This window comes from Lonchura striata, chromosome 4 (genome assembly GCF_050655825.1).
Source record: "Lonchura striata isolate lonStrDom1 chromosome 4, ASM5065582v1, whole genome shotgun sequence".
In the NCBI taxonomy this organism is placed as follows: Eukaryota; Metazoa; Chordata; class Aves; order Passeriformes; family Estrildidae; genus Lonchura; species Lonchura striata.
The window spans coordinates 35,822,022-35,943,820 of record NC_140706.1 but is presented as its reverse complement, the minus strand read 5'-3'; the positions used below and the strand labels follow the sequence as shown (position 1 = coordinate 35,943,820).

Sequence of the window (121,799 nt, the reverse complement as noted above, 5' to 3'; positions counted from 1 at the left end):
ATAAATGTGAGCAATATGCATGTGAACTTTGAAACCTATTGCATGCGTAAGTGCTATGAATCATGAACTACAGCATTTTAACTCCAGCTTTTATATTCAGTCATTGTTTGGCTTGAACACAGAGTTGAGGCACTCCATACTTCAGTTTTTGTATATTTAAGAAAAGGGAGAGATGGCAAGAGTATACTTACCCATCTCCCCTTTTAAGGGATGACCAGTTAATGCTGCTACAACACTAAAGATAGGCTTTCCAGAACTTAAATATGATTAGACATTTATACAGATAATAAAACATTCATACTTAACTAGGATAAGATAGAAAGGATTTAAAATAGTCAAGCCTCCTGGCATAACTAGCTGATTGAGATTAAAAGGGAAACTTTTTTTCCTACAGGCTGGTTATTACTTAGGGTATTACCTTTGGTGGTTGTGGGGTAATTTGCAAGTTACTTTGAAGTATCACACACTGTGTTGGCTGCAATAAGATACTAGTTTAAACAATCTGCTGGCCTCCAACAAGGATGGCAGGTCTTACTCTTGTGTGTTTCTAGATCCCCACTGCCTGGTGGAGATGAACCCTTAGCTTCTCCATACATCTTACTGATGCACAACCCCTCTTTCTATGGCTACACCACACAACTAAGGCATGTTCCACCCTGTCAAGCCCTTAGGTATTTCAATTTTTCATATTTTTTAGTGAAATTTAAAAACTTGTGGTTCTGATTTGGTTCAGTTGACACAATTGCAATGAGAAAAGCCTTACTAGCTAAAAACTCGCCAAGCCAGCCAAATTGTTTTGACAGAATCAGAAAGTAAATAAAGAATTCTGGTGACAGACTTGGGGTGGGGTCATCCCCACTGACAGATCAAGAATAACACCCGAGTATCATACTGGTGTAGCTCAACTCTCTACTCTCCTCTAACCATTTGCCATCCATTTTAGTAAGCCCCATATATATGGGTTTATTAAAAAATAAGAAAATTCCTCTTTGAGAAAATGCTATTTATAGCACTATGTATTTTTAATTATTTTTTAAAATTTTGAATCTTTTTGGCAGTAAAATGGTTTACATTTTTAAATACACAGAAGTACATGCAGTGCATGTGTGGTATGCATGCATGTGTTTGGGCAATAACTAGCTTAAATTTACACATGATAAATTTTTTGAAACTTGCTTATCAGACAGCATGTCACCTTTAATTTTTATTCAGTTCATAGTTTCTGTTTTACTGCCTCATTATATTCTTCAAATTTACTGGATATTTCTCCCTCGACCCTTTTCTTCCCTTTTGTTGTATATTTTTATATATAAATACACACACACATATACAGAGAGAGGAAAATAATTGCTCTGGGGAAATCTTGAAACCCTTTTCCTTTCCTGAACAGCAACAAGGGATTTATGTTTAAAAATAGGGAGCCAGGAGCCAGCAGGCAGGATGCTAACCCACAACATCAGTGAAGTTACACAGATAAATTTTTCAGTTCTTTTATCTAGTAAACATCCTAATGATCAACATCAAAGACTGAAGTTAGAAGCCGTTCTCTTTCGTGCCAGATTGAGAAAGAGTGGGCTCTTTTACATCTCATTTGGGAGATATGAGGAGCCTTTGAATGGATCATTGCTTTTTATGGGTAGTAATGAGGTGAGAAGTATTCTAGTGTGTGGCACAGGCCTTCATTAAAAGCGTGAAACAGAATGGCTTATGGTTAAAAAGGAGTAATTTGTTCTAACATACTTGCTAAATTGTGCTGTAACCATGCCAGGTCACTGGACTACATTTTCCATAGGATTTCCGAATGCATTTGTGTGTAATTATTCTGCCTATACAGAGTTGAGGGATTTTTCCAATGACTTGTGCTAACTAGCTGACAACAGTCATTCCTTTACTGGAAAGTTTTCTAAATGCTATATTTTAAGAGGTGTGGAAGAGCCAGATTCTTTTGCTCAAGCCTATATTTCCTGAAAAACTTTAGAACCAGCACAACAACATAAAATAAGTGTAACTGATCCAAAGGTCTTATTAGCATGACAAAAAAAACAGGGAGCCTTTCCCTGGCTGAGAAGTGTTCACCTTCAGTCAGACAGGATTTTATCAGAGAGGTCCATGCAAACCGAAGGCAGCCAAGCTGCTGTATATTATTGTCTCTTAAGCAGCACATTGAGCAGCCTGGTTTCCCCAAGAACTGCTTGGCCACTTCTCCCATCACAGTGGACAAGTGGCGATGGCTGTCACTTTGGGCAGTCAGCCATCCGTTCTGAGCTGCTGCTGAGAAACATGCCGGTAATTGTGCAGGAGCACAGATACCACAACATGCAAACACTTTTCCAAGTTCTCGTTCCTGCCGTGCTTGAAAAGACAGGAAATTTCCACCTGGAGTACAAATTTCTGCCTAGGTAACTTTTTTCAGAGGACAGAAAGGTATCAGCCCTGGGAAGCACACTCCTGAACTGTGAAGGACAGTACATTACGCTGGCAAAGGACTGTAGGAATCCTTTTTTCAGCAAAATACTGGTAGCATCCAAAACTATCCTTTAGGCATGACACCCACACAATCTGCTGAGGATTGTGCATCCAGTTGGTGGCAGGATATGGAAGAGAATGGAGACTACAGCTTTCCCCCCTCCAGTCACACCACTTCCCTGGTGTCTCCATCGCCCCATCATCGGCGGAGAAACCAGCTTTAATCCTTGCCATGCAAAAAATGACAGTTCTGAGTTTTGATGCAATATAGGAGTAACAGCTGACCAGAGAATTTTCTGCTAAGTTCATTTAGAAGGAAGTGCTAAGATATTAAAATAAAAACCACAGAAATTATCTGTTTTAGTTTGTGTCTTTTGTAACAAACAAACAATCAAATAAAACCTCTGGGAAAATTCTATATGCCATTTTTTCCCCTGACCCATTTTAGGACAAATATCAGTATCTAGAAATAATAAAAATACTATGAAATTAGTGTTTTCATTAGCTCAAGCCAAGCTTTTGTTTTAAATGCACATTGAAGAAAATTGATGAGATTTCAACATTTTGCTCTAAGTCAGGCAAGGAAAGTGTTTGAAATCTCAAAACAATCTCCTTCCTAGCTTTGAACTAAGGGGAAGGGACAGGACTGTGCCCGTGTGTGCGTGCACATGTGTGTTTGGCAGCAATTAAAATATGAGAGCAGTGCTTAGAGCCATATGCTTCCTCAGAAACTGATAAAAGTTGCATGTGCATATAACTGGTGGAGAATTTGTCCCATAATGTTAGGAGAGCTAAGTACAATTGTTTCTTAAATCAGATTACTATTTCTTTCTGTGCAAGTCAGGAAAAGCCAGTCAATTTTAACTATTCCTATGAATGAAAAGATAGAGGAGTTTTGTGAAGAATACATGAAATCAAGTCCTACAACAGTTTGTCTTCTGAGCATCAGACACTTAGAAAGCTGAGAAACAGATAAATTATTTTCTCCACATATTTTCTAGCCATATTGTGAAACATAGAAGGCATTGATATTTAATGTTCACCAGTAAGTGCTGGGGTCATTCCTCATAATCTTATTCACAACATTTTGTTTAAAAATGTTAGTGACAATGATTTAAACTGCTTATTTTAATGATGTGAAAAAAAACCCTAAAATAAAGCTGAAAAGTACAGTCTGCTTTAGTTAAACAGCCACTCCCATGAAAGTGATGTATATATACGATTGTGTGTTTGTATATATGCAAGTATAGTGTATATATGTATTATTACATATGTGTATATATTATTATATAATGTATATACATTACACTGTTTGAACAAACAACAAAATACAGTCTTAGATTTTGCTATATGCTACATTGTTTTTCCTAGCTTTTTCAGGCACAGAGATTAAATGTCAAGAAAAAGATTGGGTAGTATGTCAATAGACATCTGGAAATTGTAAGAGTTCAGGCAGTGACTATATTTTCTCCTTGACTGCAAGTGAGGAAACTCATCTGGTTTCTTACAACAATGAGATGAGCTTAGGTTGTTGTGAAAGTTTTTAAAGGATGTCTGAGACAAATGTCAGCTACTTGGTTATTGGGAAGGTCTGAATGTCCTGACATTGAAAGATCTTTATGCCTGATTGATCATGAATGCGATATCCACACATGCTAAAGTCAGGGTATCAATAGAGATTGTCAATTGTCTTGTGTTGTGAATCACATCTTTTAACATATATTTTGGCACTGATGGTTTCTCTATGGTTTTAAATAGTGTTTAAAATTAGATCTCTGTTTTGTACTGACATCTTGGAATTTAGGTCTGCAAAGCCAGCATTGGCCACCTTGCAAACACCACAAAGTTTGTGCTGCAACTACAAATTAAATGCACGTAAAACCAAAACTTACTTGAATATGTTACTTGGCTGCCAGTGTTTCTCATCTTCCCCTTTATCCAGCTTCATCTCCAGACTAGCTTTGCCACCACTTCTTCAAAGGAGTTTATTCTGTGAATAATTGCTGAATTGATAGCTGCTTAAAGGAGGAGAAAATAAAGATGAACAAAACAAAATCACTTGAGACTATTTGGGAAACAGGAAAATTTAAAACTCTATCAATATGACTACCGGAAGGTAGCATGCTAACACAGTTTGAAGTCCTGCAGTCAGGTTTACCCATAGTAGATATGAAGATCTAGAAATGTTGGCCTCAATCCTGATAATATTGAGATTTTTTTTTTTTTTTTGCTACACAGAAACAAAGGCTTTTAAGTTTGTAAAGGACTCACAGATTCTGATAACAGGACTGTAAATGCTGATATTAATGCCTTCTTTATTAGCAATTATTTAAAAAACAGGATTAAAAGCATTTTAATAGGATTAAGTCTTGCCCTGTGCCTCAATTTCTCTTTACAGCATGTAAATCAGCAGATATTTATGTCTGAGCTTCACAGAATTCAAATGACTTGGTGTTATCCAAAACCTTTATTAAGAGACAGAACAGACAGTATAGACAGTCTATAGACAGTTTTGTGCCATAATGTCACAAATTACTCTAGATCTCTCTTGACTAATCTTGAGTCAAATTATTTTTAATCATTTCTTGAGATATTTCTTGCTTCATGAAACCTAGCAGCAATGATAAAAGAAACCCCAAAAACATTATCAGAAGGGAAAAAGTTCTACAGTGAGACTTGTCTCTGTGCTGTTTTTAGGAATTGGTCAAGGTCCCATTATCCCTATTTATTCATAAAGCATCAGACAGAGGAAGAACATATATGTGTACTATGTTTTTCTCAGTCAGTTCCATCACAACCAAAATCCTGCTGCTTTCCTTTTCTTACATGCTCCTTCTCACAAACTGGAATCAATCTATCTTCCTAACAATCTAGGAAGAAACTGTAGAATGCAGGTATACATCTCCTCCCCATTGTTCTGATTTTACACAGGGCTGGATCTCTAAATTAAGTTACTTCTTTTGCCCAGTAGAAGCTCTTCTAGAAGACAGTTACATTTTTTTAAGGCGACTGATCACATACTTTTGTTGAAAGTTTTATTTGCCTTCTTCCCATGTCTCCTGCCTTCAGACACAGGGCAAATCTTCAGCTAGCAGACCAGGCTTTTTGCAGGCTGTCCAGAACTCCTTTTTGGATTTGTGCTGTATCATGACTCCTTCATGCCTTAAGTAACTTCCATGAGCCACTAGAATCCTTGATTTCCTCACCCACCTCTGAAAGGCCTGAGTATGTGCTGAAAAGCTCATTTTGCCAGTATAACTATTCACCAATACAACCAATTTAGTCAGTTTTGGATGAGAAGTTGCATTTCTTTCCCTCATCCACCATGCAGGTGCTTGGGGCAGATCACAGCCATGCTAAGAACCATGTAGGTGTGGAGCTACATTCACTCCATCAGACCCCTGCTGCTACATGATGTGCATTTATGAACCTTGATGACCTGCCGAGGTGGTAGGAAGAAAGGATAAGGGAGCTACAACCAGAATGAGCTCATCAGTGGTTTTAACCACTAAAACATTATCCCTATCCTAGTACTAAACTTTTCTTTTTGGAAGCTATAAAATCTTGTCTGGCATTACATTCATTCCTTCTGAAAAAGATGAAAGTCTGTCCTGTAAATAGATGTTTCTCTGCTAAGTTTAGGATTAAATCTAAGCCTATTGCTGAGCACTCAGATGCTATAGCTGGGCAGACAACTGACCTGACTACAACAAATTCACTCTCTAGCCTGCCTTAGGGTGAGATCTCAGCTGCTTGAATGGAAGCTGTGGGTCAGGAAGTCTCTCTAAATTGTCTGTGCCTAAAAATACATCTAAAGCAAACAAACCTTGGTGACTCTGCACATAGATAGTGCTGAAATTTCATCCATGTGTTATCCCTCTCATCAGAATCCCCAAATAGTGGAGTGCAATGAGAAAAATAAGGCATAGCACTAACTAAAACTGTGAAATGGAAATGTAGCTACAAGAAAAGGAAATAATTCAAAAGGAATAATTTTCCAATATGACTGTTCAAAGGAGTTTATTCTGTGAATAATTGCTGAATTGATAGCTGCTTTAAAGGAGGAGAAAATAAAGATGAACAAAACAAAATCACTTGAGACTATTTGGGAAACAGGAAAATTTAAAACTCTATCAATATGACTACCGGAAAGTAGCATGCTAACACAGTTTGAAGTCCTGCAGTCAGGTTTACCCATAGTAGATATGAAGATCTAGAAATGTTGGTCTCAATCCTGATAATATTAAAAAAAAAAAAGTGGAAGTCAGTTAAAGCGGAAATTATTATTGCTTTTTTACTTTTTTGTTTTTTTAGGTCTTTCACATCATTTTATACCAGTGCACTGATATGACATAGAGCAGAGCCATATAAACAGTTACAGTGGCACAGCTGGGCAGACAATAAATTGGAACTGGGGTTGAGCGAGTAAGTAAATGGAACCAGGAAGAACATGAACATCTTTTTCACATTTTGCTGTTGAATTAATTAAATGAGTCCAAATCTGTGCTTTACAGGGGCTTAAGTTCCTGATCTAGATTTATGCAGATTTCAAAGAACCAATGCTAGGGAAGATATCTTGGTAATTGCACTTGTACTCTATAGCAGTGGGGGACAGTGCAGAATACCATAAGAAAAATCTATGAAGTGCCATAAAACATTTTGACCTACTGAAAATGAGACCCATGGGCTACTGCTTAAATCAACATTTTGCATAAGGACAGCACAATTCTAATGTGTTTGCTACTATTTTTTCTTTTAAAATGCCTAGAGGAAATTAATTTTTATTAAAATGACAGCTAGGCCTGACCCTCCATCTTTAAGCTCCTGCTTGAGCCTTAGAGATCCAGCACATATGGTACAGTATGTTACAACCAGCTTCTAATTGGACTCCCTGCAAACATGACTGTTAAGGTCAACTGAATCAAATAATGACAGCTCAAGCTTTAAATCCGAGGGATATATGCCCGTCTGCTGATTGCACACAGCTCCCTTTGCTACTGGTGAGAATAGAATAGATTTATCCAAAAGCAATAGGCTCCTAGCCAGCTTTGATGTTATTTGTAATATTTCTAATATTACACTTATAAGTGCATTTGGAGTTAAACATTAAAAGTACAAGGTCCACTCAGATATTTCAAAACAAAGCTATATGTTCTTGGATGGTATATAATGCATACTGAATTTGTTCTTACAGTTCTGTCTCACTTCCTTTTAGTATGTATAGATAAAAATTGAGAGTAAAATTAGAAATTATAAAATTTTAAAATGTAATAGAATATCAGAAATCCTAGCCCTTCTGCATTGTGAAAGCATATTTCAAGCAGTACTGTGTTGATCTTGCTGATTCTATAATAAAGTGATAGAATATTACTTTTAGCAAGCATAGGAGAGTCAAGAAAATGCTTAGGAGAATCCTACAGCACTGTCTAATAACAAAAGTCTTCTAATGTAGATGAAATCTTGACAGTGGCTAAATAGTGTGTTTGTGTTTCAGCCTGTTACTTTGTGAACATCCTGCCAACAAAGCATGAACCTTGTGTATATCTCAAGCTTCACTATCAAAGTCAACAGAAAACCTCCTGTTGCTCCCAAATATCTGTATTAATAAACTGTGTAAACAAAACTTTTGTGGATACCTCACTGGGTCTGAAGTCTTAGGGACCTGTTGCTGATTAAGGAGTCTCTTTACTTAACATTTGTCTTTCACATTTATTTTTCAAAGTATTTCCGTAACAGGCCAATGTGACTGAAGTTTCCTGACCCTCTGCCAATCACAATATAACCTTCAAAGGAAAGAGATAACCTCCCACTGAAGTAAGATACGAAGAAATGTTCTTCAGAAGAAAGTCCAGTAAAATTCAAATAGGGAGTGCAAAACTGGAACTGGTTTAAAGAATTATAATACTGAGATTAATTTAATTCTTTAACTAGTTAGTCCTCTAGCAAAGAGTCTGATTTAAATCAGAGTTCCACCTCCCCAGCTATTCTGTAGGGAGCAAAAGCAGGGAGAGATAAGCCCTTCTGTGGCAGACACTTTGAAAGGCAGTGAGAAGCACGGATCTTTCAGCTAGGACTGCTTGATGTTTGTCAAAAGGGTAGAGCTGAGATAAGCAGGACTTGAATCCTTGTTTGCATTAGAACTGAGTGAGCAGTGAAGCTTTGGTCCCTTGAGGTATTCCAATAGACTGCTATTTTTTTCCATCCCAGATCATAAAGAAATTTTTAACATCATGTTTTGTCATTTGTTGGGGCTTTTTTCTTTTTTTTTTTAATGAAAAATTCCTAACAAACATGATTTTTAAAGAGTGAATTGTTTTCACTCCATTTGCTTATCAGGATACATTGCTTCTTGAGCAGTAGCCTATATGCGTTTTGCCCAAATTCTTCTCATGTCCAGGTTTTCCGGTGGGATGACTTTTCTTTTCAAACCCTGATGTACTGTATTTAGATTAAAGAGGCTAGAGAATATTTGAAGGTGTAACAAGAAGTGCTACCCCTGCGAGAGCACCCATGACAATGACACGTCTATTTATAATCTCCAGAGAAAGATGGTAAACTCTCCTGATTCAAGTGATCCAATCAGTTTTCTTTACAAGGAAATTTATTTAGCAGACAATAAAAATATTTTTTTATTCTTTACACAATTTTCACTGAAAGGCTGATTTCCACTGAGTACATTTTCTTATCTGTGTTTGTCCTCCCTATATAAATAGCAAACTGATGCTATTTAAATGATGAGAGACTCAGCTAGCTCCCAGGGCTATATTCAATACTGTTACCAAACCATCGTTAGGGGCTTTGTCTATTTTCAGCATTCATTTTTACCTCTTTATTTGTTTGCTTGTTTTTGTGAATGACATCTACAAAACTCCCTAGAAATGACCTTTCGGACTGAAAGTTGAAATTCTGGTGGTCAATGTTTTTTTTTTTTCTTTTTTCTTTTGAAGGGAAACAGTTCAGAATCAGGCTGTGGATGACCCTTGCACAAAGCATTGACAATGACCAATTTTCTGGTTCTCAGTAACCTCCAGGAGCATGTGTGCTCATTTAGAATATGCCTCTGCAAATATGGCTCACAAGCTCACTATCTTTGAGTAGAGGAAGATTAATTAGTCACCCCTGTTAAATGCCACAATAACCCATCATTGTTTTAACCAGCATCAGCCTTGATTTACAGATGTGAAACCAAAGAAGAATCTGCTGCCCTTCTTGCCTGATATTTGGTCTAAGTGTCTAAACATAATGCCGTGTTCCTTTTCACAAATCAAAGACACTTTATTTACATGGGTCCAGTGCTTGCTGAAGTCTGCAGGAGTAAGAATGGAGAGAGACTGCACAATAAATGATAGTTCAGAAATTAGCTGATTATGATAATAGAATAATTATCATCTGAATAGTTGGGTTCTTTTTTCCACTGGTAGTCAAATTTTATTTTTCACATTCCACAATGTTTGAATTAATCTAATTTTACCAACTTTGCAACAAGAAGCTCGTCTTACTCTCTAACAGAAGATAACACAGATTTAAGTGAGGCAACAAATACACTGTTATGACAAATGTTAAAAATTAATTGTTGTCCTTGAATTTTTTTTCCTTGCCCAGTTTTCAAGAGGACCATTTAATATTCTGTTTTGATAAACACAAGGGTATATGCAAGCAGAAAAGAGGAAGAAATTCCAGCTTGTATCTTTAAAGTACTGGAATGGTGTAAATTATTACAGTGGTTTCACATTTTCATGGGATCAAGGCAACAACAGTAAGCTCATAAAACAGATACCACTAATTATGCAGAGGAGAAGTCATAAAGTCACTGATGGAAGTATGTTTTATATTCATGAACACATCATTAAAATTTTAAGACACACTATCAAATTCTACATTTTAATACTACACCCAACAGCATTAAACCCTCCCAAGAAAATCAGATTTTTTAATGATTGTGTTTGTCACACAGGTTTCATATGTCTGCTGTTGAAGCAGATGTAATCTTTTCTGTTGCTGAGAGGCTTTTTCACTGGACAATTAAAAAATAATTTTTTATGCAGTGTGTAGAAAAACTAGATACAACAAAAAGGAAACAAAATCACCAAACTATTGGAATGTTTAATTGCAGAAATATTTAAATTTAGCCAATCACATAAAATCTTTTTATAGTGTTGTCAATTTATTTTTATTTCTCTTGCATTTTGTTTCAATGAGAAAGATATTTTAAAATAATAGGGTAGTGATTCAGGCAGGCGGCAACCCAGCACACAAATGTCAGGTATTTCAAAGGAATTTTTAATGTAAACGTGTCTTTAATGTAGCCATTTAACTTAAGGGCAAAATATAATAGGAAATATTTCAGGATTGCCTGTTTGGCTGAAACTCTTGTAAGATTAAGGAGTGTCCTGTATAACTTTCATTGCTGTCATGAAGAGACTGAGGCCACTGTGAAAATACACATATGAATAAGGCCCCAAAATCTCTGATGTTGAAAGAAGTGCAACAGACAGCAAATAGATGTATCCTTGTCAAGACATTGATGGCATGAGTGACACTTTCAAAGATGGTTTTTGTGATCTCCCAGAAAGGGTCCTGGTTTTGGCTTTGCACTGAGAGATGCAAATAGCTGTGCAGTTGCACATTCACACAGGATGCCCCGGCCCTACCCCTGGTGTGGATGCACTGTCTCACTGCTCTGTTCCCCTTCACTTCACAGTGAACTGTGCTGCTTTTTGCATCTGGGACCTCTAGAAATAACTACCTCTCTAGAAAGGCTAGGCACAGTCAAGGAAATTAACAGTCTTATTTGTCAGTATTAGTAACTAAAAACCCAAATACTTACTGCTGCATTTAAAGGACTTTTTTTTTTAACATCTAACAACAGATTAAACTAGACCCTAAACTGGTCTATCTCTAGTTAATTACCACATGATATTCAAATACCAGCTAATACCATAGTTAAACATTTATCTGACAAAAATTCAAGAGATAACTTCAGTTATTAACATAAATTTCTTGAAGTGAGCTCTCATAGGACTCAGTGAAGACTTCTGCCTAAAAACATCCATGGCTAAATGTTGGCTAATATTAGGTCTCCTCTAAACCTTTCTTCCTCTGAAGCCAATATTTGGCCTATACTATCTGCCAGCATCTTTTTAATGAGAAGCACACATCTAAAAGCTCTCACAGCTCTCAAAATTTAGGAGTAAATATTTTAAAATTAAAACCGTATGCTAAGCAGTGCAGATTTGCTGGTGCAGATGTTATTTTTGGCTCATTTTTTTTAACTGGTTCGTAACCAATGTACTTCAGCCTATTTTTCCAGATTTATTAGTAGTATTCTGAATACCACAGATAGAGTGAAAGAAGTTAATAGAATAATGTCTCAAGATATTTAGGTGGTTTTCTACTTAGCATCAAAGTTATTGCTAAAATTCTGTTAATAAGATATATCATCAGGATACTATAAATAACAAAAGGGTGAAAAAGATAAAATGGAGATAAAAATCACTTAGAGGATGGGACAAGGACCAATCTTCATGAAATTTCACACTCCATCTTTCTCAGAAGACTCACACAATCATTCTAGCATTTAATTTTTGATTGCTTTATGTAGTTTCTGCAAGTCAGAGTACAGTCATGTAAGCTTTTGGGTTTTTTGTTGATGGTGGTCCCACAATCATTCTAATTATTTAGGATTCATAACTCTTTCTATTTGTGTTGTTTACATTCATGCCTGATACCCTCAGTGTCATTCTTCCCTGAAAGAAACTGGAGTCTCTGGTGAAGGTCACAGAGTTTTCCACACTCTACTAATTCTTAATTAATTCACTATTAGTTGATTCTCTGGTTATGAGGGACCCTGTCGTAAGCCTCATTATGATGGCCAATAATTCACTAAAGAATGGATCATGTATTTTTTTCCATAAGTAGATCTAATTAATTTTATTCCTTCAAACCTTAATAATGTTTAGAAAAGTGAGCTTCTCTTTCAGTTGTGCATGGAAAAACACTATCATATTTTTTGGATTGCAAAAATGAGGTCAACTCAGTTTGGCATCAGAGGGGACAGTGCAGTAACAGAAGGCTTAAAGCACAGAGCTGTTGTTCATGCCCTTTACAATGATCTGTTCAGGTATTTTTCTCATAGACCAAAGTTGCCAACTCTTAGTTCAAGCATGAACTAAGTTTGAGTCTTTTTAAGCTGTATTTAATAAGATAAATGGGTTTTTACTCTGTGTGATTATGCTATCCTTACTGTTGTGAGGATCTACTCTGCAAATAAGTATTTTGAATTTGCATACGATATAGGCTTAATATGGGACCAATTTTTAGCCCAAAACTCAATTAGAGAATTAAAATACCAAACAAGTGTGACACTTTAATTTTTTTTTTTTAAACAAGCTGAGAAATGTGAAATTTGAGAATGAGAAGCTCCTCAGCCATAGACTTGAAAACAAAATAATAGACTAAAATAAATTAATTATACATAAGAGTTACAAAGGGAGTCTGAACATAGGTTTAGAAAAATGTCTGGACACTAAGGTCCATTCCAATAAACATCTAAGAATTGTGGATACTACTATGATAAGTAGTCCTACAACTGCTGGAGAACTGATCAAGGCAGTAAATAGCAAAAGCAGTTTTTGCAGAGTCAGGTCTTTTGGCAGAACTGCACGGGGTTTGCAGGTTTCCCATTTTTATGTTTTTAAACATTTTTGTTTGAGGTCTTTCTGTTAACTTTTGCCAGTTATACCTTAGGCCTACATGAGATACTTTACTATGTTTAATAGTGAAACAGTAACTTCGCACATTTTCTAAATGTCTTTAATTACTAAAAATCTGTCAAGTAGAAAAGCTAAGTTGTTATGGGGTTCTTACATATTCTAAAATTATTTTTTCCGAAACTGTGGATGTTTTGCAGAGTGTCACTTTTTTTTGAGAAGAAACAAACCTCAAACCTGCAGGTCATTCATTTTTATTGCCCTCTGGAACAAAACAGAAACATGCAAGCAATGGAAAATGTCAAAACCAACATTCTCACTGAATTGTTAAAGAAGTCCTGATATTTTGGTGAGAAAAATTCAGGAAAAAAACCCTCACTTTTGACTTGCCTATTTACAGACTCTCATTCCGTAACCAGATGGATATGTATTTAAACCAGATAATTCCCTTTACTAAATCTAATAACGGCACCTTGCTAGAGACACTGGCTAATCAGGCAGTGACTAAATCAAGGCCTAATTTTTCAGACAAACTTCATTAAATAAATTTTATATTGTACACTGCACAAAACTAAACTCAATAATTGGGATTAATTGCCACATTCATCAGTTTGAGCAAGGTCAAGGATTAAGCAGGCTTGCAGAATGATCTGGCCTTTCATTGCAATTCTGCTTCCACTGAAATTTTTAGCTGTCAAATTCACAATTGTAGGTTTTACAGGAGATTGTCACAAAACAGATTTTGATGTGGTATTATCCATGTCTCACTTTACCCAGCCATCAAATAGCCAAACATTAACAAAGTAGCTGCTTTGAAAGGCAATGTGAAAATAATATTAGAGTGCAAGTTTTTCCATATTTTGATGGTTTTTGCTACAGATTAGCAACTAAAGCCAAAAAATCAATCACAATAAAAAGAGAAAAGATAAAAGAAGTTTAAATTTCATTTCTATAGATTTTATATAAAAGTTTTGAATAGACTATGGGTAGCTGAAAATTTTAACTTGTCATAAAAATGCCCCTAAACAAAATATTTCAGCCAAAAACTTGTCTGGTTTTAGTTATTTGGGAGGGAGGAGGTTGAGGAAGAATTAAAATTTTACAATATGGGTCTAGAAGTGCTCTTCTGCACTTGGTTATGTAAATTTAAGACATATCTCCCTCTTGGCATGATTTGCAACACAATAATGGAGCAATGTTGAGAAAACCATGCTATAGCCCTCAACTTAAATTCCCAGAATCGTCAATCTGGCAGCTGTCACAGTAAAACATTTACATAATTTTTAAATTACAGACAATTATACAAAACCCTTCTCCATCAAAGGCTTGGTTTCCTTTCCTGCCCTTCCCCTGAAGTCAATAGCAAAATGTCCTTTCTCGCAGTAGGAAAAAGTGCCTTGGTTATACTTACAAAAGAGCATTGTATGTTTGAAATCATATTTTTGTTTTTACCTAGTACCATGAGATTTGAAAAAGTATGTTAGTAACGGAGATGCTAAAAATAGTAGCTAAGAAGTCTTTGATGGTAAGCACAGTTCAGGCAGAATATACATGATGATTATTTATGGAATGCTAAGAAATAAACATGCGACTATGGCTTTCTGGTTTTGTAAAAGTGTAGACTCTCATGACTTGGAGTTAATCATTAATGCTTTTTTCTCTTCTTTTTTTGGATGAGAAAAAAATCAGCATTTTTCTAAATGACTGAAAATTGTAATTGTCAGTCAAGGAAACAGTTTCTCTCTTGTCTCTTTTTTCTTGCCGTCATCCCTTCAGCTATCTGAGAATTACATTTTTTACAGCTGTTAGAATGAAACAACACAGGATTGCTCTTTTCTGTCCCTGGCGCTGTGAATATTTTAGCCAAATTACAGACAGATGGATAGATGAATATGATGCAAGTATGAATGACCTGCCAGTGGTTTCATTTCAGGTGGCAAGGTAAGCCTGTGTGTGTATGTCTATATAATGTACAATGTTTGTGTGTAGGCCCATGTACTCACATGTGCTGTGACTGCTGTTTGGCCAGTAATGTGAGACAAAAAAGTGAGAGAGAGAGAGAACCTGAGTGCTTTTTGTATGTTTTTTATAATTATTCACAAAAGCATTTAGCTATAAAAAGCTAAATCCAAATGTTTTTTTTCTTTTGCTAAAGCAGCTGTTCATATGAGAAAAAAAAAAAAATAAAAAAGGAAAAGAGACAAACCCAGCAACTTTTCTTTGATTTAACTTCAGGATGAATACTCTCGGCTGCTCCTCTGGTGATGCCCACAGTGCCGTGGAGCAGTGGACCTTGCCCCTTTTTGTAGTTAACTGGTGAAAAAGACTGCATCTGCTTATTCTCAGGCATTAATACAGCTAAAGGAATAAGACATCAGAGGCCTGCAAATGAGAAGGTCTTTTTAAATTTACAAAGCATTTGCTCCTGAATCCACCTCAGTCAGTTTGGGGAAAGCGCTTTTGGCACCAAGTCACCCTTCAGGGAAAGACTGATAATGATCACTAGAGACATACTACGGGCTCCTGCCTCACTCACTTCAAAGGCCTTCTCTCTTAATCAACATTAAATCATCATTTTGCCTTGGATATAGGGACAGCTGTACACAATCTATTTGTTTTAAAACAGATTAGGAATGGGTTCTCTGCCAGAGTATAAGCTGCATGATAAATGTACTTTAAAGCCATAACTAGGAAAAAACATCGCTCCCTTCGTTAGTTGGATTCCAGTACTAGCTGAGAACTCACATTGTTCCAGGACTGGACCCTTTGGTAGTTTGGCTGTCCCCAAGAGCACTCAGGCAATATGACAATTTTGGAAAAATCCAGTGTCTGTTGATATGTCTTCTAGTGAATTTTCCATGAAAAGCAATAGTCACGAGAGGTAGTGTAAGATTGTGTAGGTCTGCTTTCTTCCTTTTTTTTTAATCTCAGAGTTAAAACCCCTATTTCATCCACTGACAGTCTCACAAGGTGACAACAAAGGCCTTTTATTACCCAGTTAAAAGTTGATGGCCAGATAGTTGTTAAATAATTAAGTAAAGGCCCTAAATTACAGGGGGGAAAAAAATCACTTCTCTTGATCCATGCTGGAGATATTTTTGTATAGTTGCTAAGCACCTCTCTATAAGCTGTTTTTCTTGCACAGTATATATGCACTGGAATGTGCAAAATTTAAAAGAAAAGTCTAGCAACTAGACATATTTCCAGAACAGGACATTATGTATGAAAAGCAGTGGTTCCCAAAAAAAGATGTGGGAGTCAAAATGAGTACACAAAAGAATATTCTGAGAACAACATTGTGATGAAATGAATTACTCAATTTTTGCATGGGCAGAGACAATATTGTTCATGAAACACTGAAATGAGTCCTTCCTAATCTCCATTTAAAAATATATATATTTATTGAAAATAAAAAGATAAAAGTATCACAAAGAATACGTCTCATAATGAGAAAATTATAATGTTCAATCTAAAAAAACCAACAAAAAGATTGGCAGGCAAAGTGATTGTATGATACTAGCTCCTTCACAGGGAGAAGACAGTTTTTAATACTTTACATATTAGAGAAATGCAAAATTAATTTAAGAAAGTTTAAGCAAAAATGAGACAAACTCAAATTAAAAATGATGCTGAGCTTCTAAGAGGGACCAGTAGAAAAATCTGTCAAATGAGCTAGTACCTTCTGCACTTGCTTATTTTCTTGCTGTGCTTAAGCCAAAACCAATCAACTTTTTGGGGGGCTGTATCTTAATTAAAAGCATTAGCTGCTTTAATTCAAATTGCACTCCACTCAGAAGAAGCTGAGTGAAATGCAGTGCCTTCCAAAATAAGAGTGATACAGCTGGACAGGATGAGCTAACCTCTCATCTTGAGCCAAAGCTTTTCTTACATGTCCTTAGTTCAGGTACACTTGGTGGCACTGCATGGCATTTTCAAGCATCTGCTTTAACTGAACATGAATCATAGGCCTGAGCATGTGAATTTCTGTGCCAGTGGATGTCACCAGTTACACAAAGAGAACACATGCAAGGGATTGGGACTGTTGTGCCTACTCAGAATGACAATAATTCATATCTATTTGTTTGGACACTTTTCTCAAGACAAGAAAATAAATTACAAAAAACAAAAGTTCAAATTGTTTACATTTTTATGATCAATCACAATTTTGCCTTAAGCATTGCTCTCTCTTTAAATACACAAGACAGAAAATAAATGTTTGTTCCTGATATTCTTATGAACAAATTCAGAATATTCTACTCTAAAAGAAGTCTGATTGTTATTCCTGTCTTTATATATATATATGTATATATATATATATATATATATGTATATATATATATATATATATGAATGTTCTATTTTATGATAAAGATAATTGAAGATGAGGAAGTTTGCCAAACAACTGGAAACCCAGAGTAGCAAGACAGATTTTACCACTGACTTGTTTGCACACCATGTTTATCACATGGTAAACAGGGAGTAAATGAGAAATGTACCCTAGCTTCTTTATGTCAGTACTGTCATAAAGAATATTAGACTTCCAAGAAGCCAGCCATGGGAATAAAGAGAGAAGGAAAGACAACTAGATTAAATTTTAGATAGCAAGCAGTAGAGGGAATCAGCTAAGCAAAGGGAGATGAGGATATTAATTCAGTAAAAACTGGGTAAATTTTTGGCAAAAAAAAATATTAAAGATTAAGAGGGGAAAATCCTAGCAACATGGAGCAGAAGAAAACCCACCATGTGTGGAAAACTGCCTCCTATCTAGAAAAGGGCTTCACTCAGTAGAGCAGAGCAAGAGTATTACACTGAATAAAGAGAGGCCCGTTCCTATCCTGCCAGAGAACATATTTTTCAATGGATGAGAATGTACCAGATCATCAAGCTAGTGAGCAGGATGCAAGGAAGGAAAAGCCATATAAAATGAATCTTATGCATTTGAAAAACAACAGAATGCAAATCAAGGCAACATAAATTATAGGGAGGGAGTGAAAGTTACTCCAGGGGTTTTATCCCCTGCCCCCACAGGATACAAGTTATTTCCTTTGAGTTTGCAATAGTAATTTCAAAATGCTACTCCTGGCACTGACTGAGCCACATGTATTTTCAGCACTTGGCAAGAAGACATTTAGAAGATAGAGGTTGTTCCTTTACTTGGGAAAGGGAATTGAACTTCTTGCACTGTGACAGTAAATAATGCGTTTCTCCACCGAGGTCACCACTGCACAGACAACAGTAAATTTGGCATTTCCTAATTTTTTTGCTCCTTGACTTTACTACCTAAATAGCTTATTCTCTTCACTGAGTAGTTGTCCACATGGAGTCCATTTTTATTGTGCGTGTGCTCATGGCTAGCTCAGGCATAGGGAGCACGTACAGTCCAAGAATGGACTACATGTGCATAACACATTTCAAAGAAGTACAGTTCCTGAGAGGTAAATAACTCCTTACTAGTGGCAATATTGACTATATTAAGAGAGGATTGTCTGACAATTGCCAATGCAAATTGCTAGTAATCTTTCATAATGTATACTAGATAGACACGGTTCTGATTTCTCAACAAATGTTCACAACTGAGTAATTCCACAAAGTAGAGACAATTAGTAATTTGATGTCCCTTTGTAAAGCACATCAGACCGACTAAATATTCCAAAATTAATTTCCAACAATGTCCACCAGTGTGTTATAGTTCTCAAATAACTATATGCTATGTTATATAAAAATGCTAAATGGTGTCCATAATTAACATTAATGACGAGGGAAAGGCTATGACTTTCATTTATGAAGGTAATTATAGGACATAGGAATAGCCATTTTGAATTAGATCTAAGCCCATGCCTGTAACATTGACAAGTAGCAGATATTACAGGAATAAAAGGCATAGCAACCTCTCCTTTCCTGTGCAATCAGACACTGTAAGTCTGTCCCACCAGGCTTTCCTGTGAAAGGGTACATATGCAAGAAGGTAGCAACTGGCCCATATTTACCTTCTTATTTACAGAATTCTGTTTTCCAGAATTCTCTTTCATGCTGTGAAAGACTGCAGCCTCTTGCCAGAAGACAAAAGGAGATTTTATAAATCACTGATATTTGCTGAGGAAATAATATCATACTCTTCAGAGAAGCCATGGCATGCTGAATGCCAACATCAAGCAAAAAACCCAAAGTGTAAATCTGAATTTATTCCTGCTATATCTAGAGGTACTACTGAGATTACTGTGTTCAGCGTTAGGGTATAAAACTCGATAACTGAGCCTTTTTGAACAGGCAAATTGAACTTTGATTTTCAGTTTAATCTAGTATTAAAAGTAAAAGTAAAACTAAAATTGAGAAGGACAAACCACTTTTCTGTATTTTTAATCACTGAGTAATTTCATTTCTTTCTTGTGGGAAGAGACACTTGTGTTAGTTACAGCTGAACATAAGAAATATGGTTTTAGTAGTTTATGTATTTCCTGTCTTGCTTTGTCAGTAGCTATAATTGTGAAAAATTGGTAAACTTAAAAGAATTCATATTGATAGCTTCTCTTTCAAGTATTGACCAACGTACGTCAACATGCAGTATCACATAATTTGGAAACTCAAATATATACCTGACAGATACAAATAAGAAAAAGGGGGGCATCTAAATCATGGCTAAACTGTATCTGGTTTGGGTCTCGTTGCTCTTTTTAAGATCTGATTAAGAGACTCAGAGCAGGCAGATTTGCTTATAGGAAGCTATTCTGCAAATTATAATGAGGTGGTCAGAATCTCAAACTGTCATGAAGTTGCTTGAATTCATTGTTGTATCTGGCCACCAAATTAGAGACAATGTCAGGACTTGTATGGAAGCAAAGTGAATTGATGTTGCTGTCTTTATGTACCTACCTAGATGAGAAAGGGTTAAGCATGAGTTAGGGATGCATGTGAAAATATATGGGTGAAGTAGGAAAAAAAATTCTCTTCTAGCTTGAGCCACTCCATCTGTTCCCTTAATTCAGTGGCAGACCTTGATTGGACCCTGGGATCCGCTAGTCCCACACTTCATACAGCTTCTCTCTGTAAATTAAGTTGTTGGCCTATGTTACTGAGGGTTTAGGAAGGTGAGTGATGACCTTGGTTTGAGTATGTTTGTATAGAAACATGTCACTGTAGGGTGATGTCTTTCCTCCAGGGACATAGGGCCCAATACTAACCATTTGTTAAGAAAATACCAAAGCTAAACATATCCAGTGTATGAAAGGATCCAACACCCTTGCCAAGTGTAACTTACACTCATCTTTAAAACATCAATGTACACAGCATTTTAAAGGTTATTTTTAGCACTTGTCTTTTAAACTGCTTCCCATCTGATGTTAACATCTTGCAACTTTCAAACTAATATGAGTTATTTTTATTATTAAAAAGGGAAATGTCTTTAATATAGTGTATTATGACAATATGTTTAATATATATTTTAAAAAGGAGATATAAAATAGTATTTATTCTCAAGAATCAGGACACATAATTCCAGAGAAGTACCACAATGCTTTCAAGTTCTGTGTTTCTTTATATAGCTAAGATTAAAAGTAAAACTTTAATGACAATATATTTCTCCTTTATTCCTGCTTCCCTGCAGTATTTTTCCAGCAGTGATCTACGTTCCTATGTCTGATGCATGCCTATTGTTTGGACAATCAGTTGTAGTTATTCAATTTTCTGGGAAAGTTCTGTTAAATCATTTGTATTTTCTTACAGCATTTATTTCAAAATAATACAGTAAGGAGTTTAGTCAAATCAGTAATTTTCTTTAGCTTGTGAAGTACACTGGAAAACATGAAGACAGAAATTCATATTAGAACCACAGTTTTCAAGCCAGGTAGTCTTAAACCCAAATTCCTAAATATGCTTTTAGACTTGAACTTTAGGCATCTGAGTCTGAAAGTGTTGGCCGTGTTTCATTGAGGCTTGATTAATGTATAGTCAGGATGTTTTTCCATACAGCCAGCCTATAAACTTTACCTTTCTAAAGTTCAGCCCATACTTACTTGGTATATCTTTAAATAATTTACCTTCCGTCCCTACACTTTTTAAAATATTTCAGACTATTTCAGTTTATGAAACTGTTGTGAAACTGATGATCTGGTGCTAAAGCTTCTCCAGAATGTATGAGGGGTAGCTGGAGCAGGGGACAGCCTTTGTTTAAACAGAAAAGGATGAAATTTTAGTCCCATCAGAGTCAGTGGAAGCTTTGCTGCTGGCTTCCACATGGCCTGGATTTTACCCAGGTATCCACCTTTGGTCTCAAGTGATGTAAATCAAGCATGACTGAACCAAAGACTGTGAGGATGCAAAATGCAAGACTCATATGTGAAGGGATATCAGGCCAAAACCAGTCAGAAGAACTATGAAAAGCTGGTCAAAGGAAACTATCTGTATAGACAAGGGTGTACTTTAACATTTTCTGCCCTGCAGAATTTTCTCCAAAAGTATTTTTCAGGAAATACAGTCTACCACCATGTAAAATATATATGCTATATATGTGGGGTTTTAGCTTTTCCACAATATCTAAAGTAGTTATGTAAAACTGATGATGAACTATTTCTAAATGTCTCCTTTCCTCCACAGGTAAACAACCTTTTTTTCATATCTGAACTGCTACAAATTGCCAAGTCTTGCTCCCTCCAAAATAAACAGAAAAGCAAAAATATGTTTTAGTTGTTCTTCTATTGCAACTGTGCCATTCTATTTAAAGAAGTGTATTAGATAGGAATGACAATGTAAAGAATGCACTCAGGGTCTTTAGCTGAAAATAATCTTTATTTACAATAGGTTTTGGATAATTTTTTTTGAAACTGTCATTCCATTACTTTTTACATAAATCAATGCAGAAAAGAAATGTGTTTGAGAAGAAGTGGGAACTAAAGGTCATACCATGCAAGAAAAGACATGTGCTTTATTTGGGCCAGCCCTGAAGAACAGAATGAACAGATTGAACAGATATCTGGAGAAATGTTCTGAATGTTTTCTGGGTGAGAAATAAATTAATAAATTAATAAACTTTAAAATAGAATAAAATGTTAAGTGCATTTTGTTTTATACTGAGTGCAAAGAAGAAAATAACAAACCCTTTTAAGAGCAGCCAGGATATTATTCCAAGAATAACTTCAAGAGATGCAAAAGCAGGGTTGGATGGCATTAAGCAAAATGCTCTGCAGGAGCTGGGTGAAAACCACCTGTACCCCACTCCTTCCAGAACACATCTCCCTTTTATGACAACTTTCAGACTCTAATGAAAGAAACCAAAACTTTTAAAACCCTCCTAGCAGCAAAGAGGTCCCTACATTTAAATTTTTCTGTCAGAAAGAGAAAGGGCACACCAGGGAGTCCTATGATATCCATAGTGCTGTCAGCCAAACTCCAGAGGTGTGTGCTGGAGCTGGCCACCAGCTTGATCTTAGTTTTAATTGACATGGTGGGCTGAGAGCTGCAGCAGGGGAGAAGGTGGGCTCTGCTGAGGAAGGTTTGCTTCCAAGCAGAGAAACAGGTGAGTAGGTGAGGCAGTCACCTCTGAAACTGCCTCAGCTTGTGGTATCAAAACCTATAGACTGGGGACCTTGCCCTACTCAGCTGGTCAGAGCTCAGATTTCAGTATCCTTCTCTATCCTATCTCCTTGAGCTAGGTTTTGTTAACTTTTCTTTATCAGCAAGAAAACATATACAGAAGTCTCTCACAAATTAGAAAGCTCCTCACTGTTTGGGCGAGCAGAAAATGCCATAAACTGGCTAAAAATTGAAATCAGATGTTGGAAGATGTGCTGCATCTGCAAACATTATGACAAAATCTTTGGTTTATGAGGGATTCTTCAAGAACCCATTCGCCATCCCTACCTGTGGAAGGAAGATACTTCTTCAGCTGAGATCACCCCAATTATCACAGAGATGGAACATCTTTGCAGGATAGTTGGACAACAGCTGCTCCTTCTTCTTCTCTGCTTCTTGCTGCTTCCTGCCATTGCTTTTTTCCTGCCAGGTCTGAGTAAGAATAAATTCCTACTGGGACAGTGATTAAATATAAAACGATGAATATCTACTTGAATTTATTTCCCACTACCCCAATTTTTCCAAGAGCTCTGATAGAGAACAAAGAGAATGAATCAAATGAGATAATAGGCTCTACATTTTGAACCATTTTGAAAAGAGATGCTACTATAAAAGGTCAGCAGTATCTTGCTCCACTTTTTCTTTCTTTGAGTTGTGAATTGGGCATAATTATAAGACATTTTTAAGAATATGCTAGCTGATCTCAGTTTAACAACAGAAGCTTCCTTTCCTTAGGGTCAGTTACTTTGTGGTCCCAGATAGAGGAGAGGGTCATGGGCTGAACAAAGTCTGTTTATAGGTGACACTCCAAGTGAATTTACAAGCCTCTTTGAAGACTTCAATGAGTTCTTGTCTACAAGAGCTCCTTGTGTGGCTTGTCGTCCACTTGTCAGATATGCGTATTTTTAAGCTGATTGAAGCAAATCTGAGAAAATACTGGTTTCCTGGGGTTTTGCTACTCTTTGTCTTGATAAACTATCAACACTTCTAGCATTCAATTTATTATTATATTCATCACTTGTATAGTAACTTTGATGAATAATTTTTTGTCTTGGTTAGTACCAGCAGCCCTAGATGCTGTATATTTCCGTAACCACAAGACCTGAGCAACCAGGGGGACTAAATGGAAGTAGAAGTGGCAGGAAGGCTATGTAAAAGATCTTTTTGCATTCTGTTTATTAATACTAAATGTAGAGAATTACAAGAAAAATTAGTTACACCCTGAAAAATTCAGACTTTCATTTAAATATTTAGAAACAAAATTATAAGCCTATGTTTACTGCATGTTTTTAACCTATTTTTGTTAGGTAAGTAACATATGACTCACTCAATTATATCACCTTCAGATCCTCCCTAGAATTAACTGTTCTAGTAAAGAATGAAAAGTGTATGACTGCACCACTTGAAGGCAAGAATATTATGGTTTCAAATTTTAAACCAGATTTTGTTAAAATGTATTTTTAGTAATATTTTTAAGGGAAAGTGTGCAGATGTCAGGCAGTATTCGTGTGCAGATCTGTGAATATATTTCTATTTTGGTAAGAGTTTAATTTTGCTGTAGGCAAAAATATGAATGAAAAATATGTAATTTTATGTGAAATAAATGGCATTATAAACAGAAAACAGGCCGAGCTTTCAAAATCCAGATTTGAACTCTATTTTTTCAATAGTTGATAATTTATTTTCCTTTATCCACTTAAGAAATGAATTTAGTGCGTGAAACTTTGGCACAATTGACACCTGAGTTTGTCACATCATTTTCCCTGACTGGGGTGTTTGGATTTGTGCTCTGATGAACTTGTTCTGTAAGAAATTATAAGAATGTTTCCTGGCAGGCTATCTGAATTTTTCCACAGTGCATTTATTTTTTTGGAGATAATTTGTTGTGTCTGTTAGGACTCATTTAAGAAAACCCTCCAGCAGCAGAGTACCTAAAGAGCGGTTACTTTTCAGCTCTTTTCCTTTAGAATTTAATTCAAGTTGAATTTTAGTTTTATTACCCTTTCCCTCCCCTGTATGGCAATCCCCTGGAGAAAAGTTGGCACCCGGGGATGTTAACAAGTAACATAACCCCAAGGTCCCAGCGAGGAGAGACACAGCAGAGGGGAGCGAGAGCTGGGGAACAAAGGGGCTTGGAGGGACAGAAATCGAATCAGCCCCCACTAAATTTCTTCCTAGGTCTTGTGGCACTACATAGACAGATTCCCCTTCCTCCACCTTGAAACAGGGAGTCGAAAACTAGGCTGAATGAAGAGCAGCGGTGGGCACCAGCGAACAGAAAGCAGCGCTGGTCCTGCCCCTGCGGCCGCGGCTCTGCGGGAGCAGCTTCAGCGCTCAGGGCTCAGCAGCACCGGGGTAGCGGCAAGGAGCAGTGCGCTGCAGGAGGTTTTGTTTACCAAACACAAACAAATCTTGAAAATTCTATGCAAGAGCAACATTGAAGACATGCTAAAATTGAGAAATCTAGGCTTTGAAAATGGAAACACCAAATTCATGGACTTTATTTTTTTGCAGCCTGAGCTCCGCAGCCCTAATTCTATTATAATGTGAGTGAGCGTTAAGATGTGACTTCTAGTTTTGCTAACTCACAAGGTTTGAACATTATAGTGTGAAATCTTTAGCATACTAGTGAGGTCCAGATATACAAACAAGGAACTTTCCATCACAGAAACATTTGCGCTGAATTTGAAAAAATTATATCTTAAGATACTTTTTGAAATGTAACTTCAGAACTAATTTGAAGAATATTTTTTTTAATTCCCCTGTAAGGATCACCAACATTTTAGAACTTGAGAAAAAAAGGTGTATGATACAATCAGAAGCTAAGTCAATAGTAGTTTAATCCTGTTAATGCGTTTCAAACTGAGAAAATAATAATTTTAGCCATCTGACTTCCACAGTGGTGGGAGAGTGAAAAATTTCTTAAGCACAAATAAATTTATCACAAGATTTTCAACAATGCTGAAATTATAATTTAAAATATTTCTTTTACTGCAAGACATGTTAAATAGTGATATTTGGAGAAAACATGAAGATAAGTAGGAGAAATTAACATAATACAGGAATAAATAAATTTTTTCCTACTAATCCCACAGAAAATTGTACTGAAATAGTAGGGGGTTGAGTACCAGTGTGAAATTTTGTTTGCTTCCTCTCGATTCAACAGTTTTTAGTTGTAATTAAAAGCCCTTGGACGGCACAGACATGAGGAGCAGTAGTTTATTTGAGGGTTTTCTATTGCCACCTAGTGGCTCCCACGCCCTTCCCCTGCCCCGGGCTCGGGCTCCCGAAAGCTCAGCTGTAGGGGAAAATGCTTTTGATAACTGGCAGGAGAGAGAGGTGCAATTCTTTAATTTTTTAGGCATAACAAGAAAAGCATGAATTTAAATTTCCTCATTATATGGACAAAAAAAAAATTCTTTGAGTAACTAAGATATCCCCCAGCTGATATAAGTTAAGACCCATACAGTAACTCAGTAATGAACACTACTTTGAAAAAGAGAAGTTTATACAAATGTGCTTTTTGTTGTTGCTGTTGTTTGAAACAGATTATATAGATTTGATTTGATTCTGTCTTGCCTGGGTTTTAGTCTTCTGAAAGCCTCGCTGATTTCTGTAGAATTGATACATTTTTATCTCTGAAGCAAAACCTGCTTATACTCTTCTGTAAAGAAATATAACTCCATGTTGGTCGTGACAGGGTACATTGAGATAAACTGTAAAAAACATAAGTACTTCAGTTTTCTTTACTTTTTGTTGATAATGGCAAATATTAAAAAAATTATGGGCTTTCACCCCTGCATGCTGACATCTGAGAGTTAAAATAGAAATGAGTAAGAGTCTTAATACCTCATACTTATGCCACCATAAAGTCTGTGGTTTCCCTGAAGCCAGTGGAGGTACTCATGTCTATGGAGGTAAGACTTACTGTAAATTAAATTAGATTGAAACCCACAAACCTGAATAAAGTTCAGAAGCTTTTCATTGTACCTAGTCTCATGTGGATAGTAGAGTACTGTAATGTAGATTATAATACATAACACCTGTATGTAAGAGCTCCTTGTATCAGAGTTTCACTTCTCCATGAAAGAGTTTTTCAAAATATACTTCCTCTTGTATTAAAAACTTTCCTCCATAAAAATCTGCAATTTTTTTTAATTTCAGTATAGACTAAAAAAATATGATTTTACTTCTTGGAAGTTCTATTTTAATGACAAATAAAAATTGTAGGGATTAATTTTTGCCTTCACTGCTTCAACAGAAATAGTGTGCTCTGAGTGATAACCACTCCTCCTTTTAAAATAAACCACACACTTTTGCCTTGGCAGACACTCAGCTCTAGAAGACTTATCTGCTTGTAAAGTTTTCCTTTGCATACGTGGTCACTCAGTTTAAACACATTTTAAAAGTATGGAGCAAACTACAGAATGGAAAAAAGTGTGAGGGCTTTGATATATATTCTATTTTTACACCATGAATATGCAGCTAATTCTCTCTTTTTAGATGAATGATTCATTCCCCTGGACTTGGTATGTCTTTCAGTCACAAGAATTGCCCATCTCAAACTTTGACTTCCTGCAAATGGAGGCTTTTCTGAATATTTTAAATGCACAAATTGGCTGGGAACAGGACTGCTAGGAGCCTGACATGGAACTTGGAGACACGCATTAATTTTCACACTCAGGCACAGCCTTCCTCTGTAACCTTGACCAGTTCACTTAGGCTCAGATTTTCAACACCTTTAAAGCACTTTAAGAGGTACTTTTACAATTCTCTTCTGCCTCAGTTGCCCACCTGTAAAATAGCCTGCTCCACGGTGGCACCTGTATTCCCTGTCTTGTGCTTGTTTGTGGAGGGTATTTAGGAAGAGCAAAGCACTTACCTGGCTTTTGTCTCTGCAAATCCCTCTGAAAGACTGAAACTTCTTGGAGGTTCAGCCTGTCCTCCCACAAGAGGATCTACCTCAGCTAAGTTGAGGAGGCCCCGTGCTGGGTTTAGGCTTTGAGTCACTGCCACGTTTCAAGCAGTAAAATAGAACAGGAAACCAATGTGAGTGGTCATTCTTCAAACTGAGTGTGGCTTATTCACACTGAAACTTCTAAATGCAGAGTGAGCAATTGCAACAATTCTACCAAAAAAAAAAAAAAATGAACACAGCTGATGGAAGAGACAGTATACTTCAGGGAGTATTCCAGGGCTATCTGCCAATCCTGCACCCATGCTTGCTTGGCAGCTGCCAGACAGGAGCTGAGCTGATGTCCCTAGGAGCAGTAGCATGTCCAGCAATTCCTGATGGAAAGTAAAGCCAGGAAGAGCCATCACCAGATTGCAATTCCAGGTTCCTTACTTAAATACAATTGACTTATCTACCTAGATATATGTGTATTTACATAAACATTTGAATCAGGAATTCAGTTGTCAAAATTCCTGGTTCACAGGGAAAAATTTCAGCATTCTCTTGCATTATATCTTCAAGTGCTTTAAAGTTCATCACTTCAATATGATTTAGTAAGAAAATACATTTAATATGAGAATTTTTCCATATTGCTCCTTTTTTTTTATTCAGTCTAGCAACATTTTTTTCTCCTGAATGTCCTGCTTATGCTAATGCAATAACAGTCTTTGAAGCACACTCTAAGTGATTTGTTTGTATCATATTTCAGTTATTTTTCTGAGTAAATTTAAACTCTGGGGTTCTTTGTTTGGTTGCTTGACTGCTTTTTGGGGAGGGTTTCTGATTTTTTTTTTTAATGGGAAACATAGGTTCCAAATGCTAGGGTATTTTTTCTCAATTAACACAAGAAAAAAGCCTTTTTCAAGCCTTTAAACTCATCTGTTGTGCTTCAATATAGTGAAAAGTAAAAATACCTTAGTTTTAGGAGTGGTATCAGCCAACTGAAAAATTTCCCTGGTTAAAGACAGGAATCAATGGAAATATTAAGTTATTGTTACAGCTCAGTCATGTGTTCTGTTTCCCAAGTGCTCTGTGCTGCCAGATTAAACTGTGGTTTACAGGGTTAGGCACTTGTGCCAGGTATCCTGCTCCCACAGGGCAGTTGCACTCCAGACAAATGTAAACTTTCCATGTGGAGCATTGCAATGGCTCTGTCTAAGCCACAGAAGCCCAAGAAAAATTTCTGTAAGGACATAACCTAGAAAAGCTCAACAGCTCACTGATGGGGTGGGAAGGTCACAGGGAAATGCTGGTCACTTGGATGCCTCAGATTGTAAATATCTTTCTGAAACATTGGGATGTTTTGTGCATCTGCAGCGAGTGAGCAAAAAGGAGAATGAGGCATGTGGGAAAAGACTGAAAAGTCTGAGATACTGAGAAGTGCTTCTAGTTGCTCTCCAACAAGCTCAGTGATTGATGATGGGTTTTTGTGTCTCTGGGTTGCAATGAGTATAGATACTCAGCACCAGAGCCCTCTGGGGTGAGCTCAGGCAAGTTTAGTTGTGCCTCTCTGCACAATAACATGACTGGGTCCTCTGCAGGTCCTCACAAGACACTCCTTCTATAGTAATCATACCATGTTGTGCACTGCAAATATTTTCTTAATGGCTTAGGATATTCTAGAAAAAGAGAAAGACTATTTTACTTAACAAAAATAGACATGATGATGGAATTTTGCTTCTCTTCTATCATTTTGGAAGTTCAGATTAATACTACAGTAATTTCTAAGATGCCTGTGCTACCAAATGGCAGTGTGTAGTTTATCTCCTATGTAGCTCTGGGGAGCAGAGTCTTTCTGCAGTTCATTTGGGGTCTTCCTGGGGTAGCCCCTGCTCAAAAGATATATCAAGAGGAAGATGTGCTGCCTCACCATCTTGAGATCTGCTCATTGTCCTCACTATGAGCCAGGGAATGGACAAAAAATTGTAATCAGACTTCAGGCCTCCACCATCACACCTTCTCTCAGTATTGATGTAAAAGGACATGAAGCCTCCACCCAGAGAAGTGCATCATCTAAGTGAGTAGGCAGGTGAGTAACCCCTTTCCTCCTTAGTGAGGCAAAGCATGTGTTTAAATCCTATCAAAGCCTGTTGGATTTAAACACATACTTAAAGTTTGGTGAAGTTGAAAGACAGAGGTGGAGCTGAAAGGCAGAAGTGGAAAATGAAACTGAAGAAATGCAACTCTGCCTGCTGGTTTAACAAAAGGCTGACTGTACTGTACGCTCGCTGTGTGTGGATTCTAGCTGCAGTATTTAACTTACACAAATGTCCTGCTACAGCCAGCTAATACCTGTAAGAGGATTGCCATGATTTTCAAATAGATTAGGATTTAGTTAGATCCTAATTGCCTTCATTACCCAGATGATTTGCCAAAGTTAGATGCTAGGCATAAGAATGTGGTTTTGCTTCTACAAATTTTGGGCCCCCTACATGTATTTGACAGAGAGAGAGAAATTTCAGTCTATTCTGAAGCTAGTTTGCATTTGGAATATATATTTTCTGGAAACTCATCTCCAGGTAAATAAATTTTGCTAAAAAAAGCTCTCAAGCACTAAGTTTTAGAAGGAAAGTGAAGTGAAATCCCACACTCAGTGAAGTAATCTGTTATGGATTTTTTAAAATTATATTTTCTGAGGTAAAAAAATACCTCTCCCCAAAAACCCCCAAAAACCAACACCACCACTGAATTTTCACTACTTGATGATTCTGAAACCAGCTCTGGGAACAGCAAGTCAAGCTGCTGAGGTGGGGGGCAAAAAGCACCATTGCTATCAGGTCCCCTGGGTTCTGTACTGCTTTGCTCTCTGATGGCACACAGTTCATTTCCTGATCTCTGGAGAGATGACAGAGATAAAAAAAAGAAAGGAAGAAAGCAACTCTTAATGCTAAGGAACGAACATGGAGTTCAACTTGAAATATAGGGAAGAGAGTCTTTCAAAAGTTGTAGCTGTATTTAGCATCAGAGTTCATGAGATCCACATGTCCCATCTTCTTTTTCTACAAATCCCAGAGGAGAAAAAAAACATTTATTCTGATAGCCTGGAAGGAAAAAAAATGTCTGTTCATCAATTTCCCTTTTTTTAAGAGATAACCACTGACTCTACCCGTATGTTATCTTTATCCTGAGGCAGCAAATTTATCATAATTTATTCTGGTATATTCTAAATTTACCATGTTGATTACCACTGTATAAACAATGTCTGGCATTTGCCTCAGCCAAAGAATTGAGGCTGGCGCTGATTTGGAGTCAAGATCTGTGGAAGAGCTTCAATTTACTGAAGTGGCTGTAATATCAGTACAAACACCAGAGATAGATAGCTAAGGATATGCTGGTTTTAAAAGGAAAAAAAGTAAGGATTCTTCTCCTGTGTGATGCTAATGAGCCACTTACTGAAATGAATCTGTTTGGAGAGGGAAGTCTGAATGACACAAGGTTAAAAAACATTAGAAAGTGGTCTGCAGGAACAGCTGACTGGACTCCTTCATGGAAAAGCTGCTCTTAATTCTTCTTAGGTATCAGTGGATAAGGGTTAAGAAAATCTTTATGTAATTACTGCATACAAATATGAGTAACATGAAAGGATTCTCAGAAGATTAGACTGAAGCCAGTCCCAATCTTTGGAGACTAAAAAAAGAATTTAAGGGAGGACCAAAAAAAAAAAAAAAAAAGGGAGAGACTGTCTTAACTAGAGATAAGTTTCTATTCACAATAAAAAAGAGATTTTTTTGATCAACTGGCCAAACTGCGTATTTTCTGAAAAATGCCCGAGACCCCCCCATGCAAGCAAGAAGATGAAGCAAATAGAATAGAATAGAATTCCAATGTAATTCTTCAAATCTCTTCAATCATAATTCCAATTCCCATAGTAAATTCTGATACTAAAATAAATTTATGAACAAAACTTTTAAATAACATGATGAGCTTTTTCATAAAATAGCATATTCAGGATTTAACTTCTATTTACATACTTAAAATCATGTTTGTCTGTTGTCCTGTGCATCATGCTTATTCTAGAACACCATTTTGGCATTAAGATCTTGGATGAACTGCACCTGACTTTAATGAGGCTGAAAAAGTCTTATTTACCTCCCTGGCTAACTCTTTCTTATGGTCTTCTTTTCTTCATGTGATAAATACTTGGTTAAATTATATGCCTTCTTTTCTTACAAAAAACTAAAAAAAAACCCCAAAACAAGACCAACAAAAAAGCACCCAAAAGAAAACAACAAAAAATACCAACCCAAAACTAACCAACCAAACAAAAAAAACCTAACTGAAAACCTCACATGAACTTGTCATTTTAGAGTTCTGTCTTGTGTGTTGGCTGATTAAAATGAAAAATTAGCTCCTGTTATGTGTGGAGCATGCATTGTCATGATCTGTGTAAACATGAGAGATTTTAGGCAAGAAGTGTGTGCATGAGCTTAGCAAATGCTTCTTTGGAAGCATCTTAGAAAGTCTGTCTCTAATATTCTGTGGTTTTGTTTGTAATTCTTTATCTTTGCTTAATACTGTTAAGAAAATTCAGATTTAAGCTATGTTTCTGATTTTCTGAGTTAAGAAAGAAAGATCATTTCAAATTGTTTTCCTCCAACTTGGCACTTTCTACTTTTTCTGCTGTAGTCTGGTCTTTTTCCCTTAAATTTAGTATCAAAAGAGGATTCATTGCTAAGGAACAGCAAAGAGAATGGCTGAGGTTATTTACAGCAACAATAATAAATTTACTTTCTTCTGTTTTCAAAGACACAGTGCATCTCAAGGGGAAAGCAGATGATAAATGTGTCTCTCCACAAGGGATGTGGTGTCAGAAAATTCCGTTTTCCCTTAGACCACAATTGCCCTGGGCTCATGTGTAGCTTCAATTGCTTCCTAAACTCATGACATTGGTTGCTGTGTGGATGAAACTGGATGGAACAAAATCTTACAGGACTAAATATTAGAATGCATTTTTCATGTCTCAACACTCAGTTGTGTAATTTCAGCCTCCATTCAGCATCTTAGATTTATGCTACGCACATAGAAGCAACACAGGTGTATCTTCTATATAAGAGCAACAGGAAAATATGGGGATCATATATAAATAAAAATAAAATTCATCACAATTTTGAAGTCTGTTTTGTGCCAGTTATCATATGCATAGCAAACTCAAAGGCTGACACAAGTAAGTGCACAAGCATGCACTGACCTTTGAGCACGTCACCAGACCTGTAACATTATATGCTTGTAGGTAGGCACTCTGTTTCAACATTTTACTTTTTTGGGATCTATAAAGTATGGTGGCTTTCCACACTGAATCCAAAGAAAGTTGCTATTTTTGATCTTTGCTCTTTACAGGATTGTATTCTGATATAGACCATTCTTCATGACACAGCCAGTAGTATGGAATCTGATTTTTGGGGATTTTTTTCAGTACCTGTCAACCAGGAAATGAGATTATTTTAAGAGCAGCTGAAATTGTACCTTTTTCTTTTTACTCTGAGTTACTTGATGGTGTGCTAAAAGAAAGCCCTAAAACCCTATGTTGCAGATCAATTCAGCCTCTGACCTCTATGCCTATGCAAGGTACGAAAGAAAACAAGAATTTTAGGACTCCACACCAGCACCGGGTGACTTCTTGGCCCCCTGCAGTACAGATTTAAACATCTTCATTTGCAGCAGGGCAGAAGCCATTTGGGACAGCCAAAGGCAGCTGTGGGATTTGTTTTTTAATCAGTCTGTGTAATCTTCTAGGACAGTTTTACCAAACTCTGTGCATGAACAGTATGACTGTGATCTTTAATCTGTGTGTTTGAAGCATGAATAAAAAATGAGGGTATATCTCTGCGAAGATACTTGCTTTATCCAGTGAAATCAAAATAATTTTTACTTTAAAGTGACAACACCCAGCACCCAGCAAGTATTGCAATGTTTCATTTTCCACCATATATTGTGATTCTTTTGCCATTTTTTATTCCTGAATCTTCAGCTTGGTTTTCTGTAAAGTCAGCAGAAGCTGTGAAGACTCCTTCTGTCATTCTTTTTCTGTGTTCTGTTCTGAAGGGTTTCTCCATACTTATAATACTAAGTACATTTTTATAGGAATTGATTTTAATGGAACAGTTTGAAATGTTAAATTTCTCTTAATGCCATCATGATCTCCTGGCTCTTGAAGACAGAGACATTTGTTCCTGCCTGATACCTTTTGAATAATATTCTCCCTAAATACAGTATTAACCAAGGGAAAATACTGTACTGCCTTCTAAATGGCTTAAAGGGCTTTTTGGCTGGAAGACAGAGATTGTGTCTTTGCTAATGTAGTCTTAAGAGTGTCGTATTGTGAAATACAGTATTTTGTTGATAGTACAGAACAAACACACTTTACCAGGAAAAGAAAGCTGTGGTAAACCATTCTGTGGTAGAGGAGTTTCTTCTGTGGTTTTAGCAGCTAACCCATGTTATTCATAGATCAGTTTGGAGAACAATTTGAGATTATTCAGAATATTATGGTTTAAAAAAATGAGTAAAATAATTGCAAGTATTTACATTCCATTCATGTACTGCCATGTGTCTAGTAATGCCATTAAGAAAAAGCTCAAGTTCTTTCACAAAATATAATATAGCCTAAAAATAAATATAACATTGTCTTGTAGTTTAGCAATTATTATTAAAAAGTGCTAGCCCTCCACAAAAGAATGCAGTTTCTTTCTCCTCACAGACTGTTGCACACTAGGACACAGGCTAAAACAGAGGAGTGCACTATCCAACAGTCTCACTGCTCAGGATAAGGCGTTATAATGCCACGTCAAGGGACACAGAGCCAGGTAGGAGGCTCTGCTTGCCTCAGCTCTCATGGTGCTGGGTGAGATGCGAGTGGTTGAATGAAATACACTGCAGAATATGATATTACATGGACAACTTAACATGTTTTTTTTTTTTTTAACTTGGGAGAAAAATGGTTTTATGGATTTCCAAAGAATGGCTTGCTTTCTTCACACAGTGTACAAGCCACCATGCTTTGATGCACTGTAGTGAAAATGGTGGAGGTGCTAATACTAGCGTTTTGGGGAAGAAATTGTTACCAGAGTCAAGGAACATCCTCTTAGTCTCTGTTTGTAACTAAAATTATAAGATCAAAGGCTGAGGGAAATGTCACAGCTGTCTCCTAGGAGACTGCTTTACAACATTCCAAAAAGGCATGGAGTTGATTTGGGCAACCAAACACTAATCTTGGTGCTCTAGTATGAATGGAACAGGGAGAAACCTGAAGATGCCATAAATAGAATTGGCAGTCAAACAGCCTACATTTCCTGTGAAAATTGCCCTTTATGTGAATGTTGGTTTCCCCACACCTGTTTTGCATTGCTAACATTTTTTTGGAAGTTTTTCTTTAAATTTGTTTGCTGAAGTTTAATCAGCTGAACTTCTCAACTGACTCAGCAGGGTGGGCACAGGATCTTGAAGGTAAGAGTTTGTTTTCTCAGAATAATATCACTGTGTCTGTTTAGTTTCATCCATATAGTGGAAGCTGTTTCCACTATGATGAGTCTAAACATAAAAGAAAAGACAAAAAAATATCCAAGACTCTTTATATTTTCAGCATTTAATTTAAACAAGGTATTATGGTGTCCTTGAATCTAAAGGAAATTTTTGCTCCTTTGACACTGCAAAATGTGATGCTGTAAGCTAACTGGATCTTTTCCAGCTCTACCTTATGTGCCTGGGTTGGCCTAGAACCAGATTTTAATGTTGCTATTGGGAGTACATTTTCAAAGTAATAAACAATTAAACAGTAGCAATGTGGTGGTGAGCAAATTTCTTTACTGTTAGACTTCAGTTGGCTCAGGTTTCTGTTTCCAGTGATTTTACAAGCAAACACTAAATTCCTTCTTTATTCTTTCCTTGGATGACTTACAACCAAAACAGAGCAGGAGAAGTTTAGTATCAGAATTTTATAAAATAAAGTAAATGTTATTAATTATTTAATTCTGTGATTCTCTGACAATTACCCAGAACCAGACTTTTTCAATCAATGGTCTCTCTACTACTAATTTTATCATACTTTCTGTTGATGGAATTATAGGACCAAGGCTACATACTATACAAGGTCTTGCTGAACTGTAAGTTATATTAGTTTGATTTCTATGGACTGCAAGAGTCATAGAGAAAATAATATAATAGTGAATGAGAAGAAAGCTTCGAGGGAATTTTTAAGGGCTATTCAGCACTGACTTTCACACTCTTGTAGATGTGGAATCACTCATTTAGATGTGAAAATCTGTCCCCATCCTGTAATTTTGTGCATTCTTGGAGGCTTACTTTCAAGTGTGTTACATACATTCAAGGCAGATTTTCTCTGTCCTGAAACACAAATGGAATGCTCTATGCTTTCTAACACATTAAAATGTCTATAGGAGTGTTCTGTGTGGGTACTTCATGGTGTCTGTGCTCAAAAAATAATATCTGAATATCAGTTGTGTGGTGTGTTAAATTTAATGCTAACTTAATATCCAGTCACAATAATGGATGGACTGGTTAGTGGAGAGAACTCACCCTTTAGTTAAAATTCTCAAAGGAAAAACATATGAGCAATAAGACAGAAAAATAAAAGAACTGGAAAACCAAATTTCATTGGGAGAAAAAACCAAACTCAAAAGTCTCATCCTGTACTTTGGATGCACTGTTTAGTGTCAGTGGAAATGTTAGATAGTAATGGAGGGGATGCTGGGAATCCTGAGAAGCAATGCCTTTTCTTTGGCTGCTGATTCCTCTGATCCGGTTTCAGCAGCATGGGCGTCCTGACACATGCAGTGTGCCAGTGGTTCTCCCAAACCTGTGGTGCACGGATAACTGCCCTGAGCTGCAGAATACTGTGCTTCTACCTCACTGGAGGCCACAGACATAGCTGCTTTGAGGTGTGCTGCCCTAGTTGCAGTGCTCATGTGACTATTACCCAAGGTATTTTATTTCCTGCTCTAGCCCTTTCTTACACTTGAGCCAGTGCCATGAAGTCTTAGCATGCTTCGTACTTGCACAAATGGAATAAAGCAATGCATGTCCTTGCAAGCTGAGATCAAGATGGTCCCACAGGTAAAAATGGTGTAAAATAATCCAGGAAGCCCTTTCCCTCCCCACTTGTAACTAGGCTTTTTTTTTGTGCTGCTTTCCCAGACATTTTCTCAAAGCATTCAACTGCAGTGTCACATTTTAAATCCTTGTGCAGTTGATGTTCTTTCCACTGACTTTAAAGAGCTTTGGATCAGGCCCTAAGTAAATAATGAGAATTTCTTCCACCTTAATTTATGTTTAATTTCCAAACTAAGCAGTTATGTCTTTCATCTTTATTCTTTATATTTTCTCATGACTCTGCTTGTTATTTTAAGGAAGCAGTAATATATACAGCATCTATATACACAGACTGCAATATATGTATACTGCCTGAAGTACAGTGGATTGTCTTGATGTTGGGAGGAATATATAACTGTAAGAAACCCTTTAGAGTTCATCCAGAATACATTGTTACTTATTACACTGTAGCCTGGATTCAGTCGGAGGTGTATTCAATAGTAATTTAAGATTTTTATTTTTAACCAGAGCAAACTATGATAAATGTTTTGGAAAATATGCATATTCCATGAGGATAAGAAGCACTCTTAGTATCGAGATTGCTACTTAAGACTGCAAAAATCAGGAAACATTAGATGTTCAATAACAAAGAATAAAGCCAATTATCTCATCTACCAACCAATGGAAAGTGGTTCCCAGCTGTACATTTTCTAGTGTTCAGTCCCCAAACGAAGTGCTTTCAAGTCCATTCCTGTGCACGTGTGCATTATGTGAGGGCTTTTCAGTATAAAATCACATCACACTAGAGATATTGACTTCTCCCTTCCACTTTCCAAATTAACTGTTGTCTATGAACAATATCATCACTGGCATGCTGGCTTTAAGCTGGTTTTGCTAGGACATGAAATGCTTTGCATCACACTGTACATTTTGTCACAGAGCAGCTTTCATTTTCATTTCTGAGTAGAAGGATAAATATTGCCTTGGCAAAGAGTGGAAGCAGAGGAAAAAGAGATGGGAGATTACTGTGGTAGTCATGCTTCAGAAAAGCGTCCTGTAAGATGGTCTGCATGTACCCCACCACCCCATAAGGATGGAAATTAACTCTTTCATTTGAAGTAACCATAGCTGAGACAATGTTACCTTCACTTTACCTCAGTCATGTTAGCTTTGAACTCCACAACTGATAGAAAGGCATCTCCAGAGTGGAATTTGTATTCCAGGTGCCTCTCCTCACTGCTAGTGGAGAAGGTAATGGATATCTCAGTGCCTGTGGTTAGTTGGTGTTTTGGCAATGTGGGATTTATTGAAATTTTATGACCCTTTGAGGAGCAACAAACATTCAGGAAAAAAATTGTATCTAGACATTTTCTGTGTAAATGTGCCCAAGACATATTATGGGGACACACAAGAATTTTGGGGTGTTTTCACTTCTGTAGATGAGGGAAACAGCAAAGCATACAAATGCCAGTATTCGCATTCAGATATTTACTTTATTTTAATCATTTATTATTTTAACTAATATTAAAGACCTGTGGCCAGTTTTGCAGGGGTATTGAACCTTCAGTCTTACTGCTGAAACTGTTCAGAGCTCACATTGAGAACCTATGTACATAGTCAAACTTTTCACACTACTATGGATGTGAAGTTCGTCTTACAAATTTATGACTTCTCCTGATGAATTTTTTGTTTCTCTGTGAGGATAAAAATACCCAGTCATTTCTTGGTTCTTAATAGTAAGGTAGCATGAAAATAAATCTGCAAAGTACTCTGTTAATCTGGGTGTGATGGAGGAAGGTAAATGTGGGTAGAGTTCCTAGCTTTGTATTTAAAGCAAGGCTGCATAACATGCCTCTGTGTAATGGTTAAAGATACAATAAATGCAGAAGACAAAAAATGCAGTATCATGATTTCACAAATAACACAGGAATTGTCTTGAAAATCTAATGCAGGATCACAGAATTAAAACTGCATAAAAGTGCACTTGCGTGAAAAGACAACTGATGTGGGTAGATCACATGAATTTAGACAATGTTATTGTGGCATTTCTAAACTTAAGACACCAGCCTTTATATTTTCTAAGTATCCTCTGGACCATGAAAGTTATAAAATATTTTTTCAATTTTCTCAAAATGTTGTGAAGAGTTAGGTTTGTTCTTACCCACAATACTTTGAAAGTTTAGACTCAGGAAAGGAAGGGTGATTTCAAGTAGAAGCTGATACACATGGTAAGAACCCCACCATTCCTTGGCATCCTTTGGTTATAATTAAACATTTTTCAGTTCTGTCACAGATTTTCTTCATCTAAATACATACAATCTTTATTAATGTTGAAATTCATTATACTTTTATTAACACTCACAGAACATATGTATAGACCCTTGAAATATTTAACTATCCCTGTATTGTACTATGCCAAGAATGCAGAATATGCTGTTTGGCTGTTTTAAATTCCCCTTTTGCACAGACAAGGTGCTGAATCTGAGATTCGACACTAATAGGAAATAAACAGCAAAGCTGGCAGGAAAACAACTGAGTTTCTCTGAAAATCAACTCCAACCACACCCTAGTTCCTTTTCAAAGTGGGATTCTCCCAGTCCTTCCTCCTTCTGTGACCAAGGGAGAGGAAACATATTACAGAAATTTATTAAGTTCTTTATTTGTATTCTTGTAGTGCCTTTAAGTCTCAGTATTGGCCAAGGTAAAGATGTTTCTTTGTCTAGAGACACTGATAGAAAAAGGATATTGTGTGAAACTACAGCACTTAAGCCAATAAATACAGTATGAATTTGGAAATTATGCAGTTTCTTTAAGGTTGCATGTTTGAGTGTGATGCCTAAGTTGTTCACAGTAGGAAATAAAGAAATTTATTTTCTTGCTTTAGAAATACCATGTCTGTGCAGAGAAAATATTTAATTACTCTGAAATGTGCATAGAGTGCTTTCCTGAGTGTGGTTTTGGCACATGATATAGGAAGCAAGTATAACACTACCGTTCTCTTGATCCTGAGTCCTGGTGCAGTAAATATAAAGCTTTTATAGGTACAAAGTGCCTCAGGAGTTTACAAAATAATCAGAGTTTACAAAATCAAACTTCAGAAATTTAAACATATGCACTTACAAATAGAGTTTAGAGAATTGTGGATAGTAGTATCTGTGTAAATATAGACTTTTTCACCTCTTTCAGTTTCATTTCCATGCACAGTGTACACAATAAGCATAGTCGATAACTTGATAGTTGCACACTAGTGGGCTGTTAAATTTGCTGGTAACATTTAAGTTTCTCATAAACATGAAGTTTTTTGTGAAAGTAACTAATGAAAAGGAGATTACATTTCAGAATCTTAGCTGGTGAAGAGATAAGAAAAAAGCTGCAAGATAAATATGTCAATATCATTCCTGAAGCGGGGTAAAAAATCTCAAATCTAGCAATGTCAACAAAAACATGTTTCTCTTCAGATTTAATTTCCATGAGAAACTATGTTAAATTAAAACCTTCCAGTGCAGTGTCCTTCCATTTTTTGCATTTTTACTACCTAGAGATCAAACAGTTTGACACAGCAAAAATTCTAGTGAGTTAAGAAGAACTGCTGATTGGTTTGTTGGCTGGTGGCCGGGGGAATGTTATGACCAAGTAATTATGTGTTCTGGACAGATGTATTAACCAGGCTTCGGGCTGGAGCCACTGCATATTATTTTAGTCATAAGACTAGGGGAACTGAATCATTTTCAAAGAGCTGGCTGGCTGACACTGCCTTAGTGATGCCTGTTCCAATGACTCTTTGGCAACAACTTCCAACGTTGCACTTATGACACAGTAAACAAAAACTACATTAAAGGTTTGTTTTTTAATCATAGAGAAGTTGAACATTTCCACTGAGCTATTTTGCTATTTATCAAGAAGCACTGAAGGTTATTGTACCGCTTCCATCCTTGTTTCCCTTACCAAAGAAGGGGAGCTGTTTAGCAAAACTGTTTTAGATCTGGTGATAGTAAAAATACTACAGAATTCAAGGTTTTTATCAGTTCATTGAGTTCTTATCTCCAAACTTGCTGTGTCATGTTTGTTTATTCACTCACTTTTTGAGGTAAGAATGTTTTTTGTTTTTAATTGGACTGCCAAGTAAAATGTAGGGGGCTTTCATTGTCAGCCTCAAGTTAAGAGATTGTGAGATTTCTTCTGTTCTGGTAAGTAACAGCATTGTTTTGCAAGATTCTGAAATATTATATTGAGAGGTGAAGAAAGAATTTTAAAGGGAAAATAAATCTGTATTAAATGCTGTCTTTGTTAAAAAAGTGTAATTTTTACATACAAAAATAGCATAATGTGTGCATACATTATGATTTAGAATCTTCTAAAAGTGATACTTGTGGTATTTCAGTAAGATTTGTCACTTGGTAAGTATTAAGAGGCCTTTAAGTTTTAATAAAAAAAGTTGCTTTATTAATTTTTCAGCCACTTGATTTTTGCAACTACTTTATAAATGCACATTGCCAAGGTGTAGTTAATTTGCAAATGCACATTGTACAAGGGTTATTTTTTGGGGATGGAGGTGTTCTGTGTTTTTAGTAGTTCCAATCTGACTTCATCACTGGTTCTTTCCCAAGGACCCAACATAGAACAAGAGCAGCCCTTCATAATGAAGCAGGAAAGAGTCTGTTGTTTTGATTTCCCTCTACAGTGATGGATTATGAATGTAAACTGTTATGTAAGGTCATTTTGAACATTGCCCTGGAGGCAGTATGTCAAGGGAAGCATAGCAAACAAGTCAAAGATTCTCTTTCTTGGAATCGCAATGGATTTAAATGAGAAAGGCTCTTTGCTGCCCTCTGATTCTAAGGGCACACTTTGTGACTGGAAAAATATAGATCTGCACCTAGGGCCCTGGCAGCTGGCTACAGGAGGTTTGAGAGGAAGCTTTATTTTTAGGTCTCTTACTTGCTCATTTGAGCGTGGTAAATGGCAGACTCCGTGCTCCAGGTTCACCTTCTGTAAAGCACAGGTGATAAAGTGTTGGGGCTGACGACAGCTACTGTAGTGCTGAATGTCTGTGGCTTTTGGGGTCTTTTGGTTTGGAGGGTGCTATGAAAAAATGAATAGTAAAAAACACAAGGGAAAGAGTATGTTATGGTAAAATGTAAAAGTCAGTCAAAACTCTCAGAACTGTGCAGGGCTAAATTATCCTTGTCCCTGGTGATTCATGGTGCCTTTTGATGTGCATGTTGGAGTCCCTTATAATTTGTACACCCCAGTCAATTATGAAGGACCAATTTGGCCTGCAAATTTGTCTTCCACCCAAATCCTGTTGGCAAAAGAGGAGTTTGTCTGCAAACTTCCTTTCCATATACCTCAGCTGCCAAAATCCAGGGTCACTTTGCTAAGACAGTGAACAAGGGAAAAGTGAGATCCTGTTAAGGTATTTGTTCTCTTTTTTCCATCAGGGTAGCACAGTGTTTCAGAAAAACGTAATGTTTTTTTCAGAAAGAGGAAAAGAAAGGGAAAGATACATTAATCTGACACCTGTAAAAACACATATTTTATTGTTTCTTTGTTTTTAAATATTTTTAATAAATGGTAAATTGTTGCCAGTGAAACATTGAGTATTGCCAATTTCTAGATATATTTTTAGCTTGATAGAAACTTAGTAAACAGAAGACAAAGAGATACTTCTCTAACACAGACCCACTGAATGGAGACTCAAGGGATGCCTTCTGTCTCATTGTCAGATCAGTAATAAACGTGGCCATTGCTCTGATTTGGATCTTTCAAGAATCTTTTTTGTCCTGGGAAGCTTTGAAAGAAAGTAGATCTCTTTTTCCTTTTCAGAACCGTGATATGGAATAAGAAAAGCAAATACTTAATTTTCTACATAAGTCTTCACACTCTACATGTTTGTGTGTATCCATGTATGTCCATCTGCCTGGGTGTGTGCATAAATGATGCAGATGATAACCTGAAAGCCATTCAGTGGAAGACTAACAGATAAAAATTAAAGCCTAAAGTGGTGTCTATAAATTTGTTCCAAACTCCCAAGGTATCTGAGTCTGTCCAAGAGAAAATCTGAAAATGTTTTCAAGACCTGCTTTCTTCAGCAGGCCAAACCCAGAACAACCTAATCCAAAAGGAGACCCTCCTTTTGCATTTGACTGGTTTGGAATGAGCCCAATGGATCCAACAAGTTGATGTAATAAGAAGCTAAGGGATTGCATATGCATAAATAAAACCCTGCTGTCAAAATTATGTTAATTTAAATCCCCAGAGTGCTCAACAGTTATTTATCAATTCCTTATCCACCAGGATGAGCTTAAATTGTGAGCTGAGTCCCTGGCAGATTTATGCAAGTTTCTTCTTTTCCTTAGTTAGAAAAATTTGTTGTGGGAATTTTTTGTTGGTGGTGGTGTTTTTGTGTATTATTTTTATGTGTTTGACTTTTTTGTTTGGCTGATTTTGGTTTTGTTTTTTTAAGAGTGAAAATAAACCAAATCCTTCTGGTTTAACAATGATTTATTTTCTTGTATTACATCTGAGATGTTACCACTAAAATGTACAGCCCAGACCTTGGAGTCTCATGAGGCAAATATGTTAATGGCTTTTAGATTAAAATAGCTATTATCTCATTTACTCTGGGAACAGACTATGAAAGCTAAAAAATTAACAGTATATTGAATAAATATACTCTAAACAAGACCAAAAGTTGTTTTTTAAAGACGAAAAGTGGAAGATCACAAGACTTCAGGCTGGCACTTTTTAATAAATTGTGCTGACAATTGTGTCAGGCTGCTATAATCCTTAGGCTACACTATACATACTCCTACAAATTTCTTTAAATGGAAATAAACAATGGTCCTCAGGGAGACTGGCTTAGCTTACAAAAAGCAAAGTAACTCACTGACAGTACAAGTGAAAATCATCTTTTTTCCTTCAGTTAATTTCTTCAAAGTGTGTCTATACTACTAAATTATGAAAAATCTATGAATAAATGAAATGTAGTCTCAACTGGATGTACAGAGAAGTGGGATGGATAAATGCCTTCAAGCATTAGGACCAGAAATCAATGATTTTTGTGATTTTGAATGGTAAATGATCAACTGGTGTAATCCTGGGAGATGAGACCAAGAGTGAGCATTTACCCAGTGACATCTCATTGCTTCTTTCGTATTTGGAAGCCAATGGAAGGCAGGAACTGCTACCTTGAAAAAAACTAAATCCTGGTCATCTGCAGGTGGGGGACACCTTTCCTTCATCAGTCAGAGCAGCTCTTGAATCCTGGTTAGCACATCATTTTAATTAAAAAAAAATTTAGTAGTTCAACATTTACTAGTGCCCTTAAAAGCCAAAGCATTTTCATCTTGTACACAGCATGGGGCTGATGCCAAGTGCCACCTCTGCTTTCCCCAGTGTGTTCCCCAGCTGTAACACCCAGCTCAGCCTGGTGCTGGGCTGCTATCCTGCTTTTCAGTGATTAGATTAAGTGTGGGATTTAGAGGCTGATTTGTTTGGCCCTGTTATCTTACAAGCTAGATTTTTTTTTTTTTTTACTGGCAAGGCTCCTGATACAGATAAGTTATGGATACAAAGGAAAGCAGAGTATAAATTAAGACATTTTGTTTTGGTTTTGAAACAAAGAAAAAAATACAAATTCTGGTGCTTACTGGGTTAGCAATGAGGATGTTTACAGGATCATTTGAGTGGGGACTAAAAGGAACATTTTCATCATTTCTGATTAATAGGTGTTTGTACAGCACCATGAAGATGAGAGGCATGTTAAGTGTTATTAATTAATATTCTTTTGAGATATTTATAAGATATTTATAATATTTATGTATTTATAACAACAAAAATGTTTCAATATCAAAGCGAATTATCCCAGAAAAAATGCCAAGCTTTTGATCTGCTTATACATCACATCACTGCAAACCTTTTCCTTTCAACCTAGAGTTACATTCAAAAGCAGAAAGATATACAGCTGATGTTTCGAACTGAACGACACCACGATAAACTAGGGTTTCTCTAGAAGATAAAATACATCATAAATCGGTGCAACACTTACCTCATTTTAAATATTACTGTCTCCTTTTATCAGGTAACACTATATAACCTCCCTTTACCTCCTTTCTTCCCATATTTTATTTGGTATATTAATTCTGAACAATGATCACAAGCAGAATTTTTTTTTAATTAAAATCAAATATATGGCCTTAGAGGCTTAGGTTATCTGATAAAAATATTTTAATTAAAAAGATACCAATTCTTTTGGCTCCCTGACGAATTGATAATAATTGAAATGTACAGTGTTAATTTTAATCTGCAGCCAGTTGTTTAAAAAAATAATTCTTACCCTTTGTCAAAGTCAAAAATAAATAAGTAAAAAGAAATTCCTTAAGGGGAAGAGGAAACTTGCCCAATGGGCTTTTTATTGCAGATTGTCAAAAAATCACCCAATATTGGTCAGAGATTATTACATTTACTTTTAAAGTTATTTTGTTTTTCTAAGGACAAAGAAATGCTTGCCTGACTAAAGTAACTGAGTTGTTTCTACTTTCATGGCACTCTACCTCTAGAGGAACTTTATATCTCTTACAAATGTACTTTCTTTACAAAATGCTGACTCTGCCATGATCATTGGGAAATGCATTTCACTAAAGCAAGGTTTCACACCTGGGCCTTGCCCCGAGGAGTGTGCACAAGACAAGGAGAGATTTCAAATGGACGAAATTGTTTTTATGTTGGGAACACTCGGCTGTTGTGCAGCAGCCCTGCAACACCCACTGCAGAAATGTGGTTTAAGGAGAGGATAGCAAATAGCATTCTCACACTACAAGAAAAAAATCAAGATCATACACAAAGCAAGACAGGAAATGTTCACTTCTTATACTTTATTTATTTATACTGTAAACCACTATCAGTACAACTTATCTTTTGAGGTATTTTTAAGAAATTCTGGATCAAATGTCTACAGGAAAATCAATTTTAGTGCAAGATTCTTAGGATGAATCAGAAGTTTAGGAATGGCTAGTTATTATTTTAAAGGGATACCCAGTGTAACATGAATTTGAAAGCTGATGCTGAAGCAAAAGTATAGATCTTGAGTGACAGCTACCATATAAGAGCTTCTATATCAGAAAAATTGAAAATGCCAGGTACAGTGCATAAGTCACTAAGAAGTTTTATTTTTTCCTTTAGAGATTGTAGGGCTTAATTAGATATTAATTCCAGGTGGGATGTTGTCTGGAATTCTTTCATTAATAATGATTGATTTTTAAGATCTAATCCGTTTTTATAAATCATTGGATGAGCATGGCTTCATTCAGAAGAATGATTTAATTCTATTGTGACTGTTCTGACCTTAAATATTATGCAAACTTGGGATAGTAAGTAAAATACTTTTTTAAATAAATAACTAGCATAATTTATATTTTCACAGAAATTTGAAGTTTATTTTCTAAGTTTGGCAGTGCTTATGCAAAATCAACTAACTACAATCAAAATCCACTACATTCAAATAAGCAATCACGTTTTGGTTTGTGGCTTTTAATTTATCAACTTAGGTTGATCAACACACTAAAATAAAAAAAAAATAATAAAATGTTTGGAAGCAGAGCCAATCTGTGTGTGCCACTGAATAACATATAAGAGTAAAAACTGTTACTGTGCTACCCACAGGAAAAAAAAGCATCAACTATGCACAGGAGCAGACCAACTACACTGAAATTATGTGTGCAAATGTTAGGATATGGAGGGCTACTCCCTGCCTTCAATGTGCCCTCTGCCTAATCAAACACCTTAGCTAGGCAGTTCAATGAGTATTGTAGTTTTCAAATGTGCAGGGCACTTTCCACTAACATTGCTGAGAGCTGTTGGCCAGAATTCAATAGGGGGCTAAATAAGATCCTAAGAGTTCAACCTCTAATAATTTTGTTCAGCAGCCTTAACTTTTAAAATTTCTTAATCTATTCACGGTCATTCTTTCCAAATAGTTCAGTTTCCCGAGAATCTTCTTGTGAGTTCTGTAAATAGTGCCTAAAAATTTTCATGTGTATCAGTTTTCACTTAGCACATTTTGCTGTGATCCTGGAGTAGAGAAAGGAGGAAGATTTATTTGTGCATATTATTTCCTATTTTATATGGTATTTCAGTGAAAGTTTAATGAGTTTTAATAAGATTTGTAATTTTTAAATATTTCCTGAGCATGTAAATGTGTTTAGGGTATGAGAGAGGAGGGAACTTCAGCTGGTGAATCAATTAAATCAGACACCAGAATTGTAGAAACAGGTAGGTAACTGATTTTAATTCCTTGACATTAAACTAAAAAATATTGGGGTCTGAAGGGGTGTTGCTGTTTTATCATCATTTAGTGTTATACCTTGACACTTTTGTCTTTCTTATATCTATCTAATTACAATTATGGAAACATAATAGAATTAAGGAGGCATGTAGGATCAATATTTAAAATCAAGACTAATCCTTGGTGAGCAGTAATCTTTCTTTAAGATAAAATGCATTTGTTATGGACTCCACAAAAAAGTATATTAATTTGGTATTTTTTAGTCCCTTTCAGCTCTGTAGTAGGAAAAAATAAATTAGGATCAGCGTAGAAATCTTATGTTCACTAAGTCAGTGGCACAGTTTAGAAACAGGTTAGTGGCAATCAGATATCCAGTGGCTTTTACTTTGCCTTATGTCATGTCTATAGTATTTACTCCATAAGACAACTTCAACGGAAAATATCAAGAAGTTTGGGCTGCTTAAATGTTATGTCAGTCAGTCTGTGCTTTTCTTGAGTATAGCTTAAAACAATGTATTTCTTCTCTTCTCTTTCTGGATTTTTTTTCCTTTTTGAAGAATCAATCTTTTATTATCTCCCTTCACAGAAGGGCAACATTTGTTTCTTTATTTTTGTATATGAATTTACTACAACAGATAACAGGATATTGCAGTCTTTGTGATGATTTAGAAGCAAGGGGGGGTTTTCTTTTTTCTTTTTTTTTACGTGCTGTTTCTTTACCTCCTTTGCTTTTGGTTTTGCTCATGTTGGATTGACCTGCACATGTGCTGTAGACAGTCTTCTGGCTTGCATGCATACACACACATGTGGTGCCTATGCCAGGAGGATCCACCACAAGATCTGCATGTGCTCCGGCAATTAAAACTGCTCTCGTTTAAAAATAGGGCTTATTGACATGTGTCACTACAGACAAACAAAAGAAAAGAAAAAAAACAACCTCAAATTCAGTGTTTCCTGAGAGGGGAATGCTCAAAAGCGATGCTAATATCTGGGGGAGAGGTCTGGTTTTGTGACTGCTTTTCACTTCCCGTTTCTCTACAGGAGGAATCCTAGTACTGTGTGGGGTAGTCTTTCAGCTTTGAAAAGCACACACACCCTGCGGAGACCACACCCTGAATACGTGCTTATTGTATATTTGGTGATAATCAATATGTGTTGTTAAGATAATTTTTGGTTTTCTGATAAAGAAGTAGAAATAATCATACAGATCGCAGAAAAACAGAATTTCTAAAAAAATTACATATTCACTAGTTAAAATGGCAGTTGAATAGTCTGCTAAAGGAGAACATTGAACAGTTTAGTCTTTAAAAAAATCAGAGGAAAATTGTATAAATTCTTTTGAGATAACATTTATAATTGTGATTATATGCAGAAAATTTTGTCCAGAAATTAGTTGCACTAATAGGTTTTATCTTAAGAAGGAATAAAGAAAAACATTTTAATAACCACAAAATTTGATGCAGTTTTGCATTTTATAAACTGCTATAAAATTATGTAAATTTTTAAACATAATTTTACTTTGTCATCAGAAAAAAAATCCACTTCTAGTTGTGTATTACTGCTAAAGTATAAAAATCTGTTCAAAAATTAAATTTACTGTTAAAGGTATTACAGAAGTAAAATGTTAAAACCCTGCATTGGTATGTTGGAAGCATTTAATTTTGATAGGCATGATGTATAGCTCGGGAAGTAAATGTACTCAAATTATGCTGTCTTTGAAAGACTAGGTAATTTAAAAGTAGATTATCCAATGAGACCGAAGTAGTAGTTGTCAAATTTTCAGGAAGTAATTAAAGAAGCAGAGGGTCTCTCTTTTTTACTGGCTGTTTCTGGGTTGCATAGAGATTATGAAGAGAGACAAGAAAAATGACAGAGCAGGCTAAACAGCACATCAAACTCCCCTTGAAGAAAGCTTTTTTTCCCCCCTTAGTGGCCTTCTGAATAAGCTAGGTAATGTTTTATGGTATTTTTGTTGCAGGTATCTGGTAAAATGTGCCCTTTGGGAAAGCAAGAGACACCACAGGCAACTTCTTTTTTTTTTTTTTAATACCTCTTAATGAAATCTGTGTTACTCCAAAAAGCATCTTGCCTATATATGGTATTGTTTTGTTGTTTTGTTTAAGATTTTTGTTTAGATCTCAGTTCTTCTGGTTGACTGCCATCTGGTACTCTGCCTTCTCTTTCCAAAAGTCAGGTCACAATTACTTGTCCAGCTGCTGTTGGTGCTGCCCAAGCTTTCGCACAGCTCCACACTCACAGAGCACCTCAGTCCTTCTCTGGCACACACAGCCTCGCTTTTGCTCTGCTTTTTCCAGTTTGCATGCTGCAACATGAAGTAGCTGCCCCTGGGTTTCTGAGCAACATAACATCAGGCAATGAGCTGGGGTCTCACTTTGGCTAAGAAATGTCAGTGCCTGCCCCTCTGAGTAGAAAGCAAGAGTCCAGAGTGGGGATGATGTTAGATGATAAAACGCAACCCTCTGGCCAGGGTAAATATGGAGGGGCAGGGCTGTCTTTTTATTTTGCAAATTCCTATGTAACCATTTTAGGAATCAGCTCTCCAGAATCTAGGTAGTATGTTCTGTATCAAATAAAGAGGTTTTCTAACTTCAGGAAGATGAGAAAAATTAGTGTCCAGCCATTAAAATGGCTTTCATGATAATTCTCAAAATTACCCTTTCCCCCTGTATATTCAATAGTGCAAATGCGAGAAATCAAATGGTATCAACTTAGAAGGTGAAGCACCAGATCAGATTAGTTTGAGAAATCAGTAGTAAAACCCACTCCTGGCTTTTCAGGAAACCTTCGGTGTCCTGTGTCAGATTTGTCATTGCACCACACAGATCAGTAAGGGACCACCCGGGGCCATTGACTCAAGGCCAATCTGATTGGCCTCCCACAAAAATAGGAGGGAAATGTAAGGATTTTGGATAGCCAGACTGACACTACAATTCCCTTTAAGTAGCCACTTCTCCCTCTACTTCTTCTTAGGCATAACATTTCTGCTGTGAATGTTCTGTTGACCTTGTCCTTTTCTGTTGCCCAAAGAGCTAGCAGCCAGTGCTTCAGCCACTCTCTCACCTAGTGCCAGGACTAGTGTGGAAACTTTCCATATTGATAATAGAGCCTCAAAAGGCTTTCTTCGCCTTCTTCGCCTTTTTTTTTCTTGCCCTTTCATATGACAGACTAATGCAAGATTTCTCTCTTAGACATGAGGATTTATATGTGTTTACCTTACCTATTCACTGCTTTAAACTTTGGGATGTAGGCTACTGATTAATGTTGCTAACTACTGAGAAACTGCTGCTGTGCTCCCTAAGGAGGACTGGAAGTCACCAATGGGATCTCTTGTAGGCTATAGCTGTCTGTGCATCAAATAGTCTGATAACATTTCCATAACTAAAACTTATAAATTAACTAAAAATTAAATCCGTGCTTTAATTTTAAAAGTGGGAATATGAGAAATTGAGCAAGACAAATATTTTTAAAATTTTTTAAACAATCACCTTAAGTATTTTTGGTTCCACATCTCAAGAGAGTGGGGACATCTTTTTTAAAACTAAATTACCTTTTAAAATTATTATCTCATCAGCTTCGTATTTCTACATGAAAACTGCATTTTCAAAAGACTGTTTCTGGTAGCTGGAAAATTAAGATGATAGGAAAATATGACAGTAGATGAAGGTGATAGTTATTTTTCTGAAGACTTTCTACAGTCACAGTTGTACTGGCCTAGAGTGAGCTGAGAGGCCATTGCTTTTCTGCAGTTGCACCATCTGATTAGCAGTGTATGCATGGCTCTAGATAGCACTGATGACCCTAAACGGGCCCTTTTCAACCCAGATATGCACCTGCACATCAAGAATATTCCACACCAGTTGTGAAAGACACTTCCACAATGTACATCCTCAAACTGCATCCACAATGTACAAGAGAGGTATCAGAAAAAGTACTGCTATTTGTTAGAAATATGCATATGTGTACATTTAGTTTCAGGATCCGTTAACAGACTGCTTTTTTTTCTCTACTGAAACGGATGAATGCAACAGGTTGTACTGTCTTTGGAGTTACGAGCCTGATGTTTTTATGGAAGACGCTGGAAGCAGTGTCCAGAAAGAGGCTGACTTATGAAGGGGCTGAATTGCTACAAACAAGTTTGGGACTGGTGGGGAAAGGCTCTCCTGGATACCAGGGAGAGGGGTACCTGAAAGGTCATGTTTGAGAAATGTTTGGGAGTTGCTCTGCATGTTGTAGTAACACTGAAAACTGCAAACTGCAGGTTATCAGTATATTTTTATGTGGAGAACACTAAGATATAAAGTTGGAACAGTTCATCACAGTTGTTCTTACTGTGGGTGAACAAAGGATTAACAGAAGGAATAAGATTGATTTGCATGTGTTTACACGAAAGCATGTACTTAGAGCATCCTTTGGTATTCTGCACTCCCTGAAGTTAAAGAGCTAAATTCTTCAAACAAGTGCATTGTGAACAAATTCACAGTTCCAGGAAAGGGTTTGGTCATATTCATTACCCTCTACATTTGGGGAATTATTGGGCATTGATTTTCAATGCAGGGAGAAAACTTGTGGTTGTACATAAGACAATAAAAAGACTTCAGATTTTTTTTTCAGTCAATTATCATATTAGATTGGAATGACAAAGGCCCCGTTTGATCCTTTGGCTTCTATGCAGAGAAACGTGTGCAAATACACTTGCCAAGGCAATTCATTTTAAAAGAAAACTCCATAAATGCTATTTCTTTTCACCAGGTTTGTTTGCACTTTTCCGGTTTCGTTGCCCGTTCGGCACGGGTGCTCCTCCCCAGCGGCAGGGCGCAGTCTGGCTCCCTCCCCGCAGCGGGAGAGCTCTCCGCGCCGCCCAGCCTTTCGCCCCAGTTACTGCGCTCCTCCTAACACATTTTTCCTCTTTCTGTCTGTCTCTCTTTGGATGGGGAAGACGGCCGGGCGAAGGGAAATCTCCCGCGGGCAGGACCAAGGGGAGCCCCTGACCTCCCCCCGCTTTCCCCGTGCTCTGGCTTTCCTCTCCCTGAAGCCCTGTGTACACAAAGGGCTCGCTGCTGCCTTTCAATTAGGTAACAGAGATTTATTTACTTTTACTCTTTCTCCCATCCCTACACGTATTTGGTGTCTGTGGCCCCTGCCAGCTTTGGGATTGGGTGTTCTTTTGATTTCCCCCCACCCCTCCTCCCTATGAAGTTATTTTTTCCTTTCCCCGGAGGCAGATTTATATCCAATGTCCGTGTAAGGGAGGACTCCATCCAGCCTGACTCCTACACCCAGCAGTCAGACGCGTCTCGGCCAGCCCGCCGCTCCGGCCGAGCGCCTGACCCTCGCCTCAGTGCAGGGCTCCTGCGGCTCTGGGGGTGACCGAGGAGCCCCAGCTGGCCGGGAGGGCTGGCGGGGCTCAGCCTCAGTACATACCCTCAGGAGGAAAAGCCACCAACAAAATCCCCAACGACAGAAACACACCAAACCCACCAGGGCTGCAGGAGGAGGGTTTCCCCGTGTTTAAGTTGCTGAGGCGGGGTTGGGCGACCCGAAGTGTCGGGGACAGCGCTTGGCACCGGCGGGTCCTGCGGGGCTTTCCCGGAGCGCCTTATATGGCGGGGGCGGGGGTCCGGCCGGCTGCGAGGCCGAGCCCCAGCCCGGGAGCGTCCGCGGGGCCGCCGCGGGGTACACGCGCTTTGTGTCGTTCTAGGGGAGCGGACGAGACGGGCATCTCCGAGGAGACCCCATCCCGCCAGAAGGGAGGACCATAGAAACCTTCCCGGCCACGGAAGGTAAATGAGATTTGGTTTCTGTTGCGGCTGTGTTGTTGTTGTTCGGAACTTTTTCTTTGCGCTGGTGGTTTGTTTTGTTGTGGGAGCTTTTCTGCGTGTGTTTGTTTGTGATTTTTAAAAAATATGTATATTAAAATTCTCTCTCTTTTTCCCTCCTCGTCGTTTTCTGAGCGGCACGGACCTGCCGTGGGGAGGCGGCCCTTAGCATCCCGGGGAGCGCCAATGCCCTGTCCCCGCCCGCGGTGTGTCCCGCGGGGGACAGCGCGGGGACGCGGAGTGCGCGGCGCTGCTCGCCTCGCCGGCGGCCCCTCCGCCCCCGTCCTCCTCCTCTCGGCTCTGCCTGGCCCCGCGGTCCCTTTGCTGCCGGCCGCCGCGGGCGCTCCGCGTCCCCTCCGAAGCTCCGTGCGTGACTTCATGAAGAAATGAAGGGGAGGAAAGTCGAGGTATTGAAGCGCAGAAAAAGAAAAACCGCGAGTTCGGTCACCTGCTCTGCGTCCTGACCGGAGGAGAGCCCGGGGCCTGCGGGAGCTTTTATTGCCCATAAAAAGTACCGGGGGAGCGGCCGGTAATGCGATCAGGAAGGGAGGCATTAGGCAGAACAGCGCTCAGGCACCGGGCGCCTACAAGCGCGCTCTCTAAAGACGCTTCGAGGCGAGTCGCAGTAAAGGTTTTATTGGTAACTGAGAAGCGCCTCGCAGCCGCGGGTTTGGCATTAATGACCGCTTCGGCGGGTAGGAATTACACTGCCGGGCTGGCGGAGAGACCCAGCGGGCAAAGGGCGCTACGCCGTAGGAACAAGTATTTACTAAAAGAGTTAGTGCCAAATGAATGCCGGGTTTCAGCCTTCGATCTCCCGGATAAAATTTTTAGTAACTATGAAAGCAGGCCAATAACGTTTATAGAGGAAAGAAAAATATAGTTACAAATTTCTCTAATAGCTGAAAATTAACTTCTGACAACAAGCGGGATTTCTCCTCCTCGTTGGTTCAAAGAAACGTTTATACTTAAATTTCACCCTAAAAGATCGACTATTTTAAAAATAACAGCACCCCTCAGGGCAATTTTCCAGACGTAGAAGAGCCTTTAAAAGCAAACCGCAGCGTTGCCTGTGGGCAGACGTGTTTAAAGCCGGTAAGAGTAGAGCATCTTATGAGCATATTTACGTTAGGATTTTTCGGTATGAAAGGAGCACAGGAATGTTATTCTCTCCTGCAGATCCTGAAGTCCTTCCTACAAGATTTTCTTTTTGATCTGCTTGTTGTCAAGTAATTAGTAAAAGGATTTACCCACTCCTGCGCGGCGCCTTCAGGTACCAGAGGCATTAGGGCTGTAAACTTCGCGTTTTCTGCATATCTCCGGCTCGCCTTCCTCCTCCAGCAGCAGCAGTCCTTTCAGGGGGGTTAAATTTTAATTTAATTCCTTGTAAGTTGTGAAGGGATGTGTTACGTCGCCGTCTCTGCGTATTTGAAGTTAATAGAATGGTTGCAGTGACTTCACCCCTCCGGGCAAAGGCAGAGGGGGTTTGGTGGCGAGGGAGCGCTGCCGGCAGCCCTGTCCTGCCTCCCGGCCAACCCCGCAGCAGGGCTGGCAAAGTCAGATGGCGCGACCATCAGAGCAACTTCCACTGTCCTTGGGAAAGTCTCCTTTTGTCTTTGCAAATACATCACGCGAATTTCCCCAGGTGGACAACTGTATTTTAATATGCTCTGGGATTTTAAGGTTACCTTGAGGGAGGAGAGGGGGGAAGAGAAAGAGAAGAAATCAAAGGCACTCATAAGTAATTAACCTTTGAATTTTTGCCTTTTCTTGGACACGGATTTAATCTCTAAATTTTGCCCGTGTGAGGTAGAATTTATAAAGATACCTAAATGAACACAAAGCGTGACTGTGTACATATGGATATAAACAGTTTTGTTAGAGCACTTTCAATGAAGAAGAAGAAAAGCTGACAGAACGATTATCCCTTTATCAGATTAAAAAAGGTCTGTTGTTTTTAAATGTTTAAATCCTTTCATCAGGAATATGGCTGTATTCCAAAAGATGAAATAGAGGAATTTTGCTTGTAACAGGGAAAAAAACAAACAAACAAACCACAAAACAAAAACAAAAACAAAGAAATAAACAGCTTCATCCCCAAGAAATTTTTTCACCTTCTCACCTCCAAAATAACAAAACCCCAAAGCTTCTGAGAATTTTTTGTTTTTATTTTGATTTCATTATTCAGTGCTAGGAGTTAACAATTACAGGTTGGAAAACCTATTTGAAAACAGTAGGGCCACGTTGCAACAAAGGTCTGGCCAGCATTAATCTGGTTTTTGGAAAACACTTGTCAGTTGCGAGGGCTCCCCCCTTTCCTTCCGTTTCATTAAAAGTTATCCCTTTCAAAAGGGAATCACAGCCCCTATCTCTGCTTCTCCAGATAGATTCGCTTCTCTCTCTCTCTCTTTCTCCTTGCATGAAGGAGTGAATTGAAAAATCATTTAATTATTTTCATTCTAATCGCCTTAATCCCCTTTATACTAGGAGCAAATGATGATAATGGGATCCACATGGAAAAGACCCCTGGATTGGGGGGTAGGGCAGGGATCCTCCCGGCCCTGGGCCTGGCAGGTGGAGACGGGCGGGGCGGGGCGGGGCTCTAACATAAATTAGGCATTGGACGAAGCCTTCTCAATCCGCGGGCAATTTACTTTTCATCACTTTATTTTTGCTCCAGATGACGCGACTGTGAAGTGACCCGGTTGTCACTCTGGGGGAACAGGGGACCCTCCTGGAACAGGAGAAGAAAAAGCAAACCCTATCTCACGCTCCCCCTCGCCATCCCCCCGCCTCCTCGGAGCCTGAGCAAGGACAAGCTGATTAATTTCCCCGGGTCGCCCCGGCAATCCCCGAGGGCCGCTCCGCTTTGCCGCCATCCACGGCCGGCGACCGGGCAAATCCCTCCGGCTGCGGGGGCTCAGCTGCGGCCCGAGGAGGAGGAGGAGGAGGAGGAAGGGCAGCTCGCGGCGGCATTCGTAATAAGCACTGCCGTAACAGTACTGCTATCTGAGGCTGCAGGAATGGAGCCAACAGCGAGATCGCCGGGCGCTGGCGTTTCTTCGGGCGTGTGCAGATCTCTACGAATACGGCGCCTGCCGGTTTTCATAAACAACTTTCAGGACACAGTCGATCAATCATGCTGGCAAGCAAGCAGACCAGGAGCCTAGGATATATACAAGGCATAAATATATATATATATATATTATATATATATATATATATATATATATATATATATATATATATATATAATATATATATATATATATATGTTATATATATATATATATATATATATATAAACCCTGTCAATTTTGGAGTAGTTACAATTTTTTTTTTCTATAAGCCTAAGGGAAACCATATCTAGAAAGATTCTGACAAGTCAGGAAATCACAGTGGAAAAGTAGAAGGTATTGTTAGCAAGTTATGTTATATTGTAATGTTTTAATACCAGCAAGAGAAATATTGGGAAAGAGAAAGAAAAATGTCCAAGCAAGCCAAAGGTTTATAAAAGCCATAAAATATTATGCTTACAGTCAGAGAGACAATTTCAAGAATATGTGGCTGAAAACATGAAACCTGGCCACTTTAAAATATAATGCGATAGATTTGTAAAAGACATGAGTTTACCAGATTTTCTAGTCAGCAAAGTATTCTTTATGTTGCAGTTATTTCTAGTCTTAATTTGAAACTTATTTTGTATCTAGGGATAGGTCCTTGCAATTGCACCATGTTGTTTTGTTCTGTTTTTTTTTAATGATCTTTTGATAATAAGAGCTCTGCACAGCATGGAGTTTGTGCTCTCTCTTTCTGACACCGAGTATTTTTCTTGCCAAAGGGAATATGTGAACAAGGAACTCACAAAATGAAGGGTGCAACAGGTTTGAACATCCCAGTATTGCAGAAAGAATAGTTGCATATCAAGGTAGGAGAAAGATAAGCAAGGTTCCAGACTTAAAAGAGGAGGACATGTTATGTGCTGGTGTAAAATAGGAGTTCCACTGAAATAGATGACTGGCTGCTACTGCAGAAACTGAGTGTTGTTCTTATGCTGCTATGAACCAAAACAGTGGCTCCTTCTTCTGCATAGTGAGCACTGAGGAGAGCCTGGGCAATGATGCACAGAGAGCAGAAGCTGTGCTCTAGAGGAAAGCATCATGCTTTTCCCAGCTGGTAAAACCTGCCAAATGAGCTTGTAAAATTGAGGACCAGAGTGCTGGTTTTGCTCAGGAAAGACCTTGTGGCTACAATGCCTCTATGCAGCTATTGTCAGGAATAATTTTATTTTTTTGAAATTACTGCATTTGTGTAAGTTTTTGTATCAAGAATAAATTTGCTATTTGGTCATTTCCCTCTGTGGTCAAAACAAATCTGACAAGGAGCCCAAGACAAAAACTACTCATGTCAGGAGAGTGGGTTTTGGTGATGACCTTCCAAGCTGACTGTGTTTTAGAGACATAAACAGTAAGAAAATTGTGTCACTGCCTTCTTGCCTTCTCAGGAACTTAATGTATTAGAGATGTGTATGGTCAGCAGAATGGGGACTTGGTTTACATCTAAGACCTTCCCCTTTTAAGGACTTGTGTTTAAACTGATTGGATTACTTACTTGTTTACAGGCAGTTTCATTTTTATATAACATTTTATGCTTATCACCATATAAATGAATGCTTCGTCAGTCACAGATTTATTCTTGAGGATCCAATGTATTATTTTTCATAGCAATATATTATGGAGTCCTTTCACTGAAACTTGCTTGATTTGTAGCACATGAAATAAATAACAATTAAAATAGTATCTGAAGACTCTGTAAATAAATAATTTTGATGTTATTTTAATGTTATGGAAAAACTGTGAAAGCTCACATGCTTTTTTTACCCTCAAAGATTCAGTTTGTTTTGTTGGGGCTTTTTTGTATCCCAGGTTAAATGATTTTTAAGGCTAATATAAACAATCTTTTCTGGAAATTAAGAAGGTGGAAAGGGAAGAAAGGGGGATAGAAATATACCATACATATTGAAGGTATCAACAATTCCACCCCGTCCACCCCATAATCCGCTTCCTTCTCCCTTTGAGTATTCTTTCTAAACTTTGTAATATGACAAGCAACAAGTGTCTTTGCAGAAGGTTTTACAATGCTACTGATTCACCAAAGACTGTTTGTGAGAAGTGCCTGCCACAGCAGACAGGCTACCTCATCAGCCTACTAACAAACAAATTCTCCTGTGCTCCATTATGTGGTACAGCTGTATACTGAGGCCTGGCTACAAAGGGGGTGAAGCCAAATGGATACTTTAATCACTGCTAGAGAAATTATAATCTTATATACATAGTTACATACTAAACTGAGGCATCTTTTCCTTTACACCAATATACTGCTACACCTGTACAGGACTCTGCTATTTATTTTACAGCTTTCCTTTGCATCATGGTCATTGAATTTTACTATTCTATTTGCTCTGAGGTTAAATGCTTTTTGGCACTACTTGTATGAAGTAATAGCATTACTAGCACTACTTACAGTAAGCATAAGTCTCCTTTTGGTTCCTCTTCTTTATTGAGAATACATTATTCAAGAATATGTGAGAGTACTGCTTTGTTTCAGTTGATAACACAGTGACATCTATTACCTTAAACAGCATGTTGACCATGGCTCTGTCAGGAGGTGAGTCATTAAAGATACTTCTAAACCTTTACTTCTTCAAATGCAATGACATCCTGAATCTCCTCTCTTGAGTTACCGATTTGCTTTTGACAGAGGTAGGGCAACAACTTTACTAGGGTGTAACTTGTTAGGTGTGTGGCAAGGAAAACACAGATAAGCTTCTCCAAGTATTATCTCATATTCTGGGTAAAATTCTTCTTAGTTAAATTTGTTGTGAACAACTTCTAAGAGAGACTAAAGATATTTACTTAGCATTAAATTAATCTGCAGATGGTTTTGGAATGGACTGAGGAAAACCTGGGCAATGATGCTCAGAGAGCATAACTAAATATTTTCTCTAAAAGTTATTCACATAACACTGTACACTTTGCAACATGGGCTTCCTTTTCTGTTGCTTTTCTATAATAGAACTGTCTGTACTTAGAAAATACTGATACTCACTGAGAGTAATTCTTAACTGCTAATTTCTCATGTTTCTGTTATTTAACCGCTGTGAAGAAATTACAGGGAACACTTTATATTTTAAAAGTAATAAGATTACACACTATTTACTAATTTGGGGGAAGAGGTGTAGTTTGCAAAGAAAGGCTGCACTGTTTCCCTGTGGACAGCTGTGGGAAGGTGCAGATGTGTTGGGCAGGGCAGAAAAGTTATGTTACTGCAGGAAAGAGGGAGGATGAGGTATGAATATGTCTGGGACCTGGTATTCTGTAACAGAGACCACCAATCTCATATCTTCAAAACTTCTGTCTCAATTTACATTAAAACCAACAAGATCTTAGCTTTAATAAAGTCTTATCACAGAAAATTTCCTTTGCTTTTTTCTGTTTTACTCATTTGAGTCTTTATACTCAGGCTATACATCTTGATTTATGACTGACAATTTAATTTAATATTATGAAATATCACTAATTGAAAAGAATTTTCAATACATTTCAGTCTTTATGATTTTAAACAAAATCTATTTTACATAGGAAGCCAGAATAATGTCTATATTCCATTAGCTCTTCAAATTAGCCCTTTCAGTGCTGTGACTTTCAGTATATGTCATGCAGTACTACACATATTGTGAAGATTTAATAACAAGAAAGGGAGATAATATTTTAATTTTAAAAAATTGAAAAAGAATTTAACAAAAGCTGATTAGTAATCAGCTTCTGTATTACTTCTGTATTTTATTCCATATCTAAACTGCATTTATATATAAAAAGATGCAAGCATTTCTTACTGTATTTTTTCAGTGATAGATGAATGTTGAGTATTTAATTTTTTCTGCTATTCCATGGGAAAAAAACCCAACAAAAGTCAACTTTTGCTAATACAAATCAGAAATGGTGCTGTCAGACTTCAGACAGTGTGGAACAGTAATAAATGTTTTTATTGATATAAATTCCTAAGTGGGATATAGAAATAAGAAGTTACATTTAATGTGAAAAAATACAGCATCTTGATTGTTACTAAGAAGCACACTGAGAGATGCACTTCTTTAGAACTTGTAAAGAAGTTCTGTGATTTCCTTATTTCTTTTGTCATGCAGGTGATTAATGCTGCAGACGGCAAGTAAACTCAAGAAGTTCTCCAGTTATAAAAATATATTTCAGTTCTGTTGTGTTACATGAAATTATGGCAATTAGCCTGAATTTTGGATCTCAAGACAGGGAAACTGCAGTTGTGGAAGTATTTTTCTAACATATAAAAAGCAGCTAAGATAAAAGAAATACAAAGAATACATGTGCCATCATACCCCTCAAAGGAGTATGTCCTGCCTGGTGCAGGAGAGCAGTACAAACTCTTTTTAACCACCTACATCTCTGTGAAGCTTGTAGGATTTTTTACCTGCTGAGTTAATGGACAGAACTGGTGTATAAAGGGGATCAAAGGAGTGAATTCAAGGTCAATTTTTTGATACAGCATTATGTGATTGCAGGACATGCACAGCACAGGCAGGCACGTTTTCTCTGAAGGGGAAGGCTGCTTTTGAAATGGAAATAATCTGAGTATCTCATGAATAAGAAAACACAATGCTCAAACTGTAGATCAACAGAACAAACTGCCACAAGGAAAGCAAAAAAGACAAATTGTAAATAACTTTCAATATCAACCTTATATTTCAAAAAATTACTCATTTGCTTATATTATGGTCATATATGAGAAGCATTGCAAACTTCTCAGATTTTTGCTCTCGGCATACACACAGATGCATCTGTCTCAAGTCCAACAGAACATTCCTTGCCACTCAGCAAGCTACTGGCATGCAAAGTGCTCAAAAGATGAATTCCTCCTAACAGAATACAGTATACAGATTGAATAGATGGTCATTCTCCAGAAAAACTTAGCTAAATAAGCTTTGATACATATTTTTACCTTTTAAAGTCTTTCTCTTCTGCACAGATTATAGGATTTTCCACAAGGTTAAAAAAATGGCTATGCTTGCTCTAAAAATTTAAGTTTACACTGGTACCCACTGTCAAAAACAGACTATTGAAGTAACAAATGAGGTTCACTTCCTCAGAATGTGTAAATGTCCCAGCTTAGAGTTAAACTTTCAACAGCTGAAAGACAATACCATCAACATGTACCTGGCACTAGTTACTCGGGTTTATTTTTTCCTGGAAAGCAGTTTTGGGCGACAGAGTGGCGTCCGGGCTTCCCAGGTTGTTGTGCTGACAAACTGCAGTGGTGGTAAAGGCAGGGAGCCTGACAAAATCTCATTAATCATTTTAAATTAAATCCAACATTCCACTCCAACACTGCCAAGAAGAAAGCTAACTTTTACAAATGAATACTCTCTCTGAAAATAACTAGTATCCTGACCATATTGCTCTCACAAAAACATGCTTGATTTCTGTTAGGTACACATACACTATTCTTAAGCTTAAAAAATAAATTTGTTTTTTGATTGCTGGGAATCTGAACAGTGCTTTTTGCTCATTTTCTCTATTAGGGTCTATGAGTGAACCACACAACTGAAAATTAAGAGCCTCTTTTTTCTTTCAATGAATTTAAGTTTTTTTCTTTTCTAGTATTTTAAGTACAAAAAGTTTGTTTTTAATGCAAGTAAATTTCACATAGGAAATTGAAGTATTCAATTTAAATCTTTTCTCTAAGCATATTTATATGAATAAGAAAGGAAAACTGCAAACTTGCTAACATTAGTATCAGTAAAAACACTGGTGATGAAGGAGCAATGCAATCTCCTTTAGGTTTTTTACAGACACACTTCTGTAACTACTCCTAGCTATCTATGATTTAATTACACATGGCAAGTCTGAACTTTAAACATCTCATAAATAATATTAGATTATCACATAAAATTTTATCTTACTAAAAACACTATTACATGCAGATTATAAAAGTTTGTGTTTCTCTTTCAAGGCAAAATGAAACCATAATATGCTGATGTGAGACAAAGGAATCTGTTCTTTGCCCACTTTAATAGTGCTCTTGAGCTTAGAGTGGGAAATTTTACACTGGCAGAGAATCAGTCATCAGCCTTAATGTTTATTAGTTTTAATACATCCATGAAATATTTTAAAAGAAAAAAAATCCTAATTTAATAGAGGGCAAATAAATCTGATTTTCCCACATACTTATTATAATTTTGGCATTTTAACATAATCAAGGAGGTATACCTCAATTTCGTTTAAGTGCTTAAAATAGCACTTGTTTTCTAAAACAGAGCTATAAACAGTATCAGATAGCACAATGACATCCTTATGCAAAGAACAGAAGTATTACCACTTCAAAAAAAGAGCAATTCCTGTTGATAAACTTGCTTATGTTAAGAACATTAATAAACTGCAGAATACTGAAAAAGAAATAGTATAACATTTATTTGTCTAGCACGTCAGTTTATTTTCTTAAAGCTGTATTTTGAAACTTGTTTACATTTTTTCTTTTTCCGATGTTGCAAGGGGGAGGGTGGAAGGGAAAGGTTAAAGAGAACAAACTGATTTTTTTTCCTGAATGTAAATTTCTCACTTGCTTCAAAATTGACAAACATGTCTCAAACTTCTAATTGTTTGGGCTTCTGTATGTTACAGCAGCTTTGATTTATTTTAATAAAGTCAAAGCTGTATAAATGTGTTGTTTAGAGTTTGAATGAAAAGTATTCTAGACAAAAACAGAGTTTGAGAAAACAGATAATATCAGATGCTAAGCCATGTGAATATCTAATACATGCCATATTCCTTCAATAAATGCAATCAGAGCCTCAGACTTTATAAAAGCAAACACGAGCTGCATTTGTGTGACACTTTACATGAACACAGGTACACTCATTTTTCCAACATAAACAGAAAAGTTTTCCTTCTGTCACATCCGTGTATACTGAAGTTACCACTTTCAGAAATGGCCATTCAGAACAATTCCAGTGTCTCTTAGGACAGAACAGTGAGTGTTTGCAGAGGGATGGGCTGCAGGGTCACTTCAGTGCTTTGTACAGTGCATACAATTAAGAATTAAGGCAACACCACATGGCCAAAGTTCAAAGGACATACAGTGGTGGAATCACAATAGCTTGGAAATCACTTCAGTTTTAAGCATGATCATGCTCATGTAATTTGGCTTGAGATCCTCTCCTTAAGTCTTCTGAAGTGCTTGATCAAGTAGCTATTTCCACATCACAAAATTTAGTGACACATGGATCAATGAAGTATTATTATTTTAAAATGTGTGTGGAGACATCAAATGCATTGAAGAAAACACTGCATAAAACTTTGTTTTTTAAAGAGTTTTTGGAGGATAACCAAGACTATTTTGGTCACTTTTCAAGAGTACTTTTTACTCTTTAATGAGTACTTTACGAGTACTCATTACACCTGATTAAGACTTTTTTTCCTTTTAAGACAGAAAACTGTTTAACTTCATGTAAAGTCTAGATTGCTAAAATGCAAAAAATTACTTCTCAGCCAGACTAGACTCAAACTGGAAAAAGGACAGAAGAAATGTCTGTATTAATTAGTTGCTTTGTGATTGCCTCTGAGGGAATTCACACTTGGCATATTGTGTTTGCTGTTTTCTGTTCCACTCTGAGTTAGTAACATAATGTAGAGTATCAGTGCTAATCCTCTAACACTGTTCCAAATCCTGTTGTGAAGATCAGATGCTATTATCTGCATGTCATTAGCGTTTTGTTTTCTTTTGCCCTGGCCATGTCCTATGGAAAATTGAATTGTATCATCCTGTTTCTAATTTATCTTCTTGGCTGCTACACTGGCCTAGAAGTTTTCTAGACCTAGCTAATAGATGTACTTATCTATTCCAGAAAAAACATGTTCTGTCTGCCTGAAGGTTGTGTACTGTATCAGGGTAACTGGAAATTAGGAGAAACACAAGACTAACAATTCATACTCTCTTATTAGTGCAAAATCAAAACCAGTATCACTTATGTCAACCTAAGCATATGTCAGAAGAGAATTGAACATTGCTCTGCATTTGTGGTTTGAGAAGAAAATATTTCCTACCAAGAAAAGTTGTGATTTCAAAATTCACTGAATTCTTCTTTTAAAACATGTAACCTTTGAGTGTGTTTCTTAGAAAACTATATTCTGCTGTCTCCACTTCAGATCACTTAAAAGAGCCCAGAGACACTTGTCTTTTATAAATGGTTTTACAAATTACATGAAAAGCTTTCATTTTTTTTTTTTTCCTGTAATACAGGAGGCAGACACCTGTGCCTTAAACAAAGCTCCCCACTGTACCATACACTCTTAATTTGTTTTTGAGATTAACAGACCACTGCAGAACGCATCCTTGCACTTCCTGCAATACATGAAACAACACTGGGTGAGGAGTAGTTATCCTGAGGAAGGCAGGTGGTACTGTAAACCTGTCTGGAACGTGGCCGCAATACTGCTGGCTCCTGGCTTTGGCTGTGTATGCTACATAAATGCAATGGCATTTACACTTGATCAAAGGTAATGTAATAAAAAAGTACTTTTTTTGCATGCATTTCGGCTTGTGGAGCAGAGCTATAAACACTTGAAATAGCAGTAATAGCTACAACTTTTTCTTCCTGTCATTCACATAGCCCTTGTAGGACTGTCCTTCTCACATCTAAAACAAACATACCACTCTCTAGGTGCTAAACGGAAAGCAGCAGCATAGGCAAAGGGCATGGCTGTGAGGGGTCATTCCTGAATTAAATTCTTGGCTCTGCAATAGTCTTTCTATGTAAAAACTCAGATTAGTTCTGTTTTACAGATTAAGAATACCTTCTCACATCACCTCATGGCATAGTAAGGAGAAAGAAGAAATATACTTGTTACCATGATGTATCCAGATGCTACTGATAGCTGAATATTATGTAAACAAATATAATCAGAACAGCTCTTGCTTCAACTACGCGTTATGTCAACTGCTCCGTGAGTTGTCTTGAACAAAAACTAGGCAAATCCTTAGTCAATTCCTGGACATGCACAGCAGTTTCACTCTTAATATTCTCAACACTTCAGAAAAAGTCAAGACACAACCTGACAAAGTAATTTCTGAAGTATTTCCATAAATTTAGAGCCGTTTAAAACATGACCATCTTAGTAATTCACTGACACTGAAATGGCTCTCCAATCCTGCACAGTCACTGCTCTAATCTTGCACTGTCAGTTTTTAACAGCTTCAGCAACGTGTCATCTGGTATACATTTGCCAAGGCATTTCCATCATTAACACTTCTAGACTGAGGGAATCAGTTATAAGCAGCAACACGTTACTCATTCCTACCACTTTCCCTGTTAAGATTTTTTCTTTCTTACTGTGCTGAACAAGTGATTGTAGTTGCCCTGTTTCTCAAAAACCAGTATCTGCAAAATAGGTTACGTATGTAAATAACATAAACCTCTCTGTACACTGCATGTTTTCCCCTGGCTAACCCTGTATGGCATCAGGGTTCACCTAATATAGAGCCTGTACTCTTTAAAATTGAGTGAATAGCAGATTGGCAACATGATAATTCAAGTTAATAAATATAGTATAAAACACCAAATTAGATATTTTACAAGTGTTCTATCATCTCCTAGAATAAACTTTATTGTAGTATTCAGATCAATGTTCCTCTAACTTAAGTATCTGAGGTAGTCAGCATTGTAAAAAAATGCAAACGAAAGTCAAACACTAATTTAAGAGATAAAAGGAGAAATTTTAGTTAAAATACTTTACAATAAAATAATTATGATTATAAATCTCTTTAGTTAAATATATACACATTACATAGTATTCTAAAAAGAATGAACTTATTAAAGTTTCAAGCAGATCTAATGCACAAATTCACCACTTTTTCAGCTTAGACTGTAATGTCAGTTTAACATTCATAAATGGCTGTGTCAGACTAATGGCAATGTTTTGTGCAAAAAAAAAAAAAAAAAAAAAGAAGAAAAAAAATCCTTCTGTTCCCACAGTAAATAGATAGAAAAGGTAGTTTACACATACACACACTTACACACACAAACTTTGATTGCATACAGAGGTTAGAATGACCAGCACTAAAATAACCCCCATCTCTACAAAATAATTAATATCTTGAATTGATGTAGTTTTTGAAAATTACAAATTTTAAGTGCTAGCAAATTGTGCTTTTAGGCAGCCACGTGGCCAATAAGGTAGATGTTGTCATAAAGGTGCCCTACAAAATCTTCACTAATATTCTGTGCAGCTCGTCGTGTATTTCGGATGAATTCCCTCTTTGACATTTTGTTCTTCACATGAGGGCTTGTTAGATCAATTGAAAGTAGAATCAAAGAGTAACACAGTACATAAACTGCATCTAGACAAGAGAGAATAAAAAAAAAAGTTTAAAAAAGAAACTGTGATCATTAAAAGTATTTTTCTCTAAGATCCTTATGGTATTTATCATCTAGGCTCATAATTTTTTTTATATACATATACATAGAACTACTCAGAAGAATATCCATAGAAATAAAATTCAATAGAGGAACTTTCAAAGTAATAATGTCAGCACACTGCCAAATGAGAATTTAGAAATATCTTAATATTTCTACATAATACAAAAGCCACTAAGGGCTTTATACATTTTCATTTACACAGATTCTTGAAGTTTGTGTAAACTAAAGCCAACATCCTAAAAAAGCGTATCTTTTAAACATGTAAGCAATTCCACTGCTGAAAACTGCCTCCTCCAACCAATTAGAAATGCTTGTTAACTTGAATGTGGCCCAATATTCCCTTTCATTTCTGTGAGACTATCCACAAGGTAGTTAAGTGCATAAGACCCTGCAAGAGGAACTTTGGAAAAGAAAAAAGCTCAAAGTACATACAAAAATGAAAGAAAGATAACATGGAAATGAACCAAACTAGTCAGCTAAAAAAAAAAAATCTGCATGTTGCTTTTTTTTTTTTTCAACCCAAGTGGGATGATGACTCTATAGTGAACTATTTTGTACTTTCAGATACACATGTTCAGATGCTGATTTTAAAGCTGTCAGAAACAGTCGCATCATCCAGAAGTATAAAGACTGATCCACTGCTCATTTTTGCTTACCAGGGCTAAGGCCAAGCTCTCTCATCAAATCAGGATTACAAGCACAGAATCTGTGAGAGAACTTTGTTATGAGAGTTTCAAGGTACTCTCCACGCTCCTCAGGAGCGTGAATGTGTCTGAAGAACTCTCTCAGTGCATTTGGCAAGAACTGATTTCTGAAGTTGTGCAGCGTCACAAGGTCATCCAAAACATCTCTCCTGGCAGAACAAAAACCCATATCATTAGAAATGTTTCTTTTAACTGTTTAAATATTAAAATGTGTAATGTTAAAAACAAAAATTAAAACTTTAGAATAGTATGAGCTTTTCTTTTTGCTAAAAGGCAAAATTATCACTAACAGCACAATGATAATATAAACACATGCTCTTTGCCTATTTATAGCCAAATACTATAAAAACATACATGAATCAGAACTCAAAGTTTGTATGCATATTCAATCAAGGTCTACACAGAGGCTTTGATTCCTTTAATCTGTGATAAAACCATTAAAAAAGACAGTAAAGGGAATAGATTGATGCATGCCACACATTTTGATGCATAAGTAGAAGCTGTTACAGGATTGTCTTAAAACCAGGCTTCAGCTAGGCAAAATTTATTCATGGAAGTCCATCAGAATATGATGTTCTCAAGTGTTTTGCACTGAACACAGACACATATAAAAGATTCAGACCACCAGATGTGCAAAAGACAGTAGAAAAAAACTGGGAAGCAAATTTGAAGTGAACCTAAGAATATTTACTAAGTTTAACCTGATTTTTACCTTGCTTGTGAGTTTCAACATTTAAAAAAGTAGTTTTTATTTTTAGTGTCTAATCATACTCTGTTTATGAAGGGAAGATAAATGGCAGTAGGAGTCGCTAACATTAACTTGCATCTCATCCATTAAATGGTTTTGTATCTTTATTATTGTCTAAAAGATTTATAAAGCTGAAGTTTTACTGCACAGAATTGCCAGTGGTAATAACATTACAGACTCCATTTGAGTCCTGTTGAAGTGCTGTTGGCTCTCTCTGTTCTTCCTATTCAGGTGCAGTTACTATTCTCCTTCTTCATGATATTGCCCTACCCCAACCTGATGGCATTAGGAAGCACTGTGGAGACAGAACAGCATGCTACAGCACAGAGTTCCTTTCTGCAGCTCCTGAGGTCTCCAAGAGGATGCTCCATTCCATCTCATGAGGTGTGTGCAATTTCCAATCCAGAAATATCAGGCAATCAAGTAAGGGTTAGATGATGCAACATTAATTAAAAATCTATCATCCCCCAGTAAAATTATTTTTTTGAATAAGACCCACAAGAAAGGGAAAAAAAAAAATCAAGTCAACAAACCAGCAAAATATCTATGTAAGATTTTGTGAGGATGTGAGATTTATCACTTACAGGTGATATTTTTGAGGATTTTTATTAAGTGTTACAGTCACATAAATACTTGAACTGAGTAACTGCTCAGATTTAGAAGAACCATTACCAAGCTGCGTTTTCTTGCCTTTTACATCCTTGAAGTGGCATCTTTACATCCAAAATATTGTTAAATGGGGATGAACATTGAAAATTAATAGAAAATATCTTAAGAGAAATTGGAATTACCTTTCATCAAGGTAGATTCTCAGCTTCTTCCAATTCAGTGTTCTTGTGCAAAAGATAAACTTAGCTATTTCTTTCGGTGAATCATCTAGTATGCCTTTGGACATAAAGTAGTTGACTCCCTATGATAAAATACATATACATATAAATATGTTTAATCTTCACAATGTATTTAGGAACTGTACTTCACAATATAGGAATGTAATCCTATGAATTAACTGGTTTGTTTTTCAGAATGATTCCTCCTCCTCTAAATCACATTTCAACATGCAGAATACACTCTAAAATTATAAATCAAATACAAAGAAACAATTTATTGTTATGGTTGAGATTTTACATACAGTCATAGTAGAATATTTTAAATTATGAACCTCATAACAAGCATGATGGTTCTTTAGTAATTTCTTTACTGTGTATATCAGTATTTTGCTTTTCATACTTTTGCAATAGTATTTAAAATGTTTCAGGGACCATATCTGGCAATTTAATAACTTTTACAAGTAAGAAAATCTTAGCCATAATGTGTTTAGTCTTAGAAATCTTTCATTAAAACAGTAATGTTCTCACATGTACACAATGTATCACATTCAAATAGATGCATTAAATGCATTTGTTTAAATGTGTAATAATGTAAATAAACACAAGCACGCTGATTTCAAAGCATAGGTAAGTATCAACATATATAAATATGCATACACATAAATAAGAACGCTGTGCCTAACATAAAAATAGTTTAAAAATACAGAATTTCATGTAATTTATATTATGATTTCCAGAATTTTACACTTTGACAAAACACACATTTCTTATAGAATAAACATGGTAAATTTAAAGTACTTCAGTGATATTCTGGATTCTTTCTGGTCATTGAACTATCCCGAAGCATAAACCTATTTTCCTTACAATCTCAGAAATCAAAACCCAACTAATGAATTTAAAAAATGTTCACTCTTCAACAGTAAAAATCTAAACCTGAGAATAACTAACCAAGTTCTTCTGATTCAATTTGGCAGGGCTTGTGAGCAGTTCTCAGCATTTGTTACCAAGAAGTGTTGTGATACATATGTACAACAGATCTTGACTACAGCATAAAGTTGAAATATAAAATGAATAGGACAGTGCATTTTTACATAGAATAATGTACCAAGACCACAACCTAAATCACCTTTAAAATACTTCTGAAATATTCTTTCATAAATCTTCTGATATCAAACTTTACAATATTTTGTAAGTCTGCCCTTTTAATTTACATTACAGCTACAAAGATGTAGGGATAACCTCATTCAGTGTATAAACTAAACTTCCCAGTGCTCTTGAATTTTATGTGAAAAAGAAATAAAGGACTGACTGCTGGTTTGGAACATTTTGTGAAGTGTCTTAGTAAAGCAAACTCTTAGATGCATCAAGCAGGAAAACAGAATATATGGTTACAAACATAAATTAAAAGCCAAGAAATGTGTAGTATTAACTAGCTATTTTTATGAGTCCAGAGTTTTTGCTTATAAATTTATAGGAAGTAGCAGTTAATCAAGATACATTTATTTTGTTAAAATAATGGTTTATAAAAAATAAATAAAACCATAAAGGTTTTTAGATAGGTAAAACAAAAAATCTAGCAGTGTTATGCCCCAATTTTAAGAAAAATCTATATTTAGGATGACAGTGTAACATGTATTGCTCTATCATCTTGCATTTTAGTCCAAATTAGATCATATTTAAGTTTGTCCATAATATGGATGGACAACATATTAAGTACTTTCTTCAACTAGAGCTAAATAAAAAATTAAAAATGGGATATAACAAGGATTTTGGCAATTTATGTAAGATGAGCAGCAGAATATCTCCTTTACATATATCCCGAGTTAATGAGATTTATGTGTTTGCTTCAGTAAGAAGTATTTGCTTAAGGTAATACAAACTGAAGCCTAGCAAGGAAGTCCTGAATAGCATTCATGCTCCAATTAACAAACACTTCTGCAACACGTCCAGAAAATACCTAGCATGACATAGCAGAAGCAGGATGAAGATAACACTTTCTCTAAGATAGTGGGCTTGTTTCTCTGTGACAGTAAAGGCTGCAGTTTCTTTCTCATGCGCTAGCTCACAACACAATGTAGGATCTGTGTCGGACAGGCTACAGAGCCTTTGCATTATTATTCTCTATGTCTAATTCCTTTCTCCGCTACCACACAAATACTTGACAATATTTTTCCCTCTGAATGCATTTTTCTCATCTCCTTCATAAGTAAACAGGGTATAAATAAAATACACTTCACCACATGCACTGCTTCTAGTTGCTTTTTATTTAATCATAAGCTATCAAAGTTATCAAAAATACTTTGCAACAGTAGAAGCCTGATTTCTATTTTAAGTTCTTAAATTTTGTCTCACAGCAAATGACATTTATTTACAAGATTTACAGCATGTCATTGGATCTGTTTTTTGTAACACCATAAATACTACCTTAAAAACCTCTCAAAACCCTTGCTTCAAATAAATCACTTTTGGTAGCTACAATGGTTGCTTGTGGCATAAATACTAGATGAAGTAAGCAGTCCTACACACTTAAAACCTATGCTAAGATTACTTATCAGTCAGCTGGTGATTCTCTTAGGAAACATTTTACTGCAGTCAGGTAGGCTATTCTGTGCCATGATCCATCACCTCTGAAGAGGCCTTTTTCCTTTTTAACACTTGGGAAACATTGCAGAATGAGCACATACAGTATTTTTAAAATTCTTATTACAGCAATGTAATGTTCTTAGCATCAGAGAATTAGGAAAGATGCCTTAAAACTTGCCTCTGTGGCAAGCATGTTATCTCTGAATTTCAGACAGCTCTGGATAAAATATGAATGTATGGAAGTGTTGATTTAAGTTATACATGCAAACAACAAATTTAAATATAGACTAATTGTAAGAACAAAAACCATTTGTTGTATTTCAGTATGTTTTTTTTTTACAGTTGTTTTTTTCCCGGCACACAATGCTTATTTGTCAGCCTATTCTATTACAGCAGTGACACTCCTTGCTTGTTTTCTACCTGTTTCCAATAGGCTTTGGATTTGTTTATATCCATACAGGATCTCTAAAATGGAAAACTTTTAAAGTTTTTCAGTTCTGCAGTGACTATCTTCTTTGCTAAGAGTACTTTCAGAGCACTTCAGTACAGCAGTCAATATTAAAACTTTTGTAGTCGCCTTTGACACCTCTGTTTAGATATGCATACAAAACAAACCAGACATATCCTAAGTTAATGGCACAGAAATTCTGGAATCAGTATCTAATATAGCAGGGTTTCACCTTCTGTTGGTGATTCTAGGTAACACTAACATTATTAGTAAATAATAATTAGACACACATGGTATCATTGTTCCCATTTTTCTAGGGAAGTACACTATCTTAATATATCTAATAGTGCATCCTCTGGAACAATGCAGAGTATTGATGAGATATTGTATAATACAAATTTTCATGATTGTTTTACTAAGTTATGAATTAAGTAATTTGGCGACAAATGTGGATACAATATGTAACATAGATTTCAAACAGTGTCTCTTTCACTGTGTGCCCTTAAAATACAGTCTCAGTGATTCAAACAGGACAGCAGAAATTGCAAATAGAATGCAGAAATATTTTTCATGTTACACAGAATCCATAATTAATAATTTACAAGATTAAACCACTCTGATTTTAATGTAGAATTATCAAAAGGCTTCAACTCAATGTTCCTTTCCAACTTTTTTGATAAATCACAGAAAATAATTTCTTTCCTCTACAACATACACATAATATTCTTCAAACTGATAAGGCATCTCAACTGGTTTGCTTAGTAGATCACTATGAAATACGGTAAGTTTCAAAATTTGCTTAGAAATACAGCACAGTAAACAATCCATCATCTACAGACTATCTATAATTAAAAGTCAGGTAAGGTAGCTTTACACAAGTGGTTAACAATTTATAACCAGGAAAGGGTCAGAAAAACCTGGCCTCCCCATCAAAAACTAAGGGCAACTTGTAGAACGAGACAATCAGAAGAGTGGAAAGACAAGTTTAGTATAAGCACTGTCTTACCGTATTTTATTATTATGCTACGCAAAGGAAATCCTGACCTCACTAGACAGATAATTTTGGTAGAGTACAGATTCCACGAGGTCCATAAAAATAAATGCTATTAAATAGATCAGTTAGAACCATTAATAATGAAAAAAACCAAAAATATCTTCTTTCCTGACCAGAAGATTCTTGTTTGTACCTTCAGTTTCAATTTTTGCTACATAGCATTGATCCATATAATAAACTTGAAAAAATATTTTGTAGGGAGTTAGAAAATGGATACAAAACAATGGGAAATAACTTCTGGTTGCTTACAAATTCTGTGTCATAAGCACAAAAGATGAAATGAGCACTGCATGAGGACCATCTCACATACGCCATACACTCTTTAAAATAAAATACGGCAGAAACCAGGTAGGCAGATTAAACAACATGGTGTTTATATTCAAGTGCTAATACTAACACTAAACTATTCCCTCTCTCCAAAGAGACAACAAAAACTAGGTTCCAAAATCTTGTCTACAATGGTGGTGCCATATGAAAAAAACCTAACAAAATCAACCAACCAACAAAAAAAAAAAAAAAAAAAACAACAAACCAAAAAACAAAACAACAAAAAAACCAAAACAAAAACCCCAACCCAAACATGCACTGGAGTTTTTTTTTTTTTCAGGTTACATGTCATGTGTTTAGGCACATCCTTTTAGCAGAATGTGAGTACCTGCTATGAATTATGCAAGCTCATGCACACAATCAACACGTTAAATTACAGCAGATATCACAACACCATGCACACAACAATGGCTAACCGGAGAATCCTACCACAAAGTGTGCAGATGCTCTTCCCTACCCCGTGAGCCACCGCTAGCTCTGGAGCTGTTGCTGTGGAGCCTGGTTACCCATTTTCATGACATGGGCGGTGTCCTTTGGAGAATCTTGCTCCTGTGGCTGTAAGTATTCCTATTTTTTTAGTAATTTGATCAGGTCTGTTATCAAATGTAAAGCAGAGTTTGGCAGGAAATTCGGAGACACAATTTGTAATAGTGGAATGTCATATCATACGTTCCAGTCACAGTGTCCTTATAAGAGTAATTCTGCCAATATTGCAATTGTAAACAGTAAAAGCAATAGTATTTGTGAGTTCTCCTGAAACTCAGGCCCTGCATGATTCCTACCAGGCTACGGTGCTCCACAGGGAGAGAGGAACAGAGCCCTTAGGAGATACCCTATAAGGTTCTGATCTCTCATTGAAGCAGTGTTTGTACTTCTGTTGTAAAATATAACCATAATGAAGAAGTAAGAGTAGCATAATAAAGTTAATACCTAATTTAGGTATGCCATAAATTAGTTCTAAATTTTTTGATCTTAACTGCCTTTAAAAATAATGAATCTTCTATTACCTTTTATGGAGGCTCCAAATGCTTTAGAAATATGAATATTACTATAAATAAGGTTGAAACATAATGAATGGTACGTTATAAACTGAGATAGTTGAGTGAAAAATTGTGTTAAAAAAACTGAAATACAAAGAAAAATTTGAACGGACAATGTTGCTAGCAATATATTTGATATATTACTGAAAACATGTAAGTTACCTATATATTGCATCTAGTTTGAAAACTTTCACATTTATTACTAAATTTGTGAAAACTATGCAGAAAAACAATACTAATCACTCAAGTGGCCAGGTGCTGATGTCTTGATGCTGTGTATCAGAGTTCAAGGCAGAGTTCTACCAGAGAAATTACAAAACACTATATTTGTGACTGATAAAAGTAATGGTCTCTTAATCAAGCAGAATATGAGATAAAACAAGAACTTAAACAAAATTACATTATTGCAATGATTCATAGAACTGCTGTATTTATTTTACCCCATGGTCACAAGTTCACACTTTCTGTATCATTTCAGCTGAGTGAAATTTGCTTCTAGAAGTGTTTCTTTTCATATCTCAATCCTTTTTCTACTTGAGATTTATTTAATTACCACCTCCATGTATACGTGTAACTATATGCAGAAAGTTAACAGCATTTTTGTTCAGTACTGTGTACACTCTTTTCCTAGGAAAAATGAAGCAGGAGTCTTGTTTTATACACAAAAGTCTCTCTCTGTCACTTGGGCATTAACTGTCTATCTTCCAGGCAAAAGCTGTCTACTCTCAAACTGTTTTCTTTGAAAGGTGACAGACTGAAAGCAGAAACTGACTTTTTCAGTTGTTACATGAATTTATAAATGGAAACCTTTCAGCCTGACAAAGGATGTTTTTATTTTGAAGATAAATTTATGTTGTTCTCTAAGAAAAGATTATGCACAACAAACACCTACAGAAATTAAAGCAAACTGATCTTCAGGATAGTTTAGTAGCAGATCTTTTTCATATTTCAAGATTTGCTCCTCGATAGTGGAAATAGGTGAAAATCCCTTATAGGTAAATGTGATTGTGATAGAAGTAATCAGACTTTATACCTCATTCTGCTTTGTCTAAAGTGAACCAAACTCATACTCTGCATTTTAACATATTTATTTATGTAAGCTCATTGTTATGCTCTTACTGTTCATCACTGTCTCTTCAGTTAGGGTATCTGCCTTGTTCATAAGTTAATACGTGGTTATGAACTTCTGGCATCCACAGAAGTGTACAGATCACTTAACAGGCAAGTCATCTAAATGATGCACACAGGTACAATACTCAAAAAAAAAAGACCAGAATACCCCACAGCTCGGTATTAACCATCTCTACAGTAAAAAAAATACTGCTTAAAACTTTGTTTTTATATGGCTATAATTATAAAAAAACAATCACAATTAATATAACTTTTTATTACTGTCAGCAACAGTTCACTTACCTCATCAGGGTTGGCATTAAAGGTGAGACTGCCCTCATCTAGCTGCATATATAATTTTCTAAAAGAAAATCCTAGAGGCGGATTCTTATTGTATATAGAACAGTGACCCCAAGTGGATTTGCACAACCTATGAAAATAGAATTAATCTATTATAAAAACTCCTTTCTGAATTTCATGGATTTTATAGAAGCAAAATGTAATCAACACTGCAAAGATAAATCCTCAAACCATAGGAAAAGTTAGAAGTAGGTTGCTGTAACACTTATTAAGTCTTTTTGCCATATTTTCCTAAAATCTTCAATTATATGATTAATGTTTTCTTATCATAGAGGTTTTAGTGCATTTGAGTGCAACATCAAAACATATCCCAGCAGGTGGCATCATAATGACAACCACACAGCAGAGACCTCTGGCACTCCTAGAACCTGAACACTGGAGAACAGTGACAAGTTGTTCTCCTGGGGTACTGTGACAGATTAAAACATTCTGTTTCTTTTCCTGTGCCCCAGTTGTGCAGTGAATTGGACACTGTATCTGCACACAATTATGTCATTAATTCAGGACTTTCCCCATCTGTCCTTCATCACCCAACTCTTCCTCCTCTTGTCCTAATTGGCCAGTCCTAATGACTAGATCCAGTCCCATCCCTCTCTATCTTCTATGATTTTTGAGCTTCTTTCCTTTTTATTCCACCCTGACTCCATATCAGTTCCATCAGTTTCTGTCCCTCATCTCAGTTTCTTTGATGATACCATCTGCAACTCCCTTTCTACACACTCAAGATTCCTTATTGAACTGGTAGTTCTGCTTCAACACACCTGCCCTGTAACTAATTAGGAACAATGTTTAGGACCCAGCAGGTAGTCACTAGAGACATGGCAAAGATTCTGTTTTCAATTCTGGAATGTGGGTCTCATTTGGACTGAGTTTGGAACTGCAACCACAGTACTTGCCAAAGCTTAAACATGCCCTTCCTTATACATGTGGAATAGTGAAGAATTTTACAGAGACTATGCACATTGAGATTTTTATTTATTGCTAAATTAGGATGCACTTTCATTACCAAAACAAATGTGGCATGAATGTGAGAACCTTATTTGAGAAGATTTCACAAAACATGGTTGAACTGTTTCCCAGAATGAACTTCAAGGAAAAGGTGTATTTCCACCCCACATGTTAAGAATATATACTGCATGCAATTAAGAAGCTCTACTATCTTCAAGATTTGGTGAAGGGAATTTATTTGTATTTAGGTCAGCTTTGATACCAAGAACTGAGCACAGTACAATGCATATTGATAAACTTAGCTTACTGCTATGCTTCACTAGAATTCCTGTTTCCAGTCAATAGAACAGTCCCTAACAGCAGAACAATTGTGACTAAGAAGTTACGCTGCATTATCCTTTTGCTAGGTTCAAAAGCATGATAGGAAGGGAAGCTGCTTAATTCAAATACAGCAGGGCAAGGAAACAGATGAGGTAACGAAGAGATGTAGAGCATAATGAAAGGTAAATAAACAACCTGAACAGCAAACCAACTGCTACAGTAGTCATACTGTCTGTTAAGGGAGAAGAAAATGTTGTGAAAGAAGTTATAAGTTCTGCTGATCATCTACTCTAAAGATAAGTATGATTTAATGAGTCTTTCCTAGTGCTGTAAAACATAAAATACCAAAGAATATGTTAATTCCATTTTGATATTAGACTATTTTATCTTAAAAATATTCCTTTATTTATTTCCCACACATACAAATTCTATATATGTTATACATAAATGCGTTTCAAGTGTTAGGCTGAAGAAATTTTACTCGAGAAAAAATGACCTTTCCTCTCTCCATAACCATCTTGCAAAAAAGACACACCTAGTTTGCTTCAAATCTAGTAGATGAATTCTCACTTCTCTTCCTTTGGAATTTTGGCTGAATAGGTTTGCTTGCTTAAGCTAGACAACTGTTCAAAGTTCAGAGAAGTAATGATACAAGCCCCTGAGACGTGCTCTGAGCTAATACAAAAGTGAAGACAAGTCCCTGTTTTTATCCCATGCTATCTCAAACACCAGGTGCTTAATAATACACATGTATACTTGTGCCAAGCACACTTGTGTATATAGTAATCTCCAGTAATACCCCATACTAATTAGAAATCCAGAATAACACATAAACTATGTATGTTTCCTCTATATAAATCTCATTTAGCACAGGAAACCATTGCTAGGTTAGAAAGACAAAAAGCACTTACTGAGGCAAATTTAAAATCTAATACTCTTTACTATGCCCAGGTGATACTTCTTTTTTTCGTGCTTACCCTTGCCAGAGGAGCTCATCATTAGCAAGATCCTGCCAGACACATGATGCTAGACAGAGATCAGTTGCATTCAGGTATGACAAAATGGTAAAACTGAGCTCTGGTGGCAACATTTCCAGGTTAATGAATCCTTCTTGTTCTTTAGATTTTCTTGTCTTCAGCAGGTGGTAGATGTCAATGCCTCCTTGAGCTTGTTTGCGATGGCTCGTATTGGAAACATTGTTAGCAGGTATCCTCCTACCATGCTCTCTGGTAAGATAGCCTTGTCCACTGTACCCTTGCTGTTGCAATTGCTGGTTTCTAGCAATTCTCCAGAGTCCCTGACCCATCTGCGAGCCTGCTGGACATAAAATCCAAATTAGATGTTGATGGCTATTTGTAAACATTTGTAAGACAGATTCAGCACATAAGTAAAATTTTAGGACCCATCTGAATAGGTAGAAAGTGAGTTCTGGCAAAGTTATGTTGAGCAGGTAATCAGTCTTCATGGGGCAACTGAAAAAATACTAAAAACAAAACCCATTAAAAAAATGTAGATTTTTTTCGAAAATTTCCATGCTTGAAGAGCTACAAAATTACAAATACGCTTCTTCAAAGAGTATCAAATATTATCTACATCCCATGCAAGTTAAGAAACCTTAGGCTTCAGAACATTTGGAATCTTAAGACTTCCTTCAAAATTTAATTTAAAAACCTTATTTAGAGTTAATATAAAACATAGGGAGAAACAATAATGTATTGGGTGACTGACACTGAAACAGAGTTTAACAACTTCAGTGGTAATGCAAAAAGGATTCTGAGTGCTCAGAAACAAGAGAGTAAGTATCTTTTTGAAGCTTTCTTACCTAGTAGCATAACATAAAGCCTTTATAATAAGGTACTCACATACTTATATAGAGAGTATCACTGCAGAAATAGTATAAAAAGCCATTTTGTAATGTGTAAAAAAAAAAAGAAAAATGTATTTGCTATTTTAAGGACTGACTGAACAAATTTCACAGAAGAAACAAAATGAGAGAATTCAAACCAGTCTAGAACCAGCTGCTGAAAATCCACAAGCTCTGCTATTCGTGTAGCTATTCAGCAGCTTATATGCCTTTGTTAGAACACATATAATTTTCTCTATCACATAATTACTTTCAGCCTTGTAATAATCATCCAGGATGAATGCTTTCAGAACCCATCATAAGATGAACAAACCCATTGTTATAAAGCCTTTTAAGTAATGGCATCAAAAACTGTATTTTTAATTTACTTTGAACCTATATTTCCAACCTTCAGCTTCAGTATGGCACTCAAATGCATGTTTTCACACCTCTAATAATGTTATTTTATCTAGTAATTGAAACCTCTTGATAGCTTGGCTGGAGTAACTACCACAGTAAAAATAACATCGGCCTTGTTTATAAATCGCTGATCTTCTCTATCTCTGTCCGCTATCTATCAAAGTCTGATTTAAATTCTAATTGTGTCTTCCTCATGTTACTTTGCTACTACACAATAAATTCTTCTAGCAGTGTTGACAAGCATGATAGGATGCTAAAAGTAATCTAGATTAATGCTGTATTAGCACTGCAATCTACTTCATTAAATAAAAACCAACATGCACTCTAGATATAAACACTCTCCAGTAACTGAACCATACAGCTGCTGATTCGCAGCCACGATTATCCCAACAGGAAAACGTTCCTTCCTTCGATGCAAACCTATGGAAGCTGAAGCTTCGTTCATAGCAGCTGCATTACAACCGAGGCGTGCTGGTCTCCCTCGTAACGTGAAAACCCTTCAATCCCGACTCCGGGCAACCGGGCTGAAGGCTGGGGGCACAGCCCGTCCCGCAGGTGCTGAGCCGCCCCAGGGAGCCGAGGGCCGAAGCCGCCCAAGGCCGCACCGCGTCCCGAGAGCTCCGCAACCGTGCCGGCCCCGAGCCGCTCCTCCCTGCGCCGGGCGGCGCCGGGCACCGGCCCGGGCCCCAGGCCCCGCCGCCCCGCTCCCGGCTCCCCGGCTCCCGGGCCCCGCCGCCCCGCTCCCGGGCCCCGGCTCCCGGACCCCGGCTCCCGGCTCCCCGGCTCCCGGGCCCCGCCGCCCCGCTCCCGGGCCCCGGCTCCCGGCTCCCCGGCTCCGCCGCCCCGCTCCCGGCTCCCCGGCTCCCGGGCCCCGGCGATCGCGGCCCGGCGGTGCCGCCCCCCGGCCCCATTGGGCCGCCCGCGGAGCCCCGGCTGCCCATTGGCCGCCCCGGCTGCCCATTGGCCGCGCCGGCTGCCCATTGGCCGCCCCGGCTGCCCATTGGCCGCGCCGGCTGCCCATTGGCCGCGCCGCCCGCCCGTCCGCGCCGCGCCGGGCGCCGCGGGCCCTACCTGTGCCAGCCCGGCTCCAACCGCCGCCGCGACGAGCCCGGCCCGCCTGCGTGCGAGGGCCGCGCCGGGCGGGACGGGCTGCGGGGCCCGGCGGCGCGGACGGGCGGACGGGCCCAGGGAAGGAGCCTCGGCAGGGAGGCCGACCCCGCCGCCGCCGCCGCCGCCCCGACTCCTGCCCCGGCAGCTCTGACGTCTGCTGTTGTTGCTGGAAGTGACGTCCGCGGGGCGGGGCGGGCGGGGAGAGGAAGTGCCCGTCAGGTTCGGCGGCGGCAGATTCGGTCTGCGCCCGCCGCGTCCGGGAGCGGCCGCGGGGCCCGGCGCTGTGCCGGGGAACGGCGGTGCTCCCGGCACACCGCCAGGGAACGGCAGGGAGCGGCGCTCCCGCTGCGCGGGTGAGCGTCAGCAGCGCTCTCGGGGCGGGGCTCTGTCCTCACCTGGGGCTTTCACTCGGAGACGGCGAGCTCCAGGGAGGGCCCGCTCCGGCTGTTGCAGGGGCGAGAAGGGCGGCCGCGGAGCCGGCCGCGGTCCCACGCTGGCGAGTTCGCCGCAGCGCGCTGGTTCCGGGAGCGCAGCCCGCCTTGCCGTGTCCCGGCTGGGACACGCGTTTTGCCCGCTGGTGCCCAGGGCAACCAGCCGAGGACGCGCAGTCCCTTGTGCCGCTCGCTGGTGTGCGGGCGGCTCCTGCGCGAAGGGCGTCGCGGCTGGCACGGCGGCCAAGTCCCGTGCGTGTCAGTGAGGTTTGTGCATCTCGCGGAATGGTGCGATTTCCCCCAGCTCCCTGCCCGTGCAACAGGGGAGTCTAGATTCACCTGGAAGAAATCAAAAGTCTAGTTGTTGGGCATTTCAAAGACAGCGTTTACAGTGGTAACATACTTGGTAACCTGCAGGGGGTAGTTTTTTAAGTTTTTCTTTGTTTGTTTTGGTATTTTTGTTTCGTTTTTTACATTGATCCTTTGAATAGCATATGCAGTTTTGAGAGTTGTTCTTTGAACTGCTTTTTCGAAGTGCTATATTATCATATGCTGAAACTTCATTATACTCGATTTTATTGATATCTAGGGCTCTGTAACTTATGCTACAGATTTCTACAGTCAAAAGCTATGTGTCCCATTTTACTGGGTTCACCTTCCCAAGATTTACTACCAACTTGACAGTTACTTTTGTGATCTCTTAAGCTATTTAGTAGTGACAGTAGTTACCAGTTTTTATATCCAGAGGTCTGGTGTAAAAAGAAAGGATTGTTGATACTTCTGGGAAACAGCCTATATAGGATTAGACAATATCCTGTGAGAGTGTCTTCTGTGAATATTTGCATTGCAGATTAGAGCTTCCATTTTATGTCAGATAATTGGTTAAATTCTTCCAAGCTTTGAAAAGTAAGTATTGTGTACTTCTGTTTAGTGCAAATAATAAACCAGGATCTAATGTTTAAATTAAAAGGAACCTGATGATTAAGTAGGAAGAAAATCCTTTTAACAAGGGCAAAACCCATGGGAAGAGCTTAATCTTGAGGACTGCTGATTAACCACTATAGAAACACAAGAAGAAAAACACCCACAACAAACCCAGCCCACTGTAAATGGAAGCTTTAACTGTTTCTTGAGACCATTGCTTCATTTATAGGCTGTGTGACCATGTTTCTTCACTGCTTGGGATGGTAGGCTTCAAAATACTTGTTTTCTTCTAAGAAAAGAAATTTAGTGAAGATAATGGCAGGTAATTATCTCCCAGGTTCTAGCAGAAAATTGCATTTTCTAATTTTTGTGTACATACTTTTTTTGAACATATGTACTTTTTAGATTTATTTCATAATCTGAAAGAAGAATAGCATTTGGAATAATGGCAACAGGAGACCTAAATGGAAGTTTAAGAAAAATTGAACAAGGACTTCGCTTGTTAAATTATCCAAGAGATGTGGATTATACAGTGTAAGTGGCAGTGTGAAAACTTATGCTAATACATGATGACGGCAAGATGTGTAAATAGGATATGTATAAATATTAGCATTGCCCCAGTGGTAAGTAGGCAGAACATAACTGGGAAGTTGGGGTGTGGCCTGTGTGAACTGGAATATAAAATTATGCAGTTTTGCTCTTCTGAGCAATCCTTAGAACAATCCTGAGCTGTATTAATGTCTTGCTCTTCTTCTGCTGTTCTTGTCTTTGTTTTGGTTAATCTTACCTTTTGGATTTCTTTGGAAGGCGCTTGCAAAGTTTTTTTCAGGAAATTTCATCCCATAAAGATTAGAAACAAACAAAAAAAAAAGGTCTGAATGTTGAGCTGGAAATGCTGGTGGGCTTTAGACTTAAATTATATGAAGATCACAAAAACATTGTTTTGAGCATTTTAAGGATAACAGCAAAGACAGCTGAATGAGAGATGCCCAGATAAAGAAATGTTAAGATGAAAGATATTTGGATAGAACACGCTGTGGGCTAGAACATTCCTTTCAAGTTAGATGTTGTAATTCATGTCATGAAATGCTTTTTTTACCTTCTGGTGTGTAAAATACTTTTGTTTCTTTATAGGTTAGTAAAGGGTGATCCAGCTGCATTTTTACCTATCATCAGCTATTGTTTTACATCTTTTTCAACTTGCATAGCAGAGCTTTTGGTAAAGTGTGATGTGGAACTGACAGCCAAGAGTGACTTGCGTTTTATTGAAGCTGTTTATAAGGTATCTCTTCATGTTCTTTGCTGGAGAAACATGGGTTTGAGTATAGCTTCACAGAAATTAAACGTTTACCATGATCTTTACTAGAAAGTGCAAGTTTTTGGCAATGAACATGAATTTTAGTTCTGTTAGGATTTAAGATGAGTAGCAAGTCACTATGTGCAAGATTTAGATTTTAATGAAAATAAGGATTGGTGGTGGTAGCCAAATCTCAGTTTTGAGACATTTGCATGAATAATAATATTGTTAGATGTTAATTTTGAAGAACAGAGAAATGCTTATTGGACAATAAGATTTATGGAAGTGATTTTGGCAAAAATCTTAACCACCAAAAAAATCACAAGGAACTCAAAAAATTGTAATGTAAGCACAGTTTAGAAATACAGCTATTTTGATACACTATGCCATTTTAATACATAAAGTTGAATATTAACCTTTTATAAATCGGAATCAAATTCTTAACTGATTGAAAATAACTTTGAACTATCCTTAAAATATACAAAAGCACATTTTTATGAAAGGTGGATTGATGAATTAAGAAATAGGAGCTTATTCAGACTAGTTTTCTATCTGAGAGACTGCTTTACAGGCTTCTGTGTGAGCATTATGTAGCCCTCTGATGTATTTGCAGAGATAAATATAACTTATTGTAAGTTCAGTTTAAAAATTTTTTTAGTCTTAATTTCTATAGTCAGTTATTTCTTGAATTTTAAGACTGGGAGTTGATGTTTACAAGAGTGATGTGAATGAAAGATGAGATATGTTTAAAGCCTAGTTAAAAGAAACATCTATTTATTAGTATATATATAAATAAATGAAAAAAGGCTTAGCTGCTGATGTGCAGAATGAAAGACAAGATTGTAGTAAAATAAGAATATGGGCAGGCCATTTCTACAGCAAATTGTAAGGTGAATTTGAAAATGAAGTAAACTCTTATTTTGTTGCAGTTTCTTCGAGATCAATTTCAGTATAAACCAATTTTAACTAAAGAGCAGTTTCTTCAGGTTGGCTTTGCAGAAAGAAAAATGCAAATTGTTTGTGACATTATCAACTGTGTGGTGAAGAAACATAAGGAGTTGAGTAACTCTAGTAAGGTACTGATCAAATTGTTACCTTCATTATAAGTATTTTTGACATGTTTGATGCTGCTGAAGCTGGTCTTCAGTTTCTATTTGAAAATGCAGCATTACTCATGGACCAGATAATGGAAAGTTAGTATGAAGTTTCATTGTAAGATGCTTGAATGCTTTCATTCAAGACATAAAGCTGCCAATACTTTGTAGTATAAAAAAAATTAGAATGGAGATAAAGCTAATTGTTGTTTTTACAGTAAGTGATATATTTTCTTTTACACTTCTTGATACAATGAACATATGAATTAAACTTCTCAGATAAATTTAAAGGCAAAACAAAATCCTCATATGTTGAATTTCTCTAACAATTTAAAAATTATACTTGTATTTTTTTTCTCAAATATGATTATTTTAATCAACAATACTTGTAATGGCATTGTTTTTTATCAGTATGTGTTGTGTATGAGTCTCTGCTTTAATGAAAGGAATTTCCAGTCAGTATATTTTGTTTTGTTTCCTTTGAGTTTTTAACAAGTCTTCAGGACTTCTGCATACTTAATTTGTCAGTTTTGAAGACGTAACTACATTTTTTTTATATTTGTTTTACTTTCTACTCTGGTGCAAGTTGTCTTTTCTATTTATAACCATCTATTGATGCATCCTAGCATAGGTATTAGTAAAAGTATGGCATTTACTTCTGGATCTGTGTTCTCTATAAATTTGGGTAATATTTAAGTTTTTTTAGACATTATTGTACTACAGAGATTTAAGTGTGTTTGTGTGTGTGCACCATTAAATATTCCTGACTGTCAGTGATGGCGGTTAGCAAGTAGGGTGTGGAATCCTGAAAATTTTCCTGTGTTATTTTCTTCTGTTCACTTTGGAGGTTAAATCCCAAACAAGAAAAAAAATCAGACCTTTTAAATTTGAAGTATGGTCAAATTGTGGTAAAGGTCTTGCTGATCCAAGTCGCAGTGCTCTGAATTCTAAACAGGTATGAAAATAATTTTTATGTTTAATGTCTAAAGGTTGATCTCGTTTGTAGCAAGTCAGGCTCTTGCTGAAATTTTTTGCTTTCATTTAGGTTTTAATATTTAGTCAAACCAGTTTTGAGGTGGACTGGTGTTTGTTTGTTTTTCCCTGAAGTGTAGTTGGCTGAAATAATGGCTGAAATGCAGAGGATGTTGCCTCTCTCACTGAGTATTTCATCTCAAAGTCTTGCTGGTAATGACCTAGTGCTGTTGTTTATATCAAGTGTAAGGGAGAGCAATGGAAGAAGATAAAATGGGACAAATAAGTTGTGTTTGAAGAGTGAAGTGTGCTTGGCTTAGCATGTGTTTTCAACCCAGCTTTCAACACAGTTTCGTCTTTTGTCTGAATCTGTTCAGCAAGTTTTCATAATGTAGCATTCCTTTTGGCTTTGGTTTTACAGAGGTAAAATGATTATGCATTGAGTAAAAATGATTATACATTATGCCATTCTTGGCATGTGAAGGAGGCTGCTTTCCTAATATTTTCTGCTAAAAGAGTGCAAAATAAAATTGTAGAAAACTTTTAGGACTATGACTATGTCTGTTAATAGCTGGTGGTTTCTACTTGTAAGGAAAATGCTGCTTTTATCAAGGAGAATTTTGCAAACAAAATATTTGGAATGGCTTCTTTGTCTCTTCTAGTTGTTTAATATTAGCACTGAATGGGATAGATAGGTGTGTTTTAAGAATTTCCTAGTAGAGGAGAGTTTCAGCTTAACAAAAACACAGAGGAATCTGAACATGTTAAGATACTGCATAGAACTAGTAATTGCGCATTATTAATCATTAAGTATTTTGTTTTGTGATAGTATCATAAGATTTAATCTACCTAGGAAGAATTGCAAAATTTCTCTTAGTTTTCTCTAAGGGAAGCCTTCAAAAGAAATGAATGTGTAGCTCATAGGCTATTTTGCTGACAGTTGTCAAGAAAAAAGGAAGAATTCTAATCTTCCTAGTTAAACTTGTTTTGTTCTTAATGTTTTAGTCATGGTTTTGCTGTTGAAACTGTCTATGCATATGAATTTCACTGTGTGTAATAATGCATTTTCCAGTCCACACTTAGAAATCTAACAACCTTTAAATTAAGGGAGGACATTCATGTCTTTTTTACTGTTTATGGAAAGGAAACAAAGTACATCGTATATATGGTAAAGTGTGTCCATATTTGTTTTACAGTTCCTTCAAGTCTGTGTGATTTTTTAAAAATTAAACTGCCTGCTGTTGCTTTCTATATTTTGTAAACAGTTGGGATAAGATAGTTAGATTTAAATAAATATTGAAATAATAGGTCTTATGTGTTATTACTTGGCTAATGAATTGAAATACTCTTGTAACAAATAACACCAGCAGTTTGTTGGGTTTGTTTGTTTGTTTGTTTTTTAACATACTCAAAAGAAGCCTCTAGTTGAACGGCACTCAGGAAATGAAGTTAATGGTGATCTTCATCTACTGCCCCTGCCAGCACAGGGAGGGGCTGAGGAAGAATTGTGCCCAGATCATGGTATTGTGGAAGTTAAATGTGAACAAGTAAGAACTTCTCTTTTAAGATGCTGTATTTTTTTTTGCAGGATTTTTCTAAAGGGATGAGGGTTTTTACTTTATAGTTACAGTTCAGGAGCATGCAGTTGATATTTAATAAATACTTTGAAAAAGTTGGGAAAAGGAAAAGTCAGTTAAATTGTACTGTCTTTTTCAAGACACAGTTCTGTCAACAACTTGTTTTAACAGCTGTGTTCCCTGAGTAGGCATATTTTGATAGTTATGGAAGAAAAATAATTTTCTAATGTAGCAGGATGTGGTTACTGAACTTGAAGATTGCACTTTATTAGTTTGATCAAATGATAAATTGTTTCTGTTTTGAAATTAGCGGACATGTTCTTATCCACATTTTCAGGTCATAGAAGAAAATTCAAAAATTGAGTTTTTAGAGAATCAGCTTGCAGATTTCCAGGAAAAGCTTAATAAGCTAGATTGGATGGAAGATAAGCTACAAGTTTTAGAAGAGAAACTGCAAGGAAAGGTGATCATAGACGAGAAGGACTGGAATAACTTATTGAATCGAGTTTTGCTTCTTGAAACAGAACTGTTGTTACAATCCAGAAAGGTGTGTTAACTTGTCTTTTAATTCTATAACAAAAATTGGCTAAACACAATCTTATTTGTCTGTTTCTGCCCTTCCTGCCTCCTGATTTTTTTTTCCACTGGTTTTAAAGATTCAATCTGAATGCAAGTGCTGTTTATAAAGTTGATGGTATTTTTTTCTTAACTGTTAAATTATATTCTCTGCGACTCTATGAACCAAAGCTTTCCATCTGTTCTCATTAGTAATGATTCAGTGTCATTTTATTTACTACTAAAGTTTTAGAAGAAAGTTTTTTAACATGGAGTCTTCATTCTCTACAACAGATAATGACAAAAATGGATGTCATACACAGTGGAAAATACAGGGTTAATCAAAAAAGTTATTTCTTATTTTAGTCCTATATGTAATTTATGGGTCCTTGAAATTTCTAATCTAATCAGTGGGGTTTTTTCTCCTATTCTCACTCTCCTATTTCTTATCAGTGATGTTCATTGCATTTTTGAACGTGTAAAGGCACTACAGTTGTGATGTGGCTACATTTGGCACAGCAAATAAAGCCTCTTGTTGCATTAAGACTGGGTTATTTTTCATGCTGTTGAAAGGTCCTTGTGTGCACATTATGTAATGTGATATATGTACACATGTAAATATTTTGACTTGCAGTGAGCCATAGCATCACTTTGAAATTAATCATGTGATCCAAAATTTTTAATCTCTATGCATCTCGTGTATCCTTCAGATGCTGTTAGATGCTTTTCAGAAGTTGAAAATCCTTGTGGAAAATATTTGATTGGTGTTGCATTTTTCTTCGCATTTGTAAAACTGTTGAATTTATTCATACCCAAGAGCTCTGTGCATGTTGACCCCACAAATTTGAAAATGCTGCTAATACTTGTATACACGATGTGTTTTACTGTATGCCTTGCAAGTGTGGTAGTTATGCAAAGTCTTGAAATGGACAGGTATTCAGACTGATCACTAGGTTATTTCTAAAAGCTGTAGCTCAATTAGTAAGGATGGATACTCTCACTCACCTAAAAAAAAAAAGTTTTAGGTCAGTAGTAGCTCATGTGATTTTACCATCTGAAATCAGATTCTTATGGATTAGTAGACGTGTCCAAATAACACCACCAATGGTTATGGTTTTATTTTCTGGCAGCAGTCTCAAGAGGCCTTCAGGAGAACAGCCATAGACAGTTTTTCTCCTGTTTCAAATGTATTCTTTTCAAGAAATTACTGTAGCACATGGGAAAGCTCATGTTTCAGACTAGACTTGTTCTTTTGTTTTTGTAAATTTGGTTTATTACTGCTTCAGTAACATGTTTATTGCAGTTCATATGGTTGAAATAGTATTTGGAAAATACTCTAAAAAATATCCCTCAGAAATTTCCAGAGGTAATTATATTTCTGTACTGCATGTTACTGAGTCACCTGCAGTAACTTGTTCAATTATAGTTTATGTATGGCATTGTATATACAGGTATATAAGACTATATATGTTTATGTATACACAGTCTTCAAAGCTAGCTGTTTGGCAATAGGCATTTGAAAACTGCTAAGAAATAATCCTTTGGGCCACGGAATTACTGTTTTTTTTGTTTAATGAAATTGCATCCAAGTCGTGCTTCACACATACAGAAACAATTCAGAATTACTCCTCTCTTACTCTTGTACTTTACAGGGAATTTTTGGCATCTAGCCAACATAGCAGGAACACTTGAAGATCTGTATTTTGTTGTTGCCAAAATAGCAGCAGCTGTGCATTTAAGCTCTGGGAAAGTCTGAAAGCTACCAAATCCATTTCAATGGAAGGAATTGAACAGATGTACTCTGTGCAGATTCTATTTTTGTATTTTTTTAAGAGATGAACATTATTACAGTTTTTTTCCAGCATTTTCCCATACAATACCTACTATTTGTCCTTCATTCATTTATTTGGGTTTAGTATTCCTCTGTTAGCTGATGTAGTTACTCCAGTATATAAAGTAACATATTTTAAAGGCTGAGATGTCAAATCATAATGATAACTCGTTGGTAAAAAAAAAGACTAAATGTTGTTTGAGTGTTGTATTTTTTTACTTTGAAATGAGAAAGTTAAACTCAAAAATACTATTGTTTCCTTGCTTATAAACAACCTCTTTAAAGTTTAGATGAAGTTAAACTGAGAATGTTTCTTGAGAGAGCTCTCTTTCATTAGGAGCCTGGGAAACCAGCTTAAAATAGCCTTCTGGGTTCTAAGCATTTAGGTGGAACGAATTTCAGTTAATCTATAGGCTATTTTTTTTAGGACTGAGAACTGTATTTTTGAATATCAACCAGCAGTAGAAGAAGGCACACTTACTTTAAGCTAATGGCAACCAGTGTTGAGATGAAATGATTAGTACAGCTAAGAGCATTCTGATTGTCCATTCTACTTATAAATATGTTATATGCACTGTATTTTGGACTGGTTTCGACCTCTTAATGAACAGCAATATTGATATTAAGAAAAAAAGACCCATTAAATAGACTAGTTTTTTGATGAAGTGCATTTATGGAAATCTTGAACTTTTTTAGTCCTGTGAAGATGTTTGTGCAGTGCCAACATATCTGGATGGTGTAGCGAGCAAATACATACATACTTAGTACCTAAATATAGTTTTGTTCAGTCGGATTTAAACAGGGTATGTGGCTAAAATGAAGTAAATTTGTATTTCAGAGAGACTTACCTAAAGAGTTCAGCAATATAAATCAAAAAAGAACTTCTAGTAGCATTCCAGTTTCTCTTGGTGAGTATTAATGATTTTCCTTTTAATTAACGTAAATCTGCTAAGCACTTCTTGCTGACCTTGACTAAAATAAAACTACTTTTAAGTATGTAACTGCAATTTAGTGACCTCTGAATTTAAAACCATATTATAGATTAGAAATTAACCTCCTCATCATTTCATGTTTCTAACTTAACTTTTAGATTTCATTGCTATAGCATAGTAAGTGCTAGTTAAAAATAGCTACTAAAAATATCAAAGATGCAAATTTAATTAAGGTTCTGTTATTAAAGCTGTGAAAAATAGTACTGTCATTTGGACTTTAAAGCAGTTATCATCATGTTTTAAAAATGCGCTGTTCTCAAGCCCAAATGGAGTTATTTTTGCTGCTACTAATATCTTTTAGATTGCTGTTTTCTTCTTTTTTTAATGGGACTCAGACAAATCATGATTCGTAATCTTTGTTGGTTTTCAACTACTAAATGTTTTCTATATTTCATCTCTGAAGCATTTAGCAGCTATCCAACTGACATTTTTGATAAACTTTCTTGTTTTGAAGAGAAAGTCAAAATCTTTTTCTTCTATTTCCAACTTCCGTTTAATTTTGATAACATACAAGAAGTAAATGAAGCAGACTTGAATGTCAAAGAAGTTAAAAGCACTACTCAGGCCATGAATAAATCTTCTGTCTTCTTCAATGGTAGCTCTTTAGCCCTTAGCTCTATTAGCTCCCTCTGTTCTCTTCCTTGATTTGGCCTGTTTCCCTTGTGGCAGCTGTTATTCTTACCACCAGTGCTTAGGAGGATGTTCTATTTTCCATTTTCACATATTAGGCTTTTTTGTCCAGTGTTGGGCTTTTGAATTGTAATTAAAAGGGAGTCTCAGTAATCCAGTTTCCATGGAAATTAGGAAGGCAGTTCTTGGTTATTTCAAAGCTTGTTTTTATTGTGGAGTTGCAGAAATGGGACCTTCGCAGAAAGCATGCAACATGTTTACTTCCTGTGATAAGTTTAGTGGTGTGTTACTGACACTTGAGGACTTTTTAGTAAGTAAACAGGCTGATGGATTTTGAAAGAGAAATTTCATATTTTCAGACTTCCCAAATTATTCTGAATTTGTTAATCCTGCTTTTCTAAAATTCAGGAAATTTTAGGCATGAAAGTTATGAAGACAGTATTAACTCTTATATGAGAGTATAAGAATCCTTTCAGGCTCTTTTTTGTTAGAAATCACAGCTGTACCAATTAAACTATTTTTAATTTTAGGTATTTAAAAACAGTTTAATATTAATTATAGATACAAAATAATGTAGCTAAGTATGTTTCAAGGGTATGATGTCTACATGGTGACATTACTAAAAAGTGGGTATGGAAACGTGTTTTTTTCAAGATACTAAGTTCTCTTCCCTGACAATAGTAATCTAAAATTGCAAGGAATATCACAGCCTTTCAAATGAAAAAAAAAAAAAAAAAAAAAAAATTGCTACTTATAAGACAGCTTACTTAGCACAAATGAAAGACATGTTTGAACAGGGAGTTTACAATAAAAATAATGTAAACTATATGAAATTACTATTAAATGCTTGGCACTGTAATCAAACGTTCATAAGTTTTGGTTTTACTGTAATCAGGAAAAAATAATTTTATTAGTAATCTTTGGAATTTGTTTTTTCTATATTATATATAGAATACATAGTGTCATATTGCACTTGTTTTAAAAAAATGACAAGCCTATTCTGAACTCTTATCGTAGCTTTTTCTTTTCCCTCTCTAAACAATGCATTCTCTTCTGTTACTGCCTACTGTAAATCAAGTTATTTGATAGCTGACCTTGCAAAAGAGAGCAAAAAGGCAAAGGTGACATAAAACTGAGCATTTCTCTATAGATACAGAGAGGAATGAGGAGATGCCAGAGAGTCATCTTCAGTCGTCTGGATGCAGTTCACTGTTATCCACAGACCAATCTCCCAGAGACATGACCATTAATTCTCATGATCTGACAGACATTTCAAAGGTAAGTAAAGCTGGTGAACGCTCAGTTGATTTCCTTTGAGGTCAAGAGAACAAGTAAGCATTGGTTTTAGTTGTATGTACTGATAGAAAAACAAGAAAACTATGCAAAACTACATCTAGGTCTGTCTCATAAAAATACTTTTCATATGTAAACAGTGCTTAAAGTCAAATTTTCTCTGAATTTAAATTAAAAATCCATCTGAAAAATGTAAGCTTTGAAGAGTTCACTAACTATGTTGCTTTTAAATTGTAGGAGACAATAACACAAAGAATGGAAAAGATAAGTAAAATGTAAGTAATAGGAAAGGGCAGCAGGAATTTATTTCCCAGGAGGGAGTTGTACTGGACTAAGGCACACAGAGAATGTACATATGTGTTCCAAACCTCAAAGTCTGTGCATCAGGTGTGGCATTTCCTTATGGCTCTACTGGATAATAAATCCACTTACAGTTTTGTATTTGTGGGATGAGTCACTGTTTTGGTTTCTAAAAAGCAATAGAAAGCACTCTTAATAATATTAACTAGAGATTAAAGAGTGTTTAGAATTTGGTTGATAAGATATAGGAATATTATTTATTTCCTGATAGAAATTCCCTGGTACTTGCATTTTTTCTTCCTAAAAAATACCTGTTATCTTCACTGTTTTTTATTATTTAAGGAAAAGTAAAACTAATTTCAGTTTAAGCATTATAATAACTGTATTAAGATGTATTTGATATTAATTCTGATATCTATAATAAGTTTTTTTATTTTTATTATGCTTGAAGAGAAATGTGCTGCTTTACAATGTTTCTCTAACAAGAGATTTCTCTAAGTGTGTGGCCTATAAAAAGCTCTAGCCTTTTCTGTGATTTTAATTTTATTGTGTGGGTTACTTCTTTTTTTGTTACTTGAGGTTTATTGATATATGGTAGGCATTTAAAATAGAAACCAATTGCAGAGGAAAAGGGTGGGATGAGAGAAAATATATGGGATCATGCTGCTCATTAGTATTTTGGATAATTAGGAAGTCAAAAGCAAGTCAGTTATTTTGTACCTTATTTTATTAAGTGTATGTAAACAAAATTTATTTTCAGAATTGAAGAAACCTTCAACTTGTTCAAATCACCAAGTCCACCTCTGGGAATACCTGCAAGCACAAGTCTTCAGACCTGTTCTCTGCAGACTTACGGATACCAGAAATAATCTGTTTGTACAGTGTTAAATTTTTAATATATCGAATTAGTAATGATCACCAGTGCTTTTTTTGCTTTGAATATTTTACTCATGCATCTGTGTATTGATTTCCCTCCCTACGACCACAATTTTTGGTTTTAAAGACTGTTCAAATAGCTTCTTCCCCTCTCCTTGCACTTTTGTAAATTGAAATCATTACAGCAGTGTATTCTTGTGTTGACATTTGTTAGCAGTGTGCTAAGTAATATGTTTTTTAAAGTGTGGGCTTGAGGACTGCGGTTTACATCCTGTTGGAAACATTCCAGCTGGAACTTGCATATTACACCCAAGAGGCATTCTTACATACCATCTTACCATCTGTACTGTTGAATAAGTCTTAATAAAAAACTTACATCCAGTTTCAAATATGTACCTTTTTTGCTGTTTGTTTGGGTTTTTTTTAATTTTTATTTTTAAATATAAGTTTTCATGCTGAGCTGGAGAGCACCAACACTTTATGGCTTCCATTAACACTTACAAAGTGAGGGTCAGTTTGATCCTAAACACAAAAATGTGCGAGTAAGTCCACAGACTTTGACTGCAAGAGATGTGTTGAGTGTTTTAGTGCTCTTACCCAACACATTTTAAGACCAGCAGCACAGATGGAGACCAGTCAGTATACAAAGAAACACAACATTTTCATTATTTGAAGCCATATTAAGAGTTCTGTTTAGACACATAAGTAGATGTAAGACTTCCATAAACATATGATCAAACCAAAGATGTGTGAGGCTTGATTAGATCTATTTAATTGCTTATTGCTTTTTGTAAATTGGTAGCCTATCATATCAAGGTTCCTTTGTGTTTTAATACTTCACTTTAAAAGATTTTTGTAGTTTAATATTACAGACCAGTTGGAATTTTTTGGGGGGGCAGAGTTTACAGGTGAAGGCAAATGCCTTCATGTTTGACATGCTGTAAAAAGTAATTTCTATGTTTTAACAACAATTATGATTTTTTTCTATAACCATATGTAATATAAATGGACTTTATTTTACACAAAAAACAGAAGAGCTTACAGCGAGTTATGTTATATAAACTAGTTCTGGGTTTTTAGACTTCTGTGATTTGATTTACTTTTTCAGTTGTTTAAAAATAAAAGAACCTATAAAGATTGAATTGTAGGAATGTATTTTGCTTCTCATTTGAAAATAGGCCTTGAAAATCACTGTTCATTATTCTAATAATGAAATTAAATTAGGTTTCTTTCTAAATGTTAGCGCAATTAACATCTTAAAATAGGGCTACAGCACCATCTTGTGGAAACCTTTATAAATTCATCAAAGAAGTAAAAATTAGTATTTGTCTGCTTTAAGTGGCTATGATCAAATATTTTGAATTGACTCTCTTATTTTTCCTTTTTGTCTTGAAGTCAAAGATGCTTTAATGTTCAGTAAGATCTTTATTCTCTGTGATATTTGGTAAAGTTTGTGGCAGGAATGAGAGGAATGGCTTGTTTATTGATGTCATGGCAAAAATGAGAAGTCAGTATACTTGATTCATGTTACAGAAGCTTATCATTGAATGTATCTGGGGAATGCAGCAAGTGTTAGAAAAAGCTCTTTCTCTGTGTGTGCAATTCAGTATCATCTCTATTTAGTGCTATACAATTGAAAATCCCAAGTTGTTCAGTTATTTACTTCTTCCAGCAACTTACATAATACTGGAAAGCTAAAATCAAGGATACAGACAAACTGAAGCTTGAGCAGTGCATTATTGTCTTGCAAAGGTTAATTTTTCTGGAGAAAGGGGAAAGTGAGATGATCAAAATATATTAGAAGCTACTAATCATGGAAATTATTTAATTACTTTGTATTACACATGCTTAAAATTCTTTACTAATCACTAGTGAACAGGGCTTGAAACAGCTTTTTCTATCAGCTACTTGTTTTGACAGGTTAGGCATCATTGCAAACAAGTTTCACTTGTAATATATTCTACCTTAAAATTATTCATTTGCTAATTATTTACCATTATCTTTGCAAACACTTTTTGCCACATGTAGTTTCTCTTCAGTTTTTTTTTTTTTTTTTAGGATCTTTTTTAATTCTGTGTGGTGAAAACAACTTGTAATCCTCAGACAGCAAATTATGCTTCCTCAGGAAAAGTATTATATCTGCAAAAATGTTTTAATGGTAGTATTTTGCTTCTGTGATCTGTAGGAAGATTTCTGTATGATAGAGATCTGTGTTGTGGCCTTTGTAGGATACTGGGGATAATGCACTCTTGTCACCTATGCCAGATGACCAGTCAATAGAAGGATAGTGGCTAAAACACTTTTGAGTGACCCAAATGGGGCAAAGAAGTTGTTCAAAAACTGTGATATTTCTTCCCCGGAACCTCTAATTTCTTATTTAACGAGGAGTAGTAAAGTTAGTATCTCTGTTTAGGCAATGTGACCTTATCTGATAGAAAAATGCTGTATCAGTCATTGCAAAACTCATTATCTTTAGACAATCTAGAGCAGATGCTTGATTGGTAGAGCTTTTTATTCTCTAGAAGCAAACTGCTCTAATTACAGGTTCACAACAACTAGCAGTAGTGTGGAACACTGATGTTCTAATGCAGCATTGTGTGTTGGTTTTTTCCTCTCCCTTTTCCCTATGCAGTTATTTTAAAGAAAACTTATGCTGTATAGCAAAATCACTTGATGATAGACTCAAAATCAACAGAAATATAATTTTTCCAGTGTTAGGTTTATAATTATAAAATCTTAGCATAAGTAATGTCAGAGAATATTATGCCTCAGGGTATTTTAATCAAAGGTGAAATTCTATTTCTCAAACATACTGCAAGGTCTTCATAAACTTTCACACTTGTGTGTCTGTTCTCTTACCTGGTGTTGCTGCACTGCATTGAGTGCATGTTGAAATATGAACTGGGATTAAGAGTTAGAGAGCCTTGAATACTTTCCATGAATGCTGAGAATAGTTTCACAAAGCTGAAGTTTTTGGCAGCTTAAGGGATTTCCTCCCAGTGCTGATCATTCCCATCTGTCTGTGTTATCAACTGTGTTTTGTAACTGATGTGACTTAAATATACCCTTCTGAAAATAAATAATGAGGGGTATTGGTTGTATATTTTTGGGTGGTCTTGTTTTTTGTTTTTTTGTTTTTTTTTTTCCTCATTCACATCAGCTCTGTGGTCAGCTTATGACATTTCATCCAAATGTTTGTGCCTTAACTTTCAGTTGGAGTAGTCTGCTATGCTGTCAACAAGTAACTGTGCAAGAGGAGAGATAATGGATCAAGTTGGTGTTTTACTGCTGAAAGATATCTTTGAGTCTGCAGAGCGCTAGAAGTGAGGAAGTTCCTGTGCAAAGTCCCAATGTACATATTCATGAAAGCTTGTTTAGTATATATTTGAATTGATTGAATGAAAGGGCAAAAATGTGTCTGAGAAAAACATGGAAAATAGGATTAAGGGAAATTTATAATTTGGAATTGGGTCAGTTTTCCGGAGCTGAAATAGCTCTGTTTATTACATATGCTTTTGTTTTTTGTTATTTTTTTTCCCTTGGCCAGTTTTCTTGGATTTTGACGCATATTTTTCATATGTTCAAAAATACCTGAAAAACTCAACCCGTTCTTTGCTGTGTAAAATGACCATAAAATATACAGGCAAATACAAACCCAAACCTTGGGGAACATTGTTTATAATCTTTTGTATTGTGGAATAAATATGTATGAATATGTAACACATTTAAAATATTTCACATAGGCAATCACTGTGTTATAAAAATAAGAAACATATTCTCCTTACAACCTTAGTTTAACTGTAGTGATAAACTAGGCAATATAATTAATAGATTTTGAAGCATTTAGTTGCTATCAATATAAGCAAGTTTCACTATGCTCATTTATTTCTAGCAGTGTGTGTCCATTTGCCCCATTGGTGATCAAGTAGAATGAAAGCACTATGCCTTTCCTGTCGTGCTGACGGGTGGTCTGGCATTGCATAGTCTTTGTCCCTGAATTGTTGCATAAGACACTGATAGTAATTTCTTTGCCTGCTTGCTCCAACTGCAAAATTAAGAGATTCCCCTTGTTTTTCTCTTGAGTAAATGGTGTGATCTGGTTCATTGTTTATGCCCACTTTAAGAATTACTTAGGAAAAAAGCTAATGGAAAAAAATGTAGTCTGTTTTTTTCTTGAAATTGAAACCATCCCATTGGAACCTATTGAAGGGAACTAAGGATAAGTTCATGAACTTACTTGAGTTTATGTATTAGTGGTATCTTAGGGTCCAGCTTCTTGTAATTATTAAAGTGGTTGACAGCTGTGGTAATTTCAGTAAAAGTAGCGGTGCTTTTGTGTAAACTACAGAAAAATAGGTGATGTTATGGTAGATTACTAGCCTGAATATTTATCAAGTCCCATTTTAAGATGAGACATAACAATTTAAGATCAGTGATTCAAATTTTCTGTAGGTTTTTTTCTTGTATCACTGTTGGAACATTTCTGTATTCTCCTTATAGCCTTTTTCATGAAGATATACCAGCAAACAATATATGGCTCTAAGTATTTTGTGATTGAATGTCATATTCAAAATGTAAATATTTTTGTTTGAAATTGACTTGGACTTTGTTGATGAACTGATCATAAGTTGTCTTGAATATAAAATATATAGAGGGAAGGGATACAGTAGTTAGGTTACTTTAGCTTAGAAGGAACAAAAGGTAGTTTTTCTAGTGATTGAGAAGGCACTGAGATTAATGTTATTTCATTGTTGTTTTAAAGGCTTCAGCCTTGAGTTGAAAGTATTTTTTGTTACAGGAATGTCTTTGATAAGTGTTTGGATTTTGAGTGAGTTTTCTGATGGTTTTTTCCTCATTTTAAAGATTGACATAAATATGTGCTAATCCTGATCTAGTAGTAAGTACAAGCAGCAGCAGTGATCTGTAGGTGTTCTGGTAAGGTTTGTGAGCTTTGCTGTACAGGTGTAGTTTCACCTTAGCAATACATAAAGATAAGTTATCTGTGAATCCCTTCTTGCTTAAGGAGAGAAGTTGTCTTGAGTAAAGAGCAAACTGAAGTCCTCATAGAGGTGAGACCTTGAAATATCAAAATCCAGAATCTGGAGGACTTTCCTGGTTATTAAGTAAGGTCCACAGGAAATTTCTCTGGAGAAGATAAAAATGGAACTACAAGGGAAGTAGGAAAAGGCTCTGGATGATCCAAATGTGGGTATCAGCAGGACATATTTTATTTAAGTCATGCTTTGAAAGTTACCTTCAGAATGTAATGTGTCTGACAGCCAAGCAGCACAAAATACCAATGGGGTGCATTTAATTGAAAGTATACCCATGTTGAGAACCATATGAAATTAAAGTTAAAATGCATAGGAAAAATTTGCTGTAGTGTGGTGATCACATGCATAAGAAAGGGGTAGGTAAGTACCCATATGAACAGACCAAGCAACCTTGTGACCGGTGGCTCCATACCTAATACACAAATGCTTAGATCAAAATTGTTTCAACCTCCTTTGGGCAGACCTATTGTTACCTCAACCCTTCATGCCCTACACTGGGCACTAATTAAGACTGTCCTGGTTTAGGAATGTTATTCCCCAGTTCACTGTCTCCACTGAGACTCTCCAAAACCACAGCGCTGGTCGTTCTCCCTGTTTTGCCCTCCCCTTTCCTGCTGGGTGGGATGGAGTTGAGAATTGGAGGCTAAAAAGGCAAAGATCATGGGCTGAGACAACACTTTACTAGAAACAATGATGAGATACGAAAAACAGTAATAGCAACAAGATTGAACCAAAGGGTTCAAAAAAGAGAGTGATTCCATGCAAAGTGCTCACTGAGCCTAGAAAGAACCCCTTTTCCCTGGACAAGTGTCCCTTTCCCCTAACCTCAGCAATGAGGTAAAGTGATATAGAATAAACTCCATGTCCTAATCACACCCTCTCCCTGCTACTGCAAAAAATTAACCATGTCCTGGCTGGAACCAGGATAGGCAGCAACATTGCTTCAGCAAATGTTTTCATCAACCTTTAATCAATAAGAGGAGACGGAATTTGACAGTATCCTGAGTCTTGTACAAATCACAGACCTGTAAATAAGATGTGAATACTTAATGTAACAGGTTATCTAAAACTGCACAGGTGTCAGAGAGGGTTTTTGAGAATGTACTAGACCTTCAAGACCTGTGCTGACATCAGCAGCACACTTTTGCACATAGGTAACTTTAAAATGTCTGCGTATGTTAAGCTGTTTTGATTACTCATTTAGCTCCTCATTTACAGTGTCTTTTAGTACATTTACACATTTATTTTTTATTTTCACATTTATTATACACATTTAGTACATTTACAGTATATTTTTATCACCATTTGAGTCCCATCAGGCATGCTAGCAGTATTTATTTCTTTTATGCTTATGTATTTAAGGTCTGGAGGGGAGGGGAGCAAAGAATAACTGGTGTGGTTTTTTCTGTCTACCTGAGTGAGGTTTAATGTGAACACTTAAACCGCAGCTGTACTCGGAAGCATATGGTAGCTCAGGTAATCACTCTTAAGTCCGTGTAAATAAAATTGTTAACTGCAGCCAGTGCTAGCATTCCTAAGTTATCAGTAACTTGAGGAGCTCAGGTCCTGACTTGTTGCTGGGGCTAATGCTGAGGTCAGCACAGGCTGCAGGACCCAGGAAGTCTGTGAGTCAGAACATGCCAATCTCTGTTGCAGTAACTGCGCTCTTGCTGATAACCGGGCTAGTTTGGTGACTCCAGTCTTAACATCTTGGACAGCAGCACATACATCATGAACTGAATGTGAGATCTGAAGTTAAATGGTGTTCATGTTATGCAGTTGAATTATCTCATGCATCCCACCATGACTATTGTATGTATGCTTTTCTATGGGAAAAGCATATGGTTTAGTTCTAGGGGAACTAAAGGGACAAATATGTATATAAATATCAGTGAAATATTCAAAACATAATTAATACTAGTTTTTAACAGAAATGGTAAAATCAAGTAAGGATAACCTGAACTAAGATTTCTATTTTTAAATTAGCTCAATGCTTTCCTGTTAAAAATTGAAGTAGTATTTGGAGAGATTTAAGAAAGTTGTCATGTAAAGTAGATGTGAAATTCAAGCAAAAAAAATCACAGAATATCCTCGGTTGGAAGGGGCCCACAAGGATCATCATCCTGGCCCTTCAAAGGACCATTCCCAAAAGTCAAATATTTTTAAATCTGAACATTAAGTCAGACAATTTGGTAAAGGGTCATTCTTTTTTGTTGCTCCTGTGCAAATTCTTGCACAAAATTAAAAGTGGACTCTTACCAAAGAGACCCTAAATAAAGCATATGAACTAGGATATGTATATTCTATTTTGGTGTATTTTACTGGAAAATGTAGACAGACTTGTCTACTATAATATAAACAATTTAGTCTAAGCGACATTTTTTTCATAAAAGATTGACATTTGCTGCTTTTTCCAGATAACAGTAGCCAATGTTGTCTTATCAGGAAATGGATTAGCTGCAGCTCTGTAAGTCATGGAGAAGATAAGAACGACTTTGAATAATGGAGCAATGGTGCAACAAGATCCTTGTGTTTGAGAAAATATTAAACACCAAACTTCCCAATAATCTGACAATCAGCCTTTCTTTCCCCACATGAAATTTCTCAGACACTTAGAAATATGAACTTCAGATAGAGATGATAAATTATAAACCTTTATATGAAAATCTTGAACTTTTAATCCTTAAAATTATAGAGCTCCCTGCAATAGAAAGAATATTTCAAAATGATGTGTTTTTTATAGGAGAAATTCAATTTAATATTCATGAACAATAATTTTTATTGTTTTTGTGGGCCCTTATTTGTAACATTGAGTCTATGTTGCAGATATAATCCCTCTAATTTAATATTTTCTAATGTCTAAGATATCCAAGAATATGATCTTAAAATCTCTATAGAAATTGCTGGGTTATATTTCTTGCATCTATAAATGTGTATCTACTCCCTTGCTAGCCAAGATTTTCTTGATATCAATGAGGAGTGCATTACTGCACTCCTTGATTCCAGCTCTCTGGCTGTTATTATTAGCATGTATGCTGTTTAGTCCTTACTACATGTTCAGTTAGAACTGGTTTTGTAGCTGAAAAGGAGTTTTACTCCTCTTTCATTTCCCTTTTTGTATCTAGCCTACTAATGTTTTCCTTCTTTAGAAATTGAAGCTAGGCTTTTCTGTTTCAGAAACTGCTTCTTCAATTTATATCTGGATTACATATCTGGGGAAAGATAGAAGAGCAAGCTCATTGCTTCTGCTACCAGTACTAAAGCTGATTCTCCTTTCTAGTTTTATCTTCATATATTTGTTTTTTGCTGAAAAAGAAAAAGATCAATACTGCCCATACTCTAGTATAAACAGAATTAATTTTGTGTTTATGTAAAATAAAAAAAATATACCCCAGAGCAGGAACTTTAAGAAATGTCGGAAATACTGTTTTAGCTGTATTATTGTAGTGTGGCTTTTAACATGCCTGTTACTCCAAGCCCTTGTGTTAACATTTTTTGAATAGCATTACCCTTAAGCTATTTTTCTCTCCTTCAGTAAAGAAGAAATTGTTAATGGTGTTTATTACTGTGTCAAGTCAATCTGTGAGTATTTTACTTGCTAATACTTTCTTTTATGCCTTCAATTTCAGAAAGAGACAGCTATTGTTGTGATGGATTTTGTGTTCCAGGGAATCTAGGAACAAGGGAGGGAAGAAATTAACAGGTTCAGTCAAGTACCAGGCAAAAATGCTGTTTTTGTTACCTCATTCCACTCCATTGGTAGAGATTCTGTATAAATTAGGATTATTTTTCAAAAATGACCTCAGGGGACATTGTGCAGGCTCTTGCAGAATGTGTACCATGAGAGAGGTCATGGTCTTGAAAAGATAAATCTGGGAAATATTCCATGGAAGTTGTAGATAAGCATACTAGTAAGATTTTGACTACATTTGCATAATTAGCATGACTGGAGGCAAAAATACATAAACGACAACTATCAAGTATGAAAACAATGTTTGCAGAACAGGAACAGGTCAATAGGAAAGGAACCTGAGTATTTCCAATGTTATTTGGATAGGTAGACGTTTGCTTGAGATTCTGCATAAATCATACAAATACATTCTTGTCTTCTGTTTTCTGTTTGAAACCTGGATTCTTCAAAGTAAAGCGTAATGTCTCTGATATTTTCTAAAGGGTCTGGTTTTCCTCTGTGCAGTTTGATTCTCTACCTCCAGTATCTCATTTTTGCATTGGGAGAATCAGCTTGGAATCTATTGTATAGTTAGATTTGTCATATATCTTGTTTAGTGTTTGTCAGAATTTAACTATTTCAGCAAATTGCTTTTTCACTCAGTATTTTCAGTAAATATTTTTTCAGCATTTCTGATCTTATCAGCCAAAATGTTCATACTACAAGATAACCACCCCTTCCAAAACATTTATGATTAGATTTGGATTTGATATTTCTACTTTATAACAGTAGGAGCAGTACACATTAAATCTTTGTTCTAATGATCTATTTTAAGTTTTCTTCAGCTTTTTCTTGTCTGACTCTTAATTAAATGTTATTCTAGATATTTCAGAGAATTTTCTGAAAGAAAAACTCCCCAAATTCAGGAATGTCTACAATCATTGGAACCTCTTTGAAATTACAGACTTCTATATCCACCTATTTCTCTTTCTTTACTTTTTCCTCCTGATTTATCCAAGCAAAACAATTTTATATTTTCCCTTTCTTTTTTTTTTCCTTCCTTAGGTCAAACATTGGGTTATTTTTGGCATGTTAGGTCCATATGAAATGTGACCTGTAATGGAGAATATTGGAAGCATAATATTAAAAAGAAGTTCTCACTTAAAATTCCCATTCAAATGAAGATGTTGAAGAAGGGTTCTGCTTCTCCTTTTGAGTCTTTTGAGGGTATTATATACCTGGTGTTTATATGACTTGAAGAAAATTAGACATTTGTCACAGGAAAAATTGATGGATTCTAGGGAATGAGCATAGCTATCACATAATTGCAGCACAACTTTAAGTGCAACATCTTTGAATGGGAATTGAATTTTATACTGTCAGTAGTGTAATATAACTTATTATTTGGTACTTAATAGCAACTTTAACTGGGGGGTAATGATTTTACATTTAAAATCCCATTAAAAAGATAAACACCTTAAACTATCCGCTCAGCTCAGTGTCTGTTTCATATAAAAGACTTCCTGAATTTTTTTCTTCTTTCTTTGGGTTTCTGAGGCCCTTTCTGGTACTAAGCTTTAACAACTTGTCTGCCTGAGACCTTAGGGCTACACAGAAATGTCTGATGAAATTGAGGAAGATTCAAAGCTCCTTACATAGCTAAAATTGCATCAGATGACCTGTGAGAAACAGGTATCACTGCAAATTCAAGTTAATGTTAAGATTCTGTCAGCAAAGGCAATCATTTCTGCCCTTTCTTGCAAAGCAACCAAATAAAGTATTACTCAAACATCTGTCAGCAGAGACTTGAGGTCTAACCCTCAGCTAAGCTAGAAACCCATAATGAGGGACACCTGGTCCAAACTGCTTTTGCTTAGACAATGCTTCAGCACTTCTTTGATATATTGATAGGCCACATTTGTGACAATAGAAATTATCTCTCCAACTTATATAACTCTATTAAGCCTTGCTATTTATCTTCACATTATTAAAATTTTCAGCATCTGAGTGTATTTTGCCTTTCTTTAAGACTGGTCAAATTTAAAGTCCTAGTTTTCACTTGCAAAGCAATTAAGTATTTAATAATTCAGAGGTAAGTAGAAGCCTTCTGATCTTCTTTCTGTGCGTTTTTACTATAGCAAGCCAGTAGAATCCACTTCCTTCGCTTTCTAAAATGGTCAATGTTCCACTATTTAGCCATTATATTACCTATGACTTCATCCTCTGCTTTAATATGCATGTTTGCTAATGCAATCTTTTGTCACAGGAAGGGTTTATTTCCTTTAGATTCCCACCTTTTTAGGTACTCAGATGCTTCTAGAAGTTTTTTAAAGCTCAGGTTTTTCTGAAAGATGAGAGCTGAGAAATAAGACTTCACATTGCATTTCCAAATAGGGCAAAAGGGGGTAAGGGCTGTTTTTAACAAAACAGTTGATAATCATTGCCACCTCAACAGAGAATTTAACTGCTGCTCTTGACTTGAGATGGGATAATAGTTTGTTTACTTGGAAAAAGCATAAGAAAGGCCATTAACAGTTGTTTATAGAGCATGATGGATGTCACCTTGTAACTACTGATATTCTACTGATAGTAACCTGAATCTTAGAGTTGTCTTGGGAAATAAAAATGTCAGAGTCCCACAGAAAACATGATCTTTGTCTCAGTTCTTTTCCTCTACTATTAAATGGTGCTACTGTTAAAAAGCTTTAAAGTAAATACCTAGTTGTTAAAACTATTTCTGAACCTGAAGATGTTTTACACTGTTGTTAATTTTGTTATTCAAATTTGAATTTTACGGGTTTCTTATATTTTCTCTTGTAGCCTGTGTTTTCTCTTGTAGCTTTTTTATAGGGATCCCTGTTTCTTTGCTTCAAGCACTATCTGGAAGCTTTTGAGGACAATTTAAATTGCCAAATGCTTAAGGAGTTTATGAAATCTCTTGTGATATCATAAGACAGGATATTTTTTTGAAAAGTGAGTGTATACAATGAGAGTCCTTAATTTCTCAACCATGTAGATACAAATCCTGAGGGACCTTAAAGATCTTCTAGATCCAGCCCATCTGCCATGTAGAGGGGCACCTTCCAGTAGACTAAGATGCTCAAAACTCCATCCAGCTTGACCTAGGGATGGGGCATCCACAGCTTCTCTGGGAAGCCTGTGCCAGTGTCTCAGAGTGAATAACTTCTTCCTAATATCTGATCTAAATCTGCCCTTTTTGAATTTGAAGCTATTCCCCCTTGTCCTGTCACTACATGCCCTTGCAAAAAGTCCCTCTCCATCTCTTTTGCAGGCTCCCTTGAGGTACTGGAAGGCTGCTTAAAGGTCTCCTCAGAGCCTCCTCTTCTCCAGGCTGGCCAACCCTGGCTCTCTCAGCCTGTCTCCATAGGAGAGGTGCTCCAGTTCACTGAGCAGCCTTGTAATCTCCACTGTTCTTGCTCCAGCAGGTCCGTGTCCTTATTTTGGGATCCCAGAGCTGCATGCAGCATTCTAGGTGGGGTGTCACCATAGCAGAGCAGAGGGGCACAATCCCTTCCCTCAGCTTGCTGCTCAGAGTTCTTTTGATGCAGCCCAGCATGCGCTTGGTTTCTGGGCAGCAAGTGCACGTGTCTGGGTCATGTTGAGCTTCTTGTAAACCAGAGAAAGCAATCTGTGATCAAGGAAGGTCTTGGCAAACAGTTTATCAGCATTATTCAGGCAGTATAACCCAGCACCGTGTCTGTAGAACATTTAAGTTAATTTTCCTTCTAATTAAGTAAACCTGAAATATATCGGTGAGAGTTTATTTTCCTGGAATTGAAACATAGAACATAATGTAAGTGACTGAGTTGCTCACTAATTGAAGCAATCAGTCAAGATAATGAGGGAGGATTTTCTAGTGAGTGGTGGTGGTGGTTGGGGGGTAGGGGAGACATTCAGAAATTCCTTGAAAGTAGGAACATAATTAGTGGGTACAGACTCAGAAGGATTTGTGTTAGGTTTGGCAGTGAAGAAGTTGTGCACGCTGGACTCAGAAATTATATTTTAAAAGGTTGTTGCTTATGTTTGTTGTACTGAACTGTTTTATTCTCTCACTAAACAGGTTTTTCTGATATATGGCAACTATAGAATAGCTACTGGCTTAAAGTGGAAGAGTAACTGCAATTCTAATTTAAATTGAATTGTTACTTAAGGGTGGAAATTTTACTTGCTTGCTGTAGTTTGTTCAAGTAAGTATGTGATCTGGATGGTGTTCAGCATTCATTAATCATGTTTGCATACCTGTTTTACAGCTGGATTTTCAAATCTGTTATAAAAGTTCATTTAACATGCCTTCCAGAAAGTAAATATGTCAGTAAGTTTTGGTTGGTTTTACATACTCATTCTTCATGTAGCTCAACTTGGTACAAATCTGTACTGCATTCAAACTTTATTCAAAGTTGGTCAAGACTAGTTTCATTTCAGATTATGGAGTGATTCAGGAACACCTGGAGCCAAGATTTATGTCTTTATCTAAATTTTGAAAGTACTGTGTTTTTATAGCTCTTTAGAGGAAAGGCAGGAACTGCATTAACACTTGTTAGAGCAACAGTTAATGCAATGCTGACTAGAACTTAACCCCCTCAAATATTAATGTTAAAATGTCAAAAAAAAAAAAAAAAGGGAGAGGGTGGAGGGGGAATAAGTTTAAATATTTGTTCTTGGAAAATTATTTATTCTCCTTTAGTTAAGAAGTAGTCAAGTTTTAAAATATTTGTGAGACATTATAGTAGTGTGAACAAGGTTTGTTTATTTATTTGCTGCTGATCTGGTATGAAAAGTAAAGACCTCAAGTCCCCATAGAAGTTATTTCACTGGAATAAGTATGTGAATATTTTAAAGCCTGAGAGGTTAAGTTCACCAGTCACAGACTTTGAAACGGATGTATTTCTCAATTGAAATATATCATTGAAAATTACCCTTTGGTTAGCTTTTTCTTATGCCAGAGAGATTCAGACCCAGTATGTAAGAAATCTAGATTTAAAGTTGCAAGGATCTGAAAACATCTAGCTTTGACTACTTCTGTATAGTAATGCTATATAATTTAAAAAATAGTGTCTGCACAATGTTGTACACATATTTAAATCCTTTCTCAGAGATTATGAAAATTACAGTATGTAGCCTCAGGTCCCATAATATCTACACTCTGTAATTCCCTTGCATAAAGTACATAGTAGAAGCCATGAGTTATAGAAGTTCTGACAGGTTTCAGCACTCCAGCCTGCTTTTCCAAACTGTTAAATAGTGAAATGATACCATCTTTTACTTTCTTTAGAAAATTTAAATCTGCTGGAATTGTTGTTCATCACTGACACCACTCCGTTCAGTATCATTTCACTTGAGTCAGGGTGATAAATCATACCTTGCAATTTCTCTCAAGAATATAAAACCATTCCAACACTACATCTGTTAAGAATATAATGCTTGTCTTTTTGTGCAGCAGAATGTAGATTTAATCACCACAGCACCATTTTGAGGTGTTCATTCATGTATTTGAATATTTTGACTATGCAAGATGGGTTACTTTCTGAATAAGAAACAGATATGTCTTGGGATAATCTCTTCTATTCAAGATAGAATAGAGGAGATTGTTAAAAATACCTTCTAGAACTTGAAAGCAACAGTGTTTCTAGCATTTCTGCAGCTGTGTGAAATGTTTTTCACCTCAAAATGAACGTGATGAACTATGGTTACACAAAAGGGGCAAGCAAATTCTATTGACAGCAAAAGTTGAATTTGTAGCTTCCTTGAAAATGATAAAAATTTTCCTGTTAAAAATTACTACAAAATAAATGAAAAATGATGTATTTGAATTTTCATTTATTTTTATGACAGTACTGTGATGCATTATTTTTGTCTGCCTCAATAAATATGTTCTGGAAAAAACCAAATTTTTTCTGGTATTATAGTGACCTAACAGAAATTGACAAATCTTATCTAAACAGATTATACACTTTTCTTTTCTTGCCTAGATCCCCATGACTCATTCATACCTTATCTTGTCTCCTCAACCTGTAATCTTTTTGCCCCTCTCCTGGTTTGTGCTCTAGACAGGTTTTACTCCTTTGCAGTCAATGTGACCCTATGATGTATAGTCCATGTTCTGATTTGGGTTAGACCCAGTTTGTCCAAACAGACTGAATACCTGTCAGTAGTTTGAATGTTTTAGCTCCCCCACATCCAGCAGCTGGCAAACTTGTTTTTGTTAAATCTGACACATTTAAATTTAATCAGAGGTATCTGTAAATTTGCCAAATGAGTGATAAAAAAATGAAAACACATCGAGTTTCACTTGTGAGGTTAGCATGAAGTTAGTGCAAAATTAATTTGATAGTATATATTATAATGTTATAATTGTTTGTACTTTTAGTTTTGCACTGTGGCTGTAGTTTGAACAAAATGATGATCGGCTTAAATAAGGACACCTAAGCACAAAGCTGTCTCTCAAGAGCCACCAGAATTCAAAAGAAATATTGAAATATAAATTCATATTATCTAGAGATGATAAGCTTGAACATCTCCTTTTGTCCAGTTTTAACCACTGGTGAGAATCTTTTCACCTGGTCATTTTCCAAAAATAACCAGCTCATTTACATATATTTTCTTGGGGTTTGGTCTGATAGATGTCCTTGAAGCCCACGTGCTGCACTGATCAAGCCAGTCTGGTGCCAGGAATATGAGGGAAAAGCTGTGGATATTGTCTACCTGGACTTCAGCAAAGCCTTTGATGCTGTCTCTCACAGCATTCTCCTGGGAAAAAGCTGCCATCCCACAGACTGGACAGATGCACAGTTCACTGGGTTAAAAACTGGCTGGGTGGTCAGGAGCAGAGAGTGGTGGTGAATGGTGCTACATCCAGTTTTCAGTCACTACTGGCGTCCTCACCTGAGGCCTGTCCTGTTTGTCTACCTGGATGAGGGGATTGGGTGACTCTGATTTCTGAGGGAATATTGATCTGCCAGGGGCAGGCAGGTTATTCAGCAGGATCTGAACAAAGTGAGTCATGGGCCAAGGCCAATTGTCTGAAGTTCAAGGCCAAGTGTCAGGTTTCGCCCTCGGGGCACAATGACCCCATGCAGCACTACAGGCTGGGGCAGACTGGCTGGGAAGCTGCCCAGAAGAAAAGAACCTGGAAGTGCGGGTTGACAGCATCTGAACTTGAGTCACCCGTGCCCAGGTGGCCAACAAGGCCATTGGCATCCTGGGCTGTGCCAGCAATAGTGTGGCCAGCAGGACCAGGGCAGAGATTTTCTCCCTGTAATTGGGAGGACTGGTGAGGCTGCACCTCATGGACTGTGTCCATTTCTTGTCCCCTCACAACTCAAAGGACATTGAGGGTCTGGAGCGTGTCCAGAGAAGGGCAATGGAGCTTGTGAAGGGTCTGGAGGACAAGTCTTGTAAGAAGTGGCTGAGGGACCTGGTGTTGTTTAGCCTGGAAAAAAGGAAGCTTCAGGGAGATCTTAGTGCTCTCTACAACTCCTTGAAAGGAGGGTGTAGCCAGGTGGGGGTTGCCCTCTTCTCCGAAAGAAAAAGTGACAGGAAAAGAGGACATGACCTCAAACAGCATATGCAGAGGTTAACATGAGGCATCAGAAGGAATTTCTTCATGGATAAGGTCATTAAGTGTTGGAACACAGCACCACCAGGGTGGTGGTGAGTGTTCAAGAAGTTACTGATTGTGGCACTTTGTGCTCAGGTCTAGTTGACAAGGTGGTGACTGGTGAAAGGTTAAACTTGGTGATCCTGGAGGTCGTTTGCAACTTAAATATTCTGATTCTGTGACTTGCCTTTTAGGCTTAGGACATGTGGTAGTTTTCTTAGTGGTGGGAATGGTAATATGTGTCTCTACTTTCAGCAATTGTCTTAACCACAGTCTGTAGAATAGTTCTTATAAGAAATGTGGTTTGGTGGTTTTTTTCCTGCTTCACAAAACTTTTCACTTCTTATTACATTATATGTAAAGTTACAAGGTAAGCAGTCTTGGGAAAAGCAAATGGAATGTAAACTGTCTCTCTGAGAGCTTCCTGATGACTAGACCAGAATTTCATGGATTTTTTTGTCATTGTGCCCCAGACAATTTCCTCTGGATTACTTTATAGATGTCATCACCACATGTGTTTTAAGAGAAAATATATCTTCCTTAAAATAATAAGTACGTACTTGTAACTTAGTATTTTCTTCTGTTCTTCTGTGATCACAAATAGGGAGAGGCATTTAATTGGAGGTAAAACACCTAAGCACCAAAGATTGTTGTTGTTGGTTTTTTTTTTTTTTTTTGCAAGAATTTTGTATTACAGGTGGAGCAGCTTAAAGGAAACAGGGAATGGCTGGGGTCAGGGAGGAAGTGCATGGGAACATCTTAAACTGACTTTACTGTCCGAAGACAAGACAATGAATCATGCAATGACACTCGAATACAGATGTTTGTGTTCCTTTGAGGGAGGAGCTGGTCAAGTGCTTAAGTAGTTCTGCAGCACCTCTAAACTTTTTAGATGTGAAATTACAATTTATTGGACTGTAGAGTGCTACACAGTCCCTATCAGAATTATGTACTCTCAGCAGTACAAAAAACTCACATTTTTATTTAATACCTTTACATATAGTCCCAAATGTAAAACTACATATTTTCATAACCAGCAATTAAGGTAATAAAATATAGGTAATACAGATGAAAGCCCCCAAACAAACAAACAAACAACCTCTACAAAACCTAAGTAATGTATAATCCAAGAGATAAGTACATTGGATACAGTCTGTGGATTTCTTTTTTCTTTTCTTCCTTCCAAGAACAGTTTTAAAACAAAAGCACAGATTCATCACTCTTGGCCAAAGAGTTCATATTCAGGGAAGACATTTTGTAGGGAATGAACTCTTCTCCCTGTCACCACTTGGATCCCAAATGTGTTTCTGACTTGGGAACTCTGTCAACACATAAATATAGAGGAAAACAGGCAAGATTAGCAAGTGAGTTGTAGATAATTGCTTAAATAAGAAGGATGGGAAAAGGGGGAAAATTACTTAAGGAATATCATTTTATGTTAGATAATTGCAGGTGGTATGTGTGTATATTTGCTGTTCTTCTTGAGCAGTCCTTGCCAAGAGAGATTATATGCATCAACTACTTTGCCTGGTTTAATTTAAATTGAAAGTGTTTTACTAATTTTGTCTTCATTCAAATGGCCTTTATTTGCAAAGATCACACTTTGTTCTGCTTTTCTCTGAACTGTTTCATGTTTTCTTTCTAATGTCTTTTTTTTTTTTTTCAGTTGTCTTTTGAACACATGCTCACCTGCTTTAGAGGATCCAAAGCTGCTAATAAAAACACCCCATAATATATAACAGATGCAGAAGTGAATATAAGTGGAAACAGTTGAATAAGGGGAGCAGACCCAGAGCTGTCATCAAGCTCTTCACAGTCACTAGATTTTTTTTCACCTGCTCATGCAGTGCTTGCTCAATACCTGTTGGCAGTGACTATATGTTTCATCTCTCACCATTTTTCCCCCCTCCACCTCACAGGCTCTTTCTGAAAGCTTGTGAGTATATTAAATTCATCTTTAAATCCTGTTAAATGTGCTAAACAATGTAAAGTGGTTGCCATTAAAAAGACAAATATATGTGCTGCCAATATTTTAACTAGGACCTCCTTCTAAAGTCTGTCCTTGGAGACTTTCTGGAATCCTTCCACTTTTAGAGAAACTGGTGTGGAAGGGTATATGTCAGCCTGGTGAGGACACCATTGGAGGGCTAGGAAATCTTTTGATTATTCTTCTTTATAGACAAAATGCATGTTGGGAAGAAATATGGAAATGACATTTGAAAACATTTTATACAGAACTTTGTGTCTGTGGCCTAGTCACGGTAGACATACAAAAATGGTAGACGTATTGAAAATACCATGATTCTATGTGTATACTTGGGAGCAAAACTAAATTTCTCTTTCTTCAAAAATGTCTTTGAAAGCAATTGATGTTTGCTGTTCTCTATCCACACGTGAAAGATGTGTTTACAGAAGTTTTTCTAGATGTGCAAAGGATGTTTTGGGCAAGACGTCTTTAAACAAGACGCCGAGAAGCTTATATTTGTATGCAAAATTCAGTATTCCAGAAATTGTAATTTCATGTGCATTCTTTTCCTTTCAGGAGTGTTTTCAGATTCCACACGAGGCTTTGTTGTCTTATGTTCTTTGTGGATTTAAAAAAAATTTTAAAAAAAGTAGAGGCTATTAAAACAAGCTTGGAATCTAACAGCTGATATGTAATTGTACAGTCATTTGCACTTTTGATTGTGAGCTTTGTCTCCATTTGCTGGTTGTAGTAATGTAGTTGCACAGTAAACTTATGGAAGAAGGACCTTCTTGGTGGCACACAAGAATAATTCTCTTGTGTTAAACCAGAACACTTAAAAGGTTGTCAATTTGATTTCATTTAAGTTCTGCTTACATGTCCTGTAGTACTTGGCAGTACAATGCTGGAGTGTGAAATAAGCTATAGAGACCTTTTTAGAGGATGTGTGATCTGACTATCTCTGTTGGTATCACAGAGAACACATCCCCAGTTCCCTTCCAGAGAGTGCAGAGAAAAATAGTTTTGGTGTCCTTCCCTTTCTCTCTCCTCTTTCCATTATCCCATGTGAAATGAAATGCATGCTCCTATAACAAAAAGTTATAGATTTTTTTCCCCAGCTAAATTAAATAATAGCATTTCTGCAATTGACTGGTGCATGTTCAAAGGAGTTTTGTATTTTGTGGTGTTTATTTATTTGATCCGTGTTCCATATGACTCTGATTTTCTTTCTAGAACTGAGCTACAGGGTCTTCTGCTTTCTATTCCTCAGATCTCTTGAAACTGCACATCTCTCTTTATTATGCAGTCTAGTGTCACTTGCCTGTTCAGAGGCAGAGCAGGACAGCCATGAAAGTCAGTTTGTCATTTTGTGTTATACTGTGGACTTCCTTTCTCCCTGCTCAGTATATGCCTTTAAATATAATGTTGAAACTAGTTCTGCTATAGGGAGACCTGTCTGTTCACAAATGCTTTGTATTGGGCATACAGAAAAATTATAAATGGAACTTTATTCTCTTTTGTTTTCAGCCTCTTCAGGTCTATGTGGTTGATAGTTTTAAGTATGCATAGAAATAAGCATGCACTAAAACATCTGGATCCAAGTGCTGACCTCAGTTACTCACTGTAAATCTGGATAGGAACTGTTATCATTTGGTTTTATGCTGGTGCTATTAAGATAAAGAAGGGGAGTGATTTATTAGTGATGAACAGACTTTATAGCTGTCTCAGCCTTGCACAAGTTTATAGGGTTGTTTAAGTACCAATACTCACAGATTTAACTCCTTCTTTTATTATGTGTAAAAAACTCTAAGACAGATCATTCCTTGCATAGGAAGTGAATGGTATGTAAGGGTTTATTAATTAAAAGTCCTGTTATTTGAGGAAGTTACTTGTTGGATTTTCTTTAAAGTTTCAGAGCTCTTGTACAATCCTTAATTTAATTAGTTTATATTGTTTTATGCAATATTTTTGTCTGATATGTATCACTATTGCATGAGCATATCCTTGGCTCAAAAGAGGACCATTAGCAAGACAGTGAACATTTGTAATTTTATTCAGGGATGCAGACACATAAATGCGTTGACACATTTTATGGACGCCTCAAGAAATGTTAACCAATATTCAAAAGGGACAGAGGCACGAGGAAAAACCTTTTTCAGGGGTATTGATTATGATTTAGAATTATCACTGCTGCTTGGTTTCTTCCTGTCTTTTCATTCATAACTCTGTATTTTTTCAAACTGTACTGTAAAGAAGAGAGATAAACAGATAAATAAATTTGCACATGTAGAAAGAATAAAGAATAATATATTTGAAGACAAAACACTTCAGTCTAAGAACTTTTGTCTTGGTTACTTTAAATATTTAATGAGCATGAAATATGGTGATCTTATGTCTTTTGAATAGTGTCTAAATAAATTAATATTGTGGGATATACTTAATTATATTATTGATGAATTTTTTTAGCATTTTAAACATTTTGAATGTGCAAAAATGAAACTTCTATGAGGAAGCTGCCAATAAAATAATTTTAATTTAGAAGTCACAGAAAAGACAGGGATGACTGCTATTATAAGTCCTGACACTGTACCACTGAAGTCTGCACTAATACTGTCTTGTTCACTAGTCATTGACTCTGGATAAACTGTACAGTTTCTCTTTAAAAGGGCACCACAGAAACTTAATATTTAAGAGTGGAAGGCTCAAGATATATTTATCAACCTCATCAGAATAAAAGGAAACTTTTAGGAGGAATGCTTAAAAAGTAAATATTTTAAAGAAGGTTTCTGGTTTCTGATTTCTGCATTCTGAAAAACTATTCAATGTCCAAGAGTATAGTACTGAAGATACTGAGTGTATAATTTTTTCCATTAACATAAGCAACACATAGGAATTTTCCTGAGATACACATATAAATAAATGCAAAATCAAGGCCTTAAAACAGCCCAGAAATGCTGAGCTCTCACTGTCTACAGCTTTTCAGAGCAGGCACTACTTTCACTTACCTGAAAATGGTTTTTATCTTGACATGCATATATAAAAATTTTATGAGTTCCCAAAAATCTGTGAGAAATTGCTCAACTATACTCTGGAGGGAAAGGGGCACAAAATTCCCTAAAGGTGGATGTTTAAATAATACAGAGAAATTGTGAAATAACATAAAATCCTTATTGAACAGCTCATGGAGACGTGGTCCTTTCAAACACACTGAGTTGAGAGCTCTAAAATATTAAAGTGATTTCTGATGTTCAGCTTTAAGGCAATAAAAATAGATCTTCAAATATTTATGTATGAATACTGGGCTTATACAATAATAATGGCCATCAGGAGGATGCTGCAGATTTGCAGACCTGCCATTTTCTATGCTGGTATGCTACACATATGTTCCTTACTTATATAGTGACAAGTCCTGTGTTTGAAGTGGAAATTATTTGATAAAGATTTTTTTATGTACACTATTAATGCATGTTATACATTGGTCAAGACAAAGACAGAGACAGCTGTCATGTTAAGGTACACAAAGTATATTTGGTCTGAGGCCAAAGTTACAGATATTAATTTATGGGTATACATTGTTTTAAGAGATTGGATGTTTCTATTAATTAATTATTTTCATACTTGTTACAATTTATTTAAATTTAATTAACAGGTGGGTTCAGAACTTCTCCCATTTCTACCTGGATTTATTCTATCTTCACTTGAAACTTGCCCATAATCTAGTTCCACTTCCCTTTCTTTTCTTGTGACAAAAATCCCAGGCTATTTTGGGTATTGAGTTATCTTGGACAACACTGCATTTCCCAAAGTGTCTCTGAAAAAATAACTTCATGCTATACAATATTCACATATTATTTATTGATTAATATTTTTTTAAACAAGTAAACCTATTGCATAAAACCTTCCTGTGATTTTGTTATTGTTTCTCACAACAGGATCTGCTGCAGGGGGATGAGGATTTCTAACTTGGACAAGAATGTGGTGCTGCAGCTGCCCTTGTAGAAGAGCCTGATGACAGCGGAGGGGAGAAGACCAGGATGTGTACAGAATAATTCACATCCTGAAATAAGTAACCATTTAGAGTTATTTCTTATAATTAAAAAATTAAGCAGCTTTACAGTTTTTAAAAACTTTAATGTAATACACATCTTTGGGAGCAGAGGGAGCAGAAGTTTTACCTTTCCATTTGGTTTCAAAGCACAACTTCTCCATTTTAACAGACATGCAAATTTAACAGGCAGGCCAACTTAATAGGCTATGCAGAAGATGATCTTATATTTGCAGGATAAAACCAGCATATTTTTGGTAGAATTATGCTTGTTGCTAATATAAGATCCAGCTCAGCTTAGCAGCTGTAAAATATATTAATTAATTGAAGTTCCCTATTGAATCAGCAACTGTGGATAGAGAACTACTTGGATGTTTCTTGGATTTGGTTTTTAGCTTTTAAATGTGTGCTTGAAATAAAAAACAGCTGGATTTTTATGACTGGGAATTTCACCTCTCTCCAGGCATGTGGTCCTCCTTCCTATATGTCATAAGGATGATTCTAACTTTAATTTTACATTCAACTCTGTCTATAAAAGCATTGACAGCTTTCAGTCAGAAAATTTATTGCTTTTTTTTTCCTCATTCTGAAGTCTACCACACTGAGGTGGGCAGAATTTTATTAAGATTTTGAGGTCTCTTTATCACTGTTAATGTCAAAAAAAACTGTGTAATAGCAGCTAATTGTTATGCTACATACTTGAACTCTCTGCTTACTAACATAGAAAGATCTCTGCTCTTCCAGTAGTAAATATTATCTCTGATCTGGGTAGGCCTATTAATTGATTCTCATATGATTTATCATAATTAAGGAGGGCCTTATTGGTTGTTGCAATTTTCCCTCAAGTAAAACATCTTCCATGTCTCCCACTCCACTTTGGTAAAAAATTTTCTCTCCCCCATACATGCTGCACAAAAATTGGTTTGTTTGTGTTCTGGGGGCAGACAGGACCAAAATTGTCTCTGTTGTGACATTCAGGATCTTAGAATTCAATAGTCTTCCTGCTGAGGACAATTGAGGAACACTCATGAATGCCAATGTATTTTCTTATGGCTGTTTGGGGAATATAATGTCCACCAAGACATATTCATAGTGCCCTGTGGAAGTGTGGTAGAGAGGGATAAGGGAGCATATTTAGGAAGATTGGCTTGAAGATGGAGAAGGTCCAGATAAAAATGTGGAAGACTGGAATACATGTTTTTTAAATATATCAATCACACTGCCCAAAAAAGAGGCATCAGAGCACATTTTAAACGCTTCAGACTTGATCCCATGAAGGAAATAAAACTAAGGAAGTTGTTGTTCTTTTGCCGAGTCTATCTGATATAACACCATTTGGAATCAATAAATGTTTTTTTACCATCCCTGAGTGAAAAGTACATACCTTACAGCCTGCAGTAGAATGGAAGTGGATTTTAACCTGTAAAGGGTGATGAAGTGCTTCTGTCATGTTTGCAGTGTAGCTATTCCCACTCTGACCATGAATTCTGCTCAGTGGCAGCTCCTCCAAGGGTGAGAAATGTTGTACAGGTGTTATTGCGGGCATTATTTGAGATGCTGAGCAGGTGCTGTGTAAATTGTAGGTGAGACGATGTGTTTGAAAGGGGGATTTTACAAATATGGTTCTGGAAAATGAAAACATTCCAACTAGTCACAGCTGCATTCACTGTACATGATTTTTTTCTCTCTGAGTTGCTGGTTTTATCTGAGTTATCTTTGAAGTACTAATTTGGTACAGAATCTGTCTCATCACTTTTATGTTATATAGAAAAATTAGTTGAAGTTAAACTTATTAAAAAAAAAAAATACCTGTCAGATAGGTAAGAGTAGTATACTAAAAGAAAAGGAAATTTCCTTTTGAGGGGGTGTTTCATCTAGGAAAGTTAATCCATGGAAAATGGATACTTTCCACAAGATGGCAGTGTAGGTGCAGTTTTTTTTTTTTTAGATTTTCCTGAGCTAAGATAAATAGGTCTGAAAAAACCCAGAGAGGGTTAGAGGTAAGTTAGCCATTTATGGCTACAAAATAATTACTAAATATTGTATTGATGTAGTTATTACTAGTGTATCAGATCCTGGGTGATACAGAATTTCCATGGTAATCTTCCACTACCCCTGGGTTTTATTTAAAATGCATTTAACTCTTTTCTTAACAAACTGCCATTTGTTTTGTGTTTAGAAGACATAACCACTCTAAGCAATGAACATATTATATTTTGAAAACATCTGATAAAGTCGAATCTTGCAAGCTGGAGAGCTAATGCTACTTTTTGGCTTACTTTGATTCACCAAATGTTTGAAAACAGACTTCTGTGCATTATTGTATGGTCAGAATTTCTATGTGTAGAGATCTGTGGTCCATTCCTTGGATACTCATTTATCCATGTGTGAATTCTTAAAGGCCTCATAATGCATTCAGTCCTCTACTTGTTATTAACTGCTGTCCATGTTACAGGCTTAAAAGCAAGGTAGGATGCTCTTAAATAATAGAAATTGTAATTTGAAACTGTTCCCTGCATGTTGCTTGGGTTTTTTATTTTGTTTTTTTTTACTAAATGCATGGAGTTAACTTGGTGATATCTTTCTCTATTCAGTATAATAAAAATTTTTCACTCATAACTGCTCCAGCTGGCTTTTGACACAGTGCTTGAGCATTTGCTGTTAAGTGATTTGATTTGTAAAATGTAAGTTATTAAATTTTCTGGAATTTAAATAAAATAAGCTCCCCCAACCTGTTTTCCCAAGTACTTGAAAAGGCTGGAAAAGAATAAAGGTCAAACTAAAGGTCAGTGTTCCTTGTCCAAATAGGGCATTAAGAGTGTATTGAACCTCTAGTGTACAATTTCTTTTGATTTCAGTTTGTAAATTTATCATTGAAGTAGAAATGGTAGAAAGTTTATTGGATTTTTTTTGAGGGCTGTATTACATTCAAACCAGATTCAAACCAGATGACTGCTGCACAATGCAAGCTGACAGTGTAACAAACTCAATTGTGTTTTAAAATCCTGTTAATTTGCTGTTAAGATGGTTTGCTCCAAGCTGATGATAGCAATAATGAAAACCCAGAATGTGAAGACTTAGGCTTCCTACAACTTGATTTGATTACAGCCATGGGAAAGTGGAAAAAAAATGGAGGGGTTCTTCAGTAAATAGGAACCATGTTGCATTGCCATGTAAAATGTAATGGTGTTTATCTCTGTTGAATACCTTGCCATGCTGTAGCTGTGCACAAAATCTACTCTACAGTCTTGGCGACCTAACAAGTTTATCTTTGTCCTTTTGGCCTATTTCTTATCTGGCTGGCACAACTAGATCTGTGTGGGTTTCAGGGAAGTGCTGAGGCTTTTTATTTTACACAGGTATGTTACTGATTAGCAATACAGCTGGTTTGTGTATTATATGTCTCCACAACTGTAGTGAGGATGAAAAGAACAACTTGACAGCATATGGAAGATAGAATATGTTTGAGTTATCCCAACAACGAATGATTTAGTGCAAAAATGTTAATTATTTTGGTGCCCCGTAGGATTTGTGTTATGTTACCTAGGTTATCATACAGTTTCAGTATGCTTCTTCTATTTATATCAGCTTCTGATGTTCAGGAATTTCACTGGTTGACAGACAATTATTGTACCGAAAAGTATTCAGTAATATGTTTGTCAGTGAAGTCATGGAAATTTACTGTACAGGTTAACTACTGATGCTTGTTTAATAGATTTCAGTACCTTGTTGAGGTCTCAGGCACTGCCCTGAGGAATTTACAATCAAAGATACCTAGAGATAACAAACCTGCATTGAGTTTACTTGGTGAAAATTGTTAGCCAAACCAAACATGACACATCAAGCATGACAGATAGCATATACCTTGCATTCCAGTGTTAGTGAGCCAGTGAAAATAATTCACATTTATAAATTAAACACAGGAAAAATTAAATTTGAATTAGGACCAGAGGAATATGGTGGAAAATGTGATAGCTTTCATTGCCCAGTGAAAGCTTTAAAATGAGAATATTTTTATATTCAAAAATTATATAAAAGTTAGAGACAGAATTATTTATTATTCAGAGCAGACTGTTTACATTGAGAAATGGCCCATAAAGGGTTGAGCTCTAGTCTTGTGTATAAAAGTCAGGATGAGAGAATTAATGTTTAAAATTAGGAGATTTTCAGTTATTCCTCAGCATTTTGATGAAAGAACTGATATGAACTTTGTGTGGGATATTACTTTTTTTGATTGCCTTCAGAAAAGACTTTTTTTCCTGAAAGCAATTTGTCTTATTTAGTTTATTGGGTCGATGAGGCCTAGTCCTGGAGCTGAGTCACAAAGTGTGCCAATTTCTTGGCAAGCTCAATGCCAGCCTGCTTGATTCCCAGTTTTCTCTCTTTTCGAACACACTCCTTCATCACATCAGTGTCAGTACTTCACAGAGCATTCAAGTGCAAGTCCTTCATAGTTATGTGTGCTAAAATAAGCCACTGAATTTTAATCAGACTTGAAGATGTCCTTTCATAACTCACCCAACGCTGATAGTGATGTATTTTATCACTTACAGAGAATTATTGTACATAAAGGAAATGTCTTGTCAGTAAAACCATTGTTATCTATGTAACAAAATTGTTACAGATCCATTGTGAAGGTCACCTCAATTCTAGCTCAGTTTGACTGAACAGATTTATATTGACTTTGTGCAGTTAGATGGAAAAGATAAACAAAACACAAGAAATGTATTTTATTTTCAAATTGGAAGATTAGTAAGGTAGATAAATTGAGTAAATCCAGATTTACCTCTTTCATCTTCAAATGTTCTCAATTGTTCAGACGACAAAAGCTTCATCAGAAGAGAGAAAAAATTAGAAGGGGAAAGCTATGTGCTCTAAGGAAAGAATCTTTTCATTCTCAAGAGCTTGTAAAAGGAATTTTGGATTACAAAACCCAGACAAGTAGCTCCAGGAGCTTTGTTGACATGAATTTCAAAGGGCAAATGCAAACCAATTTTAAACACTTCACTAGAAGGAAGAGCCATCAGAATAGTTTAAAAAAGTAGGCACTGGAACAAAATAATAAGGAAGGCTTAGAGAGCCTTTTCAAAAAGGGGACATGGTATATGGGGTAGAGGAAAAATACATCATTCTCTACAATTACCTGAAGGGAAGTTGTAGCCAGGTGGGGGTCAGTCTCTTCTCCCAGGTAACAAGTTATAGTACAAAAGGAAATGGCGTCAAGGTGTGCCAGGGGAGGTTTAAATTAGATAGGAGGAGAAATTTCGTCACCAAAAAGCATTGGAACAGCCTGCCCAGGGAAATGGTTGAGTCACCATCCCCAGAGATATTTAAAAGAGATGTAGATGTGGTGCTCAGGTCATGGCTTAGTGGTGGACTTGGAAGCGCTGGGCTAAGGATTGGAATAGATGTTCTTAATGGTCTTTTCCATCCTAAATGATTCGATTATTATTGAATGATCAAGAGCTTGAGAGAATATGCATGTGGTCCTTACACAGAACAAGGCATCTGATTTAATAAAGGTAATTTCTTGGAATAAAATAAAGTCTGCTTTTCATTGTGAGTTACTAGTAATTAGGTTTATCCTTTACAATAGCTATGTTCGTGAATATTAAATGTAATAATGCAGGCAAACCATCAAGTCTGGTAATCACATTTTATGTTAAATTCAGCAGCAAATTTTTGACTTTTCATCTACTAAAGGATAAATGAGAAACAGTGAAAAGTATCTGATTTTTTTTTTTAAGAATTAGGAATAAGTTATTTCTTCACTTTCTTTTATGTTTTCCAGCTCCATATCCAATAGAATAGAATTATGTTATTTCATTTATTTTTCATATTCAGGTCTCTTAAATCAGAATAACTCTTCCAAGGGGTTTGTATATTGCAGTCTAAGTAAGCTCAGGAGTATGTTTTAAATCAGATGACCTCCGCAGCTTGTGGATTGATGGACACACATATTATTCTCTTTTCAGTTTCCTAGAGACAAAATTTAGTGTGAGGAACAGGAAATGTAAATGTCACTTGAATTAAAAAAACCCCAAAACCAAAACAAAAACAAAGAAAAAAATTCCAACACAAAAAAATATCAGCAAACTCGAGAAACTAACTCTGCAGGAGTGGAATGTTAGTTTAGAGCAGAGGCAGTAGAACCTGGAATCATTAGAGCTGGGTAGGAATTGTGGCTGTGTTATCTGGGCCATAGATATTTTGTACCTGTTGGGAGTACTTGACTTTGATGGGAGTCACAGCAGGAGATTTGTAACTTGAAGCTACATCATCCATTAAGGGAACATTCTACTGTATTTTTTTGCCTTTGTGACTCCTGAAATCCTAAGCAAAGGGGTGTTGAACTAATAGGTCTAAGGAATAGCATCTTTTATTTTCCGTGTTTCTAGTAAAGTAGTTCTGGAGTTCTAAAGGCTTGTGTCTCAATCCTGTCTCAATCCAACTCGTGTTACAATCCT

At 36.5% G+C, this 121,799-nt stretch overlaps 2 protein-coding genes and 1 long non-coding RNA gene across 17 annotated transcripts; 2 read left to right on the top strand and 1 right to left on the bottom strand.

Moving 5' to 3' along the window:
- Positions 1-29,770: 29,770 nt before the first annotated feature.
- Positions 29,771-56,071, top strand: LOC146767584 (uncharacterized). The gene is made up of 3 exons (XR_014954776.1): positions 29,771-52,116; positions 52,743-52,824; positions 52,996-56,071. It is a non-coding gene; the product is annotated as an uncharacterized LOC146767584 (long non-coding RNA).
- A 3,190-nt stretch (positions 56,072-59,261) lies between these two features.
- Positions 59,262-80,736, bottom strand: FBXO8 (F-box protein 8). 7 transcript variants are annotated; one of them, XM_085577936.1, is made up of 6 exons: positions 80,603-80,736; positions 77,812-78,151; positions 75,509-75,635; positions 68,608-68,726; positions 67,021-67,217; positions 59,262-66,285 (listed from the first exon to the last, which is right to left on the bottom strand). In XM_085577936.1, the coding sequence occupies exons 2-6, from the start codon at positions 78,138-78,140 to the stop codon at positions 66,098-66,100; spliced, it is 960 nt and encodes a 319-aa protein (XP_085434062.1). In that variant the 5' UTR covers positions 78,141-78,151; positions 80,603-80,736; the 3' UTR covers positions 59,262-66,097. The 7 variants fall into 7 exon arrangements, with proteins under 7 accessions (XP_085434062.1, XP_085434061.1, XP_021407901.1 ...); XM_085577935.1 differs by having other exon boundaries at positions 77,812-78,148; positions 80,603-80,732; XM_021552226.4 differs by lacking the exon at positions 80,603-80,736 and adding an exon at positions 80,169-80,301.
- On the top strand, positions 80,405-93,368 carry CEP44 (centrosomal protein 44). 9 transcript variants are annotated; one of them, XM_021551454.4, is made up of 11 exons: positions 80,405-80,560; positions 81,968-82,096; positions 82,697-82,844; positions 83,789-83,935; positions 84,801-84,908; positions 86,344-86,472; positions 86,840-87,049; positions 89,727-89,796; positions 91,661-91,788; positions 92,041-92,078; positions 92,864-93,368. In XM_021551454.4, the coding sequence occupies exons 2-11, from the start codon at positions 82,008-82,010 to the stop codon at positions 92,970-92,972; spliced, it is 1,176 nt and encodes a 391-aa protein (XP_021407129.1). In that variant the 5' UTR covers positions 80,405-80,560; positions 81,968-82,007; the 3' UTR covers positions 92,973-93,368. The 9 variants fall into 9 exon arrangements, with proteins under 9 accessions (XP_021407129.1, XP_021407048.1, XP_085434054.1 ...); XM_021551373.4 differs by having other exon boundaries at positions 86,341-86,472; XM_085577928.1 differs by having other exon boundaries at positions 80,405-80,905.
- Positions 93,369-121,799: the final 28,431 nt, after the last annotated feature.

Bases quoted from the DNA above. Each gene is read 5' to 3' on its own strand.
- FBXO8 (XM_021551893.4), bottom strand. From the start codon at position 79,542: ATGAACGAAGCTTCAGCTTCCATAG. The intron at 78,152-79,517 runs GTTTGCATCGAA...TTTTATGTCCAG, and splicing joins CGAAGCTTCAGCTTCCATAG to CAGGCTCGCAGATGGGTCAG. The intron at 68,727-75,508 runs GTAAGTGAACTG...ATTTTATCATAG, and splicing joins TTAATGCCAACCCTGATGAG to GGAGTCAACTACTTTATGTC.
- CEP44 (XM_021551373.4), top strand. From the start codon at position 82,008: ATGGCAACAGGAGACCTAAATGGAAGTTTAAGAAAAATTGAACAAGGA. The intron at 83,936-84,800 runs GTACTGATCAAA...TTCACTTTGGAG, and splicing joins AGTTGAGTAACTCTAGTAAG to GTTAAATCCCAAACAAGAAA. The intron at 89,797-91,660 runs GTGAGTATTAAT...ATTTCTCTATAG, and splicing joins TAGCATTCCAGTTTCTCTTG to ATACAGAGAGGAATGAGGAG.